The sequence below is a fragment of the Pelobates fuscus genome, chromosome 8 (assembly GCF_036172605.1).
Source record: "Pelobates fuscus isolate aPelFus1 chromosome 8, aPelFus1.pri, whole genome shotgun sequence".
NCBI classification, from domain to species: domain Eukaryota; kingdom Metazoa; phylum Chordata; class Amphibia; order Anura; family Pelobatidae; genus Pelobates; species Pelobates fuscus.
The window spans coordinates 27538233-27660128 of NC_086324.1; the positions used below are offsets into that span (position 1 = coordinate 27538233).

Below are 121896 nucleotides of genomic sequence, written 5' to 3' on the forward strand. Positions count from 1 at the left end.
GCAAATTAATCATGTGTCACAATAAAACTCACAAGGTGTTTAAATCAAAGGCAGATTTATTGGGTCAAAAAAGTGACAGAGCAGCAACGTTTCGACCTGCTGTGAGGTCTTTGTCAAGCTTGACAAAGACCTCACAGCAGGTCGAAACGTTGCTGCTCTGTCACATTTTTTTGACCCAGTAAATCTATCCTGGCTTTGAACATCTTGAGTGCCTGGAGACCATTCTTCTGTTTGCCTGAGCATTGTGGGATTGCTGGTCCTGCTTCAGTGCACGTGGTGTCAAACAGAATTGAGTGCGGCTCCTCTCTTCATTCATGAAATAAAACATATATGTCTGTTCAGTGTATGTCTGCAGGTGACGAATAGAACCATTTGCTTTGATTTGCACAATAATTTTCCAATGTTTTTGCTGCTGAAGAGAAAGAATTCACATTTTTATTCTAGAATTCACATTTTCCTACTAGAAATAATATCCAACACCATGCTTACTGACTCACTACATATAGTATATAAAACAGTTTTATGGCGTATAAAACACCTCTATCCAATATGCATTGGGGTAGCAATGTTCTCATACGTGAAAGCTCTTATTAGGGCTACAGAATATTAAAGCAAAGACGTCACAGTAAAGAGCAATGTTAATAAAACGGTTTGTATGCAGAATAAATATTACCTTGACAATTGAACTCTTCTTATTGACATCTGGTCATTGCGTAAAGAAGAGAACTCTTCCTGCAAACTAACAGAGCGCTTTTGTTATATGTACTTGAAAATAATTAGGCAGTCACTCAAAGCGTGGAGAAAAGGAATGCTGAACAGGGCAAGTTGGATCCAGTTCACTTAATATAATTCATTAAAATGCGCATACTGTATTTTTTAAGATGTTTTGTTTATCACCCTTCCTTCTTTGCTTTCATATGTAGGCCATCTAGTGGGACGTTTTGGAAATATAATATCCACTGAATTTGTCCTCTCCAGTATTTCATAAGTCTGTAATTTAGTTTTTTTAAGGAAGAAAAATATTTAATAAACAGCAAGAAAATGTTATTACTTTAAATTAAAAGGACCCCATCATGCCGAACTTACCTTTCTTTAAACGATTCCTCTTCTCTCCCTGTGTCAGGATCTGTCCTTCGTTTCTTCCTGTCTGCTCTAGTTTTCTTTTAAACATAAGACAAAGTAGGGACTATTTGTCTTATGGAGGTTTCCTACGCCATGACCATCTTTGACCAGCAGAGGAGAAAAGTGTGCTCTGTTTCCTGTGGTTTAGAGAAATTTTCCCACAATTCTCACCTTTCCTCCGTGATCTCGCAATGCTTTCTGTCATTCCCAAAAGTCCTGTCATTTTAGACAGAACGCCGTAGAAACTACCGAATTACAAATGTACTAATACTAGTAGACATGCAAAAAAACAAATACCGCAATGCTTAAGTGATGGACCACCACCACAAAAAACATAAAAGTGCTAGTGCAACGCTTCAAATATCTAGTGAAAACACTTCAAATATCTAGTTCACACGTACCCCTCTATGGATATGGGGTAATTAGTTCTCATTAACATGAAAGAGAAGCAAAAACAATAAAATACATAGTGCAATAACATTTATAAAATTGCATGAAAGTAAGCTTGTGGTGTATATATGCTTACAGTGTTTTGAGCCTTTTTGACGATATGGCTCTGAACGTACACGTATTAGTGCCCTTCTGGCGGCAACTGTACCTCTTCTAAGAAACAGGATCCTCCAGTTAAGTATATAAATGAAGTAAAACACGAAGGGAGCATATAATAGTGAAAAATACCTTCAATATATGATAAATGTAAGTATAGGTAAATAAGTCATGTTCACCTTGACCTGGAGCCCATAGAATACTGGCTCCAAGCTTTTGCAGACATTGTCAAACAAGGAGTGGCAATTCCCCCTTTGTTCCAACCAAAGGAAAATAGGATATAAGGCCAGAAGTAAAGTAGGTTAAAATAATGAATCACTTTAATTTAACAAAATAAAAATAGAAATGAATATATAAAAAATTAATATATTAAAATCCTGTTGGCCTCTGAGATGTGTTTCACCCGTTATGTAGGCTTTTTTAATCGGTATAATCATTTTCCTTGGGGTTATCCCTTTTATTAGGGGAGTTCTAGACTTTTTGTCCAATCCTGCTCGTTCTATTCTGAGGCGTGGTGGGGCGTATTACCTTTTCTCATGGTTTCAATTAGTGTTCCTTCCCGTATGTTCCCCTGCCATATCGGTCCTGCGGCAAAGTTCCGTTCCATTCGGATGGGACATGTCAGCCATCTTTAAGACACATCACTTCCGCTTTTTCAATCGTGTTTACTACGATGTCCATAATCCCTTGCGCTTCAGCGCTCGTATTTTCAGATATTAGGTGTGAGCATCAATACCATAAAAATACAAAGAGAAAAAATTGATATAGTACAATTATTGAATGAAATAAAATGTATATACTTTAACCAGTGGTATGTTGGTTTGTGATATACAAACAGAGTATTTAAAAACTGTGTATTTAAAAAAGGGGAGTGATTGATGTATTTAATGTGAATATATATTGCATAAAAATATGTGTGTGGAGAGAAGGGGCTCAAGCTATTTGTGAAAAAAGATTTACAATAATTTTATAATAATGTGATATACTTAAAACTCTAGCAGTAGTATACATATATATAAAATATATGATGTAAAGAGTCTATAGAAGATATAGAAAGGGCTAAAAACATTTTAAAAAATCTAAATATAGGGAGGGCCCCCATTTAGGGCCCCCCACTCATGGGTGGGGGTCGGGGGGGAGTACAATAGGTTCCCCCCATAGTCATTTAGGACCCCCACCTGCCGCCCATGGGTGGGTGCCGGAGAGGGGACAATAGGTCCCACATATACCCACACAGGGGTAAAACTAAGGACCATCTATATATGAAGAATGAAGGGGGCAAACTGGTAACATCCCTAGGGCCCTGTTGAATCTTTATCCTGGTCTGATTAGTAGTGGGCACAATAAACAGCTACCCATCATAGGTGGCATGTGCTTGTTAATTAGGAATTGGGTTAAGTAACCTATTGCAATGCCAGTGACGTACTGCATAACCTACAGGGAAGTGCTGGTGCTGTAAGAGCGAGTAGTAAAGATACAAAATTATCGGTCGATGTTACAATGTAATTCACAGCTTTCTGACAATAAGAGACAGAACAAATCAGAGGACTGCATGATTGTCTAGTTAAAGGGGTAAACTGTATCCTTCTCTACGTCATAGCTTGGCGATAATATTAATGCACACAAAGAATCCCCCAAACAGCTGGATTAGTTCAAAGTGCACTGATAAGTTTCTTACTAATAAAATGTCTATCTAAAAAAATGTATTGGACATGAGCACTGCACATACGCAGTTTAACCTCTCTGCTGCTGGAAGTATAATCCTACGTCCGGCAGCATCATTGAAATGTCATCATATGTTGTCAATTCTGTGCGACTTTTGGCTCTCAGCCAATGAATAGCAACAGCCATTATCACCGGATGACCAGGGAGCATCGAAATGCGGTGGTAACCCAGGTAAAGGAGCAAACCATTGCTAAACTGCTTGCCCCATTACAAAAGCCTGTAGTGCTGGTTATGATCCTTTGAGTAATTCTTTTAAACATTAGTGAAAAGTGCTTTTTTAACAGGCTCAAGGAAATGTGAGTGTGATACCGACTATATACTACATTATCTTATTACTACATCATTTTATACAATTGAGTTGCCCTATGAGAGTTCTCAATCATTTATTTACAGCCACACTCAAAATGTATTATTGGTACAGTTTCTGTATACGCCTCATCACTTGGTATACACATATAAGTGGTGATTATGGCTATATAGTATGACACATTTTGTTTTGCACTGTTCATTATTCAATGCTGGTTGTATTTATTATAACAGTGAAATTATCGTGGTTGATTCCACAGTGTGAACTAGCTAGACTTTATCTTAGCGCCAGATATTGCACATTGCATGCACTATATTAGTGAAAAGTGACCTATTAGAGCCCTTCTGCCATTTAATAGGTTGTAAATGTAATATTAGAAAACTAACCTTAGTGATGGAATACACTGTCATTGCCTCTTATGGGATTAAAACAAAACAAAACAAAAGTTAGGAAATAGGTAAAAATGTATTTAAATCTCAGTGGGCAATATTTAATTAAAGTATTTTTCTTCTTTGTCATGATATATACATAAACAGAATTCATGTTATTGCACTTGCAGTAATAATGTATGTTTTATAGAAAAACAACTGATTAAAAATTAACAATCTGCCAAGGATAAAGAGTTTGTGTCTATTTAAACCCTGGATGGATTTTGCTGTATCATATCTCTCTACAGTTATGTAATCTCTAGTAAGATTGTTAACAGTTTTCCTACGAAATACAAATAATATGTTACCCACATGAAATAGCTCAGAAAACGTAATTTTCTTCTTTTATAAGTAACTTTTTTTCCCCTTTGAATTATACAGGAGTTTATTGACTAAATAATACATTTTTAGTAATGTGAGAACTGACCTATTGATGTTAAACTATTAGACTTGGAAAAAGTGCACATCTCAGCAGAATTAGAGGTTTTAACCAAGTCAGTTATATTAGTCTGCATTTTGATAATAAAAGGTACTCAAAGATGGTTGGTGGATATGTGTATATTCTGAAAAATATATTCCAAGTATGATATATACTTTTCGTTAATTCTACTATCAATCCTATTATTGATCACATTGTATTAAATCAGGCATGTCACTGAGTTCCGTCAGAATCAGGATGGTTAGACCAAAAACCAAGAATGCAATTTTTACAAGAGTTAAACATGTCAGATAGTAAATAGTCTTTGCGGGAGGGCTGTCAGTGTTTCCGACAGGGGACACAGACACACTCCAAGCCAAGGCCCCATTTCCTGTCTGTTCTAGCAAAGTCAAGAAATATTCTAATATTCTAAACGAGAGCTGGTTTTAAAAGATAGAGGCTGATGCGCAGTAAACATGTACAGATTTCTATCTCCTTTCCCCAATACCTGTACAGCTCTCCCTCTCTTTTCTTCAATACCTGTATAGTTTTTCCTCTCCTTTCCCCAATACCTGTACAGCTTTCCCTCTCCTTTCCCCAGTACTTGTACAGTTTTCCTCTCCTTTTCCCAATGCCTGTACAGCTCTCACTTTCCTTTCCCCACTACCTGTACAGCTCACCCTCTCCTTTCCCCAATACCTGTACAGCTCACCCTCTTCTTTCCCCACTACCTGTACAGCTCACCCTCTCCTTTCCCCAATACCTGTACAGCTCACCCTCTCCTTTCCCCAATACCTGTACAGCTTTCCCTCTCCTTTCCCCAGTACTTGTACAGTTTTCCTCTCCTTTCCCCAATACCTGTACAGCTCTCCCTTTCCTTTCCCCACTACCTGTACAGCTCTCCCTCTCCTTTCCCCACTACCTGCACAGCTCAGCCTCTCCTTTCCCCAATACCTGTACAGCTCAGCCTCTCCTTTCACCAATACCTGTACAGCTCAGCCTCTCCTTTCCCCACTACCTGTACAGCTCTCCCTTTCCTTTCCCCACTACCTGTACAGCTCCCCCTCTCCTTTCCCCACTACCTGTACAGCTCAGCCTCTCCTTTCCCCAATACCTGTACAGCTCAGCCTCTCCTTTCCCCACTACATGTACAGCTCTCCCTTTCCTTTCCCCACTACCTGTACAGCTCCCCCTCTCCTTTCCCCACTACCTGTACAGCTCACCCTCTCCTTTCCCCAATACCTGTACAGCTCACCCTCTCCTTTCCCCAATACCTGTACAGCTTTCCCTCTCCTTTCCCCAGTACTTGTACAGTTTTCCTCTCCTTTCCCCAATACCTGTACAGCTCTCCCTTTCCTTTCCCCACTACCTGTACAGCTCTCCCTCTCTTTTCTTCAATACCTGTACAGCTCACCCTCTCCTTTCCCCAATACCTGTACAGCTTTCCCTCTCCTTTCCCCAGTACTTGTACAGTTTTCCTCTCCTTTCCCCAATACCTGTACAGCTCTCCCTTTCCTTTCCCCACTACCTGTACAGCTCTCCCTTTCCTTTCCCCACTACCTGTACAGCTCCCCCTCTCCTTTCCCCACTACCTGTACAGCTCACCCTCTCCTTTCCCCAATACCTGTACAGCTCACCCTCTCCTTTCCCCAATACCTGTACAGCTTTCCCTCTCCTTTCCCCAGTACTTGTACAGTTTTCCTCTCCTTTCCCCAATACCTGTACAGCTCTCCCTTTCCTTTCCCCACTACCTGTACAGCTCTCCCTCTCCTTTCCCCACTACCTGCACAGCTCAGCCTCTCCTTTCCCCAATACCTGTACAGCTCAGCCTCTCCTTTCCCCAATACCTGTACAGCTCAGCCTCTCCTTTCCCCACTACCTGTACAGCTCTCCCTTTCCTTTCCCCACTACCTGTACAGCTCCCCCTCTCCTTTCCCCACTACCTGTACAGCTCAGCCTCTCCTTTCCCCAATACCTGTACAGCTCTCCCTTTCCTTTCCCCACTACCTGTACAGCTCAGCCTCTCCTTTCCCCACTACCTGTACAGCTCTCCCTTTCCTTTCCCCACTACCTGTACAGCTCCCCCTCTCCTTTCCCCACTACCTGTACAGCTCACCCTCTCCTTTCCCCAATACCTGTACAGCTCACCCTCTCCTTTCCCCAATACCTGTACAGCTTTCCCTCTCCTTTCCCCAGTACTTGTACAGTTTTCCTCTCCTTTCCCCAATACCTGTACAGCTCTCCCTTTCCTTTCCCCACTACCTGTACAGCTCTCCCTCTCCTTTCCCCAATACCTGTACAGCTCTCCCTTTCCTTTCCCCACTACCTGTACAGCTCCCCCTCTCCTTTCCCCACTACCTGTACAGCTCACCCTCTCCTTTCCCCAATACCTGTACAGCTCACCCTCTCCTTTCCCCAATACCTGTACAGCTTTCCCTCTCCTTTCCCCAGTACTTGTACAGTTTTCCTCTCCTTTCCCCAATACCTGTACAGCTCTCCCTTTCCTTTCCCCACTACCTGTACAGCTCTCCCTCTCCTTTCCCCACTACCTGCACAGCTCAGCCTCTCCTTTCCCCAATACCTGTACAGCTCAGCCTCTCCTTTCCCCAATACCTGTACAGCTCAGCCTCTCCTTTCCCCACTACCTGTACAGCTCTCCCTTTCCTTTCCCCACTACCTGTACAGCTCCCCCTCTCCTTTCCCCACTACCTGTACAGCTCAGCCTCTCCTTTCCCCAATACCTGTACAGCTCAGCCTCTTGTCTCTCCATCCCCAGTTTAGCTCAGTGTCAAGCCTTGATGCCTACAATCGATACATGCTATCTTTGTAAGCCTAACTTCCATCTGTTAGCATCTGGTGCGAGATTTGCCATGACAGTTTTTTGGGATTTTGAGGGTAGGACTTCATTCATTGCATTAATTGGGTCACAGTCATGCTACTTTTCTTATCAGAGACAATTTATACATAATTCCCTTTGACTTCAGCAAAAACACACAGTTGAGCTCAACTCATAATTTTCAGTCCGTGTGAGATATCGATCACTGGATACTTGGTAATTTGTTTCAATAAATCATTCTTGCAGGCACAATTTCATTGAAGGAGAGGAATGGTGGAAAAGATTGTATTAAAATGCTCTCTTTGTGCAGCTTGATAAATAGTTGTGGTTTCAGAGTGAATTATAGTAATCTCGACATACAAAAACAGAACATGTCGATAACACAAGAAATATCTACTTTTTTATACAAGATGAAAAACATAGTTATCATGTTTCAGCTCTTCAGTAATGTAATATTAAAGACTTGCTCATGGATTAGCATGGAAATGGTCATTCTAAGCAACATAACTTTATATCATCGCACAGAGGGCCGGTTACTTTAACATAAGTTTTCATATTATCTACATATAATCTCTATAATGCATTCAAAATTAGTGACCTGTCTCTGTTTGTTGTATCTATTTAAAGACTTTAATAATGAAATCGTATCAAGATTTGCCACAATTTATTCACACCCTAATCTTGTTTTTGTAAATCCCTTTACCCCTCCAGTGTGTAAGTCATCCTGTCTTGACTATTAATTTATGGTATGTCAGTGGATCCAAAATTCAAATGTTGGAAAAAGTATTTGAGATGAAATATAATCTGCCTTTTAATGAGATCCAAAGCACACAGACTGGTGAAATGTAATTAAATAAATATTATTAAAATAAACTTGTTACAGGGGTTACGACTGGGGTTGAAAGGAACATTCATTTGATTATTTTCAACCAATTTCTACAAAAGCCGACCATCTCGTTGCTCTCATCACAAGTTTTATTATTTATTTCTTTGTTGAATAGGAGTGAATTGTCACCTTCTGCCATTCAGGTCTGTAAGCGTTATTTGTTTTCCCGGCACACGGTGTTAGAGGAGGACGCGGTATGGGAATATCAATGTACAGCAATCATTCCGGACCATGACCTTTTCTCACTATTACTTCTATCTCTGCTGGCCATTCATTCTTTGTTCTTCTCATCTGATATACTTTGTAAGAAACCTATTCACAATTCCATGGCATGCCTTCTCTGCTTTGTTTCCCAGTCCAGATGGAAACTGCCACATTTGTAACTCGCTGTCAGTGTTCGTACATTCTAAATAACTTTAATGACTCCATCTGCTCTCCCGACTTGCCAAAGAACAGGCTTTACAAGATAACATTCCTATGTATTTATTTGTAAATGAATTCAAAAGACAATTACGGGATATTTTTTAACAGCTGACTAGGACTTCATGTAAACAATCCCGTATCAATATTTACCATACAAGTAATGTTGTGATTGTTAATTTAATTATATAGCGTGCATGTTAGTCTGTAGAGTGGGGCTGGCCAAAAGTCTGTAAACCTTTAACAGATGGGGATCTACCTTTTGGCCATTGCTGTTGAAGGAGAAAATGTCCCATTATACAATTCTTGTGCCAAATCTGAATTTGTTTTAAATCACGTAACTCATTTACACAAGAAATGTTGCTGGTCTGTCCTAACACTCAACAGACTTTATCAAAATTTGAGATGCACTCTATGTCTTCTCCTCAAACATAGCACATGTAATTTAATTAGTGTGTGCATCCAAGAGAATGTGTATACATAATATATAGAGAATCAGTAGATGTCTAGTTTTCTGATCATATATCGGACTTCCCAAATGGTTAACCTCAAAATGGCCAATCTCCTAATTCTATATGAATTATTGGCACTGCAGAAGCTGTAAGTGAGTCACCGGACCACCAGGGAGCATCAAAGCCAATAGGAGAACTGGTCCAGGGTACTCCTGGCATCATATCCACTGCAGCAGGCTATAGGGATTGTGATTCTTGGAGTGACCCTTTTACTCCTTAATACAAAGAGATGGGTCTTATAGTGGCTTGGGGTCTTAGGTCCTCACCAAACCTACAATATATAACTCTATCTACTCGCCTAAAACAAAACAGAAAGGATGAGAGCTCTGAGAACGGACAAAAGCTTAGAAAGACTCGATAGCTCGGTATAGGAGGGGAGGGGGGAGAGACACATGGACAGGTACAGGAGGGAAGAGGGAAAGACACATGGACAGGTACAGGAGGGGAGGGGGGAGAGACACATGGACAGGTACAGGAGGGGAGGGGGGAGAGACACATGGACAGGTACAGGAGGGGAGGGGGAGAGACACATGGACAGGTACAGGAGGTAAGAGGGAAAGACACATGGACAGGTACAGGAGGGGAGGGGGGAGAGACACATGGACAGGTAAAGGAGGGAATGGGGGGGAGACACATGGACAGGTACAGGAGGGGAGGGGGAAGACACATGGACAGGTACAGGAGGGGAGGGGGAGAGACACATGGACAGGTACAGGAGGGGAGGGGGGAGAGACACATGGACAGGTACAGGAGGGGAGGGGGGAGAGACACATGGACAGGTACAGGAGGGGAGGGGGGAGAGACACATGGACAGGTACAGGAGGGAAGAGGGAAAGACACATGGACAGGTACAGGAGGGGAGGGGAGAGAGACACATGGACAGGTAAAGGAGGGAATGGGGGAGAGACACATGGACAGGTACAGGAGGGGAGGGGGAGAGACACATGGACAGGTACAGGAGGGGAGGTATAAATGCATGGGGGAACTGGGAGTGGGGAATGAGACACATGTTATGATTTGCCTGCATGAGTACCCTGTACCAATTAAATATATTAGAGTATCCTTTTAATTCTATATGTTTCATAACATAGCCACAATTGGACATTAAAAAGTAATATTTTCTGTATTTGGTGTGCAGATCCTTGCTTAATGTTTTCATTTGCTTTTTGTGGTTACCCTTGTAGAGTGGGATTTCTTAAATTGGACACCTGTTGCCTTTATCACATCAGGTTAGTGTGGATTACTATATTTTTAGTTTTTCTGGTATGCAACGTAACGTGCATGCCTTTTTTGTTTATACTTTGCCATCATTATACAAATATGTATTATCCCGTTTAGGGCTACTGATGCTGAACTGTACAGAGTGCAGGTCAGTAATATTTATTATTATTATTTTTATTAATATTACTGTTGCGACACTTGCCAAGAGACACCAAAATGGCTAATGTTACAGCTCTTCCGGGATATAATATGAAGGATCTCTGTGTTCCTAAAATAAGGACATTTTGTTTTCCTGTGTTAAAGAATGCAGGTACCTGGCCAAATCACAAATCATGCTCGAGGCTCGGTTTACAAATCGAAATTTTAAACAATGTATGTTTTGTGAAAGGTATATTCTGTGGAATGTTATTACTATAATCATAAACACATCTTTGTCTAAATAGCACAAAACTAATTTATTAAGTAATCATTTCATTATACCTTTCTTGTTACATTGATGAACATTCAAGAAAATCCCAAGTTGGCACATGCCATCTTTGGAGATAAAAGAGTACAGCTATGTTCTTTTCTGAAATTATGTTCTCATATATAAAATTCCTGCATTATGTGCTTTAAAATTAAATTAAAGTGACACTATGACATTTGAAATACAAACATACATTCCTCATGGTGAAGTGTTCTAGAACCTATTTAGATTCATAAGCCCCCATAATTCGAGTTTAAAAAAAATGTTTTTACTCACCTTAGAGAAGGGATGAGAAATGCATGCACGGCAAATATCTCAGTTCTCCAATCAAATGCTTCTTTATGAGAAGCATTGATGTCAATTTTCATAGAACTGAGTCAATTCTGCATCCGGGAGCACCCTCTACTGGCTGTCGGAATACAGCCACTAGTGGTGTGTTAAGGCTTGCAATGAAAACACTGATGTTTTTTTTAAATTGCAGGAGCAAAACGTCAGGGGCACTGTGCCCAGACCATGTTTGAGATGTAATCAGGGTGCCTAGAGTGGGCCTTTAAATTTAAGGCCAGTTATAGATTTCCTTCTAAGAAATACGTATCAGAAGAAGAGGAAATTGTCTTGAATTGTCCAGGGAATTTCAGATTATAGGTTAAAATATCCAAATTGGAAAAAAAAACTCCAGTTCTATTTATTTTGCTCAACTATTATAGTCTAAAATGTGTACATTTCTGGTCTATTATTGAATAGCTCTAAAAATTTACTCAAATCCTTACGTGACACAAGAACACATTCGTGGGGCCTTTTGTAATGCTGAAATGTTAACACAGCTTTTATTGTAACAAAACACTCCTTCCAGTAAGAGAGATGTCAGTATAAATTCCATTTAATATTCATGTTTGTGGAAAGGGGTTATTGTAGTAAGGAGAAACATGATTTCATGCGGCTTGACGATGGGACGTAAACAATTGAAATCCTCGTGGATTACAACATCCCTAGTATAAAGATTGCCTATATATTTGCATATCATGTTTCAATGGAAGCCTTACTTGTATAATTGAGCAGACACTGCTAGTCAGATCCATTGTCTGTGATCTTCCCTTCACGTTGACAAGAGCTAAAATGAAATGTTTTACTCTTCGATTTCATGCTGTTTCAGAACACCGACAGCGTTACAGTTAGAAGACGACGAGACAGGTGTTTTAGTTAATTATTCATGTTGTTGACATGTTTAGAAGATTCTATTTTAATGAATGACAAGATCCACTGGAAAATACGAGAAAAATGATCACATTGTTATTTACATTAAGGTAACGTCGTCTAACATGCAATTTAAATTTTGAATGTTCACATTATGTTAACGTGTACTTAAATGTGTATGTTTCAGTATGTCAACAATGTGACAATAAACACATGGTTGCCATAGAAATTGTAACTACTATTTTTTCTATTTTTTTTTTATTTAACACAGACACCATTAAAATAGAATTAGATATTATGTTCAGGTTTTCAGTAAAAAAACAAAACAAACGAAAACATTTTTCCATAATAATGGAAATACAGTATTATTTGCATCAAACTAGTGTCAAACCACATATAATGATAGGCGTACAATATTGGTTCAGTAGGCTGCCTCCTCCCCTTACCCACAACCCCAGGGAGTAAACTAGGTACGTAAATGTGGCATTATCCGTAACGCTGTGGTGTTGCTTAATTACAGTAGTGTTGTGGTGGAATCTCGGTAAAAATAAATTTAGTAGGCCGTGATTACCACGTGGCATGTGTACGTGCATATACTGGTGTATCGGTCGGTTGGTTGCACGTGGCAAAGATACAATCAGTAGTGTACGGCGCATGTGCAAGAATACCGGATGTAGTATTCCCCTCCTCCATTGTGCTGGGCAAGCCATGCGGTCAAACAGGAAGTTAGTTCTTGTTCGATTGATTGGGTAAGAGTATGTGTGGGTGGAGCTTATTATGGGAGGAGTTACATGCCTATATAAGGAGCCTACACTATTGTCCGGGGCTCAGATCTTGTTGTATTTTGGTGACACTAGTCCCTCTGAGTCCCGTTCGGTGAATCGAATAAAGAATCTCTTCCTTCCTGAAGAAACCTGTGTCCATCTCTCTGTGCTTGGCTTCCGTCAGTTTCTCCGGTATGATTTGGTTCATTGGCCGGGAAGCTCATCGTTCAACGGTAGCTGAGAAGCAGAGGCGTGAGACGGTCTATCTTTGCCCACGTTCTCTACGGCTGCACCCCTGAACTTCTGCGTGGACCTCCCTTCGTCTCGGCGCCACTGGTCTGTTGTCCAGGAGATCATCGGCCTCTACGTAGTAAGTGCTGGGGTGTCCCCGTCGATGAGTGTGAACTCAGGTTCAGGAACAAGGAGGTAAGACGACCGCTGTTTTAGACGGCGGACCCACTAGGGGTATTGGATACCAATTGTGCGGTAGGCCCATAAGTGGTTATTTGGAATCTGCCCCCTCCAGTGGAGGGAAGGAGCGAAGGCGCACCGCTCAATTTAACGCCCTGTAGTCAGCCCATTTAATTTTGGTTTGGAGTCAGGCGGGGTTCTGGTGTAAATAGCCCTAGCCGGACACCGGTGTCTTGTCTAGACTAGCGTTCTAGGGTGTATATTTTGTTCGCTAGGTCGGAGGGACCGGGAGACTAAGCGGCGTCTGTGTAAATTCGGTCCGCTAGATCTCAACCTATCTTGGCTAAGTGGGAAGGCGTGTAAATTTGGAACCCACTAGATTTTTGATAGAGTAAATAGACTAAAAGGGTGCTGTTGTAAATTCCGCCCTCTAGTTCGCTATATGTGGTGCTTGGGCAGTGTGGCTAACCAAAACGTATGTAGATAGTTTTAGGTAGTCCATCAAGGTACTGGCCAATAGATTAGTTGGGAATTGTAAATGTGCTAAAGATTGTTGTAGTAGCGTGTATATCTTGCTAGATAGCGTGAGCTCTGCTGTCTAGCGAGAGTGTGAATAGTGTGTAACTGTATTATAGCGCACGGTACCATAACCATGTATAATTTCTGACACTGTAAATAAGTACTAATAATTGTCGTCTGTGTTGTATGTTTAACACCATAACCACTACTAATTGAACTGTGACTTTAAATTGTACTCTAACCAATGCTAACCGTACTATAACTACTGTTTGTAAAGATGATGTTACTGGGGTATGTTATAGACGGGTAGTTCAGATATAGGGAATTAAAGCGTGGGTGACCGTATAGTTTCGCCAAAGGGCACAGTATTAGTTACTTAGTGACTGGTGTAACAGCTGTGTGTACGGGAATTCCCTGAGTGTTTTGTTGTGTGCGTTTCGCTTAGTAACTGTACCACGTGGTGCTGTTGCCGAGGGAACGGGTGTGACCGTTGGAAGAGTGTGTGTTTAGTTTCTGTTGGAGACGACGCTCCATTGTTTTTTTTTTTTTTTTTTTTGTAAATCTCTTTTTTATTGAAGCATAAAGTTAAGTGGGTACAGAATGTAGAAAGGGAGACAATAAGGTTTCAAACAATACGGGGGTAATACCATGCAATACATATCATCTCTGTACGGTGTTAGCCTCATTTTTGTAGATATTATGTTCATTGTTTCTTTTCTTTTTGTTTTTTGTTTTTTCAATCAAGGCGTTTGAAGCTGTGAGACTCGCAGGTCTCCATAATGAATTATATGCAATTTAAATCAACATTAACAGTTCGGGCACGCAGGCCCACATTGCTGTTGGGTTCGCAAATCACTAATGTCAGTTCAGTCACGTTTCTGGTTGGATAAATAGTCAAGTGTGTGTTAGCTGGTGTCTCCCCCAGTGTCTGTGTGGTTTGGGTGTGTTTGGGAGTCAGGTGGAGTGAGCGCCACCATAGCTGTTGGAGCGTAGTTTGTGGGTTACTTTCTTCAGTAGGGGTGTGAGTTAGCTCCTTCCCCTCCTTGTTTTCCTTATTCCCTTACTGTGGTTGGACCCTCCTTTTCTATGTCTGTCCCCCCGAGGGGTTGAGTGAGTTGGTAAGTCCGAAACTTGTTTGGTTCCTTAGATTTCAGGGTTGTATGTAGTGTTGGCTGGGGGTCTACGGTGGCTGGGTAAGCTCTTGTTTAGGGTCTGTCGTTTTCCCTTGTGTTGGTGCGTTCCTGGGGGCTGAGGCAGGAGTGTAGCTAGGTCAACAGGGGGGGGGGAGGTGGGAGGGGGGTGGGTTGAAGGTATGTCGGGTAGAAGAGGGGGATCGGGTGCGTCCTTTGTCCGTCGTCCTCAGTCGTGTTTGTTGTGGGTTGGTCTAGTCCGGCTGTGTCTCAGTGGGCGTTAGTTCTGATGGTCTGCTGGAATCCTTCTTTTGCTGTCTCAAGGATCCAGTGTGTCCAAATGTCTAGGTAGGTCTTATGGGTCTGGTTGGCCGTCATCGTCAGTTCCTCAATTTTCCTAAGGTCTTCCATTTGGCTAAACCATGTCAGTAGCGGGGGTGTTGTAGTTTGCTTCCAGAATTGGGGGAGCACCTGTTTGGCTGTGTTAAGTATTCCAACGGTTATAGATTTTTTGTATTTGGAGTGTGGGACAGTTGTATGGTGTCGGGACGGATTTGTTTACCTCAATAATCCAGACACACAATCCCACTTGGGCTGATTGCCAGCAATTGTTGATGACATTGTTTAATAATGAGGAAAGGACTAGGATAAATCAAGCGGCAATTAAAGCGCTGGAAGAAGTGGCCCGTACACAAAATCAGGCCAACCCAGCAGCATGGGCCGCAGCCCATTATCCAAACACCGATCCAAATTGGAATGCCAATGGCGCAGACATGGTCCATTTAAAAGCTTATAGGCATGAAAGCTGGAGGAAAGAAGGCGATTAACATGTCTAAGACGGCTGAGGTATTACAGAAATGTGATGAATCGCCCAGTGTCTTTTATGACTGATTATTGGAGGCATACCGTTTATATACCCCCTTTAATCCAGAGGCTCCTGAGAATTCCCGAATGGTTAACTCTGCCTTTGTCAGCCAAGCCTACGGAGATATAAAGCACAAGCTACAAAAGTTAGAAGGGTTTGTAGGGATGTCCATAACCCAACTAATGGAGGTAGCAAACAAGGTATACATGAATAGGGAAACCGAGACAAAGAAGGAGGAAGAGCGTAAGATGCGTAGAAAAGCAGATATGCTAGCGGTAGCGATTGCAGGCGTAGATAGGAGGGAAAAGGAAGTGTATAGGGGAACGGATAAAGGCGAGAGTAAATGGAATGGGGAACCCCTGAGTAGGAATCAATGCGCGTACTGTAGGGAAGAAGGGCATTGGAGAAGTGAGTGTCCACGAAGGGAACAGTATGAGAGAGACAGACCTAGGGCAGGATATAGCAGTAATTATAGAGGCAGAGCGAGAGGTAGAGGAGGTCCTGGAGGGAATAGTGGTAACAATAGAGGAAGTGTTAGAGAAGATAGGTGCTACCCAGCAGCGCAAAGACCCCGCGATAGAGAAGATAGGGACTTTGTAGGTTTGGCGGACACAGTCATGGAGGACTATTGATACCGACCGGGCTCCATCCCCCTTGGCCGAGCGGAGCCTATGGTCGATGTAGCAATAGGGGGAAAAAGGAGTGCTTTCATGATTGATACTGGTGCTGAACATTCGGTGGTGACTGACCTAGTTGCTCCTCCATCTGGAAGAACTATCACCATAATAGGAGCAACTGGAAGGAGTGCTGCTAAACCGGTTCTTAAAAGTCGACTCTGTACATTGGGAGGCCACGTAGTGAAACATCAATTCCTTTTTATGCCTGAATGTCCAGTCCAACTGCTAGGACGTAATTTGTTGTCAAAATTACAAGCACAGATAACGTTTCTACCTAATGGAACAACATCTTTAAAGTTCAATGGACCTTCAGGTATAATGACAATATCTGTACCAAAGGAAGAAGAGTGGCGACTTTATACAGTGTTGACTAGCCAAAACCCTAAGAGTGATGAATCCTTGTTCAATATACCAGGAGTGTGGGCAGAGAACAACCCACCAGGACTTGCTCGCAATATTCCACCAATTCGAATTGAACTGAAACTTGGGGTTTATCCAGTGAGCTTAAGACAGTATCATATCCCACAAAAGGCCAAGAAGAACATACAATCATATTTGGATAAGTTCATAAGGTATGGTATCCTAAAATTCTGTACTTCCCCCTGGAACACCCCATTGTTGCCTGTTCAAAAGCCCGGTACAGATGAGTATCGCCCTGTGCAGGACTTGAGAGCAGTCAATGATGCGGTCGTAAGTATACACCCAGTTGTGCCCAATCCATATAACCTGCTTGCTTTAATTCTGGGCGGGGCTACCTATTTTACTGTCCTAGATCTCAAAGATGCCTTCTTTTGCCTTCGAATTGCTGCGGAAAGCCAGTGTATCTTCGCATTCCAATGGGAAAATGCTGTAACGGGCTCGAAACGCCAGATGACTTGGACAAAACTGCCCCAAGGGTTTAAAAATTCACCTACCCTATTTGGATCAGCTTTAAGTCAAGACTTACTGGATTTCAAGTCCATCCCAGGAGAGTGTGTACTATTGCAATACGTAGATGATTTGTTGATAGCGGCAGTTACTAGAGAAATATGTCAGCAAGCAACACATGATTTACTACACATTCTCTGGAAGGCAGGATACAAGGTGTCCAGGAAGAAAGCTCAGTTGTGTCAGCCGACTGTCAAGTATCTGGGATTCCATAGCTCTGAAGGTCAAAGAATAATGGGGCCAGAGAGAAAAGAAGCTGTATGCCAAATACCAATACCCAAGAATAGAAGACAAGTGCGGGAATTCTTGGGGGCAGCAGGCTTCTGTAGGATATGGATTCCCAGTTATGCGATATTGGCGAAACCTCTTTACGCAGCTATAAAAGGTACAGAGCACGATCCCTTCCTGTGGACCCCTGAACAGCAAAAGGCATTTGAAGATGTGAAGAAGGCTTTGATGAGTGCCCCAGCATTAGGTCTACCTGATCATACACGCCCATTCTACTTATATGTACACGAGCAAAGAAGAATGGCTGTGGGAGTATTGACACAGTACTTGGGATCATGGCAACGACCTGTTGCATATATGTCTAAACAACTGGATGCAGTGGCCAGTGGTCTTCCACCTTGTCTAAGAGCTGTAGCTGCTGCCGCTCTGCTGGTAGCCGAAGCTGATAAACTCACTCTGGGTCAGGAACTCTATGTGCGAGTCCCGCACGCAGTACAAACGTTGCTAGACTATAAAGGCAATCATTGCTTTAGTAACAGCCGCATGACTAAGTATCAAGCTATGTTGTGTGAGAACCCGAGAGTGCACCTAGAGACTGTTAACACCTTAAATCCAGCTACCCTTTTGCCACAACCTACTGAGAGTCAACATGATTGCCTGGAGGTGATGGATGAAGTGTTCTCAAGTAGACCAGATCTTCGTGACTTTCCCATCCAGAACCCTGATGTCCAGTACTATACGGACGGCAGTAGTTATGTGAAAGAAGGGATTCGCTATGCAGGATATGCAGTAACAACCATAGACAAGGTGATAGAAGCTCAGCCATTGTCAAAAGGAACATCGGCACAGAAGGCAGAACTAATTGCACTAACACGAGCGTTACAATTGGCAGAAGGTTTAAGAGTGAACATCTACACGGACTCCAAGTATGCGTTTTTAACCACTCATGCCCACGGAGCTTTGTATAAAGAAAGAGGATTATTGAACTCAGAGGGTAAAGAAATCAAATACGCAGCTGAGATATTACAACTACTGGAAGCCGTGTGGGAACCGAAAGAAGTTGGTATTATACATTGTCGGGCGCATCTGAAAGGTGATGGTGATGTAACCAAAGGAAATCGGATGGCAGATAGTGCAGCTAAGTGTGCCGCTGAATCAGGAAGACAGGAGTATGTGGAACATATAGCTGCTCTTATACCGACTCCACTTTCTCAATGGACTCCAGTTTATACAGCTCAAGAAGAAGAGTGGTTAAAGACTAAAACTGGGAAATACCTGGAGAACAATTGGTATCAGTTAGAAGATGGAAGAATAGTTATTCCAGCATCACTAGCTGTAGAAATTGTCCAGAACTATCGCAACGGGACACATTCTGGAAGAGATAGTATGGAAGAATCTCTCAGGAAACATTTCTACATACCAAGATTGTCCAACCTGACTCAAGCCATTGTACGAAGATGTGTGATATGTGCCAAGAATAACGCAAGGCAAGGACCAGTGAAACCACCGGGAGTCCAGTATATGGGGGGACTCCCTATGTCCGATCTTCAAATAGACTATACGGTAATGCCTAAATCCGGTGGACATCGCTACCTACTAGTAGTTGTGTGTACATACTCAGGTTGGGTAGAAGCATGTCCTACTCGTACAGAGAAAGCAGGAGAAGTTGTACGATTCCTGTTGCGAGAAATAATACCCCGATATGGACTACCATGCTCTATAGGATCAGATGATGGTCCAGCCTTTGTTCACCAGTGCCTACAACAACTGACTCATATGCTTGGTATTAAGTGGAAGCTTCATACGGCATATAGACCTCAGAGCTCTGGGAAAGTAGAAAGGATGAACAGAACTATTAAGAACCAATTGGCAAAGATGTGTCAAGAGACTCAGCTTAAGTGGAATGTTCTTTTGCCCATAGCTCTGTTGCGTATTCGTAGTACACCTACCAGAAGGATGGGTCTCTCACCTTTTGAAATCATGTATGGGCGTCCACCTCCCGTACTTGGTAACTTAAGGGGGGATTTGAGTCAGTTGGGAGAAGGAATTACCCGGCAGCAGGTTGTAGAGTTGGGTAAAACTATGGAGGAGGTACAGAAATGGGTACAAGATAGATTACCTGTGAATATTTATCCCCCTGTTCATAGTTATCATCCAGGAGATCAAGTATGGATAAAAGAGTGGAACAGTGTACCGTTAGGGCCTAAGTGGAGGGGTCCTTATGTTGTTCTTTTGTCTACCCCTACAGCTATAAAGGTGGCTGAAGTGACTCCGTGGATTCATCACTCCAGGGTTAAACCAGCATCAGTAGATTCTTGGCAAGCTACACCAGATCCAGAGAATCCCTGCAAGATCCGGTTAAAGCGCACAACTCAGTCGGAGTGACGAGGAGATATCGGGATTTCAAGTGTGTTTAAAGAGATCAGCAAGTGAGTGTTTTGACGGCCATAATAAAGCCTGACCACTTACCTACGTGACATAGCCAGGGTGTCTTGAAGGGACATCTGTGAAGGGAAGAGAGGACCTGCAGAACTCCATTCCTTGCAGCCCTTACATCCTGGAAGCTGAGGTGCCATCGCACGGATGAAGAATGAGGATGAAGACGTCGAAAGAAATGCTCTTGATAATGTATATTTTTGTGATTTTAATTAATTTTAATTATTCAGGAAGGTAGAGGTACCGACACACCTAGCTGTGAGGTTTGCATTAAGACTACTATAACAGGTACCGTATATACTCGAGTATAAGCCGACCCGAATATAAGCCGAGGCCCCTAATTTTACCCAAAAAAACTGGGAAAACTTATTGACTCGAGTATAAGACTAGGGTGAGAAATGCAGCAGCTACTGATACATTTCTAAATAAAATTAGATCCTAAAAAAAATATATTAATTGAATATTTATTTACAGTGTGTGTATAATGAATGCAGTGTGAGTGTATGAATGCAGTGTGAGTGTATGAATGCAGTGTGTGTGTATGAGTGCAGCGTGTGTATGAGTGCAGCGTGTGTATGAGTGCAGCGTGTGTATGAGTGCAGTGTGTGTATATGAATGCAGTGTGTGTGTGTATGAGTGGTGTGTGTGTGTGTGTGTGTTGCAGAGCCCTGGTGGGGGGTGGGCAATTTTTTTTTTTTATTATTATTTTTATTATTTTTATTATTATTTATTATTTTTATTTATTTAATTTAATTATTACTTTTGTATTATTATTTATTATTTCATTATTATTTTTTTATTATTATTTTATTTTTTTTTCGTCCCCCCTCCCTGCTTGATACATGGCAGGGAGGGGGGCTCTCCTTCCCTGGAGGTCCAGTGGCATTGGCAGTTCAGTGGGGGGAAGGGGGGGCTGTCAGAGCTGTTACTTACCTGTCCTGCAGCTCCTGTCAGCTCTCTCCTCCTCCACGCCGTCCGTGCAGCTCCTTCTGTCAGCTCCCAGTGTAAGTCTCGCGAGAGCCGCGTCTCTCGCGAGATTTACACTGGGAGCTGACCGAGGTGCTGAACGGACGGCGCGGAGGAGAAGGGAGCTGACAGGAGCTGCAGGAGAGGTAAGTTACAGCTCTGCAGCCCCAGTCTGTATTATGGCAATGTAAATTGCCATAATACAGACTATTGACTCGAGTATAAGCCGAGTTGGGTTTTTTTAGCACAAAAAATGTACTTAAAAACTCGGCTTATACTCGAGTATATACGGTAATCATATTTCCCAGACCCTTATTTGGCATTCACAATATGAGTGTAAAGGATATGTATCTAGGTGTAGATACTTAGGTATAGAGTATAGTGTATGCCATTTAGGAGTAGGAGAACCTAAGTGCTTCAATCCAGAGTATCAACCCCGTACAATTTGGTTGACCCTCCGGAATGGAGACCCACAGGGGACTCTAATAAATAAAACAGTATTAGAAACCGTACATTCTTCGGGTGTTCTGCTATTTGATGCATGTAAGGCGATATCAAGTGGTATAAAACCGTGGAATGTATGCGGGGATCTTAAATGGGAAAGAACGTACGGGTCCAATGATAAGTATATTTGTCCCAGTAGTAGAAACAAGTATGTAAATCCAAAATGCCCAGATAGGGATTATAATTATTGTCCATATTGGTCTTGTGTGGGGTGGGCAACTTGGGGACAGACAGTAGATAGGGATATGATTGTTACTAAGTTGCCTACCAAACCATATTGTAAGTCTATGGAGTGTAACCCAGTCCATATACTTATTAATAATCCTGAACAATTTATAGATAGGTTCGGAAACTTATTTGGGTTCCAGATATATGGGACGGGTTTGGATCCTGGGACAATATTATTTATAGGGATAGAGACCGATACCGTAGCATCCCAAACTCATCAGGTTTTCCATTCTTTTTATGAAGAGATGAGTGTAGAAAATAAGATCCCCCATAATGCTAAAAACCTGTTTATTGATCTAGCTGAGAGTATTGCTGGTAGTCTTAATGTGACCAACTGCTATGTGTGTGGAGGTACTAACATGGGAGACCAATGGCCCTGGGAAGCAAAGGAGGTAATGTATTTTGGTTCTGAGACAATTGAACAAATAATATCTTCTCAAGCCGATTATCAAATGAGTGTTAGAGGTAAATCTGAGTGGCGATTAAAGACCTCCATTATAGGTTATGTTGCATAGCAAGGAAAGGAATAATGTTTAATACATCTGTAGGAGAACTGACTTGTCTAGGGCAAAAAGCTTATGATGATAATACAAAGAATACAACCTGGTGGTCGGCTTCAAATGTCTCAGAACCACCTAACCCGTTTGCAAGTTATACCAATTTAAAGGACGTGTGGTTTGATCTATCTATCACATCTAGTTGGAAAGCCCCAGCAAATTTGTACTGGATCTGTGGTAAGAAAGCCTATTCGGAGTTACCACAGGACTGGGAAGGGGCATGTGTGTTAGGTATGCTCAAACCATCCTTCTTCTTGTTGCCTATTGAAACAGGAGAGACTTTGGGAGTTAAAGTATATGATGTGAATCATAGGAAGAAAAGGGGACCCCTAGAGATAGGTACCTGGGAAGATAATGAATGGCCTCCCCAGCGTATTATAGATTATTATGGGCCAGCTACATGGGCAGAGGATGGTACTTTTGGATATAGAACCCCAATATATATGCTCAACCGTATTATAAGGTTACAGGCAGTGGTTGAGATAATTACCAATGAGACATCACAAGCGCTCAATCTCCTAGCGAAGCATAATACTAGGATGAGGACAGCCGTTTACCAAAATAGATTAGCTTTGGATTACCTATTGGCAGTAGAGGGAGGTGTATGTGGGAAGTTTAACCTAAGCAATTGCTGTCTTCAAATAGATGATGAAGGGCAAGCAATAGCTGAGCTTACTAGCCATATGGTTAAACTAGCGCATGCGCCTACTCAGGTATGGAAAGGGTATAATCCAAGTAGTTGGTTTGGTAATTGGTATGAGCAGTTTGGAGGACTTAAGGCATTGGTAGGTGGAGTCATGCTAATCTTAATTCTGTGTCTTCTCCTACCATGTCTTGTTCCTTTGGTAGTTAGGTCTGTGCAGGGCATTATAGAAAATATAGCAGAGAGAAAGGCTGCTGCACAGATAATGTCCATATATAGATATGAGGCTCTAAATCAGGGAGAACCAGTACAGGAAGAGGAATGTTGAGGGATTCATATCTTTAGGGAGTCGCAAAGTCTGGTCTGGTTCATGGCAACCTGAGGTATATGCAAACTATGGTTAAGTGATGCCTCTGGAATTGTGAAAATATCAGAAGCATCAAAGGGGGAATGTGGTGGAATCTAGGTAAAAATTAATTTAGTAGGCCGAGATTACCACGTGGCATGTGTACGTGCATATACTGGTGTATCGGTCGGTTGGTTGCACGTGGCAAAGATACAATCAGTAGTGTACGGAGCATGTGCAAGAATACCGGATGTAGTATTCCCCTCCTCCATTGTGCTGGGCAAGCCATGCGGTCAAACAGGAATTTAGTTCTTGTTCGATTGATTGGGTAACAGTATGTGTGGGTGGAGCTTATTATGGGAGGAGTTACATGCCTATATAAGGAGCCTACACTATTGTCCGGGGCTCAGATCTTGTTGTATTTTGGTGACATTAGTCCCTCTGAGTCCCGTTCGGTGAATCGAATAAAGAATCTCTTCCTTCCTGAAGAAACCTGTGTCCATCTCTCTGTGCTTGGCTTCCGTCAGTTTCTCCGGTATCAGTGTGACTGGCACTTTCCTGCACATAGGATTAATGGAGGAGGAAAAAGAAAACCACCCAACGTATAGAACTTGGCCCATCAGCCGTCCCGCCTCCCATTCCACCCAAGGAGCCCAGTCCTGTTCAAATGACTTAGTAGCATTGTGCACTATGGCTGTTAGTTTAATGATGAGACAAGACTCTTGGATCTTGTGAATAACTTCAGCCATGCTAGGGGCAGTGTCCCCCAGCCACTTCACAGCCAGGGACCACATTGCAGCCAAAGTGATTTTGTTAAACTATTTTTGAGATCTTGCCTGAAAATGATCTGTCAAATAGTAGGTCACAGACGTCCTGCCAGAATGGTTTTCATTTAGCACAATCCCACTACATGTGGAGATATGAACCCTTTACTCCACAGAAATGCCAACACAGATCATTAGTGCTTTCCACTATTCTGCCGAGCTTATTCAGGGTGGTATAGCACCTCATTACCATCTTAACCACCTGTTTCCACCTGCATTCCTACACACACTGAGACCTTCCCAGGGGCCTCCCAAATGTCTTCCCAAATGCATCCCTCTTGCTCCTCGCTAACTCTTCCTAGTATGTTGATCCCATGCAGATTGCATTAATCAGTGATATCAGACCTTTTTGCCCTGTCCCAGCCTTGCAAAGGTTTTTTAAAAAAAAAGTGGAAATCTGCAGTGCCGCCTACTTCACCCACTCTTTGGAATCAAAGTGCTTAAGCTGCAAGAAGCGGAAACTTGAGGGTTGGGAACCCCTGCACTATACTGTAGCAGCACTGCCTGAGAGCAATGCAGGATCTTTAACATTGGGAAGAGTTTAATGAAGGTGTTGGATTACTATCGATGAACATATTTCAGAACCTAGCATCCAGACCCAACGTTTATAGGATTGAATTTGAAATCCCTACATTAAAGGAACACTCCAGGCACCATATCCACTGCAGCTTGATGTTTGAATGGTTTGACTTTTTACCTGGGACTGGGTCCGCTGGGAGATCCGTCAAGCCCACCTCGAGCATCTCTCGAGAGCGGAAAGTTGCAAGAATTTGCTAAGAGCCTCTGCATTGGTCAGCTGATGTTCTACGTCACATTGCTGGATTTAGCTCTGGAAGTTCCTGCTTGGGAACATCTGGATCTGGAAAGATTGTACAGGAGGTTCGGAGCGGCGCCTGGCCGACCAAAGGTAAGATGTCAAACCATTCAAAAACAGCTTAAATCCTTGAGAGGCACTAAGACACTCCTGGCACCATAATCACTATATTAAGCTGTAGTGATTATGGTGCCTGGAATGTTCCTTTAAAGTTATGCAGGTACTTTAAAAAATTTAATTTCAGTAGGTATTTGAATATTGCTGGTAGTAAAAACAGAGGATCTGACATCCTTAGCTGTAACTCTAATCATTCATGCGTAGGACCAGTTCATGCTTGGCTGCACATGGTTGGCGTTTTAAGCTCGGCAATCACTGAATCCAAGAGGTGATATTTATAAATGTGTGTAGGTATAAAGCTATCTACCATGCACTAATTATAAATAGACTGGAATTTTTCCTGCTCACCAGATCCCCTGTAAAATATATGCATATTAGAAAGTAATGCTAGCTGATCTATGTCAAATAATTTCATTTTAATCACACACTTTAATGGAAATTATCATGGGATATTAAGGCTGCTCTTTAAAGAGCAAATTTAAAGGACACGGAAGGGCAAGAATAGAGCTATGGCCTTGTATAGATATATTATATTGTTATTTTGTTACTTACCGTTTGGGTTTTATTTGTACTTTTTTACTTTATATTAAAAGCATCTTTAAATGTTTCTTGAAATTCTTGTGATTTTTGTTAAAATTAACATGGAGAAGATGTCTTAGTTTAGTTTTTATTTATTGATTGTGATATTTCAGGATTTAAAACAATAAGTCTGCACTCAATGCATCTAATGAGATTTATTAAATGTCTCTAAATGGAGACTTTGCAAACTAAACTGAAACTTCGGATGTCTTTGAATTGACTATCAGAAGCAAATCTGCTGAATCTGAACGGCTTCCTGCATAGTAGTTGTGACAAAGCTCCCTGTACCCCAGTTGGGTACCTCCACCAAGTCCACTTCCTAGCCGCTTGCAGGGACCCTGGAACTCTTCAGCCCCAGTCGCCACAGCTTGACTGAGGTCCTTCTGGAGCGTCTGCATTAGACCAGGCAACAGCTTTCCTTCCATGCAGGAATTGTCCCCTCTGCCTATTCCGCTGCAGTCCTTTTTACAGTGATTATAGTTATTGCCTTTACAAAGGCAACTGCGGCTCTCAGGTTTAGCTCTTTTGATTTATCCCAGAGCTAGAGAGATCCTGCAACCAGCAAACAGGTCCGAAGACTCTGTCACTAGGATCCCTACAAATCCACACAGGACACAGGTTCCAAAAGGGACAGACATACTAAACTTTTTCTTCGAACTAGCCCATATGATGATTACATTAAGCTTACTGTGACAACTCAATAAAATACTGAATTCACATTAGACAACATACAGGAACTTATAATAACATAATGACATTTTTATAAATGGGTGGGAAAGACAATAATTAACACAAAACATCTCTCCTGCCTGCAGAAATAGCAATCTGCAAATCTACCTGAATATGCAAATTAGCAAGCCTTGCTATTCACGTAGTGCATATAGCTGTTGCTGCAACCTACAGGTTGTGCTATACAGGCTCTATAGCCAAATCCTCCTAGTTGGTAGAAAGCATCAGCAGGATAGGAGAGCACAAAACAATTAACAATAAATACATAATACACATACATTACATACACCCAGCACCTACAAGGGGCACAGGGTGACTTAAACATAGGAGTCATCTGGGGATCTAATTGAAGTGTCCATCTTATGTTCCAAGTGATGGTGACTACCGTCACAGTAGTACTATCAAGTAGATCTTCACAGCTAAAGAAAATAAATGGTGACCACTTGTCTATAGACACTTGCGCAATGAACATGAAATCATGCTAACAGCTCTCAATGAAGATCTTACATTTTTTACTTAAATATTTTGTTACAGTTTCGTGTTTGTGATAAAAGTCCTTAAAATTTCCTTGGCACATGTCATATTTTTGATATGCTGAAACATGCACATTTAGGTACTGCAGGGAATATCCATTACATATTACATTGGGTTTGAATGTCCGATCCATTTCATTCAGTCTCAAGGATACGAGGTGAGTACCTGACCAGGCAACAGTATGTAACACAGTGAGTGGATATCCCCTTGACATGTAGGTTTTTATGAACCAGCATTGGATACTCATTCTTTAGGTTGAAATTGCCGTCATGAATATTTTCATGGGAATTCCTGCTAAAAAATGTCAAATGCAGGTCCTTCACAATACGAAGGAAGCAATAAGAAGAGGTGCAGGGTAATAATGATTGAGGGGTAATTTAATAGGATAGTGGGCAGTGATACATATTCCTGCTTTATTGTCCTTCAACCAAAAGTGTACTGCACAGCCCAGGAGGGGCAGTAATGAGCTGTAAAACCCAGACCATCTGGCACTATCCAATCAGAATCCCAGATAGGATGACTTAGGTTCAGAATTACATTTGATGAAAAAGTCTGTGGCATACTGGGTTTACTAATGTATAACTGTTTGAAGGTCATACTATATGATGCAATTCACGGTCGGAAACTGTAGACTGGGATTGTTCCTATGTCTGTGCTAGTTCTGCCACTCTTTGCAGAATTTACAGACCCAAGTCTTAACAAATAAACAATACAAACTAACACAGTTTAATTCAGCCAATTCTGTAAAATAATGATAACATATAGCACTTCGTTCCTGCTTACACTATGACCCAGGGAGGCACAATTCTTCTTGCGAATCTCATGTTATCTGACACCACACTCAATATAACGGTATCAGAGGCAATACTATAAGAGCAAATTACTTCTGTTTTTCCATTTCAAGCAATAAAGGAAACATTTCAATTGAGACTTCTCTGATTCGGCAATATATTTAACCATTTGTAGGCCTTACCTCTCATGCATTAAAAAAACAAACTAAAAAGCTGCTGATCTGTTACATTAAAATACTTTGAAATATTTTCAATGCTCACACAAATTCTGATAAATGAAAACTGAATTAGTAAATTTAGGCAAAAATCCACTATTTGGAAAAATTATTTAACAAAACTATAGTCGCATCATGGATATTTTAGCCAACATTTTTTAATTGGGTGTTCAATTCACTGCAGTTTTGCACTTAGTAAATATTACATTATAATCTTCTACTCTATATATAGACCATAAGGAAATCACTCATAAAAATGATTGGGCAGCAGGTCCTGGGTGCCTTGCGGATCCCTGTTTTTTTTCTCTTGAATATGGTTTTACCAAGACCAAAATGATGGCATCAACAATCTGAAAACTTTATAATCCGTTATGGTGCATATACTACCCTTTTAAACTCTGCAAAACATACCCAAGGAAACTATATTTAAATAAATGCTTAATGGAATTGGTAATTGATTTACTGTAGTTGCTTGGAGACTTTACTAGGATTATTCACTAATGCGAGAATTGTCGTTAAGTCAAAGTAAATTTCAAATTTAAGGCCACAAAAGCCAAGCTGGAAAAAAGTAATCTATACTTTAAGTTCGACTACTTTGGCTTTACCAATTATACTCGCACATAGAGCTTTTTCTCATTTCACCTGCTTTTAACCTCTGGTCAGGTCTTCCTCTGTCGGCACCATTTCCTGGTCTGAACATTTTTATATCTCCATCATAATGACAGCTACTCATATCTCTCGCCTTTGGTCCTGGCAACTAAATCCTACGTTGTTAAACAATCCCCAAATACATACGGAAATCTAGGAACAGTATTTTTTGCAAATACTCTACTTTAAACTCAGGCACTTCCCCTGCCACTTTGTGGGCAGCCCACTGAAGGAAAATCAATAAAATAGTGTCAGCTCATAAAAAAAACATTTGTTAGCCAAAACAGACAACCTTAAGACAATCTGATCTCTAGAACGTAGGTGTAAAAGTAACCCTACTCCAGAATTATCAATGCAGCTAGTTGCTTTTAATCTTTAATGAAAATAGAAACTACTAAGGGCCTTCAATGGACCAAACAAAGCTTTTATGAAAAATCTAATAAAACTGACTTACTAGCCCGGAGACCTAGAAGACAAATGCAATCCAAACAAATCAACCAGATTAAAACCACCCAGCAGACTCTGACCAACATCTCCTCTAAAATAGCCAAGACTTTCCAAACTTATTTTACGAGTCTATATGACCACACTCCCCAAATATGGGAATTTCCAACCATATTTATATTGATCATACAGGATTTCTTGGCCAGGATATCTCTCTCCTCTCTCACAAGAGAAGCAGCAGAACAGCTTGCTGTAGATATAGCAGATGCTATCAAAGTTCTCAATCAGAAAAATTCCCGGGACCGGACAGTTTCTCTGTCCTTTATTATAAAACATATTCCTTACTATTGCTCGCTCATTTATGCAACCTCTTTAATGTTTTAGGGCACTCAACTCCCCATCGGCATGCTAAAAGCTAATATATGTTTATTACCTAAACCGGTAATGAGCAGTAAAAGCCTTTTACAACAGCTTCAAACAGCAACCTGCACAATTACTGTATGAAGAAATAGGCTGTTCAGGGACATAAACGACATTAACTGCATACCTCCCAAGTGTCCCTATTTAGGAAGGTCCCTATTTTGGATTCCAATCCCTCTATCCCTCTTTTCTTTCCAACTGTCCTTCTTTTCTAAGAGTTCCACATTGCTGGGTTGTGTCAATCTATAAAATAGATCTACAGCAATAATACTCACACATGATTATGTACTAAAATTAGAATTCAAAGTGATTTTCAAATTTAAGTCAACAGTAGCTGAACTTAGTGATTTTTATTAATAGCCAGTTTGGCCATTTTGACCTTAAATTTCAAACTCTCTGATTTTGAATCCACTTTCGCTTCTCACTTTTAGAAATCAGTCTGTGCTGTAAAAAAGTACATTGCTCCCTGGACACACTCTCACTCATACTGCTAAACATACAGTGTCACCTTGTCCTCTTTGACCATTTGAAATGTTGAAGGTATGCCCTTGGCTGGGCCAGCAATATCTGCTCCTTCATGTGTACTAGCAAATCCATGCTCAGAGAGCAAATATAATGATGATGTCAAATGGTTCCCTGATGCTCTGAAACAGGGAGAGATTGGAACACATGTCCAAATGCCTCCCTATGGAACGAGGTATAGTCTAGTAAAATGTGTAAAGGTGCAGAAACCCTGAGAGAAGAAAGGGTAAAAATATAATGGATAGGGTAGAATACGGAGGACAGATTGTACAATGGAGTAAAGGTTCCAATATATATTTTGTATTATTATAACCAGTAAAGTATGAGTGTGTGGAATCTCTGTGCAGTTAGAGCTATTAATAAAAATAATGATAATTGTATCAAATAATTTACTTAGATATGTGGAAAGGAACTAATATGGCTTACGAGGCTTAATCGCCTGGACTACTGTATGCTTGCAAATTATGTACCACTCTATTTCACTTTCTTCCCCTACCCTTGTTTTGCTTTCTGTAACCCCGCATTATCTATTGAAACAATAAAATTTGAATTAAAAATAAATGAAAAATAACTTAGAGCATTAATTTAAAATGGCAGTGTCACTTTTGCGTTTTTCCTGAAATACAGAATATTTATAATATATATATATATATATATATATATATTTCCTGGCCATATCCATGGCAGCACAACATTGGGTAGCTCCTCCCTATCCCCATTGGACAGGAATAATAATTAAGCCGTATAAGTACCACCTCCTGCCCCTCCTTCCCCAGTCTTTTTTTCCTGTCCTATCCCTAGGACATGTCGGTCTTTTCAGACTGCTAAATTTTTTCTTTTATGGCTTACCTGAGGATTAGTTCCTCTGGCCCTTGGGGAGTTCACCCTCTCTCCCCTGGGAAGTCTCCAGTATACGGCCCTGCGCAAAGGTGTCCCCCTGGAGAAAACCCCTTTAGTGACCGGGGGTTTTTTCTCTCCATTTTTCCAGTGATGACATGGAAAGGTACATGGAATGCGACTGGTTTCCGGGTTGGTATCCTCCCACCAGGCTCAAGGTAATATTATTTTATTTTACCTGTTGGTTTTCCTTTCTTTTGGAAAGTTTTTTCGTTGAGCGTTCTGGGGTCTCCCTGCATGGCTGTCGGGAACCTCCTGTGCGCCCGCGCGGTGTGTAGGCGTCTCCTGTGCGCCCGTGCGGCGTGTATGGGTCTCCTGGGCGCCTGCGCGGTTCTGGGGACTCTGGGACGCATGCGCGGAATTCGCGCGCAAATCTGGCCGTTTCGCGCGTCTTTTCGGTCATCTGCGCATGCGCGATGACGTCAGACGCCTTCTTAAAGCGCCAGGCCTCCTTTTTTTTGTCAATTTGAATTTTCTGCTTCCTGGAGAGTTTCTGGCACCGTTGAGTTCTGTGGATTGTTGATTCTTCGTCTTTTTCTTCTAAAGTAAGTTCTTTTCCTTTCTCTTTTTTCTTTTGTTGGTTTCCTGTAGTTTTTCTTCTGGGTTCTAGTTTCGCTGTTTCATCTATTATTTATAGATGGATTCGCGCTCAGGATCTAGAGAATCAGAATCTTCTCATCATAGTAGGTCACAATCTAAGCGATATAGGTAAGCCATCCAATTTTGGAATTTATTGATACTTTGATATCTAAAAGAGGGGTAATGTACTAATATTCACGTTTGGTGTATTTTAGTGATAAAAGTACAAAGACTTCAGGATCGTCCAAAGGGAAGTCGCCCAAAAGGACGCTGTGTGTATCCTGTGATAACAGAGCCATAGAAGGGAAACGTCTCTGTTCGAATTGTCTCTCAGCAGCCGCTGGACCTTCTCAGTTAACACCGGACTTTAAGCAGCTTATCAAGCATGCAGTTGCCCGGGGCATCAAAGAGGTTGGTAAGACCCACAAGCGACCTAGATATTCTGAGCCGTCAGATTGGTCTCCTGATAACTCGGAGGATGAGTTCATGGACACGGCTTCGCTGAGAGACTTGGCTTTTTCCTCGGAGGAGGATGCTTTGCCTGATCCTGACTTCCTGATACCTGCGGAGGTGGATCATTTGATTGCTCGGGTCAGAGAAACCCTTACTTTGAAAGAGCCCTCGGAGGAGGAACCCTCTACATCTAACCGCTATTTCTCAGATCTTAGAAAGAAAAGAGCGGCTTTCCCTGTGCATACCACTATTAGTGACCTTATTAAAGAAGAATGGTCCAGGTCCGATAGGAGATCCTCTGCGAAAGGGAAATTCTCCAGATTATATCCGTTTGATCCCAAAGATGCTGAAACATGGGATTTTCCACCCAAGGTTGATGCTGCGGTGGTTAGGCTAGCCAAGCGCACTACCCTGCCAGTGGATGATGCAGGCTCCTTCAGGGATCCAATGGATCGTAAGATGGAATACTGCCTGTCTAAGTCCTATGTAGCCTCAGGCACGAGTCTCCACCCTGCCGTTGCTCTCACGTCTGTTTCAAGAGCTATGAAGGTTTGGCTACAGGAGCTGGAAGGGGACATCAAGAGGGGCAGGAGCCGTTCCTCTATTGTTGATGCCCTGAAGGATATGCGTCTAGCGATTGATTTCTCTTCGGAGGCCGCAGTGGATCTGGTGAGAAACCTTGCTAGAAATATGTCCTTCTCGGTTTCCTCCAGGCGGGCGCTCTGACTCAGATCTTGGGCGGCCGATGCTTCCTCCAAGAATAGTTTGTGTTCTCTGCCATTTCACGGAAACATGTTATTCGGCAAGAATTTGGATGAGTGCATCAAGAGGGCGGCTGAAGGGAATAAAGCCTTTTTACCCCAAGAGAGGAAGTATAAAGGATCCTTTCGCGCCCGGAAAGAGTTCCATTCCTTTCGTGACAGTAGGTCCTACAAGCCGGGTAGGGAATACTCCCGATTCCAACCGAGGAGAGGTGCCCCTTCTGGGTACAGAGGAGGCAGGTCTCGCGGGTCGTCTTCCTCTAAGGACCAGAAGAATCTATGACTACGTACGGCCCAAAACCGAAGGTGTCGGGGCTTGTCTTCTCCAATATCTTTCGAGATGGACCATCTCTACAAGCGACGTTTGGGTGCTGGATATTATTCGGAGAGGTTACCTACTAGAATTCTTCAAGCATCCTCCCAACCGATCCTTTCACCTCACAAAATGGCCAGGGGACAGGGAAAAGTGCATGGCTCTACGAAATTTCGTCCATTCCTTGCAGAAGGAGAAGGTCATCGTCCAAGTACCGGCAGGCGAAAGAACTCAAGGATTTTACTCTCACATCTTCTTGACAAGGAAATCCTCAGGGGGTTGGAGACCCATTCTGGATCTGCACAGGCTGAACAAGCATCTGCACATTCGCAGATTCAAGATGGAATCTCTGCAGTCTATAATAAAGGTTGTGTCGCCCAACCAATGGATGCTGTCTATAGATCTACTAGACGCATATTTTCACATACCCATTGCCCGAATCCATCAGAAGTTCCTGAGGTTTGCTGTAGAGGAAGGTCATTTCCAGTTCAGGGCCCTCCCCTTTGGACTGAGCACTGCCCCGAGGACGTTTACAAAGGTCCTGGTTGTTCTCATCGCGGAGCTCAGAAAGCAAAACATTGCTATTTACCATTATCTGGACGACGTTTTAATCTTGGGAAACGACGTGGATTCTGTGACATCCCAAGCTATCACCAGCATTCAGTTTCTGCAAGCCCACGGCTGGAAGATCAACACCAAGAAAAGCCACCTCCACCCGACTCAATCTATGATTTACTTAGGTGCCCATTTCGACACCCTAAAGGGTACTGTCCAGCTCTCATCAGTGAGAATTCTGAAACTCAGAAAGTTATTGAGGAGAATGCTGAATTCCCCGGTTGCCCCTGCAAAGGCGGTGATGAGCCTCCTTGGTTCTATGTCCTCCACAATAGGTCTGACAAGATGGGCTCAGTGGAGGATGAGACCATTCCAGGCCAACTTCCTGAGTCGTTTCTTATCCGGGAACCTGTTCCAGCCCATCAAGCTTCCCCTGAAGGTACGCCATTCTCTGATCTGGTGGCTGAACAGAAAGCACCTAGCCAATGGCTTTCCATTAGGGGATATCGCATGGAGGACCGTGACAACGGACGCCAGCCAGTGGGGTTGGGGCGCTCATTATCTCCACCACTTTGCGCAGGAAGAATGGAATTTCGAGACAAGCAAGGTTCATTCCAATCTGCTGGAACTTCTGGCTGTCCTCAAAGCTTTGAAACACTTCTCGACCCAGCTCAAGGGTCAATGGGTAAAGATAAGGACGGACAACTCCACCGTAGTGTCCTATGTCAATCACCAAGGGGGTACCAGGAGCTGCAAGATGATGGTACTGATGAATCACCTGATGTGGTGGGTTCAGAGAAACCTGGCGGGCATTGTAGCCATTCATCTCCCAGGGAAACAGAATCAACTGGCAGATTTCCTCAGCAGATCCAGAATAGATCCGGGGGAATGGTGCCTGGCTCACAGGGTGTTCCGCATGATTGTGGACAAGTGGGGTCTGCCTCAAGTGGACCTTCTAGCCTCTCGGGCCAACAGCAAGGTAGCCCTTTTCTTCACAAAGGAAGAGGACCACCTGGCATTGGGAAGAGATGCCTTATCAAGCCCCTGGAGGTTCTCAATGGGCTATGCGTTCCCCCCGTTTCCACTAATCCTACCACTCCTGAGGAAGCTGAGATCGGAGCGGGTGTCTCTCATCCTGATTGCGCCTTATTGGCCTCGGAGACCTTGGTTTCCTCTGCTTCTGAGTCTTTCGGTGGAACCTCCTCTCCCACTCCCCAAAGTTGCGGATCTTCTGTTCCAGGGTCCTGTCATTCATCCAGACCCTGTCTCTCTCAACCTTATGGCTTGGAAACTGAAAGGAACCGGCTGTTGAATAGAGGGTTCTCCCAGACCGTGATTGATACTATGCTGAGGGCTCGTAAGCATTCCACTTCGGCCACTTATTATAGAGTATGGGAAGTTTTTTCCAACTGGGCCCTTCATAGTAATGTGGATGTCCAAAATCCCTCCTCCTCCCATATTTTGGATTTCTTGCAATCAGGCCTTGAGAAAGGACTGAGCTATAACACTCTCAAGGTACACATTTCAGCCTTGTCCGCCCTGACCAGTCATAGATGGGCGCTGGACTCGGATATCATCAGATTCATCAAGGGTGTCCTTCACATGAAACCTCCTATTAAACCGTTTGTCCCTTCCTGGAGTCTCCCTCTGGTTCTGGATGCCATGAAGTTGAAACCTTTTGAACCGTTTGATTCAGTTTCCCTACAGGTTCTCTCTATTAAGACTGCCTTGCTGGTGGCCTTAGCCTCTGGCAGGAGAGTTTCTGAGCTCAGTGCTCTGTCCATCAAAGAGCCTTTTACTATCTTCCACAAGGACAGAGTGGTCCTCCGTACTGTTCCAGTGTTTCGACCCAAAGTTACTTCCTCCTTCCACATCAACGAGGATATTGTTCTTCCGTCTCTGAGGTCGGACGCCCATGGAATGGGGAATTCTGCTGACCTGTCCTCTCTGGATCTAGTGAGATGCCTCCGGATGTATATCGATAGGACTTCTGATTGGCGTTCTTCTGACAGTCTCTTCGTTCTTCATAGCGGCTGTAAAAAGGGCTCTCAAGCTCCCAAATCTGCCATTAGCCGATGGATAGTAGCGGCTATCATTCTGGCTTATCAGTCCGCCGGATATCCGGTCCCTGTGGGTCTTAAAGCCCATTCCACTAGGGCTCTCTCATCTTCCTGGGCAGCCGCTGCTAATGTCTCCCCTGAACTCATCTGTAAGGCGGCTACATGGTCTTCCTCTAACACTTTCATTAGGAGCTACCAGATTGATGTTAGAGCAGGGTTGTCTGATCAATTTGCTAAATCAGTCCTGTCTGTATCTAATTCCTGATCTCTGTGTCTGTCACTTGTTGTGGTGTTAATACACTTTGCATTTATGAAATTTTTTGAGTCTGTGTCTCTTTCCCTCCCTGGTTTTATTGCTTGGGTATTACCCAATGTTGTGCTGCCATGGATATGGCCAGGAAAATGGAAAATTTATTCATACTTACCGTAATTTTCTTTTCCTGGTTATATGCCATGGCAGCACAAGGGTCCCGCCCGGGGATATTGCTGGAACACGTGACTGGGGAAGGAGGGGCAGGAGGTGGTACTTATACGGCTTAATTATTATTCCTGTCCAATGGGGATAGGGTGGAGCTACCCAATGTTGTGCTGCCATGGCATATAACCAGGAAAAGAAAATTACGGTAAGTATGAATAAATTTTCCATTATATATATATATATATATATATATATAACAAGAAAAATAATCCTGCACTCCACTTCCAAGGTATGATTGCCCGGTGCTTGTCCAGCAAAATACAGAAAAAGAAAACAAGATAGCACTCCCAGGACTTGTAAGTCAAAAATTATAAAACTTAACTTTTAATCAGCTTGCAAAAAATCGACGTTTCAGTCTGTTAACCACAGACTTTCATCAGGACTAGTACACACACTGTAAAAACACATATATATACAAAAATACATATTAGCAATCAACTTACCCGCCACCGAGATAATTGCATCTCCCTGTCAGCTCAGTCCAGGTCTCCCGCTGGTTCCGCCGACGTCAGTGCGTGCGTCAAAATGATGTCATTACGTAACGCCGGCGTCATTACCGCAACACGTGACCACCCGTCCGGCAGCATCATGGGGAGGTTGTTACCATGGAGAAAAGCTCCATGGTAACCACTAAAAGCAAAACAACACACAAACGGCTAAGGAGGCAGTAGAAGTATAGTATATGAAAATTGCAAGTTAGAAACACCCCAATATAGAATATATCCCTATTGAATAGGGAGATTAGGAGTGTAAACATTATCAATGCATTAATACAAAGAATACTAAAATAAATATATCTCTTAAAGAGCAGCACACATGAATGCCAAAATATGAGGGGATTATTATGTTAGTTGGAAATTAAATAGAGAGATAAGCAAATATCCTCTTAAATGTAATACAAAACAGGAGCATATCTACAGCTACAGCTGATATCCTTGTATAATACCAATCCCAGTCTATATCATAAAGCAGCCCATCACGTTAGAAAAACAAACAAGCAAATAAGAAGGAAGGTATACACAACCTAACGGGGATAATTTAGACTTATTACCATCATCTATGAGGCGTCAAGGGAATGTGCCTATCCCACCGGGTGGGCATCATTGACCCACCTTCATCTCATCCGGTCTCCAAAGTATATCCCCGCATCGGCCTCAAGATATTGCTATCGAATCACCATCTAAAATCCAACGTTTTAAGAAACAATTCTGGATAGAACACATAAATTCTGGATACCACAATAAAGAACACATGTAGTGACTCCCCCCGAAAAGGGGTGGGCACCCATGTCATCGTTCTATTCGAACCGGTAACCATCGAAACCAAAGGGGAGAAGAATAACCATCCTCAAAACTGAATATACAGGGAGGTAGCTTAACCCCCAGGGTGAGCCCCCATCTCCTATTTCAGTATCTATCAGGTTATATACAATTTAAATCACAAGAACACAGACAATGAATATTTTTCATTTAGTCCATGAGGATGAACTGTTTGTAGTGTCCTTATCCAAAATAGCTCTCGTTGTAGGAGCATCTTTTTGCGGTCGCCACCCCTCCGAGGCATAGGGACATGATCGATAGCCATTAGCTTCATAGATGGCAAAGTATGACCTAGTTCAAGAAAGTGCTTCGCTACCGGTAACTCTGACTTGTGGTCCCTATATGCTGTCCTGATACTGGACCTATGGTTCCGGATACGTTCCCTCAATGGTAAATCCGTTTTCCCAATATAAGTTAAGCCACAAGGGCATGTCAGCTTGTAAATCACGAAATCACTGGTGCAAGTTAATCGATGTTGAATGCGGAAACTTGTACCTGTGTGAGGATGTGTGAACGTCTTTCCAGGGATCATGTGTCCACACGTCACACAACCTAGACAGCGATAGCATCCCAGATTCTGTGGAGTGCTTCCCTTAGTGTAACAGTGAAATGGATCGGTGTTGACTAACAGATCTCTCAGATTTTTATTCCTCTTATAGCAAAACATAGGAGGATTCTGAAATATTGGAGGTAATGTCACATCGTTTTTTAGTACTCTCCAATTTTCCTCAATAATCCGTTTAAATTTAAGAGATGATGTAGTAAACGTAGTAGGAAAAATCAATCTGTTGCTCTGTGTCTTTGGAGCAGGAGTGTCAATTGTAGCCAACCCTCGATCAAGAGCTTTCTGTAATACCTGGCCCGTGTATCCTCTTTGTCGGAATTTGTCCCACATCATACCTAGTTGTTCTTGGGCTCTTATCGGATCGGAGTTGTTCCTCAAGACACGCAAGAATTGTGAATAAGGTAGTGAGTTTTTCAATGGACCCGGATGAAAGCTGCTGGCCTGAAGTATTGTATTTCGGTCCGTCGGCTTTGAATATAGAGTATAGGCCAAACTCGTCCCCTCACGCAGTACTCTGATATCTAGAAAATCCACCGATGTTTCATCCATCACCGCCGTTAATTTGAGGTTATCGGTACTTGAATTGATAGAACGGACCATATCTTTTGCTTCAGATATGGACCCCGTGACCAACATAAAGATATCATCGATATATCTTACATACTTCAGGATGCGGTCTTGGTAGGGTTCCAGAATATGCCTGGTTTCGAAACCAAACATGTAACCATTGGCGCACATGGGTGCCATGGCTGCCCCCATGGATGTCCCAGCAATTTGTCTATACCAATCCGTCTCAAACCTGAAGTAATTCTGGGAAAGAACTATCTCTAAGAGCTCCAATGTAAACTCTATAGGAGGTCCCGTGTAGTGCATAGACTGCGATAGTATCGATCTCATTGCATCTATTCCATCATGATGGGGTATCACGGTATACAAACTTGACACATCACACGTCAATAGGACCACTGGTCCAGATGGTAATGTCGTCTCAGATAGTACTTTCACAAAGCTCGGAGTGTCCTTTATACAAGTAGGAAGATGTTCGATTGGTTCTTTGAATAAAAAATCCAGCCATTTGGCTAAAGGTTCCAGAACGCCCCCAATTTCCGAAACAATGGGGCGACCTGGAGGTTTATCCATACTTTTATGAATCTTAGGTAGTGAATAAATCACAGGGGTTCTAGGTGTAGAAGCTTGGAGGTATTGGTATAGTTCCATAGAGATATAATTAGACCGCAACCCTCTTAATAAGCACTCTTCAATCAGATTGATCACTTGATCTGTAGGGTCCTTCGATAGTTTAACGTAAGTATTATGGTCCGACAATTGTGATAAAATTTCAGAGCGGTAGTCAGAATAATTCTGGATGACAATGCCTCCCCCCTTGTCGGCTGGTCTAATTACAATCTCTTTATCGGCAGCCAAAGATTTGATGATAGCCCGATCGTTCTTAGTACAGTTTGAATGGTGTGGATAGTTCTGTTTCAAATGGTCAGTAGACTCTTTATGCACTGAGCGTAAAAAGGATTTAATAGATGTCTGGTTAGGCATAGGGTCAAATGTACTCTTCATTTTGAACTTATTCATGGGGTTGGCTATATCCATAGTTTTAGTCTTGAAGAAGTCCTTTAATCTTAAAGATCGACCAAATTTATATAGTTCCACTTCCCAATCCAGGGGATTTGCTCCAGAGGTGGGGACAAATGACAAGCCTCTACTGAGTATTTGAACTTCCTCCGATGTCAGGGCTCTAGAAGCCAGATTGAAGATTGGGGCTATCTCTGTTGACGGGGTGGCCTCCCTCTTGCCCCAGAAGATCCGCCCCTTTTGGCCACGTCTAGTAATGTATCTCCGCCTGGTGTTCCGTGTCTGCTCTGATAACGTGTCCACACAGAAGGTTCCTCTGCTGATGCTGTGTCTAAAAAATGTTGTACGGTGCCTGATGTGCTGCCGGGTTTGCGTGTTGAAAATGAATCGTGCGATAGCTCAGACTCAGAGGTAGATTCTCCTGAAGTTTTATCTATTGTAAACTGTCTAGGTTTACGAATAGGTCTACGTTTCTTGATGAAGTACGGTGTATCAGTCTTCCCACTGAGCCATCTATATACACGATGCTCCTTATAGTCAGCTGTCACCTTCTCCTGTTTTTCTCTTTTGAACCTAACCAAATCTGTCTTGTAATTCTTAATGTTATCCTCCAGTTTCAGTAAGGTAGTTGCAGATTCTGGTGCTGATAGTAACACTGCCTGCCTTGTTTCTAATTCAGAGATCCTTCTCCTCACCTGAATTAGATCCTCTCTAACGTCCTCAATAATAATGAGCATCAGATCCAATGAACATTTGTTCAAAACTGAGATCCAACGCTTGCAGACCTGCGGCTTTAATCTACCAATGGTAGGAATGTTCTTGACACGAAAACCACGTGGAATTTGCAGCTTGCAATGGTATTCAGACAAAAAAAAGACCATGTAGGTCTAAGTCAGTCTCTCGTTTCCTCAATCTTAATAATTCAAAATATATATCCCTCAGGGACGTAGTATTAGGCAATTCAGATGTGGATGCTGCCCACCGTATCCTATCTGCATCCTCCTCAGTGTACTGCCATATTTCCGCCTGTTCTACTAAACCACCAGCCAGTGTGAAAAAATCTTCCATAGATGAAATGGGGATAATAGATTGAATCCAATATATACAAGTATACACAGGTACTCTTCGAAGTACCAAACACAATATTCAAAAACAGGTTAATGTAAATCCAGGAGCAAAAAAGAAATCTCCAATATTAGGGTGCATAGAAAGCTAGCTCAAGCCACTGAGCCATGTATACAACAAGAAAAATAATCCTGCACTCCACTTCCAAGGTATGATTGCCCGGTGCTTGTCCAGCAAAATACAGAAAAAGAAAACAAGATAGCACTCCCAGGACTTGTAAGTCAAAAATTATAAAACTTAACTTTTAATCAGCTTGCAAAAAATCTACGTTTCAGTCTGTTAACCACAGACTTTCATCAGGACTAGTACACACACTGTAAAAACACATATATATACAAAAATACATATTAGCAATCAACTTACCCGCCACCGAGATAATTGCATCTCCCTGTCAGCTCAGTCCGGGTCTCCCGCTGGTTCCGCCGACGTCAGTGCGTGCGTCAAAATGACGTCATTACGTAACGCCGGCGTCATTACCGCAACACGTGACCACCCGTCCGGCAGCATCATGGGGAGGTTGTTACCATGGAGAAAAGCTCCATGGTAACCACTAAAAGCAAAACAACACACAAACGGCTAAGGAGGCAGTAGAAGTATAGTATATGAAAATTGCAAGTTAGAAACACCCCAATATAGAATATATCCCTATTGAATAGGGAGATTAGGAGTGTAAACATTATCAATGCATTAATACAAAGAATGCTAAAATAAATATATCTCTTAAAGAGCAGCACACATGAATGCCAAAATATGAGGGGATTATTATGTTAGTTGGAAATTAAATAGAGAGATAAGCAAATATCCTCTTAAATTATCCCCGTTAGGTTGTGTATACCTTCCTTCTTATTTGCTTGTTTGTTTTTCTAACGTGATGGGCTGCTTTATGATATAGACTGGGATTGGTATTATACAAGGATATCAGCTGTAGCTGTAGATATGCTCCTGTTTTGTATTACATTTAAGAGGATATTTGCTTATCTCTCTATTTAATTTCCAACTAACATAATAATCCCCTCATATTTTGGCATTCATGTGTGCTGCTCTTTAAGAGATATATTTATTTTAGCATTCTTTGTATTAATGCATTGATAATGTTTACACTCCTAATCTCCCTATTCAATAGGGATATATTCTATATTGGGGTGTTTCTAACTTGCAATTTTCATATACTATACTTCTACTGCCTCCTTAGCCGTTTGTGTGTTGTTTTGCTTTTAGTGGTTACCATGGAGCTTTTCTCCATGGTAACAACCTCCCCATGATGCTGCCGGACGGGTGGTCACGTGTTGCGGTAATGACGCCGGCGTTACGTAATGACGTCATTTTGACGCACGCACTGACGTCGGCGGAACCAGCGGGAGACCCTGACTGAGCTGACAGGGAGATGCAATTATCTCGGTGGCGGGTAAGTTGATTGCTAATATGTATTTTTGTATATATATGTGTTTTTACAGTGTGTGTACTAGTCCTGATGAAAGTCTGTGGTTAACAGACTGAAACGTCGATTTTTTGCAAGCTGATTAAAAGTTAAGTTTTATAATTTTTGACTTACAAGTCCTGGGAGTGCTATCTTGTTTTCTTTTTCTATATATATATATATATATATACATATATATATTTTTTCTATTATTTTCATTTGTGTGTTTGGTTTTCATGTATATACTTGAAATAAAAAAGGTTTTTTAGATCTTGTAAATTTCCTTAAATTGATGTAAATAATTTGTGATATAGCTCCTTCTTCAGGATGCACTTTAAAATAAACCAGTATTCTGCATTATGAACCCAGTGATTGGTTCTCTTAGAAATACTAAAAACGAATATTCTTCTCCTTACTGACCTCAGGTCAGATACAATGTTGCCATTCTTTATCCTACAATCATCTACAGAACTTCCTGGGCTCCCAGAAAATGGATCACTGATGAAGTCCGTTGCTATGGTTTAATGCGTTAATAATACAAAATAGCCCTTTTAATGCAGGACCTATACTATAGACACAGAGAAACAACTCAGAGTAGTCAGCAGTGATACATTGCAATGTACGGTATATATAAAATGTGTTTTCTATTATTTGAAACAGGGACAATAACCAAAAATTGTACTGTGTATAGCATTTCTTTGTTGCAATTTCTATACAACATGTGTAATTATAAAATTATTTTAGATCACCATCTTGTGGCTCTATTTATAACTGCACTGCATAATATTCAAGGAACACTATAGGGTAAGGAACACAAACATGTATTCCTGACCCTATAGTGTTAAAAACACCATCTAGCTCCCCTGGTCCATACTTGCCCTCCTAAATATAGTAAAATCTTACCTTTATTCCAGTCTGCTGCTGGCTCTGCCCCTGATCTGTCTCCATGGCTAACATAATGAGAAGTGGTGATCTCAGCCAACCACAATGCTTTCCCATAGGAAAGCACTGGATTGGCTGTGATTGCCAAGGAGGCAGATCAGGGGCAGAGCCAGCACGAGTCAAACACAGACCTAGCCAATCAGCATATCCTCATATAGATGCATTGAATTTCTTCTATGAGGAAAGTTCAGTGTCTCCATGCAGAGAGTGGAGACACCGAATATCAGTGCTGCCCAATGTGCAGCACTGGCCCAGGAAGCACCTCTAGTAGCCATCTGAGAAGTGGCTAATGGAAGTGTCTCTAGGCTGTAATGTAAAACTGCCTTTTCTTTACTGAAAAAGCCAGAAGTGACTGATTATACTCACCAGAACAAATACAATAACCTGTAGTTGTTCTGGTGACTATATAGTCCCTTTAATGCTAAACAAGAACCCCTAGAAATGCATCCCATCTGCACTTCTTGGGATAATAGAGAGGTTTTAGCCTGAACAGTAATAGGTAGTGTTTATTGGCTGAGTGTCAGCTGGCCACTTTCAGCCTATCACAGTCACCATTGTTGGTATGGCTAAGGAAGGAAGTAAACTCTGCCTTAGTCTCACCTCCATTGGGGACTGGACTGTTTGAAGCCAAGGACTTTTATTTAGAGTTATATTGCTGGGAAATGGTTTAAAAATTAATGGGGGACTGTGCCAGGGGACTCCAGACACTGTAACCAATTAAATGAGATAAAATGGCGCCTACATTGTCCCTTTAATAACTGAATGCAGTGAAAGTACCCAACGGCCATAATCTTACCCAATTATCTGTGAACAAACACCCATTTCTAGTTGAATCATGAGAATCATCATTAACTAAAACACAACTATATGTTTATTAATCTCAAGGTACCAATAAATAGTAGGATTGCCATTGCTTTCATAATAGCTTTGTTTTTTTCATGTCCTCCCATAACTCCAAGCTGTTTGTGCTGGAATGTTCCACCATTCGTCAAGAACAAGAGTCTCCAGTTCTTCGGAATGTTTAAAGAGGTGGACATTTACATCCAAGTGTCAGGATCGGGACAGGGATCCAACACGCAGAGTACAAACAGTAGAGAGGTACGTATACCGGACCTTAGAATGGCCGGACTAACGCACAGAAAGAGTAGAGGATGGTCAGAGACAAGCCGAGGTCGGGGGAACGAGAAGACAGGTAAGCGAGGAACAAGCCGGGTCAAAGGAATACAGATAAATCAGAAAAGTACAAACAAGCCGGGTCAAAACCAAAAGGATAGCAAGGATACAAAAGCACTGCGAGACTAGACAGGCTAGAACCACGACAGGGCAATGAGTGAATGAGAGGAACACTGTTAAATACCCTGGTTTGGGAGAGAGGACACGCCTCCGACGAGTCCTGATTCGTCTCCACAGAATTGAGTGACAGGCCGTTCCGGGTTGGCGTCATGACGTCGGCTTCCGGACGTCCTGCTAGAAAAGGAAGTGACCGGGTGAACCGCGAGGGACCGCGGAGACATGCTGTCCGGACGGATAAACTTCTAAGTCTCTGCCTCTATCAGAGGTAGAGACTTCAGGTACCCTGACACCAAGACTGTGAGCCCAATCCTCAGGCACACCATACCAATTGACTACGATTTAGACAATTTCCCAATTCTGTTCCTATGTTGACATGACAAACCCTGGACCATTAGTGTGCCTTCGGGGCTGGTTTGGGAACCACCATGGTTATTTTACCAAGCAGATATATATATATATAAATTTATCTCACAATTCAAGTAAATAAATAGTGAGGTCAATGTTTAGCAATATACCAAGAAAAACTACAAGTCTGCTTGTGTTTGTTTTTTTTATTTTAATTGACAGATTCATTTGTATTTATACATTTTAAATTATCGCATTACTTTCTGCATCCTGGCAGTGTTTAATACATGTGGAGAAAGTTACATATCAAAGTATTTATATTAAATGTTGTAACTCATTATAAGAAATAAAGTAGTGGTTCAGGCACTCAAGGTGGCAGTTTTATTGGAGCAAGCAAACAGCCACATTTCTAGTAGCTTGACAAAGACCCGTTCGGGTCGAAATTTGCTGTTTGCTTGCTTCAATAAAACTGCTTTTTTGGCTATCACCTTGAGGGCCTGGACCACTACTTTATTACATATGTCTAACGTGGGGTTTGGCCATCCCTGAATCTAGTGCACCTCGGCAGCCTGGTGAGTACGGTTTCCTTACTTTTACCACTATAAATCATTATAAGTTATTATAAGTCATCCTCATCCTCAAAGCGTGGCACAATCTCTTTATCCTGTGTATATAAAATCCATTCGACCTCTCCACCACCATTGCTCGGCTTTTGGAAATAAATCTCAATAGTATCTTGAATGTCCTCTTCAGAGATCGCTAAGTTTTTAACTTCAGATAAAAGCACTGTTCTTGAAGAATTTGTTGAAAAGGTCTGCCACAGAAACATAAAACATTTCAGTAAATTACTTTAATGTATATTAATGCATACATACATATTTATGGTTGAAAATTGAAAAATTTATCTACACCTGAAGAAAAGCCCAATTAAAGAGAAAGGGTGTACAGCATGGAAATACCAAGGTCTTCCTTTTGGGAGATTAATAATTATTTTCTGTTTATTCTTTATTTTTGTACATACCCAATGAACAAAATCAACACAACTAATGATCTTTAAATTATTAGTATGTAAGAAAGGTATATACAGTAAAGTAGTAAAGTAAAATATCATGATAATTGCAATAGATGCAACCCATGTAATAAACAAAGGTCCTGTTTTATACTTGGAGAAGTATGATGCTTGTATTTTTTCTGATGTAATATTTCTACTAGGCCACAAGATGGCCCCCCAACACCTTTTGGAAGAATGCATTAAGATGGTTTCCAAAGCCAGATAGGGTTATTTACTAAACTGAGAAATTAAAGTGAATTTAAAATTGAAGGCCAGAGTAGCCAAACTGAAAGCATAGCTGGTTTCCAGCTATTTTGACGTTAACTTGACTGTTGCATCTGGTTTGATCATTTGGACATTACTGCCAAACTTACATTGCAATGAATTTACTGCAATACTGGCACTGTATTATATGAAGGGGAGGCATAATATGAACGGACACTATTATTCCTGGTGGCCAGATTTTGATTATTAGTGAGACAATAAGGGTATTCCATGCGCTAACCCACCTTTGCCTATGGGTCAATCTATATATCCTTACTATGGAATCAATAAGGACACGGGCTACAACAAGAACTTACACAGAGAGATTGACAGCCTTCACATGGAGTAACAGCATAAACATAATGCAACAAGGATGTAAGAGTCTTGTGCACGTACTTATACAAAACATAACAATAGATTACATGACTTGAAATCCTAAACACCATTACATATCTTATTTGTGTTGTAAAAGCATCCTTGAAATCTTATTGTCACTCAGTGGCGTACACGCAATCCATGGGACCCCGGTGCAAAACTGATCCATGGCCTCCCCCCCCCGACAGACGCACACACAGACACATACATACAGACACACATACATACACACAGAGACATATACATACACACATACACACATACAGACAGGCACATACATACAGACAGACACATACATACAGACAGACACATACACACAGACACATACAGAGACACATACATACACACCGACAGACACAAGACACACATACATACAAAGACACATACATACAGACAGACACACACACATACATGCAGACAGACTGGCACACATACATACAGACAGACACACAGACACACACACACAGACATACACACAGACACATACACACAGACAGAAACATACACACAGACACATATACATACAGAGACACATACATACACACAGACAGACAAAAGACACACATACATACAAAGACACATACATACATTCAGACAGACAGGCACACATAAATACAGACAGACAGACACAGACACACACACATACAGACACACATACATACAGACAGAGACAGACAGACACACACACAGGCAGACACACACAAACAGACAGAGACACACACACATACATACACACATACATACAGAGACACACACATACACACACATACACAGACACATACATACAGACACACACACACATACATACAAACAAAAACACACATATACAATATGTTTAAGTCACCCTCCTGTTTCCTACCATTTAGGTGCAGGACTCAGAGGGTGACTTTCCCTGGGCTCCAGTTGTGGCTCAGGCTGGTGGGAGTCAGAGTTCCCACTCTGACTCCCTCTCCTTCATCCCGCTGGGGCTCTTGCTTATAGCTAGGAGGAGGGACGGGCAATCACTTCCTTCCAGTTGTGATGTCATCAGAGGGGGCCCGGTCGTGCTGTTAAAGCACCGCAGCGCTGACCGGAACCCCCTGGAAATTCATCTCTATCGGGTGGCCCTAACAGCATGGGCAACCCGATGGGCCACTTGAACGTGGGGCCCCAGCGGCGGGCACCTGGTCGCAGGGGTCTGCAGGGCGGCCAGGCCACCTTGAAATGTCTGCCATTGTCTCTTGTGCCATACCTACACTGATCACCAATTTTCATTATAATTAAAGGGTTACTCCAAACATCAGAATCACAGATGCCAAGAGTACCATGGCACCATTACACTGTTAAGGGGCAAATTATTTTTCAACAATTTGCCTCTTACTTGGATCTCGTCATGATCTGAGCCATCCTCTCAACGCTGATACTAACACCCATTCATTGGGTGAGAGCATCATCTGAGTGTTCTCAGCCGCTGAATGAAACTCTGAGCACAGAGTATGCATGTAATTAACATTAAAAACATAATTTTATTGCAGAATTAGCCAGCCCATAACTCATTTTTTAGGTTGGTTGATGAAGGCTGTTGAACAGGGAGTTACATGAAATATTTACGTATGTGCAATGCTCGATACACAGGATCCTTGCGCTGTGACCATTTCAAAACAATGTAGTGGTTGTGGTGCTTGGAAAAACACTTAAACCCCTGAGATCCCTCACATGAAATGGAGGAGTACTACTGCATCTGAAAGGTCATGTATGGGTTGCCTGTACTCCTGAGGCATCTGGAATCCTCATAAATGTCATATTTAAAATCTCTGCTCATATAAAGGAACGTCTCCTGATTGGGTCTGTTAGCATATAGTGGGATACTGAAGGGGGGGATTGTTCCCACTTCGGGAGCTTCCTTCTCAATTGTCATTTTTCCTTCTCATAGCTGATTCCTTTTATACTTCTTTCTTATTCTATTGTTGTCTAGGTTTTATTAATTTCTCTTTTTATTTAGATGTAAATGTGATTTATGGCCGTCTTGTTTTGCCACAGTGTTAAATGGCAGATATGAGCATGACGGTATGGAGTATCAAAACATTACTCTTTAGCTTGACAAGACCGCTATTAAAAGTAAAGTCCAATCACTTGAGGGCCAATCCAAGCAGACTTTACTGGAAACAAAAAGGTTGCTCAATTTATCAGCAGTCGGGATAACTTGTAAGAGTAAGTGAATATTCCTGGAAGAATGTAGAAATGATTAAGACATACCTGCAACTTGTTCAGTTGTGCATTTGTGATTGGTTCCACTATAATGGTGTGCGCGCAATCACCAACCTTTAGTTCATATTGTGATTGTTTCAAGATACGCTCCACAACTGTAGAAACAAATTCACATTTTTAATAAGGCTATAACACATTCTTTAGCATCATATGCAATTAATTTATGTCCCCGACAACTTCCGGCAAGTTCTGAGGTATGTGGGGGAAGCTTTGAAAACACTAAAGTCCTCCTGACTAATCTGTCTGTGGCTACATATTCCTGTTTACCTTCTTCCATTGTTACTTTCTTTACTCATACTTTTTCAAAAAAAAATTAACTTTTTTTAATACTTTTACAATCTTGCAATTTTCTGTACATGTAGTTACTATTCAGTTCTATATATGCAGTCTACTGGTATTTACTGTACATGGATTATTCGTTTTTGGAGACATAGAATCTACTGGCCACATTTTTAATTTTATACACCACATCTTTGTCTCTTCCTCCCTCTTCCTTTTTTCGTGCCTTGCCCCCCTTTCCCTCGCATAACCAAATCCACTCTAAGCAATATCCTCCATTTTCACTGATCACGTCCCACCACCCTGGTTTCTGCTTCCTTTCTAGCATGCCTTCCAAGATGTTGGCATGTTCCCCAATAACCCCCTTAATCACATCTTAGCAGTCTGTGCAGATGCACTAAGACTCCCTGTCCATTAGCTTTAAATTCCCCCACCCCTGCTCCCTCATTTCTCGAGTCCTAATCATAACCTTATTTTCTAAGCTCACAAGCCATCTAGCTTAATACTTTGTATAAAAGTGCTGCTCATTTTAGATCTCAGCTCAAGGGCAGAATATGTTGGCCCTCTGTAAATGCCAGTAATAATAATAATCATCATAATAATCAATTCAGTTGTACTTTTTTTTTAAAGGAACACTATAGTCACCTAAATTACTTTAGCTAAATAGAGCAGTTTTAGTGTATAGATCATTCCCCTGCAATTTCACTGCTCAATTCACTGTCATTTAGGAGTTAAATCACTTTGTTTCTGTTTATGCAGCCCTAGCCACACCTCCCCTGGCTATGATTGACAGAGCCTGCATGAAAAAGAAAACTGGTTTCACTTTTAAACAGATGTAATTTACCTTAAATAATTGTATCTCAATCTCTAAATTGAACTTTAATCACATACAGGAGGCTCTTGCAGGGTCTAGCAAGCTATTAACATAGCAGGGGATAAGAACATCTTAATTAAACAGAACTTGCAATAAAGAAAACCTAAATAGGGCTCTCTTTACAGGAAGTGTTTATGGAAGGCTGTGCAAGTCACATGCAGGGAGGTGTGACTAGGGTTCATAAACAAAGGAAATTAACTCCTAAATGGCAGAGGATTGAGCAGTGAGGCTGCAGGGGCATGTTCTATACACCAAAACTGCTTCATTAAGCTAAAGTTGTTCAGGTGACTATAGTGTCCCTTTAATTTATTGTCTTAATTTTCAATTTCAATGACATTGCCAACAGTTAACATGTGATACATTTATATGCGTGAATTTGATAGATTGTGATATTAAATACATGTAAGACATATCAAAACTTATCAACACGGTATTATCATAGTTTTGAGGCAAATACAAAAACATATACAAATACAATCACAGACATAAAGGACTGCAGTATCCAGGGCCCGATATTGAGTGTGGGGGAACAAGTATCCAATATGTTTTGTTTCTTTTCCCTTTTCCATTTTTCGCCCTTTTTTCCCCTTTTTTTCCCCTTTACACCATCCTTTCCCTTTCTTCTTTTATCCTAGAGTAAATTTTCCTTATTTCTATATAGAAGCCAGGGATTCCATAAGTCTCGATAAGTCCATAAGTCTCCGGATAGAGCTATAAAATTACTCTCCATTGTATATTGATAATCTAGTAGTAGATTTATTATTTCTTGCCATAATGGAGGTTGGCTAGATTTCCAATTACGAGCTATAGATATCTTAAGTGCATAGAGAATAGGGGTAATTAAATATTTATATTTATATTTTTTTCTTCATTAAGGGGAAATCTAGATTAAATAGGAAAAGGGAGGTGTAAGTAATATAGTATCCGGAATTAGATCTGAAACCAGGGAGGATATACGGACTTTAATATCTTTTAATATATCACGTTTATACCATATATGGAGCATCGTGCCAGTCTCCTTTTTGCATCTCCAGCATAGAGGTGACTATGCTTCATATATTTTATGCAACTTAGAAGGAACCAAGAATAATCTTTAAATTAAGTTTTACTTTTAATTCCTGACAATTTGTCCTATATTTATTAGCCTTGCTAGTATGTATCTATATCAGCTACTGTGTTATTCACTAAATTGTGAATTCGCCAGGGTTGTGAGAGCTTAAGACAACGATAGCTGATTTTTAAACATTCTCCATGTCAGCTTTATTCCAGGCTGGCTTTCTCTTTTTACAAATCTGCAATTTCCCTGACAATTCACCGTTTAGAGAACAACCCTGCTAGATTTTCAGAACATGTTTTTACCCATGATGCTTTGCTCGTGTTAAAGTCATGTAGTTGGTTCGTGATGAATGAAAGTTGTGAATCATTCTATTCTATTCATTCCATTCTATCCTACATGTGGCTCAATTAAAGCGGACAGAAGGGTTTATTCGCTAATCTATGAACTGTAGCAAATTGAAAACCAAATGGTAAAATTTAGGCTAAAATAGGTGACTTGGAAAAATTACAAATTCTGCTATAACCACAGCGTGGCTATTTTAGCGTAACTCTTGTCATTGGTATTCCACGAATGTCACTTTAATATATTTATGAGAATATGGCACATACCTCCGTGGTCCAAAAATGTAATCACAGCCTCATTTCTCCACGAATCGTATTCCACTTCTTCTATTTCCCCCCCGCCAATACTTGGTTTATAAAATGTCAGCTCTAGTTTGTCTTTTATCTGCTCTTCTGATATGTCGTCGGGCAGGTTGCAAATACGCATTTTTTTGCTACAAATAGTTGTGTTAACCTATAAATGAGAAAATAAAAATAAAACTTATTGAACTCTTCATAGAATGAGTACTCAATTAAAAATAAAATATTTTCACCTCAAATTGAATTGTCCTTTTCAGAGGAATGGGAGATGCTCTCATGACCACAGATGAACCATCAAAGTCTATAGCGTGATTTTTCATCCTCAGAACATGTTTAGCAACTGTAGAAATGAAATTGGAATGTTTAACATACATTTTATTAAGTAACGATAGTCTTCACTCACTCACTATTTTCAGTGTTTGGCAAAAGGGAATCTTCCGGATGGTCCATCGAAATATCTCTAATCTCCAATTCACTACACTGTGAATCCTAACAAATGGAAATTGTAATGGCAAATTATAGACTAGAATAGCCGATATATGATTCTAGAAGGGTTAAGAATTTTTTCAGTTCTGCTAACTTTTGCCATTCAGATTTAAATTCACTAAAATGCAGAATTTAGTGAATAGTTCTGACTTTCTTTTTGTTTCTGTATTGCTCCTACTCCCTCTGTTTTGCCCTCTCATTCTCTTTTGAAATTGCTCTCTCTCACTTCATTACCGTCTCTCTCTTTGTCTGGTGCTTTCTTTTTGCATTGCACTCTGTCATTCCGCTCTGCACTCTCTTTCACTTACAGCAGTGGTTACCAAACCAGTACCCAAGACACGTCTCCCAGTCCGGTGTTTAGGGATTACCTTGTTGCGTCAAAGGTTTTTTTTTTTAGAAAAAAAAAAAAAATATCCCCAAAACAAAAAAAAAAACATCCCTAAATCCTGGACTAATAGGCATGCCTTGAGGACTGGTTTGGAAACCACTGACACAGTGTTGGTCTCTCTCTCTTTCTGGGTTGCCCTTTCTTTTCCATTATCTCTATATTTATTTCTCTCTTTCTTTAGATCAGGCTTCCCCAAACTCTGGCCCTCCAGATGTTGCTGAACTACAACTCCCATGATTCTCAGTCAATCTATTTCATTCACAGAATCATGGGAGTTGTAGTTCAGCAACATCTGGAGGGCCGGGGTTTGGAGAAGCCTGCTTTAGATAAACAGACAGATGGACTTTGAGATGTCCACCCCATATTTTATATTTTCGTTACGTTTTTCATCTCCTTCATTATTTAAAATATGAATAAACAGCAGGTTTTCTGTATAACCAATACCTTCTTCCTTTTCGAATGTCAGAAGTGCCTGTCCTTTCCTCAGCACAAAAGGGTTATTAATCACCACCTTGTCCTTGCACAATGTATCAAATGCAAAATCAGAGTCACTGGATGAGCTTTTTTTAATTGTTTCTTCTCGCACAAAATTAATATTGGATTTGGGGACCTCGTTATTAACCTGGTGCAGATAGAAAACACAGGTTGAAAATGAACGCAAATAGTAGTTGTTAATATACAAGAAACATTCTAAACCATATTTAACATAGAAACATAGAATGTGACGGCAGATAAAAACTCGTTGGCCCATCTAGTCTGCCCAATATTTTAAAATACTTTTAATTAGCCCCTGGCCTTATCTTAGGTCTAGGATATGAAAAAAAGCCCAAAAGGATATCTTACAAGAAGATAGCCAATAAGGGAAGGACCCAGCCCAATCTCAATAGTAATGTAGTAGCAAAAAAAAAAAAACTTTATTAAAGTCTATTGAAAAACTGGGACAAAACAGAAATAGACAGAGTCTCATAAAGAGAGAGATATGTAGCATAGAAAAGCGGCTAACAATGAGCCTAATGAAGGAAAGTCCTCACAGAAAACTCACTAAACTCACTAAACTATGCACAGCTCAGGGTATAAAAGCAGTGAGAGAAATAAAGAAAGGGGGGAGAAAGGGGGAAAGGGGAGGGTGGATTGGGATAGCAATAGAGCGGTGACCCCAAGGGGAGTAACTACCCCCCAAAAAACGTTAGGGGATACAATACAGCAATGCTAAGCCCATAAATGAAAACCTCTCCCCAGACCACAATAAAGTCCCAACAAGTAGCTTACTCTCTGTGCTAACCCTCTATCTCCTATGTAACACCTTCATGGGTGCTCTAATCTAGACTCTGTCTAAGTATCTGAAGCCCCAGATACAAAGAACTAAAAGGTCATTAGTGCAGAGTGCTCAAAAAAGTGCAGAAAACATAAACTAAACCCGACGCGCGTTTCGGCGTGACCGCACGCCGTCCTCAGGGGTATCGCAAATGAGGCTGTCCCGGCGGTTTATTTATATACCCACAGATCATTACAAACACCTGTGTGCCTTCTAATCCATGTGTTCAGCCGTTCCGGTCGTCTCACGAATAGGGTTGTGGGGGCGTGGTATGAAACACCATGATACCAACCCACAAGACTTTGTCGTGAACGGCCGGTGAAACCGAAAGAATCAGACCAGGTTTAAAGGAATTAACCCTTAGTATGCCTAACTGACTGTATAAATAAACATTACCCGATGATCCACCATGGTATAACACACATACAAAAAAGGAGAGAATAAACTCATATAGATTGCGACCACCAAATGGAAAACAGTAATTAAACAGCCAGTTTGGCAAGTTATATAAGGAAATAGCTGAAGGGGCATAGAATATCCAGATACTGTGTTTCCACTGTAATGTATCAAGATTTCCATGCACAAAGTTGCCAATACACCTATGAATGAGTATCCACCTTGACAGTGTGTACTCAGACATACAGTTGATAATCTTAAATACTTAGGTCATAATAGGGATATAATTTAGGCACACTAGTTAAAGAGAGTGGGTAGATATAACGCCATCCCAGTATGATGGACATATAAACCGAGGGTGACCAAAAAATAAAAAATAGAGATTAATAAAGAGATATATACATGTATACAAACTTAACTTAAGATATCATTTCTTATCAGAATTCTATCAGTAAATTAAATAAACGGGTAGGAAAAACCTTCATTCAACCCAAGTGGGGACAAAGTTTTAAGATGATAAATCCAGAATGCCTCTCTTTGTCTTAATCTTAAGTCCCAATTCACTTTCCTCGGAGGTTGTGGTATATGTTCAAGACCCATGAGACGAATGCCTGCTGAAGAATGGTTATGATGTAAATGTAAGTGTTTTGAGACAGGCGTCTCCAAATGTCTCCTGACTGAATTTACATGTTCTCATATCCTGAGTCTGAAATGACGAAAAGTCTTGCCTACATATTTTAGGCCACAGAAGCAAGTCAACAAATAAACTAATCCTGTTGTATGACAATTGAAAAAGGAACGAGGTTTAAAATTCTTCATATCACTACTGTGAGAGAACGTCTTTGATTGTCTACTGTTGAATGGGCAAGCGCTGCAGCGGCCACATTGAAAAGTACCCATTGGTAGGTATTTTTTGAAATAGCCAGAAGGAGAGGTAGTCGGGAGATGACTAGGTGCTAGAATGTCTCTCAAATTTCTACCCCTCCGTGCTGTGATCGAAGGAAAAGGTGGCAAAATTTCCTTAAGATGTTTGTTAGATTGGAGAATAGGCCAGAACTTATGAAAGACATTCGACATAGTATCCCATCCTGCATCATATGTACCAATGCAGCGTATTTTGTTTTCCTCAATCTTACGACTCCCATCTGACTCCCGTTCTGTATGGATTGCCCTAAGATAAGCCCTTTTCAAAACTCTGTTAGGGTAACCTTGGCCTTGAACATGTGACGCAAATTGTTCGCTTTTAATTTAAACTCTTCCATAGTAGAACAATTTCGGCGAAGTCTCAAGTATTGGCCTATCGGGATTCCAGATTTCAGTGATGTGGGGTGATGACTTGTCCAACACAATAGGTTATTGGAGGCTGTCTTTTTCCTATACAATGTTGTTTCAATTTTGCCTCCTATAGATATCTGTAGTGTTAGATCTAGAAAACAAAGGCATTGACCCCCTACTTCACTGGACATGGAGGCACTGGGAGGAATCCATCTATACAGCAGAACCAAACTAAGTAGTTTTTTGGTGATTTTACAGTATTTTCTCTTATGTCAGTCCTTGTGATTTACATTATGTGATGTCACCCATACATATTTAATTATGCAAATTAGTAAGGCCGGTATGTTTTTCCAAGAAAGGTGGCAACCCTAACTACTTTTCACATACTCTTACTTAAGTATGGAAACTTAAGAGGGATGTATGGGAACAAAACTTGTGTGGACTGGCTGACAATGAAATTAGTTAAAGGGACACTATAGTCACAAGAACAACTACAGCTTATTGAATTTGTTCTGGTAAGTAGAATCATTACCTTCAGGCTTTTTGCTGTAAACACTGTCTTTTTAGAGAAAATGCAGTGTTTACATTACAGCCCAGTGATAACTTCACTGGCCATTCCTTAGATGGCTGTTTGAGATCCTTCCTGGGTCATGGCTGCCTAAAATGCATCCAAACATTCAGTGTCTCCTCCCTCTGCATGCAGACACTGAACTTTCCTCATCTAGATTCATTAATTCAATTCATCTCTATGAGGAGATGCTGATTGGCCAGGGCTGTGTTTGAATCATGTTGGCTCTGCCCCTGATCTGCCTCTTTGTCGGTCTCAGCCAATCTTATGGCAAAGCACTGTGATTGGATCAGGCCACCACTTCTAATGATGTCAGCAGATTGCTTGTTTTTCTGAGTCTAACAGCATGCAGAGTTACAACTTCAGGCTTGAATACAGTAAGATTTTGCTATATTTATGGAGGCATGAGGGGCTCAGGGGGGCTAGATGGTGGTGTTAACACTATAGGGTCATGAATTCATGTTTGTGTTCCTGACCCTTTAGTGATCCTTTAAGGTAATCCTGACTTTTGTCTCTCTAACACTGTGGCATGTTCTCTTTCTTCTACACTCACTACATACAGCCTTTCTCTGCCCCAGACGATATCCCAGGAGCTTCTGCCTGCTAGTAAGAAGGTAAGGAGACAAGTGGACCAGCGGGTGCTAGGGGACAGTCCTTAGAAAGCGTTGAGCGAGCGCATCATTAGATGCATTTATGCCAAGCTCAGGGTGCTCTCTGCATTGTATGCCCTTAATTGGCCAGCTGCATGATTGGCAGGCAGCCTGACATGCATTAATGCCAGGCTGTCCTTCTAATTCTTTGGGCAGACATGTCCTCTTTTTGGGCATGTTCGCCCCTTTTGGCAGGTTACGTGATTTGTGTCAGTGTTATGGATTTACTTGAAAGATGAAAACATAAATTAGAGAGAGATTAGCCTAGGGTATGTGTTTTCTTATAGCTGCTGTTTTCTTTCTCTCCAGCACCATCTCCATCAGATACATGATGCTTGGGAGTGTTTTACTGTTTTTGGTCGATATGATTCTGTAATTAGGCTTATTATAATTGTCAGCACCAGGCCCTGTGTATAGTGAATGCAGTGTGTGTTTGTGTAGTGTGTGTACATAATGCAGAGTGTGTGTGTGTGTGTTTTTTATAGTTGTGTATATAATGAATGCAGAGTGTGTGTGTTTGTGTAGTGTGTGTATATAATTAATGCAGTGTGTGTTTGTATTTTTGTAATGTGTGTGTATATAATGTGTGTGTGTTTTTCTGAAGGGATGTTATTTGTGTCCATTTAAATGTGGTACTCATTTGACAAAAGGCAGAACAAAGCACAGAGCAAGATTTGAGAATGCTAACAAATGTATACCCTGCCTGGAATCTGATTGAAACTATGCTCCTCTTATATTTTTTCAGAAAATATGTCATCTCCGCACTTGTTACCAATTTTATTTGTAATATTTATATGCTTAATTTTTTTAGTCCCCACTCCCTGCTTCTTGCCAGGGAGGGGGGATATAGCAGTCCCTGGTGGTCCAGTGGCATTGGCTGAGCTGTGTGTGTGTGGGGGGGGGCAGCACCAAGCGCTCACTTACCTCGCAGCAGCTCCTTCATCTCCCTGTATAAATTTTGAGGCCCTTAGTGCCGCGCGGAGCATTGCCATGGTAACCCGTGGCAACAGTCTGTGGCCGCGGGACTCGCGAGATTTGACATGGGAGCTGGAGGAGCTGCTGGGAGGTGAGTAAGCGCTTGGTGCTGCCCCCCCCCAGGACCGCCGGGCTTGTAATGAGCCTGGCGGTCCTAGGAGGTATTATCGGCAATATCGGTATCTTTATTGGCCGATACTGATATTGCCGAAAATACCGAATATCGGCTGATTATATCGGTAAAACCGATAATCGGTCGATCCCTAGAAGCAACCTGCCTTATATCATTGGCAAAAACACAAAAAAACTTCCTTTACCTCTAAAACCTCATTGCAAGACAAATTTTTTGCTCCTAGATGGACAAGTACATCTATTTCCCCTTATTTGCTTGCTCAACTAAATGAAAAAATATGTCTCCTGTCTCCAGGAAGTAGCTCCATCTCACCAGTTCACTATTGTCCAGCTCCACACCTCTTATGATAGAATCCCCTAACAACAACTGCTTTCTATCAGGCCTCACCTTATCCATTTTGTCATTGGTTGGTTCCACAAACTCGGTGGATAAACACTGATAGTGTGTGCAGATACCAGGAGCTGGCCTAGAATATGGCTGAGATAGGATGAATATCTGGATATGAAAGTGAGTGGGTGTGCAATGGCACTGTGCCTTTAAGGAGGAACTGGTATCTGCACACACTATCGGTGTTTATCCATAGTATTCTTTCTATAGGTTTTAGTGGATTCCTATTTTTCCAGTTTTTGAGCAGCCCAGTGCCAGTACCACTCCCTCACCCCTGGTTAACACATTAGGTGTACCAGATACAATTATTTTATTTTTCTTTTAATTTCCACAAACTCTGTACCTGAGCTTGTCTCTATAACACCACTACGCTCGGTGCCAGAGTCTGTCTCCATAACACCACTACATTCGATGCCCGAGCCCATCTCCACAACACTACTACACTAGGTACCCGAGCCTGTCTCCATTACAGCCCTACACTTGGTGCCTGAGCCTATCTCCATAACACCACTACAATCTGAAAGTATTAAAAATTAATTATGTAGAGCCACAGACTGTGTAATATGCCTTTTATCCACAACTCTAAGTCTAACAGATCTTACAGTAATCCATCTGCCATTCCTAGGCTGTGTCTTTGGCAGTGGCTTTACAACAGTCCCAGCCTGAGTTTGTTTATCAGATAATTTACAAATCTCAGACTTCAAAAGTACAATATCCTCCTCCAGCTAGAATACACACTACCCATCACAGCTATGTTCTCATATAGACAATTACATTCCTGGATTGCCCTGCAACTGAAACAGACGCTTACCCAAGATGCAGACCCAAGCTGGCAAGCCATTGAACAAATCTGCACAACAGCCAAGCCAGCCAAAAACCTCATCTCAATCACCTACACTTCAGAAAACCTTAGACCCCAACGGCATCCCCCCCTCCTTCATAACGGCATGGGAAAAAGACATCGGACACCAACTCTCCAAAGAACAGTGGCACACTATCTTCAAGGCACACAAACAGCTCACTCTATGCACGACCCACTTGGAACTAACCCGAAAAATCTTATATAGATGGTACCTAGAGCACACACGCCTTAAACACAGCTTCCCCACCACATCAGATATCAGCTGGAGATGCCAGAGGGACAAGGGTATCATGCTACACATATGGTGGCAATGTACAGAGCTACATCAATTCTGGACACAGACTGCGAACCTAATCATTAAATGCACTGGGACACAGCTACCATTCAAACCTGAAATATTCCTTCTCCTTCTATTACCAAAGGCAACACACAAACACCTGACATACCTCACTTTCCATATCATCATAGCTGCTCTCACTAGCATAAGTAGAAAATGGAGGCAAACCACCCGCCCCACAATCACTCAATGCATCGCAACAATAGACACCAACAAAACATATTAAACCATGGCCAGACGAATGCAAAAAGCAGCCCTATACTGGCCCAAAGCATTGGAAACCTGGGAAAAACATAAACCTAACTAACCCTACTTAAGGCAAATTACAGGCACCTATTGCAATACAATTAAGCCTCCTCGACCAGAGGCAATACGCACATCACCCCACCGCCCCCCCCCCCCCCACTGACACCGGCTTCGAATAGAGGCCAACCACAAAACGGCCAAGTCATCAGTAGCCTTCTCCGCTGTTACCCGCTGTTACCCCCTTAACTCTTCCCCCCCTCTTCCCCACCCCCGCAACAGGCCATTGAAAACAAGGACATGCACTGCTGCTCAGAATGCGAAACCCTAACAACACCCACTTATGGGACAAGATGGCACGAGGGTAAAGGCACTAAGTTATGTGAGCCACAATGACGCACTAAGGGACACAATGACACAATCACTGAAATGCATGTAATACAATGTGCACCACCTTGCAAGGCGGTTTGAATATATGAATATACGATGTTAAAAAATGACCAGCACATTCTCGTACCATGATAGGGCTCCCCTTCCCCCCGATTATTTTCTGTACCCTTACCCAACTCACAAGCATATTGCAGTTATAAAAAATGTTCTCTTCTCCCCTCCCAACCTCTTTTCTGTACCCTTATGAAGAAATGAAAACCAATAAAAATTGTCAAATAAATTTTTTTTTACAATATCCTAATGCACTATAGAGAGCTGTCTACAGATTAGACAGCATCCATATCTCCAAAAAGTAGAACGTGAAACAAGTGCATATGCATAACATACATTCATAGGGGAGTTACGGTATTTATAAAGAGTAAAGTTGAAAGATTAGAATTCTTCTAGACCACATTTCAGAACATTCCAAAAATGTAAGTTATGGGACAGTTCTTGGAAAATCACCAAGTTCAATACTAACTACATTAGAAAGCAGAGGTGTAACTAGAAACCAAGGCGCCCGGTGTAAAAATTGCCCTGTGGCTCTCCCTCCCATATGTCTACCCCCTGTTAGCCTCCCCCCACCACTTACATCTGCCTTTCCATACGTTCCCCTCCACACATGCAGACAAACAGATGCACATGCAGACACACACAGACACATATACATATACAGAGGCACACACATACAGGCACACATACACATACATGCAAACATACACACACACACACACACATACACACATAGAGAAACATACATAGAGAGACACAGACAGACATACACACACATACAAACAAACACACACACACAAACACATACAGACACACAGACATACACACACATACAAACAAACATGCACACACATACATACAGACAGACACATACAAACATACACACACACAGACACATACATACAGACAGACATACAGATACACAGACAGACATACACACATTCATACAGACACATACATACAAACACACACACACACACATACATACACACACATACAAATAAACATGCACACACATACAGACACATACAAACATACACACACATACATACAGATACACAGACAGACATACACACACATACATACAGACATACACACACACATATATACAGACACACACTTACATACATACACACATACACAGAAGCATTCATACAGACACACATTCATACAGACACACAAACACACACACATACATACAAACACACACATATACAGACACACATACAAAATGTTTTAGTCACCAACCTGTTTCCTACCTTTTAGGTGTAGGAGGGTGACTTTCCCTTGGGTCCAGTGGCTCCCGGTGGTTGCTGGGAGGAGTGACCTGGGCTGTCACTTCCTCAAAGCATCTGACATTATCACAGGGGGCCCGATCGCACTGTTAAAGCATCTCAGCGCTGACCAGGCCTCCTGGAAATTAATTGCCATTAGGTGGCCCTAACAGCATGGGCCACCTGATGGGCCTCTGGACGTGTGGCCCCGGCTATTATACCGCACAGGCCGGGGCCGCTTTACATAGCCCGCGGGCACAACGGGCACAGCTGCAAATCCTGCGACCGCGGAAGTTCCGCCACTGTTACAAAGCTATCTGAAGGTGCTCGACGCAAGAAAAAAAGCTAGCAGCCCAGTTCTGGATGAGTGCCTTAAACCCTTAATAAAGCGTTTGTAATGTGAGTAAATTGAAATACTCATCACATGCTGGGCCAAAGACGAACAAGTCCAGTCAAAACAGAGGTAAAAACGCAGAAACTGGTTCAACAAAAGGACCAAAAAGACAAAATGCCTCACTGATGTATGTTAATCAGTATGTAAAGTTTTGACATGTTTGTTGAGCAAGATTATCCTATACTCTATTTTTGTTCCTTGGACAAAAAAAAAACAAAAAACGGTGCATGTCCTCATATTTCTTTTTACCTTGCAATGTATACTGTCGATGTCTATGTACAATGCCAATCATTGCTTTATTGACAATTAAGCACCAAGAAAATAAAGAATGTAAAAAAAAAAAGACAAAATGCAAAAGTTTCAAATTAAAAACAAAATAGTTTAATTATAGCCAAGATTAATTAAAATGTAAATATGGCACATTTTGGTTTAAGCCATAGTTATTTACACTCACATGGCTCACATGGCTTTCATAAGTGAGTATCAATAGAGAATTTCAAATTTAAGGCAAAATTAGGAAATTTGGAAAAATTCTCCAAGTCAGCTATGTTTCCAGCTCAGCTACTTTGGCCTACTATTTTAAATTCACTTTGAATTCTCACTTTAGTAAATATCCCTGTCAGGGATGTTAAAGTATGATGGTGTCATGAGTGGGAGGGAAAGTTATATTTAAATACAGAGAAGATTCATACATGCCGGTATGCAAACAGTATGCCTTACGCACTAAGTAAAGTAAAACAGACAAAAATGTTTAGAACTGTTTAATAAATATATTTAACTTTCTGGCACTAGTTTCCCTTTAAGGCATTACTTATATAAAAATGTGGCAGTACCTGTAATTCTTCTTCCAACATCATTAAGTCGTTCTGGGCCGTATGTATAGAGGCATTTAGATCTGAAATAGTTTTCTTCAACTCATCATTGTCTGCTTTCAAAGTATGTAGATCTCTCTTAAAAAAGGAGATGAAATAAATCACGCAAAAAAAAATATTATACCACAATTAAAGGAACTCTATGGGGCACTATAATAACTTAATCTGAATTAAGTTGTTATGATGTCAGGAGGTCTCTGGCGCAAGCATACCAAACAGTTAAGCTCCAAAGTCTTCTCTCAAGCACTGTTTAGCTCTGCCCCTGTCTTACCACTTCTCTAAGATTCTTTAAAAAGGAAATCTCAGACTACCATGGACAGGGGCGCCACCGATCATCTGAAAGCATCAACTGATGCTATAAGCCAATCAGTAGCTATTCATCGAGAAAAACGGCTTGAGAGACATGCGTCATTTTGGCAAGCCATTTTTATGAATGGGGAGCTATTGATTAGTGTAGAACGTTAGCTAACACTTCCAGCCAATCAGCTATGAGGCAATGGCTAGCAACTAATGTGTGAAAGCGGGAACATTTATTAAATCTTAATAATAAATTAATACCTCATTCATTCAAGTCAGTAACACAAATGAGACATTGTCTTACCTCATAATTTTTTTTCTGCCCAATTTCAATCTTTTTCAATTCCATTTCCCTCTCAGCCAGTTTCATAATTCGTGATTCCGCTTCTCGTTTCATGTCATCTGCATCGAGTTTCCTTATAAGCGCTGCCGATTTCTTGTTTTCCATTTGACAAAAACATTCCTTTTCAGCAAAAAATAAATAAATAAATAAATACACCACTTCAGAACTTTTCCCGGGACGCAAGCACTATGCCAACTATATATCATTCAATTTTTATTTTATATTATTATTAAACCGTAATTCATTGTGCCACACTTTTACAATGAGATTGCAACATATTTTAACATAAACCAAAAAAAAAATGATGTCACACAAAGTTTGTGTTTTAATTAAAACACACATCTCACAGCGACAGAATTTCAGAAAGGTATCTGACCAATCTGTAGTAATGATCATTCTACATTAATTTGGTTTTAGCACACACAATAGGCAACATTATGCCATTGCTTCAGGATAGAAAAATAGCAAAAATGTGCACAAGATATATATTTCAACTACCGGTAACTATAGAAGAGAACCCATCAGTCTGTATTTTTAGTATGATATATTACACCGAACATTTTCAATGGCTAAAAGATAAAGACTTCTATATGAAATTGTACCAATTATAGTACACACAATTTATGTTCATTTGAAAGACTCAAACATTAAAACAGAAAGTAAAAGTTTTACATTTATTATGCATCGAAATAAAACAACCTATGAGTGACCACTCCAAAACAAACATATACTGTACATAACTTTGAAACAAAGGTACATTATACGAAATGCAGCCAACCGTCAAAAATATGGGTCTATTTTAATTCATATGTAATAAAAATGGTCAATCTATCGCACCTTTACTGAAATTTACTGAGTAGGATTCTTTTATTTCTTAATGAAATATGAAAAGAGAGGATATTTTCTCCATAGTCTAAAGATTCACACAAGGTAAAATCTCCGACTAGGAAAGAATGGTCAGGGTGGGTGATACCAGCTACACCCAAATTGGGCATGAACCCTTAAGTTATGTCAATGAAAAAAACACAAGGAAATGCTTGGATGTTCTCCCATAAAAGAAAGGGAAGAACTGCCAAGCCGGCTGGTATAGATACGTGTGCACATAGATGTTATGCCAAAAGAATCTTAGAATCTGGAGTCCAGTGGGTAGATGGGTATCAGAGAGATGTTACGTATGATAACTATAGTGCGTAAGAAGTATCTCCAAATCCACAAAAAATATATATACAGACTTTAATAATCTATTCAAGAGAAAGAGATACTATGGCAACTATGTATCAATGAAAACTCTCTGGTTCCCCTAGTTGCCTATAATTTTACCCTTGGTACCAAAATCAAATCCATTTATCGGAGTGCTATTACACAGGGGGTTATAGGCAATAGGCCCCTATACAGCAGAATACCTTCAAAAAAATCCTTTAGTGTATTCAATCAATTTCGAGATTAATAACTCGATATACACATTATAGAGTTATGAAGGGTGTTAGACCAAACGTTTAAAATTAGCAGAGGGATAGACAGGAGTAGTAAGTGTCTAGATAGACAAAGGGAGATAACGGAGTCAAAGTAAAAAGTGACTGACATAAAGTCAGAATGTCACAAAAAAGACACTAACAGATCTCCTATGCTATCTCTATTTCCCTTGCTTCTGCTAATAAACACCTTCGTGGGTGTTCTAAACTAGGTCGTTACACTAAATGCTGTGGAGCCTGTCCTACGAAATTAGACTCCAGAGAGAGTAATAGTGAGAAAACGAAAAATTAGAAAAAATGGTAAATCATAACTAAAGGTGAACAGTAGAGGGGAGGATTTCCTCAGTGCGTGGTGAGAGGTGCATAGTGCAGTGATCGAGTGCTGTGACTCGGGAATCCCCCCAGATGAGATCCGACGCGCGTTTCGGAGTAAGCAACTCCTTCGTCAGGGACCGGAATTGCCGCCCAGAAACTCCCGGTATTTAAATCGCTGCTGGCCAATCAGGGAAAGGTGCTTCACGTCGTCATCGCTGACGTGACGCTATGTTAATTTAAACTCTATAGGGGTGGAGTTAGCTTCCATGACGTCAAATGATTGACAGGCTGTGAACTCCTTGTGTGGAAGCAAGCCTTCTAAAGTTAGAGCTGTTCAAAGCATCCGTCTTAGTCAAGCTAATACTGTTACACTGTGTCCATGTTTATTGGGCCATAAGTAGATGTGTAACATTGTATCTCCAAGTGTAGAGTTAGGTAATAGACAGTGTTGATATAGAAATAGCCACAGCGATTCAAAAAATGAGAAAGGACGTGAGCAGTGGTATGGAAAGGACCGGACATACTAATGATAATGAATCATAATGCTACAAGTGGCATGAAAAATATATATATATATATATACATATATATGAATATCTATGTCGATATGTGATTGGATTTACAGAACATTTCTGTTCGATATGAGATAGCCACTGTAGTGTGAAAGTGAAGTGTAGCATTATGATTAGTTTATGTATAAAATAGAATGTCCTGATAATGAAAAAAAGGGGGGGGTTGAGCAGCGTCCTTAGTAGGTAATTATATCTGTCCAATTCTGAGCCCTGTATTGGGGTTAGGGACATACTAGAGGCAGAAGGGAGAAATTTATAGTCGGGCGGCAGTAATGGGGACGGTTAAGTGTCCCTCTGTTGAAAACGCCTAATAAGGTGAAATATAGTGATATGAAAATTCTCAGACAAAAATATATACAAAAAACTAAGATAAAAAGAAATGAAGGCTATTTACAAGTGCACTATATATTTATGGAGACTTCTAAATAAATGGGGAGTACGAGAAACCCTCATTGAGACCTTTGGGGGACAGGGTTTTCAGGCGATAGATCCAATAGCATTCACGTCTCCTTAGACGTTGGTCCCAATTGCCCTTCCTCTGGTCCTGTTTAATTAGTTCGATGCCCTGAAATCTAAGAACTTTTGGGTCCCCCTTGTGAAAGGTTCTCACATGCCTGGAGACCGATGTTTCTATATGTCTGGCTGTTTTTATGGAATTTACATGTTCAAGAATGCGTTTCTTGAACGGTCTAAAGGTTTTGCCTACATACATAATGTGACATTGGCAGGTGATCAAGTAAATCACTCCCTTTGAGTTACAGTTAAAAAAGGAAAGTGATTTGAAATTTTCTGTGTTGGAGCTGTTATTAAAGTCCTTTGATTTGGTATTAATATACCCACATGCTTTGCACCTGCCACACTTGTAGGTGCCTTTGATTTTTTCCGATAGCCAATGTGTTGGTGGTTTACCGGGCTGGAAGTGACTATGTACCAGTAAATCTTTCAAGTTGTTGCCCCTTCTAGCTGTCAGGGTTGCATAGGAGGGAAGGACATCCCTAAGGTGTGTGTCCTGTTTTAGTAGAGGCCAAAAGCGGTTCATAATTGCTTTGACTTGGTCCCAACCCGCGTCGAAAGTGGCAATACACCTAAGTTGTTTTAGGTCTGTATTTTTTAGTGGAGGGGAAATTTCCCTTTCTCTTACTAGATCTTCCTGTTCAGATAGGAGAGCCCTATGGTATGCCTTCTTCAGGCATTTGTTGGGGTATCCTTTGGACCTGAACATGTGGCGCAATTCTCTTGCTTGTGTTTTAAAGTCTTCCAAATCGGAGCAATTACGTCTTAAACGTAAGTATTGGCCCGTCGGTATTCCCCATTTCTGCTGTGTCGGGTGATAACTTTTCCAATTTAGAAGGTTGTTGGTAGCCGTGCTCTTTCTAAAAAGGTTTGTTTTAATGGTGCCCAGTTCTTGTGGAGACACCATCAAATCGAGGAAGCTTAGGGACGGAGTGCCTATTTCTGCTGTGAATTTGAGGTTAAGTTCATTTGTGTTCAGGCTGAGTGTGAATTGTCTGAACTGGTCCCCTGACCCAGTCCAGATGATTATAATGTCATCTATATATCTTTTCCATAGATATATGTACTGGGTCAGGGGATTTTTGGGGGGAGATGTAAAAACAACTTGTTCCTCCCACCATCCCAGGTGCAGGTTTGCATATGAGGGCGCACAAGACGTCCCCATAGCAGTCCCCTGCACCTGGTGATAGTACACTCCATCGAACAAAAAGAAATTGTGTTTTAAGACAAAACTTAGAAGATCTAATACCAATACGCTGTGTTTATCTAGGGACGTCCCTCTACTCCTTAGAAAGTGTTCTGTGTGTTTCAAGCCCAGCGAGTGTGGAATTGAGCTGTACAGTGATTCCACATCCAAGCTGCAGATAATAGAGTTAGGTGGTAATCTGGTTTTTGTCAGAACCGCTAGGGTTTGTTTCGTGTCTCTTAGATACGACGGGAGTTGTGTGACTAGCGGTTTTAGGATGTGGTCTAAGTAGACACTTACATTTTGAGTCATGTTGTTGTTGCCAGAGACAATGGGCCTGCCTGTCAAGATCTGTTGTTGTTTATGAATTTTTGGCAGGCTATAGAAGGTCGAGATACGAGGACTGTTAATGGCCATAAAGTTATATTCATCCTTAGAAATTAGGTTATCATCTAGGCCTTGTTGCAAGATGCTTTTTAACTTATTGGCAAATATTTTGGAGGGGTCTTGTTTCAGCATTTTGTAAGTCATTTGGTCTGTTAGTATCTTTTTATTCATCTCCACATATTTCGGGGTATCCATTATAACTATATTGCCTCCTTTATCTGAGGGTTTTATGGTTATGGTCTTATTTTCTTTTAGTGTCTTTACTGCTTGGTGTTCTAATGCGGTTAGGTTGGAGTTTGGCTTGTGACTTATTTCATTAAAAGCAACTTTTTCAATTTCTTCACATACCAACTCAACAAAGGTCTCTACGTATTTAGAGTCTCCTAGCTTGGGGCAGTAGTGGCTCTTGTTCTTAAGATTAGTTAGAGGGTAATTATGTCCTAAGGAGTTATCATTCTCTTCCAACAGGTCTGCTAAAATCATAGTCATGCGATAATCTTTGAGATCTAGGCCTAGATTTTTAGCTTTTTTCTCTTCACTTACAAAGAAGTTTTCGTGTAGAATGAGCTTTCTTGCGAACAGGTGAACGTCCTTAACCCATGTAAACTTATCAAAACGTGGTGTGGGAATGAAAGACAGACCTTTTGCCAACAAATCTAATTCTGGTTGTGTGAGAATATATTCAGATAAGTTGACAATTTGTCTGTTCTTCAAAACCGGTTTTTCCGGTTGTATTGCTTTTTGGATCTGGACCTCAGGAACGGGCGATTGTCCCCCTGTGTATTGTCTAAAAAAGTGACCCCTCTCTTTAGGATCCCTCTATTGTTCTCACTAGAGGTGGAGGGGTTTGATGCCACTACTGCCCCAAGCTAGGAGACTCTAAATACGTAGAGACCTTTGTTGAGTTGGTATGTGAAGAAATTGAAAAAGTTGCTTTTAATGAAATAAGTCACAAGCCAAACTCCAACCTAACCGCATTAGAACACCAAGCAGTAAAGACACTAAAAGAAAATAAGACCATAACCATAAAACCCTCAGATAAAGGAGGCAATATAGTTATAATGGATACCCCGAAATATGTGGAGATGAATAAAAAGATACTAACAGACCAAATGACTTACAAAATGCTGAAACAAGACCCCTCCAAAATATTTGCCAATAAGTTAAAAAGCATCTTGCAACAAGGCCTAGATGATAACCTAATTTCTAAGGATGAATATAACTTTATGGCCATTAACAGTCCTCGTATCTCGACCTTCTATAGCCTGCCAAAAATTCATAAACAACAACAGATCTTGACAGGCAGGCCCATTGTCTCTGGCAACAACAACATGACTCAAAATGTAAGTGTCTACTTAGACCACATCCTAAAACCGCTAGTCACACAACTCCCGTCGTATCTAAGAGACACGAAACAAACCCTAGCGGTTCTGACAAAAACCAGATTACCACCTAACTCTATTATCTGCAGCTTGGATGTGGAATCACTGTACAGCTCAATTCCACACTCGCTGGGCTTGAAACACACAGAACACTTTCTAAGGAGTAGAGGGACGTCCCTAGATAAACACAGCGTATTGGTATTAGATCTTCTAAGTTTTGTCTTAAAACACAATTTCTTTTTGTTCGATGGAGTGTACTATCACCAGGTGCAGGGGACTGCTATGGGGACGTCTTGTGCGCCCTCATATGCAAACCTGCACCTGGGATGGTGGGAGGAACAAGTTGTTTTTACATCTCCCCCCAAAAATCCCCTGACCCAGTACATATATCTATGGAAAAGATATATAGATGACATTATAATCATCTGGACTGGGTCAGGGGACCAGTTCAGACAATTCACACTCAGCCTGAACACAAATGAACTTAACCTCAAATTCACAGCAGAAATAGGCACTCCGTCCCTAAGCTTCCTCGATTTGATGGTGTCTCCACAAGAACTGGGCACCATTAAAACAAACCTTTTTAGAAAGAGCACGGCTACCAACAACCTTCTAAATTGGAAAAGTTATCACCCGACACAGCAGAAATGGGGAATACCGACGGGCCAATACTTACGTTTAAGACGTAATTGCTCCGATTTGGAAGACTTTAAAACACAAGCAAGAGAATTGCGCCACATGTTCAGGTCCAAAGGATACCCCAACAAATGCCTGAAGAAGGCATACCATAGGGCTCTCCTATCTGAACAGGAAGATCTAGTAAGAGAAAGGGAAATTTCCCCTCCACTAAAAAATACAGACCTAAAACAACTTAGGTGTATTGCCACTTTCGACGCGGGTTGGGACCAAGTCAAAGCAATTATGAACCGCTTTTGGCCTCTACTAAAACAGGACACACACCTTAGGGATGTCCTTCCCTCCTATGCAACCCTGACAGCTAGAAGGGGCAACAACTTGAAATATTTACTGGTACATAGTCACTTCCAGCCCGGTAAACCACCAACACATTGGCTATCGGAAAAAATCAAAGGCACCTACAAGTGTGGCAGGTGCAAAGCATGTGGGTATATTAATACCAAATCAAAGGACTTTAATAACAGCTCCAACACAGAAAATTTCAAATCACTTTCCTTTTTTAACTGTAACTCAAAGGGAGTGATTTACTTGATCACCTGCCAATGTCACATTATGTATGTAGGCAAAACCTTTAGACCGTTCAAGAAACGCATTCTTGAACATGTAAATTCCATAAAAACAGCCAGACATATAGAAACATCGGTCTCCAGGCATGTGAGAACCTTTCACAAGGGGGACCCAAAAGTTCTTAGATTTCAGGGCATCGAACTAATTAAACAGGACCAGAGGAAGGGCAATTGGGACCAACGTCTAAGGAGACGTGAATGCTATTGGATCTATCGCCTGAAAACCCTGTCCCCCAAAGGTCTCAATGAGGGTTTCTCGTACTCCCCATTTATTTAGAAGTCTCCATAAATATATAGTGCACTTGTAAATAGCCTTCATTTCTTTTTATCTTAGTTTTTTGTATATATTTTTGTCTGAGAATTTTCATATCACTATATTTCACCTTATTAGGCGTTTTCAACAGAGGGACACTTAACCGTCCCCATTACTGCCGCCCGACTATAAATTTCTCCCTTCTGCCTCTAGTATGTCCCTAACCCCAATACAGGGCTCAGAATTGGACAGATATAATTACCTACTAAGGACGCTGCTCAACCCCCCCCTTTTTTTCATTATCAGGACATTCTATTTTATACATAAACTAATCATAATGCTACACTTCACTTTCACACTACAGTGGCTATCTCATATCGAACAGAAATGTTCTGTAAATCCAATCACATATCGACATAGATATTCATATATATGTATATATATATATATTTTTCATGCCACTTGTAGCATTATGATTCATTATCATTAGTATGTCCGGTCCTTTCCATACCACTGCTCACGTCCTTTCTCATTTTTTGAATCGCTGTGGCTATTTCTATATCAACACTGTCTATTACCTAACTCTACACTTGGAGATACAATGTTACACATCTACTTATGGCCCAATAAACATGGACACAGTGTAACAGTATTAGCTTGACTAAGACGGATGCTTTGAACAGCTCTAACTTTAGAAGGCTTGCTTCCACACAAGGAGTTCACAGCCTGTCAATCATTTGACGTCATGGAAGCTAACTCCACCCCTATAGAGTTTAAATTAACATAGCGTCACGTCAGCGATGACGACGTGAAGCACCTTTCCCTGATTGGCCAGCAGCGATTTAAATACCGGGAGTTTCTGGGCGGCAATTCCGGTCCCTGACGAAGGAGTTGCTTACTCCGAAACGCGCGTCGGATCTCATCTGGGGGGATTCCCGAGTCACAGCACTCGATCACTGCACTATGCACCTCTCACCACGCACTGAGGAAATCCTCCCCTCTACTGTTCACCTTTAGTTATGATTTACCATTTTTTCTAATTTTTCGTTTTCTCACTATTACTCTCTCTGGAGTCTAATTTCGTAGGACAGGCTCCACAGCATTTAGTGTAACGACCTAGTTTAGAACACCCACGAAGGTGTTTATTAGCAGAAGCAAGGGAAATAGAGATAGCATAGGAGATCTGTTAGTGTCTTTTTTGTGACATTCTGACTTTATGTCAGTCACTTTTTACTTTTACTCCGTTATCTCCCTTTGTCTATCTAGACACTTACTACTCCTGTCTATCCCTCTGCTAATTTTAAACGTTTGGTCTAACACCCTTCATAACTCTATAATGTGTATATCGAGTTATTAATCTCGAAATTGATTGAATACACTAAAGGATTTTTTTGAAGGTATTCTGCTGTATAGGGGCCTATTGCCTATAACCCCCTGTGTAATAGCACTCCGATAAATGGATTTGCTTTTGGTACCAAGGGTAAAATTATAGGCAACTAGGGGAACCAGAGAGTTTTCATTGATACATAGTTGCCATAGTATCTCTTTCTCTTGAATAGATTATTAAAGTCTGTATATATATTTTTTGTGGATTTGGAGATACTTCTTACGCACTATAGTTATCATACGTAACATCTCTCTGATACCCATCTACCCACTGGACTCCAGATTCTAAGATTCTTTTGGCATAACATCTATGTGCACACGTATCTATACCAGCCGGCTTGGCAGTTCTTCCCTTTCTTTTATGGGAGAACATCCAAGCATTTCCTTGTGTTTTTTTCTTTTATTTCTTAAATGTTTTTAATTGATGTATTGCTATATTTAGTTCCTCTAGTAGTGGTATTGTTTACATGTGGTTATTTTCCAGTTAAATTATTAACTGATTAATTGTTAATTTCATGAAGGTTTTGCTACTTTGAAGAACCACTCTATATCTAATACCATGCACGGAGTAAGTATTGATAAAGTCTGCTAGACAGATGAAAGGCCAGTGGTTTCCAAACCAGTTCTTAAGGCACTCCTACCAGTGCACAACTGCTATCTGCCCCTTCCCTCTCCTGTCCCTCACTGGCCGTCTCCACATATAACACTACCCTCACCTAGGCCTTAAACGCTGCCGCCCTGCTCAAAACATGCACCTCGAGGAGGACACACCTCTAACCGTAAATTAACATGCTACCTGCAAAGTTGCTCCCGTTGTGCTGAACGCTCCTGGAGGAAGTGTCGCACCCAGGCAGACTTTCTCCTTTATAGATTCATATTGTGTTCATACAGCGCAGCCCTTGCCCTCACCAAACAGTCATACTTTTCCTATCTCATGAGCTCATTTTCCACAATCCCAGGCATCTCTTTGACACCTTTAACTCTCTTTTTTCACCCTGCTGTGTCCACCCCAAAACTAACCTTACAGCTGATAGCTTTGCATGCTACTTTACAGACAAGATTGAACAGCAAAGGAAAGAATTCTCCCCACCTTGCCGTTCTCTTTCTCAACCACACATAGATCATGCCTTTCCTACTATTCAGACTTTCTTCATGGCTACTGAGCAAGAGGTGGCTGTGCTTTTTCTTTCATCTCACCCCACTACTTGCCCGCTCAATCCTGTCCCATCTCACCTTATAAGATCTGTCTCCCCTTGTCTTATGCCTTCCTTAACACACATCTTCAACTGATCTCTCTCTTCTGGCATTGTCCCTGCTGACCTTAGACATGCAATTGTAGTACCTATACTGAAAAAAACATCTCTTGACTCGTCCTCCCCCTCTAACTATCGTCCCATATCCCTGCTCCCTTTTTCCTCAAAGCTTCTGGAATGAATTGTCTTTGCCCGTGTGTTACACTTCATCAATTCCAATTCTCTCCTTGACCCTCTTCAATCTGGCTTCTGACCTCTCCACTCTACTGAGACTGCTCTTATCAGATTAACTAATGACCTAATCGCAGCTAAATCCAAAGGCCACTACTCCTTACTAATTCTTCTTGATCATGCTCTCCTTCTTTAAACTCTTAAATTACTCGGTTTCTGTGACTCTGTCCTATCGTGGTTTTCCTCTTATCCCTCCCAACGCTCATAGAAACATAGAAATATAATAGAATGTGACGGCAGATAAGAACCATTCGGCCCATTTAGTCTGCCCAATTTATTCAGTGTCTCCTTTTCTAATGATACCTGCTCCCCTTGTGCTGTCTCGGTTGGAGTCCCCCAAAGCTCTGTCCTTGGTCCCTTTTGATTTTCTCTTTATATTACCTCTTTTGGATTCCACTACCACCTGTATGCTGATGACACCCAGATATATCTCTCCTTACCAGACCTCTCTCCTGCCGTCCTGCAACGTGTCACGTCTTGCCTATCTTCCAACTCTGACTGGATGTCACGCTTTCTGAAACTCAATCTCTCTAAAACTGAGCTCCTTGTCTTTCCTCCTCCTAATACTGATCCTCCTCTTTCGCTCTCCCTTCAAGTTAGTGGTATCCACATTAGTCCATCCTTGCAAGCTGTCAGGATCGGGACAGGGATCCAGCACGCAGAGTACAAAGAGTAGAGAGATACGTATACCGGACCTTAGAATGTCCGGACTTAACGTAAGAACTACGTATAGAATGGTCAGAGACAAGCCGAGGTCGAGGGAACGAGAAGACAGGTAAGCGAGAGACAAGCCGAGGTCAAAGGATAACAGAGAAGCAGGAGAGTAATAACAAAGCCGGGTCAGAACCAAAAGACAATCAGGATACAAGAGCACTGTGTGACTAGACTGGCTAGAACCCCGACAGGGCAATGAGCAAATGCGGAAAGCTCCATTAAATACCCTGGCTCTAGAGAGTAATCACGCCTCCGACGAGTCCTGATTCGTGTTCGTGTCCTGATTCGTGTTCCGGACTTGAGTGGCAGGTCGGACTGGATTAGCGTCATGACGTCGGCTATTGAGCGTCGCGTCATAAAAGGAAGTAGCTCCCTCGCGGCCGGCGTGTAAACGACCGAGGGAACCGCGAGGAACGGGAGAAACAGACCTTCTGGAAGGAGAAACGTCTAAGTCTCCCCTCTCAGAGGTAGAGACTACAGGTACCCTGACACAAGCACGCTGTCTTGGTGTCATACTTAACTCTGGGCTCACCTTTGAGCCTCTCATCGAGTGTGTTGCCAAATCCTGTAGATTCCATTTTAAAAACATACCCCGCGGGGTGTGGCCTGCGCAGCATGGTGGACGGACGTGGCCTGAATGAGCTCCGGGACAAAGCAGAGTATACGTCGAATCTTTGAACTCCAAAACGCCTGAGACAAGCAACAGACTAGCCGTACCTGCTACCAGGGTCAAGCGGGGTACTGTGGATCACTACCATAACGAGCCCGACGTCGGATTCCGGAGAGACAACCAGGAGGCCTAGTGAGAGCGCTTGGTGGGAGACGCGGACAATCTCCCGAACCCACGTGGAGCTGGCACTTCAGAGACCTCACAGAGCCCCGTGTCCCTCCCCTTTAGGCCGGTGGAGGTTATCCCGGCCCACCACTGAGCTCCCCAACACTCATACTTACCCTAATTTGCTGACCCAATCGGCACCCTGGACTCTCACAAAATGGCGCACGCCATGTGTCCACACGAAGACCGTGACATGCTCTCTCCCTTCCTGGAAAGGCTGGACAAACTGCTTCTGGATTTCTGGGCCAAACTTGCAGGCCGACTTATGGTAACAGAGGGTGAACAGCTGACACACACCTTGCCCTTGACTGCAATGCCGGGAACTCCCCATACCCAGGCAGAGGCCTCTCTAAAAGGGCAAAGTACCCAAAGTAAGCCGCGGATCTACACACTGCAGAAACAGTAGTGGACCTAGCAGAGGCACATCCAGCAACTGCGCAGAGACAAGTCTGTCAGAGGAAAAAAAAAGCCCACTCGGAACCAGTCGACAGAGTGCTCCAGGACAGCGGCCCCAGCGACACAGCACCTCCCTCAAGAACATTCCTACCAGGGAATCCCCTTTGCATTACTACCCTCACTTCACAGCCCTCACTCTACAATAGGGTGCCCCTCAAAATGTGGGACTATGCTCTGCCATCTCAGGGAATCAGACGGGCTGGCCACAGTATGTTGACCCCAGCCTTCAAACCTAGCAACTAAGGGGGACATCCAATGTATACTTCCAGTTTACATCACTCTTTTGTTTATTATGATTGCCCCACTTGCATTTAAGTAGAATTGCCGCCCATCAAAGCTTTACAGTACTTAGAACACCTGTGCTCCTCTCACACCTCACCCCTCTGTCAGTCCTTACATTGGCTTCCTGTAACCTATAGGAGTCAATTCAAAGTGCTAACCCATACCTATAAAGCCCTGAACAATTCTTGCCCCTCTTGTATCTCATCACAGATCCATAGGTATGCCCCTTCTAGGTCTCTCCACGCTGCCCATGACCTTCTCCTGTCTGCTGCTCGCACCCGTACGGCCAACTCACGCTCGTAGGACTTCTCGCGGGCGGCTCCCTTCCTATGTAATAGCCTACCTACCACCATCAGACTCTCCCCTAGTCTTCAATCATTTAAAAATCCATCTCTTTAGGAAAGCTTATGGCCTCCCAGACTAACCTCTACCTCACATACCTGTTTCTTGCTCTCTCCTAAAGGGAAGCACTTTACTCTCTCCTCCAGCACTACTTCTTCTCTTCTCTCGTTTGAGCAGGGTCCTCTTCAACATATCGTTCCTGTAAGTTTTCTTGTAATTGTCCTATTTATAGTTAAATCTCATAATATTTTAAAGTGCTACGGAATCTGTTGGCGCTATATAAATGGCGATAATAATAATAATAATCATAATAGCATGTCTCCTGTCCTAGTGGGAAAAAAAAATTACCTTCAGTCTCTCATACTCTTCTTTCAACTTATCCATTGTATCCATCTTATCCATGTCATCCATGCTTGAATCAAACCCAGGGGTAAACTGAGGAGACAATAAACCAAAAATGCCCAATTAATTGTAAAAATAAAGAAATGTAATTGTGTGTGTTTGTACACTTACATATTTACGCATACTAACTCAGATGCACATTAACACTGGCACACATATTGCCAAATCCTGCACACAGATAGATGCACACAAAGATGGGCACATACACACACTGAGACTCTCCTCTCTTCCTGCCGGTCACCAGGAGCCAAGATATTGCACCCACCGACCGGTGTGCTGTAAGGTGGCCACCTGTGCTTCCTTATAGTGGCTCCAGTCCTGCGTGAATATAGCGTTTATGTAGTGGATGCAGTGTGTATAGTGGGTGCAGTGTCTGTGTAGCACGTGTAGTGTGTGCAGTGTCTGTGTTGAGCATATAGTGTGTAATGGGTGCAGTGTTTGTGTAGTGTCTGTGTACTGTATGTAGTGGATGTAGTGTCTGTGTACAGTATGTAGTCTGTGTAATGGGTGCAGTGTCTGTGTAGTGGGTGCAGTGTCTGTGTACTGTATGTAGTGGATGCAGTGGATGCAGTGTCTGTGTACAATACAGTATGTAGTCTGTGTAATGGGTGCAGTGTCTGTGTAGTGCATGTAATGGGTGCAGTGCTTGTGTAGTTGGTGTAGTGTGCGAGGTGGGTGCAGTGTCTGTGTTTATGTTGTGCATGTTTGTTGGTTAGGATAGGGGCTGTAAAGGGGTGAGCAGATTTTTTAAATGTATAATTTAGTTTTGTTTACTCCACCCCCCCTGACTCTTAGCTTTGGTCAGGGATGGGGGACACTAGATTCCCTAGTGGTCCGGTGGCAAGCATACTTTTCTAATTTGTAGCTATTAGAGTCTAATCTTTCAGATGGCCCTGCACTAAATGTTATTAGTAATTTGTATTACCAGCGTACATTGTTTACATATACTCAGCCAATTTGGTTGGTATTATCCAAAGATTAAACAATGTAACATAGATAGTGTTAGATTATCTTACCACAGTAATCAGTCCAAAGGTTTGACATTTTTTAGAGAATAAAAACAGGGTACCATGTATTTAGGACAAGCAGCCAGCACATGGCAGGATTCTGGTTAAAGCATTAAAGGAACACTATGATCACCTAAATTACTTTAGCTAAATAAAGCAGTTTTAGTGTATAGATCATTCCCCTGCAATTTCACTGCTCAATTCACTGTCATTTAGGAGTTAAATCACTTTGTTTCTGTTTATGCAGCCCTAGCCACACCTCCCCTGGCTATGATTGACAGAGCCTGCATGAAAAAAAAAATGGCTTCACTTTCAAACAGATGTAATTTACCTTAAATAATTGTATCTCAATCTCTAAATTGAACCTTAATCACATACAGGAGGCTCTTGCAGGGTCTAGCAAGCTATTAACATAGCACGGGATAAGAAAATCTTAATTAAACAGAACTTGCAATAAGGAAAGCCTAAATAGGGCTCTCTTTACAGGAAGTGTTTATAGAAGGCTGTGCAAGTCACATGCAGGGAGGTGTGACTAGGGTTCATAAACAAAGGGCTTTAACTCCTAAATGGCAGAGGATTGAGCAGTGAGGGGCATGTTCTATACACCAAAACTGCTTCATTAAGATAAAGTTGTTCAGGTGACTATAGTGTCCCTTTAACTTTTTCTCCAAATATTAAAAAGAGTGAGTGAGTGTAAGGCAGACATGAGGCTAACATATTGTGCAACATTGTAAAACAGGCAGTTACAAGACAGATCCCAAGACAAAACAAAAATAACAAACAGGAGAAAATAATGCCATGGGAGACAAATCCAAGGATAAGATAAAGTGTGATACAAAGATCTTACCTCAGTCTGCTTTACTAAATTCCATGCTATTTCCATATTGTTTTAAGTTGCAAGGGTCTGCCTGAAACAAACACACATGTATTAATTAATATAGCTACAAATCTATTTCACTAAAAGTGCTATTTGTGGATAAAAAGAATCGAGAACTAGAATGCGGGGAAATATAAAACCTTATTTCCTGAAACAGCTCCTCCTTCCTGACTGCACTGGAGTAAATGAAACTTAAAGTTAATACTTTCACTTTCTGTTTGTTCCGTGTGACTTGTAAATATTAACAGAACCAGCATGTCTCGTTTTAAAGGTGGGGTAGAAATCAGACTACCAACATGTGGGTAAAATAAAACATCTACAGATCATAGTGTAACATTATATACATTACAATATAGAATGCAAATGGGTCTATTCAATAGAAACATAGAAACATAGAATGTGACGGCAGATAAAAACCATTTGGTCCATCTAGTCTGTCCATTTTTTTTAAATACTTTCATTAGTTCTTGGCCTTATCTTATATTTAGGATAGACTTATGCCTATCCCAAGCATGCTTAAACTCCTTCACTGTGTTAACCTCTACCACTTCAGCTGGAAGGCTATTCCATGCATCCACTACCCTCTCAGTAAAGTAATACTTCCTGATTTTATTTTTAAACCTTTGCCCCTTTGATTTAAGAATGTCCTCTTGTTGTGGTCATTTTTCTTCTTTTAAATATAGTCTCCTCCTTTACTGTGTTGATTCCCTTTATGTATTTAAATGTCTCTATCATAAACAGTGATTTGTGATGTAAATAAAGAACCTTACATTTTTATGAAATACTTGTTAATGCAATAGAAAAAAAATAACTGGTGACAATTGCAAGCATGTTTGAATGTATGTACGTATTTGTGTGTACTGTTGTCTTTTTTTTTTTTTTTTAGTCTTTTTTTTTTGTCTCAGTCTATAGACGTGACATGAAACATTATATGATATAAACATGTGTAAGACAGCAAAAACATTGGTTATACAAAGCAAACAAGCAGGCAGTCACATATTGAATAATACAGAAAAGGGAAAAAAAAGATAAACAAGTATATAGGGCGCTATATAAATTCTCTAAAATATAGGGTACATTGATAAATAGTCTACTTAGCAGAACTTTACACATGTATTAGCTCGAAAAACACAATAATATCAAACAGAAAAATAAAGTGCGCTGTGCCTTTAAAATCGTGTCAGCAAACGTTAGTGCTTTTAGATTCAGATCAAGGTGCTTATAGTCAAAATAGTGCTTATTGTGCAAAAATAGCAACAACCTGTGCAAATGTAAGCAAATCCAAAGTGCACAATAAGCACTAGTTTTACATTGAGCACCTTGATCTGAATCTAAATGCTCAGAAGGTTGCTGACACGGTTTTAAAGGCACAGTGCACTTTATTTTTCTGTTGTTTTACATTTTGAATAATCGACTATGAACTGAGATTTTTAGGGAAGTAAAGATACTAGGGGTTCGTCTCAGACCCCCATCGCCTGGGACTACATGTCTGGAGGATTGGGTCATATATGGCAATTAGTCAATAGGCAGGGTGAGTAGGGAAAACAGGGGAAATAGAAGAGTTGTAGTTGGATAACCACGGTCTAGATGAGACACTTAAAAGATATACAAAGATTACAGCTTATCTAAGTGGGGGATGGGATTGTGTCTAGTCTGTTATATTAATAGAATCTAGGGCATCCTATAGCTGGAGCCCCTGCTTCAGAAGGAGAATGGGGAGCTATGGCACAGATCCTGGAAAAGGTTAAGCCTGGCCCCGTAGGCTGTCAGTTATGGATCAGGTAGTGACCACTGCATAGGCATCCAACACAGGCCGGTGGAGGACAAAAGGGGTCACTGTGGCAGGATTCCATGTGTGAGGTGGTGCAGTGGTGGTGCTCAGCCCTGTCTGGGCTAGAGAGTCCTGCTGAAGCCCTAAGGTTGGCAGGAGATTCTTCGCTTCTTGCAGATCTTGGATGGGGTACGATAAGTCGCCACGGTGGACCATCAGCGTGCAAGGCCCCTTCCACTGATAACTGACATTATGTGAGCAGAGGATTGATGTAAAGGGCTGGAGTGAACACCGCCAATCCAATGTGTTCCCAGACAGGTCTGCATAGAACGTGAGCAACATGCTCTCAAACAGATAAGGTGAGTGATTTTGTGTTGCATTCACGACTGCCGTTTTATCTGTGCTATTCTGAAAGTGTATCAGGAGATCTCTCGACGACTAGGCAGGAGTCTTAACAAGTCTCGATAGACAGAACATGCCTTCCAGGCTCACCACTTTGCATTGTTAGGGGGCAGTAGTGCCAGCAGGAGTCGCCTTGTGGTAACTCGACCTCCAGTATCTCCCCGGAGATCCCCCTTATCTTGATGTTCAGGCTTGGCCATTGGTCCTCAATTGCTGTAAATCACTGATTAGTTTTAAGATGCTGCAACTCGTGCTTGTTTGCTGCACATTTTGATGGGAGTTTGCTCCGTATTGTACCTATGCGGCCTGTCAGGACCTGCAGGTCTTTGCGGATTTGATCCAAGTCAGCCTGTATTGTATGTTGTAGACCTGCCAGCAGCTTTATCATGACTGCTGGGGACAAATCCGGCTGTGGGGGAGTCGGCAGAAGGGCTGGTAAGGCAGCTGGGTGTTGCACCGCTACTCCTGTTGAGTAGTCTTATATGTCGGAGCCATAATCCGCGAAGGAGGCCATATTAGGGTCAATGGAACTGCGGGCCTGTCGCCAGAGCTCTTGTCAGGGTTGGGCTTCTTTTCCTTCGACCCATTTTGCTGGTTCCAGCCTGGGGATTTGTCTGAGATCCTTAAATGTGGGATTTTAGCTGCACAATCGGGGCAAAAGTAGCTCTGACAACATGCGGCCATTCCGTTCAGCTGCTAGGCTCCTCCCCCACACCCCCAGTAGTGTTGAAATTTGAAAGCAGTGGTGTACTTGTGTTTAGTGCTTGTGTTTGAATGTGCTTGTATATAGCATTGGCGTTCGATTGCTGGGATGTATGAACAACACTACCCACACATACACATCCCAATAATCCAGATGGTTACTAGAAAGCTTCATGAATACCAATTTGCTGAATGTTAAGCTGGCATAAACTGTCATTGGCTCTGAAAAGGGTAAAATCAAGTCACATGTGACAAGTCTAAAAAGGGATTTTCCTGACAGTAAAGTGAAAGTAACTTCACTTCCTCCTACATACTTAACTTAAACAGAGCACTAACAGCAGTATTTGACTCGGCAGAAGAAAAACAACAACAAGAACTTACTTATCGGTTAAAGAGTTTGGCAATCACACAAAAAGGTAAGACCAATGCTCACTTTATTTACTGCGAAAAAATGTTATATATTCAGTATTTTAACAACAGAAATCTTGCTACCATTGCTAGCACACACAAGAAAAAAAGCTAGGCTAATTAATCATCGATATTTGTGCAGCATTAAGAAATGGATCTGCTGTGTTCTGAGTCTTGTTCGTGAAAAGTTACGCACAATATATTGCTTGTTTCCTTGTTTCTCTATGTTCATGCACATACATCAATGACAAACACGGGACAGAACTTTTCTAAGTCAGAAACCTTACACCAAATCATCTTAATCAAAGCTATCAGTGACTCAAATGGACAATTTACACAGATACGTTTAAGTGTTACATTGCGCATTAGAAAGTTAGCAAACAAAGCCTCAATAGAGTACTGTAAAATATAAATATACATATTATAAATGCTAAAACATAGAAAAAATATAAAACTTTATTAAATCATTTCTAAAACACAATACAATGCAAACATAGATACTATATAATATAATCCGAATCATCAAGCCAAGCAACACACGCCAATAGAGATAGCTAGTGTGTAAGAATTACAATGTCTAAACCTGAGAAAGGCTTTTAAAACGGAGTAAAAAAAAAAAAAGTATAATGCAAAGTGAAAAAACAAACATATTGTGCAATATACAAAAATACAAAAATCATCACAAATTAATGATAAAAGGTGCCGTCAATGTGATATAATGTACCGTATATCTCATTTTTATCTCGTTTATATTTGTTGTTTGATATACCAAAGACAAAGAGTTTATGTAATTCCTTTAGTTTCTAAAGCGGCAGTACAGGTTTCTGCCAATTCTTTACCATAACTACTTGCTAAGTGTTTGCTGTTTTGAGAATGGTTTTGCCTTATAATACAGGACGGAAAGCTTTTTCCATTTTATCATTTTTATTTCAATTCACGTGATTTGATTATGTATTGTAATGAACAACAAATTTCAACTCATTTTCAGAAACAGTTTAGATATCAAGTGATGACAGTTTAATAGTTTAGCTTTAAGCAGAAGAAGTGTATAATGAGGGGTATTTTTTTTAAACTTATTTTATTTTTATTAAGGATTTTTATCCATCACAAAACCAGATAAGGATAAGGATATTGTACAAGTATTAGGCAAAAGAGTATAGCACAATAACGTATATCATAAGTACAACTGATAATTTGTAGGCATGTGCATGGGGAAAATATTCGGCTCGGATCGGCATTCCGAAATTCGGGACTTCATCAATTTGGGACTTCCGCAATTCGGCACTTCGACACTTCAAGACTTCGGCACTACGGAACTTCGGCAACTTCGGATCTTAGACACTTCGTAACTTCTGCAACTTCGGAACTTCGGCAATTCGGCACTTCGGAAACGTCGGAACTTAGGCAACTTCGGAACTCCAGCATTTCGGGACTTTTGTTGCAGCCGCTTGGTAGATAACTCCCTAATTCCCACGGTATTAGGGAGTTATCTACCAAAAGGCTGAAAGTCCTAAATTGGTCTTTCAGCCAAATTTAATAATACTAAGTAAAAATGACTTAGTATTAGTAAATTGTGCCCCTACTCGCAATACCGCGAGTAGGGGCAAGTATATTAAACAGTGAGTAAAAAAAGGGGGGAGGACCTATTGTTCTCCCCACCGGCCCCCACCCCTGAGCGGTGGTGGGGGCCTAAATAAAAATTTTGGGGGGGACCTAATGTCCTCCCCCCTGGCCCCCACCCCTGAGTGGTGGGTGGGGGCCCTTAACAAGAATAAGGGGGGGACACCTAATGTCCTCCCCCTTGGCCCCCACCTCTGAGCGATGGGTGGGGGCCTAAATACAAATGGGGGGACCTAAGGTCCTCCCCCTGGACCCCACCCCTGAGCGGCAGGTGGGGGCCCTAAGGGCAAATTAGGGGGGAACTAATGTCCTCCCCCCTGGCCCCCACCCCTGGGCGGTGGGTGGGGGCCCTAAATACAAATTGGGGGGTGGACCTAATGTCCTCCCCCTGGCCGCCACCGCTGAGCGGAGGGTGGGGGCCCTAAACAAAAATAAGGGGGGACCTAATGTCCTCCCCCCTGGCCCCCACCCCTGAGCGGCAGGTGGGGGCCCTAAATACGGTGATATACCTGCCCTGACCATGCATTGCAGACCAGGTATCAGTGGTCAGATGGACCCTTGCCCCAACACTGTGTGCCAGACATGCCATTACTTTTTGCACAATCGAGTACAGGTTGGGGATTGCCTTTTGTGCAAAGAAATTACGGCTGGGTAACGTCCGCTGCGGTGTCCCAATAGCTACAAATTTTTTGAACGCCTCAGACTCCACCAGCTTGTATGGTAAAAGCTGGCGGGCTAAGAGTTCAGACAAGCCAGCTGTCAGATGCTGGGCAAGGGGGTGACTTTGTGACATTGGCTTCTTACGCTCAAACATGTCCTTGACAGACACCTGACTGTGGGCAGATGAGCAGGAACTGCTCAAGGTGAGAGACGGAGTGGCGGATGGTTGACAGGGGGCAAGGAGGACAGCAGTGGTTGACGTGGCTGAAGATGTTGGATGAGGAGGAGGATGGCGGCTTTGAGTTTGTGTGCTGCTTGTACTCATGTGTTGATCCCATAGGCATTTGTGATGTGCAATCATGTGCCTTCGCAAAGCAGTTGTACCTAGGTGGGTGTTGGACTTCCCACGACTCAGTTTCTTTTGGCACAGGTTGCAAATGGCATCGCTGTTGTCAGAGGCAGACACACAAAAAAAATGCCACACTGCTGAGCTCTGCAATGACGGCATTCTGGTGGTGGCAACAGCATGTGTTGATTGGCGTGCTGTCTGGCTGACCCCGGGTGCCGATGCATGCTGTCTGACTGTGCCACTATCTCCTTGCGACGACCTCCCCCTGCTTCCAACTCGTCTCCTCCTCCTCCTCTCTGTCTCCCCATCTGAACTTTCCCCCTGTTCTTCTTCTGTTCTAGCGGGCACCCACGTGACATCCACGGATGCATCGTCATCATCAACCGCTTACACTTGTATCTGACAACTCAGCAAAGGAAGTAGCAGCGGGTACAACATCATCATCATCACACCGTACGTCCATGTGTGTAATGCTGCCTGACTGAGACATATCCCTGTTATCTACATCCTCTGGCAATAATGCTTGCGCATCACTAATTTTTACCAACTGATGTGTAAATAACTCGTCTGACATACCAAGTGAAGCGGCTGTGGTGCTAGTGTTGGTGGTGGCGGCAGGCGGGCGAGTGGTAACTTGAGAGGTGCCCGAAGCTAAGCTGGAGGAGGATGGTGCATCAAGGTTCCGAGCGGAAGCTGTAGAAGATTGGGTGTTCTGTGTTAGCCAGTCAACTATGTCCTCAGAACTTTTCCAGTTCAGGGTACGTGGCCTCTGAACACTGGGCATTATTCTAGGGCCAAAGGGAATCACAGCACCACGACCACGACGGCCCCTGCGGGGTGGCCTGCCTCTACCTGTCATTTTTTTTTCGATTACTGGTACTATGCGTGCAAGCTACTGTGACAACAGATATGAGTGGCACTGTGCAGTGTCAGAAGTTGGCAGAGTAGACACTGTAGGCCTGACACACACGCTTGCAGACAACTAACTGCTATTCAATCTATTACAGTCAAAATTTAATTTTATTTTTTTTAAATGTACACTACTGTTACACCAGATATGAGTTGCACTGGTGTGACACTGTGCCCTGGCAGGCCCTGAAACGCACACATGTGAAGGAAACTGACTGCTATTATATTACAGTCAAAAAAAGTTTTTTGTTTTTTTTAAATGCAAGCTTTTGTAACACCAGTGAGTGCATGTTGGCACTGGGCAGGCCTTGAAACGCACACGTGTGAAGGAAACTGACTGTTGTTTTTTTTAAATGCAAGCTATTGTGACACCAGTGAGTGAGTGGTGGCACTAGGCAGGCCTTGAAACGCACACGTATGAAGGAAACTGACTGCTATTATATTACAGTCCAAAAAGGTTTTTTTTGTTAAATGCAAGCTATTGTGACTCCAGATATGAGTGGTGGCCCTGGGCAAGTGGGCACAGTATACGCTGTGAGCCTGACACACACGCTGGCAGACAACTAACTGCTATTCAATCTATTACAGACAAACTTTTTTTTTTTAAATGTACACTACTGTTACACCAGATATGAGTTGCACTGGTGTGACACTGTGCCCTGGCAGGCCCTGAAACGCACACGTGTGAAGGAAACTGACTGCTATTATATTACAGTCAAAAAAGTTTGTTTTTTTTTTTAAATGCAAGCTTTTGTAACACCAGTGAGTGCATGGTGGCACTGGGCAGGCCTTGAAACGCACACGTGTGAAGGAAACTGACTGTTGTTTTTTTTAAATGCAAGCTATTGTGACACCAGTGAGTGAGTGGTGGCACTGGTCAGGCCTTGAAACGCACACGTATGAAGGAAACTGACTGCTATTATATTACAGTCAAAAAAAATTTGTTTTTTTTAAATGCAAGCTGTTGTGACACCAGTGAGTGAGTGGTAGCACTGGGCAAGTGGGCACAGTATATGCTGTGAGCCTGACACACAGGCTGGCAGGCAGGCAACTGCAATTACATTACACAGAAAAAAAAAAGCAGATTGATGTTCTAGCCCTAAAAAGGGCTTTTTGGGGTGCTGTCCGTACAGCAGAGATCAGATGAGGCCTTCAGGACTGTAGTGGACACTGAATACACTAGCCTAGCTATCAATTTCCCTATGAAATCATCAGCAGCTACACTGTCCCTCCTCTCACTAAGAATGCAGCTTCACAATGAATGTAAAATGGATGCTGTCCAGGAGGTGGGAGGGTCTGGGAGGGAGGGTCTGCTGCTGATTGACTGGAATGTGTCTGCTGACTGTGAGGTACAGGGTCAAAGTTTACTCAATGATGACGAATAGGGGGCGGACCGAACAGCGCATATGTTCGCCATCTGTGGCGAACGCGAACATGCTATGTTCGCCAGGAACTATTTGCCAGCGAACCGTTCGGGACATCACTATTTCTCACTATGCATACAGCCTAAGGTCCAAGATGCGCCTGTGTGCATTAACTGCTTCTGTGTCCCCGGAATGAACACTAAAAGATTTTAAGAGGGTCGGTGTGTATGGGCAGGCTCCCCTACCCTTCCAGCTATCTCCCCCTGTGTTGTCTTAACCTGGTTTTCCATAAACAAAGTCCAGGGTTGCGACAGAGAGGTATATTTATGGGACCTTCCTAAGACCATCTCAAGTTCTCCAGTTCTCGGTACTGTTCTATCTTATTGGACCAGTCTCTCCTTGTGGGTGTACGGCTAGACTTCATAATTAGGGGCGTTTAAATGAAAGATACACCTACATTCCACTTGCTATGGGGTCTCCTACACAAAAGTTAATGTATACAATAAACAATTAGTTGCAGTGCGCTGGTCATCATTTTATTAAAAACCCATTTTGCAAAGTTGGAAATTCACCCAACATGGCCGTGCTGGAGCAATTTTTGAATTTAGCAATTTTAGCCTAGGTTTTTTTCAAGGAACAATCTATTTGCCACAACTCTATTTAGTGAAAAGATCCTCACTACATATATGCATCAAGGAAGGGCCTTGTTTTACCAAGACTATGAAAAAAACAGAAATCCTTTCATAAATAGGTGCAGATACGCCCTAAATCTATATTATCACTTTCATTTTCTGTTATGTTTGCAAAATAGACTCAATACTGTAACGTGCAAGGGAAGTAGGCCTTGAAGGTGGAGACAGTTTTAGAAACATCAGCAAGGAAAAATACAAGAACATACAAGATAACCAGCTTTTGGGTGAGGCCAAGAGAGCGCACTGAAGTTTCAGGTAATATTTAAACACAGCAATCGAAGGTGACATAGTTTTCATCTGCAGAAACACACATATTCCATAAGGTATAAGTATACATTTTTGTTTATATGGAGAACATAAGGCAACATCTAAAAACAATTTAGTTGAATATGCCAAAATTAAGTTGTATACGCATACAGGTTTATTGTATAAAGTTGTTTAGACATACTAGAGTTTGACGTGGAGTTTATGTGTAGTCTCAACATTACCCAGAATGCTTTATACTATCTTTTGTCCATAGCGAAACAACTGGATAGAAAAACATACAAATCATGACACCATTAATAGTTTACTAGATTATTTTTTAGTTTCACAGGCAAGATACACTTCCTTCCTCTGTGGCACAGAACGGGAAGTATAAGCGTGCAAAATAAAAATCATGCTGTGGTCACCGTCATGTGACAGGGGAGAGATTGTCTTTCTTTAACATATATTTTAACATATCTGAAATCACTATTACCAGAATAGCCTTGAATGCTCTTTCTATTATTTAATCCTTTTGGAGGGAGAGGGGTGAAGAAGCCATAACCAGTAAAGGACCAGAAGAATGGCCCCTACGATTACTACTTACTCTTATTATTTAAGATGAATTGAGCACCATTTGGCCTTTCTATTCTCATAGGGCTGTATGTGTTATACAGTTGCAAGAAAAAGTATGTGAACCCTTTTGAATGATATGGATTTCTGCACAAATTGGTCATAAAATGTGATCTGATCATCATCAAAGTCACAACAATAGACAATCACAGTCTGCTTAAACTAATAACACACAAATAATGAAATGTTGCCATGTTTTTATTAAACACACCATGTAAACATTCACAGTGCAGGTGGGAAAAGTATGTGAACCCTTGGATTTAATAACTGGTTGAACTTCCCTTGGCAGCTATACCTTCAACCAAACGTTACCTGTAGTTGCAAATCAGAAGTGCACAACGGTCAGGAGTAATTCTTGACCATTCCTCTTTACAGAACTGTTTCAGTTCAGCAATATTCTTGGGATGTCTGGTGTGAATCGCTTTGTTGAGGTCATGCCACAGCATCTCAATCGGGTTGAGGTCAGGACTCTGACTGGGCCACTTCAGAAGGCATATTTTCTTCTGTTTAAGCCATTCTGTTGTTGATTTACTTCTATGCTTTGGGTCATTGTCCTGTTGCAACACCCATGTTCTGTTGAGCTTCAGCTGGTAGACAGATGGCCTTAAGTTCTCCTGCAAAATGTCTTGATAAACTTGGGAATTCATTTATCCTTCGATGATAACAATCCGTCCAGGCCCTGACGCAGCAAAGCAGCCCCAAACCATGATGCCCCCACCACCATACTTCACAGTTGGGATGAGGTTTTGATGTTGGTGTGCTGTGCCTCTTTTTCGCCATACATAGTGTTGTGTGTTTCTTCCAAACAACTCAACTTTGGTTTCATCTGTCCACAAATGTTGCTAGTACTGCTGTGGAACATCAGGTGCTCTTGTGCAAACTGTAAACGTGCAGCAATGTTTTGTTTGGACAGCAGTGGCTTCCTCTGTGGTATCCTACCATGAAATCCATTCTTGTTTAGTGTTTTACGTATTGTAGATTCGCTAACAGGGATGTTAGCATTTGCCAGTGACTTTTGTAAGTCTTTAGCTGACACTCTAGGATTCTTCTTCACCTCATTGAGCAGTCTGCGCTGTGCTCTTGCAGTCATCTTTACAGGACGGCCACTCCTAGGGAGAGTAGCAGCAGTGCTGAACTTTCTCCATTTATAGACAATTTGTCTTACCGTGGACTGATGAACAACAAGGCTTTTGGAGATACTTTTATAACCCTTTCCAGCTTTATGTAAGTCAACAATTCTTAATCGTAGGTCTTCTAAGAGCTCTTTTGTGCGAGGCATCATTCACATCAGGCAATGCTTCTTGTGAAAAGCAAACCCAGAACTGGTGTGTGTTTTTTATAGGGCAGGGCAGCTGTAACCAACACCTCCAATCTCATCTCATTGATTGGACTCCAGTTGGCTGACATCTCACTCCAATTATCTCTTGGAGATGTCATTAGTCTAGGGGTTCACATACTTTTTCCACCTGCACTGTGAATGTTTACATGGTGTGTTCAATAAAAACATGGCAACATTTCATTCTTTGTGTGTTATTAGTTTAAGCAGACTGTGGGTGTCTATTGCTGTGACTTAGATGATGATCAGATTACATTTTATGACCAATTTGTGCAGAAATCCATATCATTCCAAAGGGTTCACATACTTTTTCTTGCAACTGTATATTCTCTGACCATACTATAGTTATAGAGGTTGGAGATTTGATGAACCCGTCGCCAGCTATTCCAAATACAATCCACTCCCCAGCACTTCCCAGAAAGGGATAGGGGCCATGTATCAAGTCCCTAACACAAAACAGCTCCACTCTCACCACCATACATGGGGCAAGGGTGTAAATACTATACTGAAATCAAATGAGCAAAGGTGCTAAAATAGTTCTATTCCTAAATATTTTTGTGAATTTATATTTAAATTTAAAAAAACTTAGTAATGTTTACTTATTTTTCAATTTTTTGGCAATTTATTAATACCTGCCCTCTAAATCTGTTATTCTTAGCAGGATGAGTGAGCGATGTGAGCTCGTGATTGAAGAAGTCCTTGTGAGATTAAAAAATGGTGACATCACCCAGGAAAATGTGGATGCGGTGGTAAACCTAACTAATTCATCTCTCAGTCATAATTTTGGTAAGCTTTCATGTATCTTATAAATCACTTTACAACTTAAAACAAACTATACATGTTAGTTAAAAATAAAGGTTATGGGGCTGCTATAACCTTTTTGAGGAGGTGACCTTTTTGGTGTAATATGCCCTATTGGGTGCTGTGGAGAAATTCCCTCCTCTCAGTTTGCATTATAACCTGCAAAAAAAGTTTAACTTACCTAAAATCCAGTGCAAGGCGAAGCTCCCAGCACTAATAGCCTGTGCCCCTTCAGATGTCACTAGGTCGCACAAAGTCTAATCACAAGTTCTCATCCATGCGCCCCGGCCCGTCGAGGACAGGGAAGGAAGTAAAGAGGGAGGAGGGCTTTAAAAAAAAAAAAAAATACGTGAAACGTTTTTATAAACAGAAAACCTGTAACAGGGTTCTGGGTTGTCAATGTCATGTGTGCTAGGGTGGAACTAGCCCCTGGCACAAAATTAGAAGAATCTCAGTATGTGCAGCATTTTAAGCTGGAACATTGCACATACTGACTCCTAACACCATGACCACTTCCAATCACTGACGTAGTTATGGTGGTTGGAGGAACCATTTAAGACACAAAGAGGGGGAAAGGCAGAAAAGGGGTTAAGGGGAGTTTGGATGTGACATCCATAAGTACACTCCACCCCTGGTATATATCTGTCAGACTATAGAATGTGGTTGTAAATGATACATCGTTGATGAAGGCATGACGTAATTTTGTGTATTTTGTTATAGCTTCCTATTTTTTCTAAACAATCTTTATTGCTCCCATTTTGTTTATGAACAGGTATAAGTAAAGCAATTCTTGCAGCAGGTGGACCTTCTTTACAGGATGAATGCAAAATTAAAGGTACAATTATAATGTATGTGGACCTCTTTAAACAAATATATCTATATAATTGGAGATTATAAATCTAGTGGTGTCATTAGTATCTTGTAATACCTTCTTTATTGGAATTACAGAATTTTTCAATTATTAGTTTGTCCTGAAAGATTGTCATTCCAAAAGAGATAAGAAAACTTTTGTAAAAGTCTTTACAACCTTTTATTGTTTCCACAACACCTGAAAGCTTTGACACGTCAGGTTATGCAACTTATTTTTTTATTCTGCCTTCCTTTTCCTTGTATAATGATCTGTAAGTGCTAGCACGCACTCTCCATATCAGACATTTTTATGGTGATTTGCAATTTTGTGTTTCCACTAGCACCTGGGTCGCAGATGCACCCGGGTCGCAAATGCACCCATTCCAGACTCCAAGTATCCACTCCAAGAATCCAATATGTATTTAGCTTTCAGTGCTCGGGCCATCCTCCGTACAATTTGGCTCTTGGGTTCCCTTGAAGCCATCAATCAAAATTCAGCAGGGATAGACAGTATAATTCAGATGGTGTTGGTTAGAAGTATAGCCCATGATCTCCCCAGCACTAATGATAGCTACATTTACACATTATATAGTTACAAAAAAAAGTAATAATATATAGTCCTAATGTGATAGAATGTTATATTTAAAAAAAAAATTTAAATTGAAAAACTAAAATTGAAAACTGTTTACCTTTTATATTATATTTTAGGCAAACAGCCCCACGGTGATGTTGTTGTAACTGGTGCTGGTAACCTTAAATGCAAAAACGTCATTCATGTAATTGGAGCAACCCGACCACAAAAAATTACTAATGCCGTAATGAGCGTACTTCAAGAATGCGACAAAAACAACCTGGGGACAGTGGCTATCCCTGCTATTGGGACAGGTAAACGGAGAACACAAAGTGCTTTATTCACTAAACAGAGAGCTGTAACAAATGATTCAGATTTCATTGTTTAGCAAGTGGACAAACTCCAAATGTGTAAATAGTGATATTTTTACACCTGGCAGGGATGAATTTATAACACTGGGTGACCCAAGGCACTAATAATGGAAACAAACCCAGTTAACCAAAAAAAAAAAAGTAAATATTAGAGACATTGTACTGTGGCATATGTAGGAAAGGGGGAAAAAAATCATATATACAATTGTCCACTGTATTCATATATAGATAGACAAGTTCTGTTGTATGGAGCACTTCAATAACAAGCACTCTAGGTATCTGATTGTATTTTTTAAAATCATTTTCAATGTGTTTCTAAGTTGTTTCCAAGAATTCTCTACCAAATAACTTCATTACGGACTATAGATATTTACTTATTAAAATATATTTATATACAGGGGTTGTATGCAGAGACAGTTCATCCTATTCTAAGTTATTTAAACTAAAATAGGTGCTATTCCTAAACAGGAAAATCACAACTTAAAAAATAAAAGGATCCCACTTGCAAAACTCTTTCACCTTAGACTGGAGACAGGACCACTTAACCTTCCTAGGCATTTGACTCACCAGAAACTCACCAGACCAATGACTGGGGGGGGGAGGGGGGGGGTGTAGGGACTGGCAATGCCTGACATCAGAATATACTTTAAGGCAGCTATACTGTCCATGGTGGTGGCATCACACGCAACACTATCACCGCCACAGTGGATCCAGATTGAATCACACTGGGCAGGAGGAAGGGAACTACGTTTCCTTTTTTGGATGCCGAAGCAAAACCATCTGGACTGCCAGAGCTATTGGCTCCTACAATGCACAATGCTCTTACTGAGAATTTTGGACTCCAACAGATCCAACCTATACGTGGCGAGAACGTGGACCCTGGCTACACCTCTCAACAGTGTCCACATAGCGAACCTGTCATTTGACTTTAGGCATGTACATAATCTCTTTGACGCTGGTAACCTGTTGCAGTATTCAGACCTGAAATCCAAATATTCGCTCCCATCCCGAACAGTCACAATTGAAATCACTCCTTTACACAACCATTAAAGGGAACACCTCCATTCCTAACCTATCTGCATTTGAGATGACGTGCTTACCTCCCAAGACCCCTAAAAAGATGCTATCTTTGAGTTATCCATAGATAAGTTGTGGGACTGCACTCAGACCCTTTCATATAAGGAATCCTTGGGTGCTAACCGGATCAGTCGCAGTATCGAGAGACCAAAATTGTAGTTTAAAATGTAGAAAGTAGTCCAGGCACTCCAAAGTATCCCAGAAAGGCAATTTTTATTAAACCTACGAACCAACAAACAACGTTTCGACCCTGAGTCTTTGTCAAGCTCTTTGAGTTATAGCACACTCGGAACCACACACACCAACACGACCACCTATGTTGACACTTGGCATGGAGTTGTGGGTTCTCACCTTACTACGCAACAGTGGAAGAAAGCGTACATAGCCCACAAAGAGAGGTCAATGTGCACATCGCACTTTGAGATCATCTCTAAATTACAATATAGATTGTACATGGTGCCCGATAGGTTGGTTAAAATATATTTGGCCTCCACAAGTACATGTTGGCATTGCAAGGACGCAAGGGGTATCTTGTTCTACATTTGGTGGACATATCCGAGAGTCAAAACATTTTGAAATATGGTGGAAGACGTAATATCTATGACTCTACACACAACCATTTCCCTCAAGCCCGAAACCAGCCTCCTATTCATGGACCTGGACAACTTCAGCAAAGTAGACTCTATACTTTTCTTTCACATACTGGAAGCCGCTGACACCTTGATGGCCAGGGCCTGAAAGTCTAGAGATGTATCAGACAGAGTGGCCCTAATTCTCCAAACTACCACTAACCTAGACTATGAATGCATGGCATGGAAACGCACTAGAGCATACACAAAGATAGCGGAGGCCCAAGATAAATGGGAGAGGAACAGGCCACCGACAAATGCTACCTAAATAAAATGGGGGAAGGGATAAATCTTTACATATAAAAGGGAAAAGAGAGATGGAAGAGGGGGAAAGAGGAAGAAAAAAAATTAAACCATACCCTAAGGAACTGCGGTGTTCCACAGCTGGGGGACAAATACCACAACTAGCAGCTGGTTAAGGAAGATGGATCGCTCAGCGCTGCCAGAAGGCGCCCATATACTACTAACTCTTTTTGTATATAGTTACTTTAAGCTACACCCTTTGCTTTTGGTTGGCTTAACCCTAGTAAAATACACGACAAAAGGAAACACAGTTGACCAACAAGGCCTTTACGCTCCACGCAGCTCTGCACATCCCACCCAGGGCATTGGCACTCGGCAGATAGCAATTTCTGACAAATAACTCGCCTAGGTGAGGAGAACTCGAACGCCAGGGGTGCAGGGCGGATCACTGTACATGGGCTCTCACTCCTTACGCTATGACCCCATTCAGACAGCCCACTAGGCCTCTTAGGCATCTATACCGGATGCCACTGGTGTAAAGATAATATGTGAAGGTTGATGCTAAATATGTTACTACGTGGGGATATGTAGATATTGCACATTGCTGATATGCTACCCTATAAAGGGACTGATGTGAACTGATCTGTGCTTGATTTGACATGTATATTTTTATTTCGGTAACCTATGTCGTTCTCGCAGAAAATTCATCAAATGTAAACAGACCTGAGTTTTATCTAACCTGCACTTTTTTTTGCTTTTTGTAAATGTAGCTTTTGCAAAATTAATAAAATGAATATTGTCAAACTGAAAATAAATAAATAAAAGGTTCCCAAATAACTCCCCAAATGCCATGATATTACCTTTCATGAACCACAACATTGTTACTGTGTTCTAGGTCAGATGCCTCAAAATGCAAACCCAAGAAATTGTTGGGTTAAAGTAGATTGTAACTTTTCTAATTTAAACTGTGGCTGGCAGGATAATTGTTGCAAATCAATGAAGGGTATGGGCTATAGTTTGTTTCAGTTTATTTGTTTTATTTGTTTTAATTTGGTACACTAATTTATTATCATTTGACCAGGATGTATGAGCATTATTATAAAAGTAAAAATATGACAGATTGTGACTTCAAAAAATAAAGTGAAATTGAATTCTGTGCAAAATTGATATTAAATGAAAAATGAAAATTTACTTTTGAAAAATGGAAAATAGCCTTTAACTGTTTACTATCTCATCTCACAGGAGTGGGTCAACTACATCCGCAGGAATCATTCAGATCCGTTTTAAAGGGGATTAAAGAATACCTGTCTTGTTCCATATCATTAATTTCAGAGATCACGATTGTAACCTTTCTTCCAAATATTTACCATGAATATGTAACGCTCATGAATTGTGAAATCGCAAAATTCCAGGTAAAATTAAGATTTAGTTTTTTTGTTGTTTTTTTAGGCACATGGGTTAAATGTATAAAATCATGATATTTTTTCATCTCAATATGTGATTTGCACATGGTACTCTATTTATAAAAATAAATAATTTTGTATCAGATAATCAGAATTACGCCATCAATCAATAAAGTAACATGTTAAAATAGAATACTTCTTTTTTTTTAGAATTTCTGTGTCCCTCTCACTAATATTTATTAGTGTGAGGGGTGCAGGCAAGTTTATGTTTAAGGGCATGACATGGGGTCTTGGAAAACATAGCTATGGAGGTGTAGTTATTAATTATTTCAGAGCCAGGGGATCAGGCATCGCATAACCCTATTAAACTTTTTGCATTTGGCCCTCTCTTGACCATTTTTTTTTCCAATTCTTTATTTTGAAACTTAGACAGCAGGTACAATACAGAATCGCATAGAGAACAATAAGCTCGGACATGGCGGTCCGAGTGGTCAATTTGTCCATTAGGTAATTGTCTTTAAGTTTAAGGAATACTAATGACAGAGGGAACATGGTCGGCTGAAGCCATGTTTAGGCAAGGGCCCTCCTGGCTGCCAATGTGATTTTGTTAAAGGACCACTATAGGCACCTAGACCACTTCAGTTCAATGAAGTGGTCTGGGGTGCCAGGTCCCTCTAGTTTTAACCCTGCAGCTGAAAACATAGCAGTTTCAGAAAAACTGCTATGTTTCACTGATGGTTAATCCACCCTCTAGTGGCTGTCTCACGGACAGCCGCTAGAGGCGCTTTCGCGATTCTCACTGTGAAAATCACAGTGAGAAAACGCTGGACGTCCATAGGAAAGCGTTGAGTAATGCTTTCCCATGCGCGGTTGGAAATCGTGCATGGCTCTTGCCGCACATGCGCATTCGGAGCTGACATCGGAGGGGGAGAAAAGGTCACCAGCGCAGAGGGAGTCCGGTGCTGGAGAAAGGTAAGTGGCTGAAGGGGTTTTAACCTCTTCAGCCCAGCGGGAGGGGGCCCCTGAGGGTGGGGGGGACCTAATGACCCTATAGTGCCAGGAAAACGAGTTTGTTTTCCTGGCACTATAGTGCTCCTTTAAGTAGTGCTTGTCCTACTTTTGACCAGTATTCTAGAGATTTAGATAGCAGACAAACCCATGGATCTGGGTTGAGATGTTGGCGTAGTATCTGGGATGCAAGATTTCCCATCTCTCCCCAAAATGTAGTCACCTGTGGGCAGTTCCAACACATATGGACGTATATTTCCCTATTCCCACACAGTCTCCAACAAAAGTCTGTTGTGGTCTTCTGCATGTGAAATAGTTTCACTGGAGTAGTGTACCATCTGAACATGGCTTCGTAAGATTGTTCTTGCAAGGTTACGCAAATGGAGGTTTTGCGATTTGCCTCCCAAATGTCTTGCAAATCTGTTCCCTCGAGCACCTTCCCCAGGTCTGCCTCCCATTGTTCGGTGTAGTGTAACCTACCCCAGTCATTTGTGGTAGAGCATAAGTGTGAGTACAGAGTATTATATTGACAGGGCTTATTATTTCAGCATCACAGATTTGTTCGAAAAAGGTGAGTGGTGTATAGGCTGCCTGTTTGATGTGTGGTGACTAGCGAAATTGCAAATTTGTATGTATCTGATGAAGTTTGTTTGCGTTAGAGTGTCCCAAGCCTGGAGGTCAGTGAAGGGGATAAATGTGTATCCTTTGCAATCCTGCTACTTCAATGCCTTTAACCCCTTAAGGACACATGACGTGTGACATGTCATGATTCCCTTTTATTCCAGAAGTTTGGTCCTTAAGGGGTTAAAATCTCTTGCCCTCATGCTCGATATAAAGGCACTGTTTCAAAGCAACGGTGTCATAGGAGATGGTGAGGAAATCAGGCTGTATTTTCATGCTGTGGTATCCCAGGCCCATATGGAGTTCGTTATAGAGGGGCAGTCGGTATGCAATAGTATCATGTTTTCTATAGGAAGCCATATGTAGAATTGCAGTAGGACAACTCCCATCATGAGAGAATCAAAGTCGACCCATAGTCATTCAACTAGGGGGTGGGGGGGAATGCCACGGCACAGTTTGTGACAACTGAGTTGCTAGGTAATAATAATGTAGGTGAGAGAGACCTAATCCACCTGTGAACTTATGACAATATAATATATTATGTGCTACCCGGTGTCTCTTATTTTACCAGATGTACTTGTCGATCATTTTCTGTAGGGGGGCTAAGTTGATTTAGTTATATGGGGGGTATTTATGAAAATATAAACAGTATTCAGGGGAGCTGGGGAGGATATTCACTTTTATAGAACGAATTCTTCCAAGCCATGAGATTGGTTTGTCTATCCAATGTTCCATATCTGCTATTAGTGTCTTTATCATGGGAGTGAAATTGAGTTGATGCCGTTTTAGTAGGTCTGCGGGAAGGTTAATTTCAAGATATTTAATGTGATTGTGTGCGAGTTGTTTTCTATAAGTCCCGCCAATGTATTCACTAAATTATTCATACCTCCTAAAATTGCTCCTCTTGAATTCGGGACCGGTGAGCGGAGTCCTAAGAGACGTCACCAGTGAACTGCATCACTAGCGATGTCCAAAATAGGTGGGACCACCCAGGAAAGTGTCAGTCATCCAAAAGGGGGCGAAGCAGCCTAAATAAGCCTTCAGAACCATGTAGGAAGTCCTGCTGAAATGCTCCCTAAATGGTCCTGAAGCACTAGTACTGTGCTGCTTGAGGACAGTTCCCTAGTGTCCCTAGGTGCAAAACAACAGGGAACTGAAGCGGGAGGCATCCCAAAAAATTTAGGACTGTCCTCCCGAAAGTGAGAACTGAAAGTGAATTTCACATTTAACCCCTTAAGGACCAAACTTCTGGAATAAAAGGGAATCATGACGTGTCAGACATGTCATGTGTCCTTAAGGGGTTAAAGGACAGAGAAACCAAACTAAAACCATAGCTGACTTAGAGAATGTTTCCAGTTCAGCTACTTCAAACTTAAATTTGAAATTCACTTTCAATTCACCTTGAATTCTCACTTTAGTGAATATCCCTGATCATTACCTTGGAGGTATAAAAAATTACTCTATATTAAGATATGTTCCGTTTAATTCACCGAACACGATAGTTTAGTAAACTCAATGTTGAATTACAAATCTAGGCTAAAAAAGTCAAACAGTTTACACAAATCAGCTATCTTTACCTAAATTTGGCAATTTAGATTTCAATTCAATAAAATAAGATGTTTTGTGAATAAAACACAAAACCTGAAATATCTATCTTTCTTATCTATCTAATCTATTGCATCTATCGTATCTAATATGTATCTGTCTATCTATCTATCATCTCTTTATCTAATATCTGTCTGTCTATCTGTCTACACACACACACACACACACAGTGTTGAGCATAATTAAAGGACCACTCTAGGCACCCAGACCACTTCAGCTTAATGAAGTGGTCTGGGTGCCAGGTCCAGCTAGGGTTAACCCATTTTTTTTATAAACATAGCAGTTTCAGAGAAACTGCTATGTTTATAAATGGGTTAACCCAGCCCTCAAATCCTCTAGTGGCTGTCTCATTGACAGCCGCTAGAGGCGCTTGCGTGATTCTCACTGTGAAAATCACAGTGAGAGCACGCAAGCGTCTATAGGAAAGCATTGATAATGCTTTCCTATGAGACCGGCTGAATGCGCGCGCAACTCTTGCCGCGCGTGCGCATTCAGCCGAATGGGAGGAGAGGAGGAGGATCGGAGGAGAAGAGCTCCCTGCCTGGCGCTGGAGAAAGGTAAGTTTTAACCCCTTTCCTCTACCCAGAGCCCGGCGGGAGGGGGTCCCTGAGGGTGGGGGCACCCTCAGGGCACTATAGTGCCAGGAAAACGAGTATGTTTTCCTGGCACTATAGTGGTCCTTTAATAAAACGTCTTCATATTCGTTGTAATTTTCAAAATAAAATATTTTTAACTGCGCACCTCTGAACCTGTGATTACTGTTAATTGTTGTTCCATTGATTACGTTTCTTTCTTGTTTACAAAGAACCAAAATATAGGAATCACAATTAACGGCAGTAGAGTGGAATTTATCAGGGGTGATATCACTGAGCAAGACGTTGACTGCATTCTGAATTTAAACCACTACCACCTAAACCGGTCTGCTGGTAAATATAAAAAACTGTGTTTATTAGGCTTAAAATAACAATTCGAGCACCATGCAAGGCAGCAGGAAGCTAAAGAGTTAAACAAGGCGCGCATGGCTCAGACTATTAGCAGATAGAAATCAGCTGACACTCTCAGCCAATGAGCTATGCCTGTACTCCAATGCTGTACTGCTCAGGAGAGCTATCAAAAGCTCCTTTAAAAGGACTTCTGGCTCTTCTGTTAGCTGAGACGAGGTGGGGAGCGGCACTTGGCAAATCGCAGGTAAGACGTCAAAACATTTTAAAATGGTTTAACGACTTCCATTGGGGGGGGGGGGGGGGGACTTGGACACACATAGCACCATAACCACTTCAGCAGACTGTAATGGTTATGGTGCTTAAAGTGTGCTTCTAATTACAAAAAAATCTGAGTTCATCGCATGATTAATGCTTATGAATAGATGATATTGTAGTAGTGAACAATGGAGAGAAATACACAGGCAGAATTTTGCAACATGCGGTTCCCCAATAACATTTTTATTATGTCAGGGAGTATGAGTTTAGTCGTAGTTTGTTTTCCAGTACTTTGTACATGAGCCTAGTCGTTCACAGATTTTGAGACATATTGACAATACATATAATGATTTTTAATGACAAGTATTATTTTCCTTTTAGGATTATGCTAGTGAAATCACCGCATCTCCCCTAAAATCAAGGTTAATCACTACAATCATGGTTATTGACTAAACTCTGAATTGTAGTATATTGAAATCTGAACACCATAATGTAGACTAAGACAGCTCATTGCAAGCATTCTCCAACCACTGGCGTATCCAGGGGGAGGGAGGAAAAGGGGCAGTAGCCCCCCTCACGCGAGCCTACAAAGTCTCTCTCTCACCACATACACACTGTACCCCTCACAATCACACACACACTGTACCCCTCACAATCACACATACCCCTTACACACACCCTGCACCCCTCGCACACACACACACTGCACCCCTCACTACACCACAGCCCCTAATGCCCCGATCTCCTACTACAGGTCCTATAACGGAAGATCCCAAGTAAGTTGTCAAACTGTTCTTAAACAGTTTGACTACCTACTCTGGGAGGGTACCATGGTACGTATGTCACCATAACCACTACAGGGGGCTGTAGTGGTATTGTGCCTGTATTGTTCCTGTAAATAATCTACCAGTGCCCCTCCCGAGATTAGGTTCTGGATCCACCCCGTTTCCAAAGTTAAGCAGTTTTTTTGCCTCCGTTTTCTAATTCAAATGCTAATTTGATGTTATTTGAAATTCAATAAGTAAAGTAGAGAAATTGGAAAAAGCCAGTTTAGGCTTAACATTTGAAATTCATTTTGAATTGTCTTTGAATTTCTGACAATTCACGTTTTATTGAATTACCCTGGGGTTGCATATATTTTGTTTAATGTCAAAAAATGAACATATCTTTGCCAAGCCCTGTTTCTGTTACAGTGCAATTTTGAAATTCTCATTCAGTATGTGTTCTTTCTTTAAAGTCTTTTGATTTTAATTGAAAAAAGGTTAAATGAACACAGTTATATGTTAATGTGTTTGTTCTTACAGGTGTCTCTGGTGCTATACTGTCTGCTGCTGGAAAGAGTGTTACGGATGAATGCGCATGTTATGGTACACACTTTTTAAAATAAATCATTTTTATTCCATTTTTTTTTTGTATGCTTGTGCTCATAGATTTGCTTTTACAGGTACATTACCTGCCAGTGGGATTGCTATAACAAGTGGTGGGAGGCTGAAAAGCAGGCACATAATGCATGTGATTGGTCCAACTCGGGAGTCTGCATTTGCTTCATCGCTGGAAAAAATACTAAAAGAATGCGAAACAAAGTCATTCCAAACCGTTGCATTACCAGCTATTGGAACAGGTAGAATACATACTACTATATATTAAACAATGTTCTAAACAACGAGTTAAGTTAACCTGATTTATCAGTTGCACAATGTAGATAAATATAGTAAAGATTAAATAAATGTCCTTGTTTTTTTGTTATTTGAGATATATTGCAGCTGTGCTAATTTCATATTAAAGGGACACACTGTGCACCATAACTACTACAGCCGATTGCAGAGGTTATAATGTACGGAGTCTGTATCTGTTGCTGATGTTATTTCACTGTTTTAATAGCCCTGTGTAAGTAAATGTCTCCACCTTTTATTCTGCGCACACGATCTGATCCACAATCTGTAGTTCATTTACACTTCATTTACAAGTTCATGCAATTTATATTTGTATATTTGATTAATGGTGCATTTGTCGCACTGCTAAAATGACAATCAATCTATTTGCCAGCATAAAATCCCATTCGGTTGGTTTTCAGATTAATTGAACAAATCTAAAGGGTTCTATGCCAGCTGAATCAATTAGCTTAAAAGAACACTACAGACCCATAAAGCACTTTAGCTTGCTGAAAAGATTTATGCTTTATGTGTGACAAGTATTTCCTCTTTTTTTCATTTTTTTTTTTTAAAAATCCAGATTTCAATAGAAATTTACACTTTTATAAATTATACTTGTTACACCCCCAACTTTCAAGCAGATAACCGATCCTGTTACTTCCTTGTTTGGTTAGCTCAGTGAAGCTAAACTCAAGAGGCAGCAACTGCTCAGGGAACCTGCCTTGCAAAGACATCTTATTGAGTTGCATTGGGAAGTCCTGTGATTGGACAGCCACAAAAAGTCTGGGCGGGGTTAGAAGAGGAGGGCTTGCAAAGGCAGCAGACAAGAGATCTGCGTTTTTTGCAAGCTGTTTTTAGATAAACCCCCTATGATAAAATGCATAATTAAATGCATGCATTTCTTAATTTGGGGTATATCTACTAAACAGTATTAGTAATTTATTTTTGATTTTGCATTTTAAGGAAGAATGCTATAATTGCTCATGTCTAAAATGGACTGGAGGGGACATGTGTTAGTTTGGGGGTCTTGTGTATCTTCCAAATACTAGGAGCAATGGTGTTTTATTTGTCCAGTTTAGGTTTTCAGTTTACCTTCATTGCTACAGGCAGTTGCAGAAATCTGCCAACACCTTGACTGCAAAGACCTAATTTGGGGTTAAAATGTTGCAAGGCCACATAAGTGGAATGAACTATCCATATACTGCAGACTGGTTTGCAAGTTTATTATTATTTGCTGTAACCACAAAATGAGCGAACTTTGCACACTGCAAGTTCTGCTTTCCTTGAGGTTAAAAACGATGCGGTGGCTGAGCTCAACTACAAAGTCAATTGGTAAATCTATGAAACAGGGCATCGTATGGAAACAAGGTCAACATAACTTAAACACACTTTGTGCATATCCTCTTGTTATATTGTGCTCAAAATGAATCCCAGAGCAATGGCTGAGAAGCTATTACTGCCAAATAAACACACACAGAATGGTTGTCAGTGCTCTAATGTGTAATAAATATGATAAACACCATATATGGGGTCACTCAATTAATGTACACGTGAGTAATATAAAAAATAGATCATAGAATAAACAATCTTGGATATCTCTGAAAAGTAAAATGCTCACGATAGCAAATGGTAAAATAGCCTCTTACAACATCCACTCACATGGTGCCAGATACCACAAGATGCGTTAGCAGCAAGTTGCAATGAGGGGCCTCCATACATCAGATTTGTAGTTCCAGTCATCCCACAGATGCTTATTTGGATTGAGATCTGGGGAATTTGGATGCCAAGGCAACACCTTGAACTCTTTGTCATGATCCTCAAGCCATTCAATTTTTGCATTGTAGCAGACTGCATTATCCTGGTCAAAGAGGCAACTGCCATCAGGAAACACCATTGCCATGAAGGGTGTACGTGGTCTGCAACAATCCCTAGGTAGGTGGTATGTGTCAAAGTAACACCCACATGAATGACAGGACGCACGGTTTTTGAGCAGAGCATTGCCCAGAACATAACACTGTCTCTGCCAGCCTGCCTTCTTCCAATAGTGCATTCTGCTGTCATCTCCAGGTAAACAATGCACATGTACCTGGCCATCCACCTGGTCTAAAAGAAAACCTAATTCATCAGACGAGGCAACCTTCTTCCGTTGATCCATGGTCCAGTTGTGATGCTCATGGTCCCCATTTAAGACTTTGTCAACAGTGGACAGGGGTCATTTTGAGCATTCTGACTGGTCTGTGGCTACACAGTTCCATATGCAGCAACTGCAATGCACTGTGTGTTCTGACACCTCTCTATCTTCGCCAGCATTACATGTTTCAGTAATCTGAGCTATAGGAGCTCTTCTGTGTGATCAAACCAGATGAGCTAGCCTCCACTCCCCATGTGCAATGAACCTTGAACACTGATGACCCTGACGCCGGTTCACCGGTTGTCCTTCCATGTGCCTTTTTTTGGTAGGTACTTACCACTGCATACCAGGAACACCCCACAACAGTTGCTGTTTTGTAGATGCTTTGACTCAGTTGTCTAGCCATCACTATTTGACGCTTGTCCAAGTCACTCTTTTCGCTTGCCTATTTTTCCTGCTTTCAATACATGAAATTCAAGGACTGACTGTTAACATGCTGACTAATATATCCCACCCCTACAACAGAAGCCATTGTAATGATAGAAAAGCAATGTTATTTACTTCAGCTGTTGGTGGTTTTAATGTTGTGGCTGATCAGTGCACATTTGCACACACCATGGTGATTTGTCATGTATCATAACTATATTAATTATTTTTCACAGGCTCGGCTTCCATTGACCCAAAAAGTTCAGTTGAAGCAATTTTGAATGGCATCGAATTATGTTTACAGAAAATGAAATTTGGTCAATTTGAAAAAATTGTGATTGTTGCATATACTGAAAACGTTTACAATGATTTCCTACAAGCTTTCAAGGCCAGACAATCTCAGGTAAAACCTGTATACTTTAATATATTTATCTATGTAGTGTACAAAGGACTCTTAGAGAAAACCGATTATTATTTTCAGAGCAAATACACTATATTGTATTTTAAGTAATGGTCTTTCTAAAAATAATTTTGAATAAAACTGTAATTGCATGCTTTTTATCTTTAATTCTTTATATAAATTTAAGGATAAAGTAAAAAAAAAAAAGAACACAAGGCAAGATTCTTGCCACAAAAAAAAAGTTAATAAAGATACAATAATATATGCTATACACAGTTTAAAAATAACATAAAACATCAGACTTACCAAAATTTATGCTAGAGCAAACCCAAACCCGGCTTTAACTCTTACCTTATTCTAACACTAACCCTAATCCTAACCCTACAACTAACTCTAATTCTAACCCTACCCCTAATGCTGTGAATTTCTGTTCTACTTACATTTACTGTAAATGATTCAATAAGTATGTGCAAAAAAAAAAAAAATAAAACTTGATTTTTCAAATAGCAGTTTGAAGGTCCGATTAATACAATACAGTATGAGGGGAAAAAAACAAGCCGTATACTTTAATTTTTCTGAACTGTTGCATTTTCTGCATCTTGGAAAACAGCAAACCTGTTGATTGCTAACTTTCTAAGTAATTATTTTTTATTTTAATTTATACTTTTAATTTAGACAATACTTTTCCTTCCAAAAGATAATGTGTTTCTCCAACCTGAACAGAAGACATCTCTCGTATGCTCTTTCTGAAAAACACAAATCAAAAGGTTTTAACTTTTTTTTTTTAATACTTCTTAAAGCTTACAAAATGGCAATATTGCGTAATACAACCAAATATTATAATTCTATCGTATCGTCTGAATACAAATTTAGTAGACGAAAAATAAACAAACCACAGATCAATGAGAGGAAGAATAGCCAACGTAAACTCAATGAAGAACCAAGAAAATGTAATCCGGCTAAGCACGTATATTTATTTATAAAAAAATCTGCGGGTTTTATTTGCTTTGTTTATTTTTTTTAGAATTTAATCAGGAAAAGTAATAGGAATATAAAATAAATAATTTTATTTAAAATGCTTTTTGTATATATTTTATAGGAAATCAAGATCAAAGCTGATAACGTGAAGCAACTATGTGGTAATTATTCATTTGTTAATATGAGTTTAATAGAATGCACATAGATTAGCAGTGTAATGGGAAGACAAAGATAAGTTTGAACATGAACTAGACAATTCTGACAGTTCCCCTCAACTTACATTACAGCCGATGACATTTATCTGCAGTTTTTAAGCTCCTGACAAGTCTTTTATCGGTTTAAATCAATTACATTACCGCTGTTAAAGGCGTATCGTTATCGTCTGAATAATGATTTAAATATTGATTTTCAAAAAATACCAAAAATCAATAATATAGATTACATTGAAAATATCGGATTTAATGATTCAATGCCATTTATCGAGAGCTAGAAACGGCCTTGTAAATATTGAGCAAAACCTGCTATTGACACTCAGCCCAATTATTTTGCTGCAGTAAATTCAGTGTTAATAAGAATTTACCTTCTGATGTTATAAGTATTCCAAATTCTGTTGAAACCTCCAAAATGCAGACTTCACACTCTGTACTAGAAGCGCAGACAAGTTTCATGTACGCTATCAGAGAAACCCTCCTCTGGGCGTATCTCCTTCATCCCAAGGGAAAGCAATGCCTTCAAGGGAGGAAGGGATAAGGGGCAGGCAGTTTGTAAGAACAGTATGAAGAGAAACAGCCAGAATACTTTATTGAAAAAGCTTTAGACAGGAAATCTGAGAATGACAATAGAGAAAGAAAAATGTGTTGGGAAATACAACAGCATGTACTACCGTATATACTAGAGTATAAGCCGAGTTTTTCAGCACATTTTTTGTGCTGAAAAACCCCAACTCGGCTTATACTCGAGTCAGTGTCTGTATTATGGCAATTTACATTGCCATAATACAGACAGGGGGCTGGCAGCGAGCGCTTACCTTTCCTGCAGCTCCTGTCAGCTCCCTTCTCCTCCGCGCCAGTCCGTTCAGCACCTCTGTCAGCTCCAGTGTAAGACTCGCGAGAGCCGCGGGGTCATAGTGCGGCTCTCGCGAGACTTACACTGTGAGCTGACAGAGGAGCTGCATGGACCGGCGCGGAGGAGAAGGGAGCTGACAGGAGCTGCAGGAGAAGTAAGCGCTCTCAGCCAGCCCCCCTCCTCCCTCCACTGAACTGCCAATGCCACTGGACCACCAGGGAAGGAGAGCCCCCCTCCCTGCCATGTATCAAGCAGGGAGGGGGGACGAAAAAAACAATATATATTTAAATAATAATAAAATATAAATAAAATAATATTAAAAATAATAAAATAAAAAATAAAAAAATATTAATAAAACAAAAAATTCTTAAAATAATTAAAAAAATAATAATAATAAAAATGCCCACCCCCCACCAAGGCTCTGCAACACACACACATAGACACACTGCATCACACACACTCACACTGCATTGATACACACTGCACTCACACACACACACACTGCACTCACACACTGCAAATAAATATTCAATTAATATAATTTTTTTAGGATCTAATTTTATTTAGAAATTTACCAGTAGCTGCTGCATTTCCCACCCTAGTCTTATACTCGAGTCAATACGTTTTCCCTGTTTTTTGGGGTAAAATTAGGGGCCTCGGCTTATACGGTACATAATATGAATATACTTCGCACTTGAGCTGTAGATGGCGCTGTGTGGTTCAAAATACGGTTTATATATGCATATGAACTTGTTGGTACACAAAGGAAGGAAGTTATTTGTTTTTTCACTTGCTCTTTGTCTCTCTTCCTTTTACCTTTCACCCTGTTTGCTGTTGTTTCAAGTAACAGATGTGTTCTAAACAGTGGCGTACATACTGGGGTCGCAGGGGTCGCGGCTGCGACCGGGCCTGGCCCACCCTGCGACCCGGTATGTATGCCACTGTGGCCAGCCTCTTCCCCTGGGGGCCAAGGAGCCGGCCACCTCAGGGGCCCCAGAGGCTGGCCCTGGTGTCACCCGGCAGGCAGGCTGGCGGCACGCGAGGGAGCACGCTCCCCTGAGTGCTTCCTCTTCAGCTCCCTCGCGCACCGCACTGATACCGGAACCAGAAGATGACGTCATATTCCGGCTCCGGCATCAGTACGCTGCGCACGATGGAGCTGAAGAGGAAGCACTCGGGGGAGAGTGCTCCCTCTGCCGCGCGCGCCAGCCTGACCGGGTGACACCACTGGACCCCAGGGAATCCCCTCAGCACTCCCACAGGTAAGGAGGCTGGGGGGATTAAATGTTTTAAAAAAAAAAACGTGAGTGTGTGTGTTAGAGTGTGTGTGTGTGTGTGTTAGAGTGTTTGTTAGTGTTAGAGTGTGTCAGTGAGTGTGTTACTGTGTGTGTCTGTTACTGAGTGTGTTAGTTTGTGTGCGTCTGTTAGTGAGTGTGTGTCTGTCTGTCAGTGAGTGTGTATGTATGTCTGTCACTGAGTGTGTCTGTCAGTAAATGTGTGTGTCTGTTAGCTAGTGTGTATGCGTCTGTTCGTGAGAGTGTGTGTGTGTGTGTGTCTTAAGCACTTACCTTTCTCCAGCGCCAGACTCCCTTGGCGCTGGGGAGCTCTCCGCCCCGGTCTGCCTCTCAGCTCCGTATGCGCATGCGTGGCAAGAGCCATTCAAACCCCCCATAGGAAAGCATTGCTCAATGCTTTCCTAAGGACGTTCAGCGTCTTCTCACTGTGATTTTCACAGTGAGAATCGCGGAAGCTACTCTAGCGGCTGTCAATGAGACAGCCACTAGAGGCTGGATTAACCCCACAGTGAAACTCTCTGAAACTGCTATGTTTTCAGCTGCAGGGTTAAAACTAGAGGGACCTGGCGCTGATGTGATCTGGGTGTCTGTAGTGGTCCTTTAAGTGTATGTGTATCTGCATGCACTGGCGTACATACCGCGGTTGCAGGGGTCGACCAGGTGCCTGCCGCCATGTGTTGCAGAGTAAGCGCGCGCGCGTAGGGGGGGGGGGGGCACGGATCAGTTTTCGCACTGGGGCCCCATGGGTTGTGTGTACGCCACTGGTTCTAAATGTTTGCTGTTTATCCACACAAGTAAAGCCTAATATGCTTCTTCACAATCTGCCAGTGTCTCTTTTTGATGCATAACCAACAAAAGATATATTTTAATTACATACCATAAACCAACATAAAGTGTTGGGATTTTTAATCTGTCATGGGAAGCAAGTCTGTGCTTGCCAAAGAAGGGTATATAAGAGTGGTGTTTTTACAGCTGAAATTATCACTGAAATCCACTGAAATTACAATTACAATTGATGATCTTTGCAGGAGACAGTGGTAATGGAAACAAATGGAAAATATGAGCTTTTAATCATAAGAAACACTTACTTGCATAACAATCCTGGTGGTTAGAAAAATGCAAACCTATATCCGTATTTAAAGATTAATTTGTCATTGGTATATTGGAAATCTGAAATATGGATTTTAGGAGTATCTTAATCACAGAATGTTAGCAAGATAGCATTTTTCCTTTATTTATTTATCTATTTATTTATTTACGTTAAATCACTTTGTCTTGGCATCGCAGAGAATAGTGGGCAATTGTATATTTTAGGTCAAATTAGCTAAACTAAAACTGTTGCTGATTTGGAGATTTTTTAAAATAAGAACAAAAATGAAAATTTGGACCAGTGATACCTGATTACCATTAATATTTTTTAACATTTTCTTTTATCTTTGATACATACAAATGTTCTTGCTTCAGAAAGCCTCCGTCAACCAGCAAACTGGCGTCCAATGGACCTAAATGATCTAAATGTTGCATGTGTAGAACTGAACAAAGATACTGCCGAATATAAAAAAGTTGAAACTGATTTCATGAAATCACAAAAGAAGGGAAAAACAACTGAAATAACCAAGGTAAATAATATAATATTAATTAACATAAAAAAAAAAAACAACTGATTAGTTTAAGTTTGAATTATGTGATGCTCAGCATATAGGGGGCCTAACCACTAAAAATATGTAATTAACATAGGTACATCTCTACCAGAAAATCAAACCTTACATTCAACTTTAGTAATGTAAATTCTGTCCAACTTCAAAGATCACTACTCTGTAGTGGTTATGGTTGGAGCCCCTTTAAAGCTTATAGATGTATGTGTTCTGCATTGTTACTCAAACTAATTTTGTATGACTCTGCGTCATGACTGAAGAGAAGAATTGTAGATAGAGATCAGAGTATTAGTCAGATGATTATTATTATTATTAGTATTGGTATTTATATAGCGCAAACTAATTCCGCAGCACTTTACAATATTTTGAGAGGGGGGGAAATTTACAATACATGAGACAATTACACAGGGAAAGAGGAACAATAGGTAGATGAGGACCCTGCTCAAACAAGCTTACAGTCTAGATGAGGTGGGGTACAAAAACACAACAGGGCAACAAGGGTTTCAGCCACCAAACAAGGTGGGAAAGTAGCAGAGCGGAACGTGAGACTGAAGTATGACTCCTTAGGAGAGCAAGAGACAGATATGGATAAGTATAGATAAGTTACTCTGGGAGTCCATAAGCATTTCTGAACAGATATGTTTTGAACGACGTCTTAAACAATTGAAGACTAGGGGAGAGTCTGATGGTGGTAGGCAGGCTGTTCCAAAGGAAGGGAGCTGCCTTTGACAAGTCCTGCAAGCACAAGTTAGCAGTAAGGGTGCGAGCAGCGGACAGGAGAAGGCCACTGGCAGAGTGGAGAGACCGAGAAGGGGCATATCTATGAATAAGTGAAGAAATGTAACAGGTTGTTTAACCCTTTCCCGACTGCAGACGTACTAGGTACGGCTGACAAAAACGGTCCATAAGGACCTCAGACGAACCTAGTATTTCTGCGGCATTCCTTAACCCCTTCAGGACGGAGTCAATAGTACACGTTCTGATCAAAACAAAACAAAAACTGGAATTTGCGCTATATGTCTGTTCAACCGTAATTCACCCCTTTCATATTAAATGCACCCACACTTATTACATATCATTTTCTTCAGGAGAAACAGGGCTTTCATTTCATATCAAATATTTATATATGAAACATAATTTATCATGAATAAAATAAAAAAAACTGAGAAATCTTTAAAACAAAATTTAAATTTGTAGTTTCGCCTCACATTTGAGCTGTGAATGTCATAATACTGTTAGGTTTTACTGCAAAAAAATGCACATATTTGTAATCAGCGATGTCCCATTAACAGGTTTTATGGTGTTTTGGAAAGTTACAGGGTCAAATATAGAACGTTCCATTTTCAAATTGAAATTTGCCAGATTAGTAATGTTACCTTTGAGACTGTGTGGTAGCCCAGGAATGAGAATTACTCCCATAATGGCATACCATTTGAAAAAGTAGACAACCCAAGGTATATACCTTGGTATATATATATATATATATACCGTATTTATCGGCGTATAACACACACTTTTTCTCCCTGAAAATAGGGGGCAAATTATGGGTGTGTGTTATACGCCGATATATACGGTGCAGAGAATTTAAATGCTGCAGCCGCCTGAGCGCTCTGCTAAGAGCCTCAGGCGGCTGCAGTTGCTTCTCACCTCCCCTGTAGCGTGGCCGAGCTGCTATGCGCTCCGCGGTGCCCGGCCGGAGTGATAGGAAGGTGCACGCTCAGTGTGCACCTTCCTGTCAGTCCTGCCGGGTACAGGAAACAGAAACTCCTGTCCCGTGCGGAGTTTCTGTTTCCTGTACCCGGTCGGACTGACAGGAAGTGCACACTCAGTGTGCACCTTCCTATCACTCCGGCCGGGCACCGCGGACCGCAGAGCAGCTCGACCACACTACAGGGGAGGGGGTAAGAAGAAGGGGGGGGAGAGTAAGAAGAGAGGGAGGGGGAAGTAAGAAGAGAGGGAGGGGGAAGTAAGAAGAGAGGGAGGGGGAAGTAAGAAGAGAGGGAGGGGGAAGTAAGAAGAGAGGGAGGGGGAAGTAAGAAGAGAGGGAGGGGGAAGTAAGAAGAGAGGGAGGGGGAAGTAAGAAGAGAGGGAGGGGGAAGTAAGAAGAGAGGGAGGGGGAAGTAAGAAGAGAGGGAGGGGGAAGTAAGAAGAGAGGGAGGGGGAAGTAAGAAGAGAGGGAGGGGGGAGTAAAAAGAGAGGGGGTTAGAAGAGAGGGAGGGGGAAGTAAGAAGGGGGTAAGAAGAGGGGGAGGGGGGAGTAAGAAGGGGGTAAGAAGAGGGGGAGGGGGGAGTAAGAAGGGGGTAAGAAGAGGGGGAGTAAGAAGGGGTAAGAAGAGGGGGGAGTAAGAAAGGGGGTGCGTGTTATACGCCGATAAATACGGTATGTAACGTCATTCTAAGTGTATTTTAATATTAATATATATACAAATATTAATATTAAAATACACTTTGCATGACGTTATATATATATATATATATATATATATACACACATATATACATATATATATATATACACACACATATACATATACATACATATATATATATAAAAATACTTTTATTTTAATTCCAAACATGTTTCTCTCTTTTTTTTTACACTTCCCACCAGCAGGGGGACTGTCTGACATTTCAGACAGTCCCCCTGCTGGCAGATCCACAGCCAGCTATAGGGGGCCATGTGATCACTCTTTGAGAGCGATCACATGGCCCCTGGGGGCCTCATTTGCCGTGGGGGGGCTGCCTGGGCTGTGAGGCAGCCCCCCAGAAGAGGATCGCGGTGGAGGTGAGTACCTCCGATCTCCAGGGGGCTTAAGCCGTTACGGCGTTCTATGCCGCCGCAACGGCTTTAAAGCCCTTTAAAGCCGCGACGGCATAGAACGCCGTAACGGCGTTAAGGGGTTAATACATACCCTATCGCCGACAACGACAATCGGTGCTGCTCCCGGTCTGGGGGGACTGCCTGACAGCCAAGACAGGCTGAAAACATCAATGTCCTACTTGTACTTATAGCCCTATAACGTGCAAATAAAAGCTAAGAAAATGTTAACATTTGGGTATTTGTAAACTCAGGACAAAATTTAGAAACTATTTAGCACAGGTGTTTGGCGGTTGTAGATGCGGATTTTGGAGATCAAAGAAAAAGTGAATTTTTAAAATGTTTTCATCATATTTAATAATTTTATATAGTAAATTATATGATATGATGAAAATAATGGTATCTTTAGAAAGACCATTCAATGGCGAGAAAAACGGTATATAATATGTGCGGGTACAGTAAATGAGTAAGAAGAAAATTACAACTAAATACAAACACTGCAGAAATGTAAAAACAGCCCTGGTCCTTAACGGTAAGAAAATTGAAAAACGGTCTGGTCACTAAGGGGTTAAAGTTTTATAGGTAAGGGTTAGTATTTTGAATTAACAGCTACAGGATTCAGGAAACTAGTGTAAGGATCGACAGAGGGGTTAGGTATGGGACGAGCGACGGGTGAGAAAGATCAGCCTGGCGGTGGCATTTATTATAGAGATTACCAGAGCATGAACAAGCTCCTTGGCAGCAGCTTGCGTGAGAAAGGGGTGGATGCGGGCGATGTTTTTCAAGGTGGAATCAACAGGTTTTAGCAACATACTGGATATGAGGTACAAAGGTGAGGCCAGGATCAAAGATAACGGCAAGACTACGAGCTTGCAAGGATGGACTGATGCAAGTACCATCAACTTGCAGGGAAAGTGAAGGACGAGGAAAAATAAGAAGTTCAGTTTTAGAGAGATTGAGTTTTTGAAAGCGGGAGGACATCCAATCAAAGACTGAAGAACAGCAAGCAGTGACATGTTGTAGGACTGTGGGGGAGAGATCAAGGGAAGAGAGATATATTTGGGTGTCGTCGGCATACAAATGGTAGCGGAACCCAAAGGAGTTAATGAGTATGCCAAGAGAGGCAGTATAAAGAGAGAACAGAACCTTGGGAGACTCCAACCGAGACAGGGTGAGAGGAGGAGGTGTCATTGCAAATGGAGACACTGGTTAAAGGTAGGGAGAGATGTGCACATATTAAATAGTTAAAAATTATTGCCTGTCTATGCAACCAAAGCGGAAAGCCTTGTTGCACATTCAGTTCTTTTTAGTAAAAAAACATTACATTATATTATGTTATTATTCAAATCTGTTCTGTAAAATAAAGAGATACATTTTTTAACCTTCTTAAAGGAACATTATAGTCACCTAAACAACTTTATCTTAATGAAGCAGTTTTAGTGTATAGATCATGCTTCTCAGGTTTCACTGCTCAATTCACTGCCATTTAGGAGTTAACCCCTTGACGACCGATGACGGTTCTTAGTCTATTATCAATTTGCATAACAAATGTGATGAACTCGTTAAGTTTCTTGGGTAGATCTTTAGCAGCAATCTCATCTAGCATAGTGTCAGTCCATTTTTAAATGCAGAGATTAGCCCACTGCTAGTCCAGTTTACCTCAGAGGCCAGGGTACGAAATTCTATGGCATAATCTGAGATAGACTGATTCCCTTGTCTGATGTGCATCAGAGCAGTGGAGGCGTTGTCCTCCCTGCCTTAAGGTTCAAACGTAAGTTTAAATTCTGTAAGAAACTCCTGGTAATTGTGTGCAACACTCCTATTACTCTCCCATAATGGATTGGCCCAAGCTTAAGCTTTACCTTTTAACTGATTCATCAGGTAACCAATTTTAGCTCTGTCTGTGAGAAAAGATCCTGGTGAGGCCTCAAAATGATACTCCATTTGGTTAAGGAATCCCCTGCATTCTTGAATATTACCATCAAAATGCAGGTTGCAGATGCGCTGTTCGAGTAAGAAGCTTACTGAAGGCCTGGGCAAATTGATCCATGCGGTGATCATTTTCCTCCAGTTTCCTTTCACAAGCAGCTATGTGCTTACACAATTCTACAGGCTCTATGGCCATGTCGTAATGTCAGGATTACAGTATGACCCAGCACGTAGAATTGTGTAACACAGGACTGATAGGTAACGTATACCGGACCTTAGAATTTCCGAACTAACGTACCAAAGAATAGTCAGGAATATCCGAGGTCAAGGGATACAGAAAGAGACACAACAATAAGGAAAAGCCAGGAGTCAGGGATACCAGAAAACAGGGAAGTCAAAAACAATACCAAAGTCAAAAAAACAGAATTACCAGAATAAATAACACGCTCTTGGACAACCACAAGGTAAAACCACGACAGGGCACTGAGCAGGATGAGAACTGGGCCTAAATACCCCTCCTCTAGATCTGATAGGCTGTAACCGGCCTTTGACCCCAAAGTCAGTTACCAGGTTTCCATTTGCATAATTGCTGCTCAGCATTAACCCTTCTGTGGATTAGGTTGCTGCTCGGCACAACTTTTCCTGTGTGGACAGTAAATGTCATTAACCACATTTTTATAAGCGGATGAATACATGACACCCTGGCTCTGATTGACACAGCATGCATGAAAAAAACTGGTTTTACTTTCAATCAGACGTAATTTACCTTAAACAATTGTATGTCTTTCTCTGTAAATTGAAATTTAATCACATACAGGAGGCTCTTGCAGGGTCTAGCAAGCTATTAACATAGCAGGGGATAAGAAAATCTAAATTAAACAGAACTTGCAATAAAGGAAGGATAAACGTTAGATGACTCTTTACAGGAAGTGTTTAGGAAGGCTGTGCAAGTCACATGGAGGGAGGTGTGACTAGGGTTCATAAACAAAGGGATTTAACTCCTAAATGGCAGAGAATTGAGCAGTGAGACTACAGGGACATGATTTGTACAATAAAACTGCTTCATTAAGCTAAAGTTGTTTTGGTGACTATAGTGTCGCTTTAAATTTATTTGTGACCTCACTTTATCTCATTGCTGTTTCATCCATAACTAAGAATAGACTTGCAATATATTCACAGCTGTCCATCACATCTGACATCCCTATATGCATTTTCTGGTGATGGTTGTAAAAATACTGGTGAGACCCTGAGGATACAGTATAACTGAGCAGGGGAATGGATTGCAAGGGTTGAAGAGCATTTACTTGAGATGCTTCAATTTAATTTCCTGTTTTAACATTGATACTTAGGATAAGCTCTGATCTCCAATCTAGTTTTCATAAGTATTGTGGTTGAAAACTAAGGCCGTGATTCATATCTGGTATTTTGTTGATAAGTCTTTAAGAACTTCAGCTGGTATTGTGTGAATGGTTGCAACATGATCACAATCCAAAAATGTGTCAACATTTTGCCAGGTAATGATAGGTAATGGCATTTAAAAAACATTATCAACATAAAATTTGACTAAACATCAGACCTCATTATTGATAAAGAGATCTCAAGATTGTCTATTTTTGAACCACTAACGTCAAAATCATTGAAAAGTATCGAAACAGCGATAAACATGCTATTAAACAAAAGATTGTGATTAAGGCAAAAATGTAATCAACATGACTTTTTCAACTGTATATTTGTTTATTTTCATAGATTGAAAGGATCCAGAATGCAAAGATGTGGCTACGGTATGCACTCCACAAGTTCACTGTTGATAGCAGGTACCCAGATCAGGAGAATGAACGTCATCTGTATCATGGAACAAGTAAAGAAGCAACTATGAATATTAATCTAAATGGATTTAACAGGAGTTATAATGGGAAAAATGGTAATTACTATGGTGTTTTAGCTTTGTTTTTTACTACTAGGTTTCTAAACCAAGATTAGAAACTGAAGAAAATTTGTTTATTAATATTATTCATTTCACTTTTTTCCATTTTTGTTTGTCTGAATTTCCATCCTCAAAAAAAAATTAGTCAAATCGATAACAAAAGAAATGTGGTTATTTAGAGGTCTCCTTAACACAGGGGAGCTGCTTAATGTTATCCAGGTGGATGGCTGTGTTCGAACGTATTGTCCAGGGCCGCCATCAGGGGGTGACGACCATAATGGTTGTCACAGGCCCGGCGGTCCTGGGGGCCCAGACTGCTTTGGCAGTCCCGGGCCCCACTTTGCCTCTCTGCACGTATATATAGCGATGATCGATATATATAGGTTCAGCCGCAGGCCCTCAGGCTCCCTGTATTAGCAGAGGGGGCCCAGCAGACTGCAGCAGTATATTACAGCATTTCCCCTTTCTCTAACTCCTGCGAGATCCGCGGCCGGCAGAGCGTTGCCACGAGTTACCATGGCAATGCTCCGCGCGGCACGCACATCATGCTGTAATATACTGCTGCAGTCTGCTGGACCCCCTCTGCTAATACAGGGAGCCGGGGGGGCCCACAAAGCCACCGGAATACCAGGGATGGAATCTCCCCCCACCCTAAACCAGGTAAGAAGCAGTGAGGGGGATAACAGTTATTACATTTACATTATTACATTACATGCATACACTAGTAAACACACACAAAAACTGTTTTTTTTTTTGCCTTCTTTTGGATCAAAGAAAGTTGGATACCCAAAAGGGAAACAACTAGGGGGTGTGTCCCAGGGGCAACCTGAGCAGGGGGTAACCCTCACATAAGTGTATAAATAGAAAAGCAGACTTGGTAAGTCAGAACAAGTAGGGCGCCCCCTAATTGATAACTATACATATGTGCAAAGAATATTAAAACATAGCTTTTAATAGTTACTGTAATAAAATAGTTTTGCCTGCAATAGGAAACTTGAAAAGAAAAGAAAAAAATATAAAAACACAGGAGGATGTATCAAACGAGAACGTGCCTGGACGGGGATAAACGTCCTCAGGGAGTTACCCTGAGAATATAACAGGGAAGTCCCCCTAACCTGTGGGGTCCGTCACTCAGCACTAGTGCTTCAGGGAAATGTCCTTGATATGGAACAATTCCTACCACTGATGCCCTAGTCACACCCTTCAAAAAAACTCCCTGACTATAATCAAAGCAACTTCTATAGGCTTGGGAGAGTTGCAAGTGGTAGTCGATTAGGGGGAGAAAAGGGTGTAGCAAAAAAGGGTCACTTCTCTTCCACCAAACCTGGTCGCACCTGGCTTTCCGTACAAGGGACCTATAAATGTGGGAAATGTGTGGCATGCAGATACATCTGCAAGGACTCCAAACTTCTCACAGATTCACGTGATCAGATGGTCTGCAATGTTAAGCAGTTCTTTAACTGCAATACGAAAGGCCTTGTCTATCTTATAATCTGTGCATGTGGTCTCAGGTATGTGGGCAAAACGATTCGCCCCTTCAAAAGGCGGATCATGGAGCACATACACTCCGTGAGAAACCAGAGGGACACCCCTGTGGCGAGGCAGATAAGAAACCAACACTCCGGTAACCCCGAAGGTACTAGATTTGCTGGGATTGAGAAAGTGTCCTTAGGTCGTAGAGGAGGGGATCTGGATCATACCCTCCTCAAAAGAGAGTGCTACTGGATCTATAAATTCAAAACTTTGGCCCCCAATGGGTTGAATGAGGGGTTTACATTCACCCCCTTCATTGAAAAATATTGACACATTTATGGCACCAGGTTAAATACTTATACAATTGTATTATATATGTACATTTTTAATTCACACTGTATATATAATTTTTGAATCACTTATTTTTCGTATTGGTTTAAAAGCATCGGTGGCTCTCTTAACCCTGAATATATGCACTCATTTATTTATGACTATCTAATCATCCTCATCTGATTAAGTACCCTGTCTTTAGGATCAAGTTTGGTGACTGGTAAATGATGAACTAAACCTATGGCCACTATCATCAGCAACTTGGCTACTGTCTATATCACATTAATAGCTTTATTTCTCTCTCAGGTACCAAAACCGTGCTTATTTAATATGTACAATCATGGGATATGGATATTTCATAGATCGGTTGACACTTTATCTAGTTCCAGCTTTAACCTATGAACTTGTTGAATTTTGGACTTTAGTCCGTGCAATCCACCAAGGGATCCATTATGGACCGCTTTCTATCATGTGGGCCATATATGTCCCCTTAAGTTATTTTCCGACTGTGTATATACATATATACTTTTTCCCCCCTGGGTACATTATTATCCGAGACTTGTAGATCCAAAGATACAGATACACTGTATCTAATTAACACATCACGGCAATTTCGACTAGACACACACTCTGCATTCACTACACTGACACACACTCTGCATTCACTACACTGACACACACTCTGCATTCACTACAATAACATACACTCTGCATTAACTATACACACAGCATCCACTACATAAACATCCTGTATTCACAGTACACACACTACATCCACCACACATTTTAACACTCTGCATTCGCTATACAGAGACACTGCGTCTAATACACAGACTCTGCATCCACTAAACACATTGCATCTAGTACATACAAACACTACATCCACTACACAAACACACACTATATCACTGTACACACACTACATCCACTACTCAAACACACTCTGCGTTCACTATCCACACTGCATCCGCTACACACACACTCTGCATTCACTGCACAAACAGTATCTAATACACACAAACACTACATCCATTACACACATTCTAATTCACTTCCACTATACACACCACATTCAGTCCTCTATCATTGTCAGTGGACTAGGTAGGAGTCCTGTGGGTGGACTCGTGGGTGGGGGGGCAGATATTGTGCTTTGTCAGGGGCCCCCTAAATTTCTGGTGGCAGCCCTGGTATTGTCTCAGGGTGATTGGACATATTCTTGGGGACTCAGGTTGAATATGCAGATATATAAGGTTTCAATTTTAATTAGTAGGCTATCAAAGTAAATGGTAGATTCATAAAGACTAAGGACGAATGGGCAGAGTTAGGGCATGTGGGCAAAGTCAAGGTTGTATATGTATAAGGATTGAATGAGCACAGACACAGGGTGCATCCACAGATTCATCAGGAGAAGAGCCTAAATAAAATAAAGATTTTTTTTATATCAAAACTATTTAAAAATGGAAAAATGTTGCATTTTCCGATTCTGTAGGGGGGTGTATATTTTAATGCCTAGGCCACTTTTGAATTTAGAATTGGCAGTAAAAAAAAAACAACTTAAGAATCTACATTACGCAGTGATATTGGCACACCAGGTGGACACAGTGGGTTCTCTGACAAACAATGTAGTCAAGAGCAAGGTTGCATGGTTTAGAGCAGTGAGCCTCGTCACACCGGTTGGGCACCTCTAAATAAAAAAATGGATACCCTTAAAAACCATCTTCACCTTAAGTCACTGCCTCAAGGAGTAAAGGTGCCCAATCTCTAGGGCCCTGTAACTTCCAATAGAGAAGGAGAGTGCCGATGAGAATAATTTCCTTATACCCTTCATGACTTAATGCCCACTGAGACCTACAAGTAAAAATAACAGTATCCATAATTTCTCTATAGTAACATGCATCACTTGAAAATATTTTTTTAAACCAGCAAACAAACACTTTTAAACAAATATACAAACCAAAATAAAGCAAATAAAACTACGATAGGTGTTTGATAAACATTTATTAACCCTATTAAACTTGGTCAGATTGCATTGTTGGATACACTCCTCAGCTAGGGAAGTTTCTTGAGCCTCACCCCTCCCTGTTACCCACCCATTCCAGTTTCATTGTGCCGCAACAGGAGAAAGAAACCCGACACTGCAGCCTGCTCTCCGTGAATCACAATGATCAAACTCCCTCTCTTTTCCCTCTGTCAGAATGTTAAGGTGAAGAGAACATCCGACTGCACATGTGTAAATCTGGCAGTCATACCCAATGTACATTTCCAGCATTCCTAGGGATAGGACACTGATTGGTTAGAGCAGTATCTCTCTGGAGTGGGTTTAGCAGACAAAAGAAGACGCATGTAAATATGAAAAAAAAAATCATATTTACCTGCATTTTTTAGCCTGCAGAGTTAGGCATCCACCTTCTTTTAACAATAAAGATTTTGAATGAGACAATTGTCTCAAACCTATACATATGCCTTGAACTAGAATCTTTTCTACTGTATGGTGGTCCAACATTCTGAAACTCAGTTACATGCAATCAGAAATGCACTTTTATCTGATGTTTATATGTGGAGACAATACGTTATCTAACACTGTATTTTTATACTACAATATAACTTGTACAGCCATGTTTAAGTGATCATGATAACTCGGCTTTCTCTAGACATCCCACTGATTTATTTTTTTTACATGTAAAGCTTTTTGTAAACAAGCGTGGTATAAATTAAATTTGTGTTGTATGGAATTACTATAGCTGTATTTAATAGTATTATTTTATTCACATATGTTGTATTATTACTATTATTCTTTCAGCCACCCGTTATGGAAAAGGAACATACTTCGCTACACGTGCATCATATTCTTCCGATGATAAATACTCTCCTAAAGATGATCAAGAAGAGAAGCGCGTCTACCAGGTTGCCGTCATAACAGGGAAATATTGTTACTCAGACAGAACATGTATTGAGCCACCACCAACACCTGAGGATCCTAAAGTACGCTATGACAGCACAGTGGATAATGTCAATAATCCAAAAATATTTGTCATTTTCTACGATGACCGTGCATATCCAGAATATCTGATCACTTTTAAACAATCCGGTGGAGATTACTAAAACTACTGCCACAATAACATATGCGCATATATATACCAAGCATTACTGTCCATCTTTTTTATTAATTCTACTTGATTAAAGCTTAAAGATTTATAGTAAATCAACTAAAGTAAGGATGTTAGTAATCGATAGCAAAATTTAATTGGGGGGCAATCCAAGGGTAGGGTGTTGGCAAGGAGCTTGAGATTAAATGTATAACCTCAATTAGGGTTGGGCTGGCTACATTTGGCCTGGGGCATCGTTGGGGCGGGGGGGGGCAGTTTATCTTGGTTTTATATTAAGGCTGCAAGAACTAGAATGCATTAATGATAAAATAATATAGTTACATAATATAGATTAGTATTGTGCTGGATGCAGAAGCCACAATCCTCTCTATGCCAGTGGTCCTGGGGACAATTCCCCTCCTGACACCATTACTGGACTAATATTTAGTTGATCTCTGTATTAGCTGCTCATTTTGTTTGCAATCACTGCCGTTTCTTATATAATCTTTTTATTTTAATCTAGAATAAGTAAGAAATAGAAATGAAATAATCAAATCATGGGTTTAATCAGCAGTTTCATATTTACCCGTGACATTTTCCTACTATAAATTATCTTGTGCTTGCTAATAAAGCATCTTTGAGATAAAACTTGACTTGCATTTTATTTATTAAATTAGCCAACCATGGGCTTATTTCAGTACTGGACGCAATCATTCACCATCATGTCGGTAAAGTGGAATTCACATTTGTAACTGTTCTAAGCTGCAAATTATAACTTTTACTGACAGCCACATTGTGCCTGACTTTTTAAAATGTCCCATTGAAATGAATAGGATACACTAAGCTGCTTTTAGCACCTGGTTTTAACTGTAGACTGTTCCTCTCTGACAACACATTACCCCTGGATCATTTAAGTGTTAAGGGAAAAAGACAAGTTTGCAACAACCACCTATAAATTCACCTTATTTAAAACAGATGCCTGTAATGAATATTGAAAGGAACACTAAACTGTATTTTTTTTTTTTAATTCTTTATTTTTCGTCTTGACAAAGGTAGCAATATGACATTGACAACATGGCTTATGCAAAAGCCCATAAGATCGCAACACTG

General features: G+C 41.3%; 2 protein-coding genes and 1 long non-coding RNA gene across 6 annotated transcripts in view; 1 reads left to right on the top strand and 2 right to left on the bottom strand.

Annotated features, from left to right (window-relative positions):
- LOC134570661 (uncharacterized) overlaps positions 1-823 on the bottom strand; it is a 5063-nt gene extending 4240 nt beyond the window's left edge. Inside the window, exon 1 of the long non-coding RNA XR_010085162.1 lies at positions 674-823. This is a non-coding gene — a long non-coding RNA (uncharacterized LOC134570661). The remainder of the gene's footprint in view (positions 1-673) is intronic.
- A 43988-nt stretch (positions 824-44811) lies between these two features.
- Positions 44812-78315, bottom strand: NMI (N-myc and STAT interactor). Of its 2 annotated transcripts, XM_063429532.1 has the most exons (10): positions 78300-78315; positions 78130-78190; positions 76222-76308; positions 62994-63152; positions 62354-62470; positions 52715-52892; positions 51630-51736; positions 51364-51550; positions 48534-48640; positions 44812-45422 (listed from the first exon to the last, which is right to left on the bottom strand). In XM_063429532.1, the coding sequence occupies exons 2-10, from the start codon at positions 78163-78165 to the stop codon at positions 45228-45230; spliced, it is 1173 nt and encodes a 390-aa protein (XP_063285602.1). In that variant the 5' UTR covers positions 78166-78190; positions 78300-78315; the 3' UTR covers positions 44812-45227. The 2 variants fall into 2 exon arrangements, with proteins under 2 accessions (XP_063285602.1, XP_063285601.1); XM_063429531.1 differs by lacking the exon at positions 78300-78315 and having other exon boundaries at positions 78130-78289.
- Positions 78316-87015: 8700 nt separating this feature from the next.
- LOC134571276 (protein mono-ADP-ribosyltransferase PARP15-like) lies at positions 87016-121411 on the top strand. Of its 3 annotated transcripts, none has more exons than XM_063429447.1 (13): positions 87016-87095; positions 89907-90034; positions 90822-90884; positions 91607-91783; positions 95032-95201; positions 99232-99352; positions 100930-100992; positions 101070-101246; positions 104071-104237; positions 105334-105373; positions 109037-109191; positions 115720-115894; positions 120501-121411. In XM_063429447.1, exons 1-13 carry the CDS (start codon positions 87031-87033, stop codon positions 120800-120802), a joined length of 1803 nt encoding a protein of 600 aa, XP_063285517.1. In that variant the 5' UTR covers positions 87016-87030; the 3' UTR covers positions 120803-121411. The 3 variants fall into 3 exon arrangements, with proteins under 3 accessions (XP_063285517.1, XP_063285518.1, XP_063285520.1); XM_063429448.1 differs by lacking the exon at positions 87016-87095 and adding an exon at positions 87121-87291; XM_063429450.1 differs by lacking the exon at positions 87016-87095 and adding an exon at positions 87121-87291 and having other exon boundaries at positions 89910-90034.
- The last annotated feature ends 485 nt before the right edge of the window (positions 121412-121896 follow it).

Excerpts from the sequence above, each read along its gene's own strand:
- LOC134571276 (XM_063429447.1), top strand. The coding sequence starts at position 87,031 with ATGCATCAAGGAAGGGCCTTGTTTTACCAAGACTATGAAAAAAACAGA. Across the intron at positions 91,784-95,031 it reads TATCCCTGCTATTGGGACAG|GAGTGGGTCAACTACATCCG; the intron begins GTAAACGGAGAA and ends CTCATCTCACAG. Across the intron at positions 95,202-99,231 it reads GTGAAATCGCAAAATTCCAG|AACCAAAATATAGGAATCAC; the intron begins GTAAAATTAAGA and ends TTGTTTACAAAG.
- NMI (XM_063429532.1), bottom strand. The coding sequence starts at position 78,165 with ATGGAAATAGCATGGAATTTAGTAAAGCAGACTGAG. Across the intron at positions 76,309-78,129 it reads ATTTAGTAAAGCAGACTGAG|TTTACCCCTGGGTTTGATTC; the intron begins GTAAGATCTTTG and ends TTGTCTCCTCAG. Across the intron at positions 51,737-52,714 it reads GACATTCGAAAAGGAAGAAG|TTGCTAAACATGTTCTGAGG; the intron begins GTATTGGTTATA and ends TCATTTCTACAG.